At 41.7% G+C, this 144,179-nt stretch overlaps 1 long non-coding RNA gene across 1 annotated transcript; it reads left to right on the top strand.

Annotated features, from left to right (window-relative positions):
- The first annotated feature begins 45,050 nt into the window (after positions 1–45,050).
- On the top strand, positions 45,051–124,555 carry LOC135328619 (uncharacterized). Its single transcript, XR_010389583.1, has 3 exons — positions 45,051–45,378; positions 74,531–74,663; positions 124,248–124,555. It is a non-coding gene; the product is annotated as an uncharacterized LOC135328619 (long non-coding RNA).
- The last annotated feature ends 19,624 nt before the right edge of the window (positions 124,556–144,179 follow it).

Below are 144,179 nucleotides of genomic sequence, written 5' to 3'. Positions count from 1 at the left end.
GCAAAACAGTCCAAAGACAGTCTGTCAGCCAGGATTCTGAAGGAAGAGATGGATAAATAAAAAATCAATCAAGGAAGGAAAGTGAGAAGGTCAAGATTTTTGTTCACTCAGACTTGCAAAGAAAAGTGGTTTGGGAAATTACTTAGTAGAAAGTTAAATATGTAATGAAATACATCTGAAAGATGACTGTCACAGAGATCTAAAATGAAGTACACAAAGTGAGAGAAAGAGATGAGGCCTAGAGATTCATTTCAATTTCCATTTAAGTCAATGGAAAGACTCACATTGGCTTCTCTGAGAGATGGCGTGAGTCCCAAGTATTTAAACATGGCCAAAGGCTCTAAATGGATAACCTTGGCTCTGAGACTGACTTCTCTGGCATGTCACTAACATCTGTCCTTTGGGCTATTCATATTATGCTACAGAGTGCTCTTCTGTCAGACACATAATGTGGGAGATCTGCTTATTTCTCTGTTCCTCCATACACATGAGCTTGTACTTACTGAGAACACGAACATTGGAGTCTCTCTTGTTGCTCCACTGAACATTTCTCTCCTGACTATTCCTTTTTTTATCCTTTTGACCTTTTACAGTACGGTTCCAGCTCCCTCTCCTTGCCCTTCACAGTGAGATTGTACAGCATGTAGACTGAAAATAGGAACACTTTGGTGGTCACTGACTTAGGAGGCCAAATTCACTGCCTGTGTGCAAAATGCTACTGCAGCCACTTTTGGAAATACAGTTTGTATCATCCTTACTTACTGTGTTCCCCAGTGATTAATCAAAAGAGATTCAGCCTTTCTCTTTGCCTGTGTCACAGCTCCAGACAAAAGAACTTGCAAGTTTCCACACATCTGCACCTGAAAATAGTGGAAATTACCATTTTCGAAAGGGGTTAATAAAATTTCAACTAGAGAGTCCAGCAGAACTTTTGAAACAGTTGCCAAATCCTTGCAGGATGGCTGAAACACTAGCTGTCCCAGGGAAGCATTTTTACTGAAACTCTTCACGTCAAATAAAACACACCTCTGGGTAAGCTTGTGTTTCAATATTTTTAATAAGAGAAGATATTATACCCCTGCTGAGGAAATAAGGATTTAGCATTTTAGAACAGGCTGCCAAAAAGGGGGGAGGTATTAATAGAATCCTCTTCAGGACAGAAATGAGGAAAACTTAATCAGAGTGAGAATTTTGGCAAATCTGAATAAAGGAACATCAGTAAGTAATGTTCATGGTTAGCTTGGGTGGTAGGAGTAGCAATTTGATCCTAGCAAATTCTCATGAGATTTGATTGGAATGAAAAATTAGACAGATGCCTTTAATTGGAGCTGAAAGATGATTTATTTTTTCCTGACTCACTCATACTGTTCCTAGAATGATTCTTGTCACCTTAACCAAAAGCAGGGGAGAAGAGAGTGCCAGGAAAGCAGAGGCTATATCTGAGAATCTTTCTTTACACACAAAAAACCCCCAAAGCCTTAAATTAGTAACCTTTTATTTGTTCTCTTGAGATCTTTTGGGGACTTCAAGTAGACTAATTGAACTGGCCTTATACCCAAACCAAATTGGAGTCTCTGAAAAGATCTTGGTCAAATTCAGCTATTCTCCTATTTCTCCTCTAGCCAGGTCTCCTTTACCCCAGGGAAGTTCTGTCAGAGCAGATCTTAAGTTAGACCTCTACTGGTGTCTTTTAAGTTGTGAGTTCTGTGAAGTAGAAATTGCCTAGTTTCAGCAAAGTGAGGCAGACTGAAGAGCTACCAGATTCACTGATACACTTCAGATACACTTCAGGTTGAGTCTGCCAGTGGTTGGATGGAGGACAAGGATGTTGTGTAGGAAGATGTGAGAGGGTTGATGATTTGGGTCTGCATTCCCAGGTCAGGGTGACAGGTGCTATCCTGAATGAAGGGCTGTATTTGAAAGGGGGAAAGCCATCCCAGTCTGGAGTGAAAGTATATTGTATAGAGAGCTGTAGAATATGCTTGAATGTTAGATTTAGAAACTGAAACTGGATGAAATCCTGGAGTTCACTTCTCATCCTAAAATACCTACTTGAAGAGCTTAAAATGGTCAACAATTTTGCTTCCCCTCCAAGCTACAGATCCGTCGGATTCAAGACATATACATTGGCTCCTCAAGCTGAAATGCTGCCTCGTGCAGTATGCAAACACACTGTGCGAAGAGCGGATGACTTGCTCAACTGGTTCTGAAAACCCACTCTATGGAGGCTGGACCTCTTGGTTTAAATAAGCTGGCCTTACACTGTAGGAGCATAATGAGTAGTTCTTCCAAGAAAAATGTGACATGGGCCAGCATGACTGTCAGAGCATTTAAGAGCAGTCATAGGGATTCCTGAGGTTGTGCCTAAGAGCTTGTGGTTTCACAAAGCTATTGTAGGAGCCAGATATCACCGAAATATGGAAGTGTGCTGACTGTTGCCCTATTCCTCCAGTAATTCCTTCTCGTCCAGCCATCCCAGTATAGGCCCAGTGCCAACAGATCCTCTGGAAGTTGAACCAGCTTTGCCATGCAGACAGCCTGTAAAATAACGTGAAGGAGTGGTTCCCAACCATGGCCATTCCTTACCAACGGATTTTAAGAAAGTATTTTCCAGTTCTTTCTACAGTTTTTCATGAACTTGGGAACGTTACAGATCTCCCTTTCAAATGCATTTTTCATGACCGTGTAGGGAAAAGAAATCTAGTTCATGTGGCTTACTTTTTTTTTTTTTTTTTTTTTTTTATGGTAATGAACATACTATTAAAATATGCATGTCTCAAAACAGCATAATGATCATCAGGGTTATTATTCAGAGACAGACAATAGCAATATTAATGAGGCTCGGACATCTGTCAAATTAGTCTGTAGTTTCAAGTTCAGGAAATACAGTATTTAGTTTTTCTAACTGATTTCCCATTTCTGTCAAATTCTGAGTGGCTGTGAGTTACTGGAAAGAGAGAAATATATATTTTTCAAGAGTTTATTTAATCATAATAATGAGATACTTAAAGTTGATATAGTGGGTCTTTAAAGAAAACTCATTCTGGTCTTTCCACTTTTGCATGAGAAATCCAAAATAGTTCAAACAACATAAGCTTAGGGTAGAATTAGAGGAAAATATTTTCAATGGGAGTGAACTAGTATGTAGAAAAGCCCATGTTCATTCAAATTCAAGGGATATCTTCCTCCTACCAGCTGGAGTATCTTCCATTCCCATCCCAGAAACAGGAATTCACTCTCGTCATTGTATCAGGGCTGTCAGTTCATCCTCTTGCCAGAGCTTGATGGTTGTGAGTGGAGAGGAAAAATCTGGTGCTCATTTCATAGTTTAGGGATCAGGACAAAATCTGACTGTTGAGGGCAAAGAAGGGCATTAGCATAGTGGGGAATTTTCTCTTCAGTCTCACTAGTTTTCCTAGATTTCCCCCCCTCATCAATTTTATGTAACCATGTCCAGTGTAGGAGTGAATGAAGTCAGTATGACTGTAATGTTTAGGATGTGCACTGGGAGCTACAGATGAAGGTCTCACTTGCTCTAGCTGGGGCCAATAGCGACCAGTGCAATGTGAAAGAACACTGCCCAGAGCAGCCTGGGGCTGTTGGAGCTGGGGGGATGCTCCTCTGATCCTCCAGCGATGTTCTCACAATCTCCTGGTGAACAAGTTGCCTGTGTAGTAAACAGATGTTCCAGTCCTTTCCCACTTGGGAGTTTAGGACAGATGGGTTTGAAATACATTATGAACATAGGTCTGGTCCTGGACCTAGTATGGAGCATTTAGTGCTGCTGTTTGTTTGCCTTTCTCCAGGCAGAGGCTGCTGGGTATGGAGAGAGGCATGGATTGAGGATCCCTTCTGAGAGGTGAAAGTTAATGGTGGGTTATAGGCAGTGTGGCTAGTGTAAACAGTGTTCTGCTTTACCCAGTAAACACTGCACTAAAACTGCATGAGATAATCCCCTTTGGGTTTGAGAAGCTATCCCTTCAGGCTGGAAGAAAATAACTGGTTTACTTTAACCTCTAGATGTTTAGAAAAGGTGATGCCGTAAACAGGTTAATGGGATCATGAAAGATAAGAAACTGATGGCTAGGTTTTTCTCTCTGCAAAAGATGCCTTCCTTTCCAACTCTTCTGACATCCAATGCTGTGTAGCTGAAACAGCAGCACGTATTAAATTAATGAGCCTTTGAAAAGCCTCCCTTTCCTGAGAGAAAACTTTCCACTAGAAAACCTCCGTTACCACAAGTGAAATGCTGTCAGTTTGAGCTATGTGTCCCTTCAATGCATTATAAGGATTTATGGGATTTCTGCTCTTTGATGGCCCTTCTTATTCTCTGCTTTCACTGCATGATGTAATTAGTCTAGGTTTTTCATTTGTCTCCAATGAAAATAAGGGAAATAACAAGCAGGTTCAAACCTGGTAAGTCAGAAAATCCTTGACACATCTCTCTAGCAGTTCTGCATTTCACAGGGTTAAGAGTACAGTCACAGTAAGTGCTGTGGAAAAATCCATATAGAAAATCAACTTGCAGTTGTTACAGGCCAGGCATGCCTTTGAATCACAGAATATTTGGGGTTGGAAAGGACCTCTGGAGATCGTGTAGTCCAGCCCTGCTCAAAGCTCGGTCAGCCACAACAGGTTGTCCAGTCAGGTTTTGGAAACTCCACAACTGCTCTGGGCAATCTGTTCCAGTGTTCAACCACTCTCATAGTAAAAAAGCTTTTTCTTACATTTAAATGGAATTTCCTGTCTTCCAGTCTGAGACCATTGCCTCTTGTCCTGAGATCAATTTGACCTTGCAAGGCACCTCTGCAGCCAGGCTAGACTTTGGGATTGTGGTGTTGAGTAGTCTCCCTCCAGAATAGACTGTTGGCTGAGAAGGCAGTGAGGCTTGTTGGAATAAAGGCAATAATATTTGTTAGATGGGTTCTACATATCCTTTGTAGATTTTCTTACTTTTGGCAGAACGCAGGAAAATGACTCCTCATCTTGTGGAGTGCTGTTTTTGCTTGTATAACACTGATTTTGCAAGCTTACAGGGAATCCCACATTTGTACACGTGTGCAGAGTCAGCCTCTAATTTTATATGCATTCTGTTTGCTAGTTAGATATATTGCTACCAGCATCCATCAGACTGCCTGAGGCGCTGAGGGATAATGGAAATCATTCTGCTGAGTCCAGAGCTGTTGCCCCGTTCTACTTGTGCTTTTCACAGATGCCTTATGGTGTACAAAACAATTTGCTGTGAGTTTTCCAGCACAGTATATGTGGGACAGAAAATACAGGTTTGTTGAAACTGTTTGTTTCTTTCCTGTCCTGTCCTGTCCTCTCCCCTGTCCTCTCCCCTTTTTTCAATGGGAAAGTATTTTGGAGGCCCAGGATTAAATTTTTACTCAAAAAGTATTAGCTTTCTGCTACCCTCTTTGAGAAGCTGGACTAACTTGTTCCTCAGCAAAAAGATTCTTTCAAAATTGTCATCCACCTGAAAAAGTCTTAGGTGTTTTGAAACTCTTTTCTTTACCTTCATTAATATCTAGTAGCAATTCCCTTTATGTTAGTAAGTTTGGTCACTGCTTATGCTCCTGTGCGCATTCTCTTAAATACTATTCAGACTTTTGCAAGGATTACTTGAGTAGATACAAGAGATTGTGATGAGTAGTTTTTAAGGAATATTTGATTCATACACTTAATTCTTCTGTTGTTTACATTTGGATAATCTTCTCTAAATTGAGTTGAAGTAATTTCCATTAAATCTACTTATTATAGATGTGGTTTTACCTTTGAAAAACTTCTGAGAAATCAGATTTGAAGAATTGCTTTTAGTTCTGGATTTCTTACTTCTTGAAGTAAGGATTGTCCTGCTGCTTCTCCTGGCAGGGAAAAGCCACCATGATGGACAAGTTTGGGTATAAATATTCTGTGAAGTTCAGGTCCTGTGTTAATGAGTGTGTGGGGTTATTTGATGGTCCTGCTGATGAGCGTGTTACTCTGGCTGGCGTTATTGTAAGCTCAAAGTGTTCTGAGATGACCTACTGAAATTTAGGTTGAGCAGCAGTAAGACAGCTTCAGAAAGGGATGCTTGCCAGTTGCCATCATCAGCTCAAACCTAATCACCTGGAAGAGAGGAGATAACCATGCTTCATTATTCATCAGCTCATACTATTGGCCTCTTGTGTTTTTATTTTTTTTTTCCAATTTTGTTGTGCAAGTGAATGAATAATAAAAAGTGCTGTCTAGCAGTCTAAACACAGAAGTTGGCAGCCAAGACCTCTTGGGCTCTAGTCCCTCATCTGACACTGAGTGCATTTCAGTCTGAGCAAGTCACTCAGTTTCGCAGTGTTACGGTTTCCCCTTCTGTGCAGCTGTATGGTCACACTGACTGGTTTATTAGTCATCTCATATGGATGTTGGGAGAATTAGACTCATTTGGAGAAGAAGTAGCTGAGAGAGACAAATGTCTTCCTAGTGCTGAATTTGATTAAAGCTTTATTATTGAATACATTTTGTACAAGTAGGAATATAACATTCAGAAATAGATACATTCTTCTTTCTTTCTAAATTCTGTAGGGAACAGCCCAATAGTAGCTACTTTTCTTGCTGAGCTGAACAACAAACGAGTTTTTTGAACATTCCTAAACATTTTTTAATATATTCTGTCCTGCTTATCTTTGTCTGTCATGGGAGTATAATGGAAAAGAGCTAAGTTCATTGTTTATAATAACTACAGTGTCAAAAGAAGGTGTTAATTGTAGACTCTAAATATTTCTGCAGTTAGGAAAATAAATAATCATAAAGACGTAGTTATATGTGAAGGGAATGAGGAACCACAAGAGATGACTTTGAATTAAATAGTGCCTGAACACAAGAAGTTTTAGGAGTTGGAAAGAAGTTGGGCATAGATTAATGTGCAATTGTTAATTCTTAGGAGAAAAGAATTTGCAGCCATATAAAGGGCCTATTGGGACTCATGCTATGGGGGTCTAGTAACTTGCAGGAAGTAGTTAATTTTTAGTTGCTTTTAAAAACAGTCTGCAATTTTCACAGACAACATAGTGACTAAGTGGCTTTAACTATAAACTCAATTTCTTAGATAATTATGGCTATTCTCTTCATTAGAAAGCATATCACCTTGTAAAAGGCCATAAATTGTCAACACACACACTTGTTTGTATATGTTCATAAGCACACATACTACTACTATTCATGACTGTGGATCAGATTTTAAAAGGAATTTGAGTGCCTAAGATGCTAAAAACCACTTAATGCAGGACAAGTATATCTACACTGGCTAGGCCCTGAACTTGCATTAGATGTTGTTAGGCAGGCATCGGTCACAAAAGCTGGTAAGAATAGCACTTATTTTGATAACCAGTGGTAAGGATGTCCACACTGGAACTTCTATTATTGCACTCCACATTCAGCGAAGGAGTCCAGTTTGGGAGTGCACCTTTATCTAGCTTGTATCAAGAGACTTAAAGAATGTTTTATCTTAAATCTAGCTGTAGTGACTGTCAGTGGGACAGCTGCCTCTTTCTCAGCCTTGCTTCTGCTTTAGATCATCTGATAAAGTCTATGGAGTATGGCAAATAACTCCAGGCCACTAGAACGTTTTGTATATATAAGGAATTATGCAAAAAGTTGTCAAGGTGGTTCTAAATTAATTCAAAGCAACTTAAAAGACTCTAATATTTGTATGAGTGAAAAGACTCTAAAATTTGCAATCATATATAATATCACCAAAAATAAATCAATTCCCTTTCTTATTTCTTTGGTGCTCTTCTGCACTGAGATCATCTATTCTATTTCATCATGATTTACTGAAGAGAAATACCTCTTTTACATCTTTCCCAACTCCTGAAACAGTTATAAACTTAATCCTTCTAACAGGCCAGAAGAGAGAAAGATAACTTCTGGATAGCTGAGTCATTGCCAGACAGATTTGTAAGGTTAACAAATGGTAGCTTAGCTTGACTTGGCAATTGTTTCATTCACCTTTATTTTAGCACATCCCAGGCTCCAGCCCTGTCCTTCTAGTGACATGAAAAGGTTGCCTGTTTACTACATTTTTTTTTCTCCATACTTCTAAGGAAATTTCACAGCCAGGACCGGTGGATCCACCCCTGCTATTGATCCTCTGATTCAATTACAAACCTGTTAAATATTCAATAAGTTAGCAGTATCATCTTAGAACAACATTTACATTAACGGTTTAGGATTGAAATCATTAGGTGTTTCTGAAAATGTTACCACAGATGAAAAGTCTTTCCATGGATTGAAAACTTCAGGAAGCAGGATCTGATGACAATTGTGTTCACATAACTTTTCTCCATTACTTGAGTGTATCTTTTAAAAAATGTACCAGATAAGCTACTTGTCAGTAGAGGAATTTCCAGGACAATTCAAAACAAGTCAGCAGTGTTTCTGCTCAGGTCAGTCTTTTCTGCTGGAATATTGAGATCTCTCTGAAATAATAAGGCGTTTTTTCCCAAAATAGTCATTGTAGGCCTTAAGGTTATTGTGGTTGGCATTTATGAAGACTTTTATTTTTAAAACAATGCCACAAGTTATTATATGCTCTCCTAGGGCTGTGGGATGGATTGTGCTAAAAAAAGAACCTATGTTAGTGATAAAGCAGTAACTGCATGTGCCAGCGGCTTAACCTTGTCATTGCAAATGATACATTCTTTTGTACACTATTTAAAACCAGCTGTGGATTGGATACTTCTCTAAATTACACCACTGTGTAAGTCTGAAATGCAGAAAAAAAACCACCCAAAAGCCGAACTTCTCTTCCTGATGTGAGCTTGGAATTATAGTCAATAAGATTTACTTAGATGCCTTTGGATTTCAGTGATGCTAGTCAAAATAAGAAAAAATTCATTTTTAGAAAAACTCTGTCATGAAGCTTCAGCAGAAACTTTGCACTTTGTCACAATAGCTCATGGGGGCTTGCTGTGAGTAGGGAGGCACGCAGCTATGCTACAGGCCATGCGCTGGAGGGAGCCTGCTGTGAAGCTGGGGCTGAGTGTTGGTGGCAACCTGGATATGATGTCCATGACAGCCTCACTCTGCCACAGTGTATTTTGTATTGGAAGTCCACATGAGCTGCTTATTCAGTTACCGGAAGCTTTCGTCTGTGTCCTATGACAAATGTGATCCTATAGAAGAGTAGAAGAAAGTCAGCTTCAAGATATTTCAGCTCTTCCTGTGGAGCAGGTTGTAGACATAAAGCATCTTCCTACAGAGAGAAAACTAGACATGCTCTGGTTCAATAATCTTATCACGTGGAAGAAATTAAAAGGCATCGGTAGTTTACTGCTAGATTCCCTCACAATGCTGCTAGCCAGAAAAAATTAGCAGAAGACGGTGGTCCGATGGCAATGTAAAACCAAACTAAAAGGAAATACTGGGCCAGAATGAATCTACCTACAAGATGGAATTTTTTGCCAAACCCATTCTCATCTTACTAGCATTGTCCAAGCAAAAGCCTGTAAGGCTTTAAAGGCTAACTGGGAAGATCTTGCTGCTGCCAGTTAAAATCAGCCAAACAGTAAGGGGTAGGGAATAACAGACAAGGGGGCTATAATATCTATTTTCAAAGTACTGGCCCTGAATTGAGGACTGGCAGTGGTTGTTTCAAGGAGGTGTTGGTCTGAGGGAAGGGTAGATCATAAAAGGAAAAATACATAAGTCTTACAGTGTTAGTATTGTTTTATACAAAACTAGATAAGAAAGGCCTAAAATGATGTGGTCAAAGGATGTTTAATGAACAAGTTGGAGAAGTCAGCAATAAATGTGGCAGACAAATTCTAAGTTAGCTGAAAATCCAGTATGGAAAAATTGTGCCTGCTGGGGGACTTTCTATCCACAGGGGCTCATGAAGATGTTCAGAGTAAGTCAAGAAAAAATATTTTTTGTTATGTTCATTTTGGGCAACAAGGCACATTGGGGTTTAAACCTGCTTCCTTTGGTCATGTTACCTGACATCCATGTGGAAATCTTATTCGGGACACCATTTTGCCAGCGTGCTACTTTATTTAAAGTACAGAGACAGTTTCTATATTTTGAAATATTGAAATATTTTCATGTTGTAGTAACAGTCTTGAAGCCATGATGATCTAAGGATATAAATAAGGAAAAGTGTAGACAGGAAGATTATTAAGTGGTCTAAGAAAAGCTATCACCTCTCCCTGTGAACCTTGCCTTGCTGAAAGGCTTTCACTTTTTTGATAGTTCTCACATAGACATCTCAGGCATAATCTGTCCTCAAAAACAGTCTGTAGAGCTATCAGGTGACACTGCCAGAAGACTGCACTAATTTCCCTTCTGACCTAAACCATATCATCTTCCACACCACCCTACAAAGAATCATCTGTGACTAGCTTTTCTGACTATCAGTCTGTACCAAAAGGTTAAGAAAGTTTCATTAAAGTGCCTAGAGCCCTAAGGAAAACACTCACAGTAAAAGCAGCTCTGCAGGTATTTTAAATGTCAGACATACAGATGCGACATATCTCAAGTCTAACATTCTTTGTTTTCTCCACCCATGTTATTTCATTTCAATGGTAATCTTTTTTTTTTTTTACCCTATCACCCCATACAAGTTATTGCGGATTGGCAACAACATGCCACATATCTGTGGTACAATGCGAGAGCTTTTTTTAGAGACCAATGCCCTAATTCATCTAAAGCAGTTACACAAAGACAGGGAGCCTTCAGACAAACACGCTGGAGGAACTGGACATGTTCAGCTATTCTGGGAAGATGCAATCGTGGATCCCTTGTCACCTGTGCCATCAGGGCAGGTTCCAGGGACTTTGTCATTTGGTTACTTAGCAATGTGTGGATCAAAGGGAAAGACATATATCTTTGTCCTTTGTCCGTAACGTAAAAAATAACTATGGATCACAGTTCTTGGAATGAGATCTATGCCCCTGTGTCACTAACGGGAAGATCCACAAAGAGAAAAATGTTTTTGTGGATCTTGTTCCCAGTAACTTTTGATAAGTCTCCCTCATTCTGTGTTCTTGAGTAATCCTTGGACACTTAAAAACTTAACTGGATCATCTTAAAAACTTAACTGGATCATAAGGTCTTTGGTATCATCTATCTTGCTAATTGCTGCGAAGAGGTGTCTTCAACCTCACTCCCTGCTGTGACTCCACAGTTGCTTATTTTCCGTTTGACCTTCTTAGGTGTGCCCCAGAATCCTTTGGGCTGATTCCCACGGTGCTTCAAAGAAAGCATGCAGGAATGGATACAATGATTTATAGAGTGCTGCTGGTATCAGAGGAGGACTATTTGCAAGTGACTAAGCAAGTCTGTTTCGGTGGGAGACCGGAGACAGTGAAAGGGAATAGGTTTATGACCCTTGGGCAATGTGTCATGACCTGTACTTTAAGAACTTCTGAGTTAAAATATCGCTGGAATGCACAAGGTCTTAGGTATGTTAGGAGACAGAAGATAGTAACATGTTTGCAACAAGAAAAGCAGACGTTATCTCACTTCAGAAACCACATAGAAAAGAGATAATAGAAAGTCTACATGCATTGTAACTACTTTTGCATCTTGAACCTGTCTCCAAGACTTCCATTGCCCTCAGTGTGCTTCAGATTAGTGTTTTAGAGAGATAAGGAGGCAAATTGCCAGGGCTCAAGGAGAAAGAAAAGAGAGTATTAGTTTGTAGTTCTAAATTCTTAGAAGTTGAAATACTGAAAATATGTAAAATAGTACAATTCTATTGCTAGCAATTATACTGATAGCAAAGTAAAGGTGAGACTTTTCTAGAAATGGCAACCATAACATCTCATTTGTATATGCTTTCCTGAACTTTGGTTTCGTCTGTGTCTTAGCTTTGAGCTATGCAGCCCTGGTGACCTACCTATTACAGGGGCTCAAGAGTTGTAGTGAAAATGTGTCCAGTTAACTCTATCGCCTCCATGTGATAAATATATATCCAAGTTGCATTTAGCATGAGTGTGTTGATAGATGCCTGTGAACCTGAGTTTTGGCATCACAGGACTATGGTAGATCTTCTTCCTATTTAACCTTCTGTGTTCCTGGGTATTTAATCTGTAACAAAACATGTCATCTGTGGGCTTCAAGAGGAAAATGATCAGGCACCCATAGATCTTCACAGTTTCTCTCAGTGCTGACTGAGGGAAACTTTGACTCCTGCAACCAGATGCAATTACGTTGGTCTCAAGTGTGCTTGAGGTTGCACCATGGAGTCAAACCAACCTTTGGCAAGACCTATAATCAGTAGAACAAACAGTGTAAGGTTATCTATATTGCAGAAGTTCTTTATGTGCAACTCTGTCTGATTGGTACTGTGATACTGTGATGTAAATGATGTAGTGTTCAGTGAAAACAATACACAGTAAAACACAGTAATGAAGAATGGGAGTTATTTCCACCATCTAACTTCTTCTCAGGTCTACTTACTTGCATGTAATTGAGTGATTTGTTGATTTAACCAAGTCTAGGCTTCACTGGGGAGAAGGAGAAAGGATACAGCATGAGTGTCCCTTTTAACCTTGGTAATTAGGCAATATTTAAAGCCTTTACATGTTGAAGAGAAGTTGAGAATAGCTCAGCCAAAGGGAAGATACTGCTTTTCGTGACAACTTCTATGTTTTGAAAAGTATTGTCTTTCCTTTTGAAGTGAAAACAACTCTATAGTATTTTTGCAAAACAAAACCATGTATCTTCTGTCCATGTTTTATAGTTGCTGGTTCCTGCCTAGAATGTAGGGTGTGCAGCCTCCCAGCTCTGTTGGGTCAAACACAGAGTGGAGCTCAATACCCTGGATTACTCAAAGCACTCGGGACAAGCACCACTTCCCTGGAAAGTGCCCAAAGCTGGTACCTATCAGCAAAGTGTATTTTGTTTCCTTTACCTGACCAAAAGATCCCTCCTATCAAATCATCTCTGTGGAATAGCATATTTATCAGGAATCAAGTTTGGTGAAAATGTTTTGATGGTTCTGTGCAAATTCCTTTGAATTTCCAGAGGCAGTACTAAGATGGCAATGATACCAATTTGTATTTCGAGTCCTATTTTTGTATTACTGTCAGAGTAATTTACTACAGATGGGACCAAATTTCCCATTGTGTGGATTGTGAGGGCTAAATTAATTTTCTTTTCTTGACAGAATGCAACATCCATATTGAATTGCTAAGTGTTCAAATGTTGTAATACACTTATATTTTTAATTCCTTTGTTTTAAATGTATCTTCTGGCTCACAGAATTTATTCACCTACAATAGCTCTCTGTGCATGGCTAATAACCTTCAAAGAGTCATGAGAAATTCAGTGGAAATAAACATGAGAAATTTGGTGGAAATAACTAATTTAATTAAAATTAATTATACAGAATATGAGATTTCTTTTAAAATGTGCCTTCCTTGCATTGCTCAGTGAGGATATCTGTGACAGGTTTTAGTGGTTCCTGTATTTTTCCATGGTGCATAATTTTTTAGATTCCTGCAAACTTAATGATAATTAAAATATTGACAGTTATGAATGTATGGAAACTGGATTGAAGTAAAAATGCACAGATGAAAAACATAAATAAAGCATCTCCAGGTGTAAGGAACAGCTCTGGTTATGTTCTGCTCATTGAGATACAGGTAGAGTCAGTCTTGAAATAGAGAATCTGCATTTTTAGTATGACCTAATTTGAAGGTCACAGAGATTGAGGAAAGATCCACTTATGATCCACTTATGTGGGGTTTGGAGCAGCAGATCTACGCAGCCTCTACTTTCCTGTTCACTACTTATTGTGTGGTAGATTTTCACTCTTTGTAGTGAAATCTCCATCTCTGATATCTCCAAAACAGCAGTGATTGTCTTTGTGCTGGATCCGCTACATGCCAACATAAGTTATTAGGCTTAGTAGGGAAGGAACACTGTGGTCTGTGCTAAATAGGAGCTCAGATGACAGAATCAGTATAGTTTCTCTGAATTTTGCACACACAAATATTTACTTTATAGTATTTGTTCATCAGAGAATTCACTGAAACTATTTTTTAAAATAAAATGGCTTCTCTGGAAGTCTAAGATCCTAGTAATTAATCTTAATGAGGTACGATTCTGATTATTTACTTCAAATTTCTGAACTAGTAGCAAGCACTCAAGCTGTATTTTATTAGAAATGCCATTACTCAAAATGTTGGAAACAGATTTTTGGGATCCATTTGATACCCAGGGCAAGTAAGAGAAATCTATCTCATTCCCTGTTCATTTTTAGAAGACAACAGTTTTGGGTCATGTTGATGTGCAGCGGGGCAAACTGGTGATATTAAATATGTAAGAAAATAACATTAAGTTGTATTTTTCAGTAACATGACAGCAAGAAATACCTTCAAAGATCCCTTCCTGGAGTTTCTGGTTTTATCAGGGTATTTGGTCTCTCTGGTTCAGTGCCTAGTAAAAATAGTCCAGCTTTAATAAAGCACAGATGTTGACATATTCACTCACCTTCATCATTGCATGGATGCATTTCATACTGAATTTCACCGAAGGAATTTTAGACTTTACAGATAATAATCAAAAACACTTCTGGCTTCCCATTGGGATCATTGCTGTTTTTTTAGATCAAAGATGCCCCGTCAACATAATGACTTGAGATGGAAAGTTGTGATTTTTTTTTTATGTACTAATGAAAAGATTAATGTGGCTTAAGTATGGTAAGTTTAGCACCTCTGTTCCTTAACCTTGTTTAGCCCTTATGCCATTAGACCATATTTTTGCAATTCTTTCCTAAAATCCTTCTTTGTCTCCTGCTATCAGCAAGGGTAGTCATCTATAATAAAGTTAGGATTCTGTTTCAATATAATTAAATATATTTCCTTGCTGAATACATTCCAAGCATTCCCTGGAAATACTTCCTTTTTCATGTATAGAAAGCCCGGTATGTTTAAATTTCAAACAGTACCATTAGTGCACAATCCAGTACTTTATTTCTAATGATGCATCAGATCTGGAAATTCCTCAGTCAGTTCAAGACAGGCAAAGGGGCAAGTTTTCAAAGTAGCAAGCTGGAGGTACACCCGCAAAATCCGTATAATGGTTAGCAGATTTTTATACTTCACTTTGAAGATTTATCCCTTTCATACTGAGCATGCTCTGTAGACCATAATAGATTGTTAGCACTGATTAAAAATAAATCCCTTTCCAAAGGCATACCACCCTTAGAAGAAAGAATGGTTTAGTGTGGTTACTTTAATGGAGAAGCCAGTGAGGAATAGCTGAAGAGATAAGAGAAATTATCTACTTTTAGAATTATGGGAGATTTGGATGTTTTACTTTCTTTTCTATTAATCCCTTACAATCTCCACATACTGAATTGGAGGGAATCCCTACCAGATGACAAAACAAAGGAATAAATACATTAACGGCTAACGCACGTGGCTGTGGGAGTTAGACCACAACACTAAAGTAGATACTGAGACAAATTAAAAAAAAAATAAGTGTGTGGATGTGTGTGGAAGAAGTAGTGATGGAAAGAGTGTCAGCACTGGTTTACCTGTGTGGGGAGTATCAAAGGAGGCCCCAGCTGCAGCAATAATGTGATTGCCACCAGACAGGGCTGCATAGCCCCTCTGCCTCTGCCACCCCATGCATATTTTCTTCTCCCGTTTACATCTGGGTTGTGTCCATCCCAGAAAATACATTTCACAGCAGCTCTTGCAGGTGACAAGAGGAGACTGTCCTGCTTTTCCTTGTTTTTGGACACCATATCTCAAATTTACTTCAGACGTCATGGTCTTCTCACTCACAGGATGTTTTGTCAGCCCTGCCCAGGAATAACTTTCAGACATCTAATGCCTGATGTGGTACCCACTGCAGCATATGAGGTGATGAGATGTTTTCTCTTTTTCTGTTGCCGAAAAATGCTACGTGTGTATCCTTACTAGAATTACCTACCCATTGAGATCCTTTATCACTGTAGCATATGAGTACTTTGCTTATTTTCAATCTTTGTTGCTTTTTTTTTTTTTAAATTAGTGGGCTCTCCTGATTATTATTTGGCTCTTTGCATAGCATGTCATGTTCTCTGCAGTGTTAGATTTGGAATTTAAAAAATCACAGAGCCACCAGTCTGCGGGAATGTTTAACAGAGAAGCATGGAAGGTTTTGCTCTCTGAAACTCATTTATCAGGAAGACTGGGAAGACCCAGAGAGTGCATAACAGAGTGGACAGTCTGAGCTTCCCATGCAAAAGATGGTTCTCTTTTTCTTTCACAGTATTGCTGCACATGAATAAATATCAGCAGTCTCATAACTAGCAAAGAGTCGGCTTCACTAAAATACAATTGAGAAAATATAATTAAGCATAGGCATCACAGGGAATAATGCTATTGCTAGGCTGGAAGCTATGGTCTGCAGTTGTGTGTGCATTGCTGTTAGACCTGGTTATGGCCTACACTGACAACCCAGGTCTGATTAGGAAGATGTAGTAGAATAGCTAGACACCAAAACGAGTGTGTATTCATCTTTTTACTGCTTGTTACTTGTCGTTTGACTTCTATTTTCCAGACTGCACACCATTATTTTGATGTTAAATTTCAAAATTCATATTAGTAAATCAGTATAAATTACATCACAGAGGTGCTGTAAGTATCCCAGAGGGCAGCATTATAAACACAGGAAGTTCAGCATTAAGGGGTGAATGTATAAAAAGATACATTTGCATAGGAATTACAGTTAGTTATATGCACCGTGGTGGCAGCATAAGGAATTAAGCACTTATGATTAGTGCAAAACAGTGTTTCTAATCCAAGGTGAGACTAAATGGCTTTTAAAAAGGTGCTTCTCTCACTTAGTGGGGCTGTTGGGTTTATCTTGGGAGGGAGAAGGCAGCTGTACAAAAATTCCCACTGACTCAGGACTGTTATGCCAAGCTCTTTCTGAAGATGTAAAGTGAAAAGACAAGCACCAGTCACAAGTCACTCCAGAGGAAATTCCGATTAGATATAAAGAAAAAAGTTCTTCTCCATGAGAGTGGCTAAGCACTGGAACAAGTTGCCCAGAGAAGCTGTGAACTCTCCACCCTTGGAGGCTTTCAAAACTTCAGCAGACAAGGTCCTGAGCAACCTCAGCTAACTTGGAAGTTAGCCCTGCTTTGAGCAGAAGGTTGAACTAGACTAGACTAGACTAGAAGGTTGACCCCTAAAGGTCTCTTCCAACCTAGGTTTTTCTATGATTCTGCAAAGGATGGAGAAGGAGAGCAGACTGTGAACACTAGAACTTGCTGATATGCAACCTGTGCACAGACTCCAGTGAATTTCAAGTCTGAGAAATCTGAAGGATATCTTTTTTTTCTGGCAAGATCTTCCATGAAATTTACATTACACAACTGAGAGTGTTAAATTTATGAAAGAATCTGTTTTAATTTTAATTCAAATGGATTAACAGTACAAGATCTTGTACAAATGGATTTGCTTATAGTGTTTCAGGAAGATAATTCTAAGCTCAGATAATATTGTAATACTGGAGAGGTTATATGGGATTCTCTATATATAATAAGGCAGGTACACTGGTGCTAAATGCAAATCCAAGTTTTACTTTGACTGTACTCTAATGAACAGTCCTTTGCCAATGCTATACTCTCAAAAAAGAGGCAGATATCCTCATTTTTATACATTGGCTCCTGTTTTGTGCCTCCTTTAATGCTTCTATTGTAGGCTAAATAAAACAAAACACAGGACTTAACCTTCAATCCACTGACGTTCAAGGGACTGACACAATCACCCTTGATTCAAGTGCTTTGCGATCAATTTCTATAGTATTTTCTTTATTTTACTTGTTTTTATAGGTTATTTTCTGCATGTCCGTGAAGTTTTACCACTGCTATGGCATCACTTCAGTAGAACCAAGAAAAGCATTTAGCCCATATCCTTTAAATTGCATACAGTATTACACTGGTTATTGAGTCCAAATATATTAAAGTAATAATAGAAATGACAAATAGTAAAGACTATTTTACAGTCTATTAAGTTCAAATACATAAGGAGGGTACTGGAAAAACCCCAAACCACAGAATGTTAGAAAATTATAGTTGGGAGAGCCCTTGCAAAATCACCTCACCCATCTCTCTCCCTGTGGTAGGATCAAGCCCACCTATGTCATGTCAGGTAAATGTCTGTCCAAATTCTTCTTAAAAACCTGCAAGGGTGGATGCAAAGTCTTTGGAAATTTTACTCTGCTCAAGATTTGGCCCTGAGCAGAAATTTGTGCTTGATATAACGAATGAGTTCTGATATCTGTAATTAATTGAGGTACATGGCAGTTTACAGGTCCACGTCTAACCTTTTGTCTAACTCCCCCAAAAGAAATTAAAGTGGGATGTGATCATGTGGCTCACAATAGCATACAAGTCTTGGAAAAAATGCCTTCCTTCTAGGAAAATTAGAATACCTCTGTCTGAGAGTCAGTCTTTTCTGCTGTGCAAGGAAAACCCTAGCCTTGGATCTATAGGCTGTCCCTTGCAAAGAAGCTGAAATTTCCTTAACTGTATAGTCCTTTACTTTGATCATGTTCCATGTTTACAAGACAATCCAACCAATCTGTCACTTGTGACTTAAACCTTGAGTGTTATAAATAAATGCTGTGCAACTGCTGGCTAAAGGACAAATCGGAACATTAAGACGATTAAGAGAAAGCAGAGTGTCAGTCCAACTACAATAAAGCTAATATCATTCAGTCCACTGTAATTTAAAACATCTGTCAGCTAGTCCTGGCTTGTGATATAACAGGCCAAATTCTTGGACACTGAGTTATTCTTAGAAATATGCATGCAGGCATTGGCAAGTCGTGCTGCAAGTTGCATGTTGCCAGTACCCTGTCAGTGGTATGTGCCAACAGATATAAAAGCTATTGTTCTAGCTCATGAAAAATAACTTCAAGTTTTTAATTTCAAATTACTCAAAGGCTGTGGGGATATTGGAGCCAATGCATTTTAAACTAAACCTCACACAAATGAGCAATAATTTGACAAATGTTGTTCAATTCACCCAAATGTTAATGGAGGTTCTGCTCATTCGCTGTAATGGGCAGAGTGTGACTCAGCCTGGCCACCTCAAATGAGGGATGGAAAGAAAGGGAGAAGGACACAACTCCATGCCCCCAGAATGAAAAAATATTGGTGCAAAATAAGCAGATATCATACCTTTCTACTGGCCTTCAATAAGAACAAGAATATATTTTATTTTAAGTCTGGGCTGTTGAAATGTACACCCTCACCTATTTCATCTACCCTTTCTTTCAAAGATCCATGCAGCTACCGGCATTTCCTGTGTAATATCACTTAGGAAAGTGAAAACATAAGTGGAATTTTCAATAAAAATATCTGATATGAAGCTGAGCTATTTCCACATAGAACATGCTTTCAGCTTCAGGACCATTGCCCTAGTGAAAATTTGTATTAAGGGCTGGAATTTATTGAACGTACTTTTCTTTTGATCATGGAAATGTGTGATTCGCAGCTTGATCTCTTCCCTCTGTGTTTGTCCCTTCCATCTGCTCCTTACCTGGATACCCATACTTTCACAGTTCTGTGGATATTATAGGTAATTTGGGAAAGAAAGATTCCAGGAATTTACATCATCATAGTGCTCACCGGACATGTTGATGAAGTAATGCTGTATTCAGAAATGTTGCTATTTCTATTAAATTTTACATGTATGGTGGAATTCATAAAGTGAAATGGAAACTTGTGGTGGCTGTTGGAAAAGAAATTACTATTGCACTATGCGAAGAGTTCAGGCCTCTTGCCTATGTTATGCATGTTCCAAAATTGCTCGTAGATGGAAGGAACCTAACTGGATTTTTAGGTGTGAGGCAGAGAGAGTAAAGCTCAGTCTGGCAAAGGATGTAATATCCACGTGCATGTATAGAGTGCTGGGAAAATCTGAGATCAGAAACTGTGGGGTTGTTGAAGTTTGGGCACCTCTGTGGGTAGACAGTGTCTAATCTGTGGTAGGGATCTCATTTAGGTGCCTAAGCCCACCCTTGTTGCTAGTTTTAAATCCCATTGAGTTGTAGTAGTATTTTGATGCTAAACTGGATTAGACACAACCAAAAGTTGTCCTCACTGTATCTGAAAGATTTTTTCACACTGTTTTGAAGGCTTTGGTGGTTTCTTTCCTCAGGGCTGATAAAAACCTTTTCTTTTGCTGGAATCTGTTTTGATCTGTGTTTCACTCTGAGGACAAGGCTTGAACAAAAACAAAACTCACTTGTTGCTTTTCATTTGATCTTGTCTTCTGATGTAAATGTTGTTTTTATCAGCAGCAGTTGTAATTATCAGTTTTTGCTAATTGCAAGATGATGTACCCGTGGCCAAAAGGGAGCTTATGTTCAAACGCAGAGAATTATTAAATCTGGATTCTGGACAAGTTGCTCATGATTGAATGAGATCTCTTTGGAGGTGAGACAAATGGTAAAAATAGTTGAATTACTTCTATTTTATAACAGTAGTGATAATTAGTAAATGGCCATTTGCACTGTTACACGAGGGAGTCTCTTACTGCTTCACAATAGTGTGAATTAAGTCTCAGAGCATGAAGCGTTTCACAGACGGAAGAAACTGGGTGTAGAGAAGCTAAGTGTTCCCACAGGAAGCCTTTGGCAGAGCCGAACACAACTCCCGAATCATGGTCTGTGCTATGGTTGCTTGATTACATTTTCCTTTTCTCTTGCCTTGTTGTTTACTGGTGAATCATGACAGTGGGTGATCCCAATTTGTACCGCAGATGATAATATTTAAATCTTATGAAAATTTTCATCTAGGGAACTTTTTTTCCCCAATCATATAATCTCTTTTCCCAAAGATATAGCCAAAAAATAGGGAACTTTTGTGTACAATGTCATTAATCTGGTCTACTAATTTTACATTCTGAGCTCAGCTAAAAGAATTAGTAGTTTTTGGAAGTTTTTTTACTTCTATTCTTTTTTGTCATGATTCTTTTTCCTGCCTTTGCTTTCTCTCACTGTCTTTCAGAAGAAAACCAGAACTATGGTTACTTTGTGGTCTGTCCAGATCTCAACAATAAATTGCCTGATTCCTCTCAAAATCTTTATTATCCAGTAAATGATCATCTTTAAGCATTTGTCTTGTTTTCATTAGGTGTTACTATAGTGACAGTGAGCTGAACCGTACTTTAACTTGCACCGTTGTAAATACAATGTCAATTATTCTGATTTATAACTATTAGGTGAGAATAGAATTTTCCTTAATGGGTTTCTTATAACCTGTGTTTTGTAAGTACCACAATAGTATCAGGGTTGATTCAAACTGGATCTAATATACGAAGGAATGCTTACTGCCAAGTTGGAAGTGCTTGGGCGTGAACTCACACCGTGGATGTTTTCTGTGTACTGTGAACGTTGCAGGCTACTTTATGTTCCTGCTATTGAAATCCTGTGGTTTTCTTTGGTAGAAAAGTGGTCTGTCTGTATATTTTGTAAAACCTATGAACTCACTGCAAAGAGAAAACGAATAGACAGTGTAGAACATTTCTCAGTAGCTTAGTTGCAGACAGTTTTTCTGCCAAGAAATATTTTTCTCAGAGAAAACTGTAAGGCCAATTGCAACACAAGCACAGCAGCATGGAGTAAGCTTATGGGGATGGCAATGGCAAGCAGCATTCAAACAAGGTGTTTTTTTTCCCCTTACAGGTCTTTGGGGGAATTGATAATGATAAATTCTGGTTTACTGGGTATCTGAAAAGCAAAGTGTTCAGCTTGAACAGCTGAACCAGACTTGTGGAGCAAAGGAGGGTGACAAAGGAGAGGGTCCACTCTGAAATTAATTAAACACATAATGGCATGAAAAAGAGTGACCATTCATTTACCTTCTTATTTTTCTCATTGCATTTATAACTTTATGAGCTTAAGGGAGACATCTACCCTTAGTGAGCTGTACTGCTTCTGAATGCAGACTGTGAGAAATACACTAGGGAAAGAGATTTTATGAGGAGGTCTGTGGGATGGGGAGATGGTTTGTGTGGATGAGTGCTTCTGTGCGTGCATCAGTGGCTGCTGGAAAGAGAACAGGAATAATCTGTCCTCCTTGCTCATGGAGAAGAGGGTTTTAATTGCAACAAGAATGACTCAGATTAGACACCAGAAAAAACTTTCCAAAGGCAAGGAGACCACAGCACGGGAATAGGTTGCCTGGGGATGTTGTGGAATCATGTCTGGGGGATTTTTGAGCTGTTAGACAAATGTCTGTCAGGAATGACAGTAAGAGGAGCTGATTCTGCCTTGGGGCAAGGGATGGACTAGTTGACCTCTCAAGGTCCGTTCTATCCCCACGTGGCTGTGATTGAGGGAAAAGTCTAGTTACTTAAGGTGGGAGTGACAGAGTGAGTTGACAGCAGAGGAAACTCATAATGAATGGCACCTTATCTAGTTCCCTTACTGTTTTCTCTACTTGCATGCTTTTTGGTATGTGATGATACATTTGATTGCAGCTTTATTCAGCTACTCTTTTTCTCTGTGTTTTACTGAATTAAAGAGAAAAAGAGCTGGAGCTCACGTTGCATTCTTTGTTTTTTTGTAATTCTTTGTGATGTTTAGCTTTCTATGCTAAACATCTTCTGTCATAGTTGATGTATTATTAATTTTGGAGCTCTGTTCCTTAAGTCTGTTACTTGGGGGCCTAGAGAGATGTATAAATTTGTAGCAGCTGATCAGCAACCTTGAAAATTTAATAGCTTTTCAAATGCAAATAATAACCAGTGGAATTAATTTAAAAACATTTGGTTTATTTCTCTGATGTTATTAGTAAACTACAAAAACACATCACAAAATAAGGCTTTTCTCTACAACTCTTCTTAAAGCATCTCTGAAATGTAGTGTGCTCCAGAAAGAGAAATCTCTTTCTTAAATATTTTTCCTGCATTTGCAATATGTCATAAACTGTTTTATGCAGAGAGGAAAAATGGAACATCTGTGCCATTCTTATTTATTTTCCCAACATAACTTACCAAAAAATAAAAGAGAAGAGGGAGGGTTTATTTTGCAATTTCTCTGCAGCTGTTTGTGTGAACGTCCAGGGCTGCCAGAAGAGAAACTAAAAGAAACAATCAAATAACTTCTAAGATTTAAACAAAATGGAGAAAAATAATTGAGGAAGGAGAATCCAGCATTTGCTTTCTAACTTTTTATGTCATTTATCAGATGGACTAAACATCTCAGCTTAACTGTCTCTAGCGCTTTCTGACAGCAGCGCAGAGAGCAATTCTGAAGGAGGTCTCCGGAAGAGCGGGCTGGGTGACCTCAGACTTGCAGGTCGATTTCTAATGTTCTTACATAAAAGGGTACTGTCAGCTCAGTCCTCCAGGTGCTCCTCTAGCTCTCACACCTGTGATAACGCTATTATAAGCTCTATTGTAGGCTCTGTTAAAGGCTGTGGCAAGCCATTGGCCCCCTTGAAGATTGCTCATCCTTTTTGATGTTAACCAAAAGGAATCACTGAATTATTCAGCAGTGAGATCATCACAGCAGATCTCTGTGTTGAGCTTGGCAGTTGTATGTGCTGTCCCTGGGAAACTACTGCCACACTGCGTGCACAGTGGCCTAATTCCAAGCTGATGGCTCTTATATCCACTTTCGAGCTGTCTTCCTGAGGCGCCAAATGAGCAAAGCTCTTATTATTAGCTCTGTAGCAATGCGTGGACTCTGGTCTCTCTGAGTCTGGAGCTTGACTGTGGACCTCTGTGTTGAGGAAGAGGTTCTGTCTTCTAGCTTAGTTTAGCTAGGCACGGGCGGGTGATGGGGATCCCACCCCTAACCCTCAGCTAGCTGGAAACAAAGTGGTCCCTAGTGCTCTTTATTTGATTGACTGATGGTGCTCTCACTTACGATGACACTATGAACATATGTTGAATGGCTTTAGTAGACAAAGAACAGAGGTTGGAGCTGTATGACAAACCCAGGCCTGAGCGGGCACATATCTAACACACCTGACAACTGTACATTTATTTTCCTTTCAAAGACAGGAAAACAGCAGCATTTTCCTCCTTATGGTGTCGTTCATTTCCAAAACTGGCTTCAGACTTTTTTTCTGAAACCCAACAGAAAAACCGGATGATTATGACTTTAACCTGACACTAATACCAGCCACGGAAAACTGAAGTTCAGATGATAAAAGTCGGGCAAATTTGCAAGCACCTATGAAGTCCTTACAAGGGATTGTGTCAAGCAGTGAACAAGCAGGGTTGAGGGTGGCTATTAGCTCTGCTTCTGAGCATTGCAGAATTACCTGATTCATTTTGTTAATACTTCTGGAGCTGATTTTGCTCCCAATAAGACACTGACTTTCTTGAAGTCTAAAATGGATAACTTTCACAGAATGAATTGTGATTTACTCTTGTATAAAATAAAGAAGAAATGAGCATGCCTTGAAAAAGAAGAGAGCACTTCCTCAGAGGCAAACCAAGAAGGACAGGGAGAGGTGGACATATTTTTGCAGTGTAAGAGACCATTTTTAAAAACTGAAGGTAGTAAGAAGTGACAGCAAAAGAAACATGTTTAGAATAAGTTAGTGAAAGTTTTCAGGAATGGAGAATGAGGTGACAAGACTGGAAACTGAGAAGCCAAAGTGGGAGTGAGAAACTGGTTCTGCTGTGACTGAAGAAAAGAACTGAGGTGACATCAGTGATTAAAAAAATGTAATGGGCAGGAGGGGAGAAAATGAGGTAACAGGAGTTATTTTAAATTACAGAGAAATGGCAGGAATGAGTGGAAATATGGAGACCAGATGCAGCTGTCCTGCAAAGTAACACTCATAAAAATGACTTCTTGGTGTGTTAAGGCACCATTTGGTACCCTAGCCTGGCAAGACTCAGGCCTCTTCCCCAGGTAGGTCTCTGCCTGAATTGGCCTGGCTGTGTTTTATTAGCAAATGCTACATTTCTAAGGTTGACATCCTGAGGGTGAGACTTAATATACTGAGCATCTTACAGTGCTTCTTGCAGCATAAGGGAAGCTTAAAGCTGAAAACAAAATTAAGACTTAGGATTCTGTTGTGTTGGTTGCAGGGAAGATTTTCTGTTAAAAATAGGTTCGGTTAGAGATTTCTAAGGCCTAGTTTGTTTTAAAGTATAATGCTAGTGCAGGGACAGGCAGTGGGTTGCACAAGCTGAGCAGGCAGGGAGCACGTGTGTGACACTGCTGCTCTGCATGGGTTGTTCCCACCGTGGGGGGTGTGGAGGAAGGTGGCAGCAGTGTTGATGAGGTTGCCATGCTTCCTATGTCTGGAGGCAAAGGGAGGCTGGGGAGGAGAAAGATGTATCCCTCTTCTGTCCCTGTGACATGCTGATTGGTGTAAGAAAGTCAGAGCACAGCAGGAGACATGACCTTTGCAGCATCAGTCATAGATCTGGTACACTGATCCTTTCCTCTTGGAGGGATCAGCAAAAGCAGGCAGCAGGCTGCGGCTCTGAGTCACTGCTTGCCTTTCTGTTTGCTCTTGGACTGGGCAACACTGAGGGCTTCAGGCAAAGCTATGACGTAATCCCAAATGTGCCAACTTTTCCCTTTGTTCTCATGCCATCTCCAAATGGCTTATGGTTCATATCAGCTGATGTCCTTTACAGGGCTGTTGGTATTCCGTCTTTATGCACACCACCTTGCACATTTGAACAGAATGTCTTAAAAATAAAGTGGACTTTTCTTTTATAAAAGCTCAAATAATAGCCCCCAGACATTTAGGAAAGATTAAGAGACATTGTGCTGTACTGTAAGGACAAGAATAGCATGTAGTATTTTACAGTACAAGGCAAAACTGAGGTCCCAGTTTATAGCTAAGGTTACAATATCTATATGGGCCATATGAGCTCATGAAGAGGCACACTGTCTCCAGTCACGCTGCATGCACGCAGGTGGATACTTCCCTCTTGGGCGTTCCACAGCTGGGGCCCAAATATACCTAGCCCTAAGTGTGGCCTTCCTCTTGCTGCCCTTCATCCATGCTGCAGGATGTGGAGCCCAGATGTTCAAAGAATACAGGCTGACAGGACAGCCAGCTTCCTGCTTTAGCAGCCTCCTGCTCTGGTGGGGAGGACAGGCTTAGAGAGTAAAATGGACTGTTCTTGTGCCAGATTCAATTTGCTTGTGCTGCTGCGAAGCTTTGAATTGGCCCTGGGTCTACAGATCCAGATTCAGATCTGTTTCATCTGGCTGCAGCCAAATTGCAGACACGGCAGTTGTATTTCTTATACCTGAGCAAGAGTTGGCTTAGAGTCCCCACGAAGAAGACTTCTTCCCTAAGAAGAAGACTGAGAGGAATATTAAGTGTTAGGGTGTTCATGTAGGAAGACGTTACGATAATCTCTGTCTTAAACATCAGTTGAAGCTGATGTAAATAAAGCTGAACTCACAAGCGATGTGGACTGAAGCCCTGGGACTGACCACATAGGAAGCCTCTGATGTGAATGGGAAGATCAGTAACACAAAGAATAGATAGTCCTAATTACGCAGAGGCTTGGTTCTGCATTTGTTGTAGTAAACCACACCCATGTGTCAAAGCAATATTAGCGGTTTATTCAGTCTTTCACAGAAAAGGGTAATCTGCATCTATTTTCTGAACTTGAATCACACTGAGGCCGGCCAGCAGAGTCCTTAGGGCTTACCTGCTCTGCAGGCAGTGGAGCTGGAGGGGCCTGGGGCCTGCAGAAGGCATTCACTGCCATGCAGGGCCAGCCCCGCTGTTTAGTGTTATGCATCTTAAAATTCCACTTAATTTCTCTGAGGGCAACTTGAAAAGAAATCCAACAAGTGGTTTTAATGCAGTCATCCAGACTGCAAGCTGTTTAGTTTTCAGAAATGATTGCTGTGAGGAAGGGGCAGATTAGGTCCTGGCAGTCAGCCCTCCAGTCTCTTTGACACAAAAAATGTTGTTATCAGTGCTTTTGAGCAGGCTAATTGATCACTTGTTAACAGTGGCCCTGACAATCAAGGTCTGGGTCGGGCAAACTTGTTAAAACGATGGCTGCTATTTGATTTTTAAAATTTTGCGTAGATAAAGCCAATTTGCCCATGACACGGGGCTTAACATTGCATTGTTTTGAGAAGCACTGTGGGATTATTGGTGACCTCCAGGGGTCGGGGCCTCCTGGTTTTTACATGTCATCTGACAGAGGGAGACCTCATTAACACAGAGTCCAGTCAGCTCATACCAGAATGTTAAATTAATGATGATATGGAGGCAAGAGTGCTATCTGCAAAATGAACACTGTCATTTCCTCTGGCCTGTAGCATTTCCTTTCCTGTCTCCTTTATGATATTCTTTAGCTTGCAACAGCAGTAATGGCCTAGCGTGGAGCATGTGCCGCAGGCACACAAAACATATATAATGGGATCTGCAGAGAATTTTCTAAAAGTTGGGTTTGCACCTTTGGGATGTCTTTTCATGCAATGTAAGGAAGACTGATAGTTTAGGGATTGCAATTGCCTATGGTATTTTCCTCTGCTCCTCTTCCCTCACCCCTTCTCATTATCTGAATTGTCAAGTCTGGGATCCCTCAGTTTGACAGAAGTGATGCTTGGAGGAGAGAGGCATAACATTGATTGTTTGACCCAAAACAGTGGTCATTTAAGCTGAAAGCAGTGGCTAGAAAACAAACAGAAAATAAGAGTTGTAAACTGACCTAAATTCCTCCTCTTGACTCCTGGGTCATCCCACCAATGCTCCAGGTGCCATCTGTAGTGTTTACTTTAGATGTACAAGAATGAAGGAAAGAGCTTGCAGGTCCCTACCTTTGCATCTCCATCAGTGTTAAGCTCAGTGTCTAACCTCTATTCCTCAAGGGCAGAGAAGGGAGAGTGATTAAAACTATCAGCAATCAGCTTACGCTATCAGGCTTGTGTGAAAAGCTTTAAGTGTCTGAAAAGACTCATTACAAGTTTGACAGGATTATCCTTAGATGAATCTCCTGATAGCAGGAACTAAGTGGCCTTTTCCTTGCAGTAGCTTGTCAGCCCTAGTAGCGTTTGATTTTTATGCTTGAAATGGAAAGGGAAGAGAGGCATGGGGCAGGGCTGGATATGTAAGGGCTTCACAAGTATCCTGTGGCTTCACAAGCCGGTGAGAAATGCACCATTTGGGGGCATGGCCCTCCTCCTCAGTCTCCAACTGCTGCTTGATGTATAGGTATAACAGCAACAGAAGTTCAAAGCCCCTGCTCAGTCTAAGTAGAGGAGAAGTGTAACTTGCACAAACAGAGAAAGGGCAAATACGTCATCTGTGGGGGGAAAAAAGGAAAGGTAAAAACAACTGAGCTGCCATAGAGAGGTGGGGAGAGAAGGGAGAATGATGGGTATTGCGGGCTGGGAGATGCGCTATGATACAGGGAGAAGGAGGATGGATCAGAGATGGAGACAGGCTAGAAGGAGCAGGGAGAAGAAGAAACCAGGCCTGGGTGGCTCAGAAGCAGAAATAAAGCATCTGTGGGAAAGCAGAACGAAGCTTGAGTTTCTGCCGCCAGTGAAAGTGAGGTGGAACTTGTTCTCTGCTGCCAGCTTGTCCACAGGAGGAGAACAGCCCCTGCAGCTCCCTGCTGCTGGGCGGTGAGGGCAGTGTAATGATCTGCATATTCCCCCGTTGGTGACTTGCTTAGAGGTCAGAGAGATTCCACCTCAAAATGTAATAGGGCTCAGAGGTTATCTCTTGGCCCAGCTGGAATTCATCGGTGTGCCTGCTTTTTCAGATAGCTGTTTTAAAAGCTCAGTTAAATGCGCATGAAGACATATTAGAAGAATGCAGTAGTTACCAAGCCATGCTCTTGCAAGTTAGGGAATATCAGTACTACCATTCTGCCTCCTGAATGCAGATCGTGGGGATGTATTTTGATGCCAGTCTGCACCTACAAGATCATAGGGTGTTTGTTGAGGCTTTTTTTTGTATAATTACAAAAGTCTTGATTGCAAATCCAAGCCATGGCCAGGAGAACAAGGCACCTCCTAAAATAAAAATGCTTTAAAGCTAATTCCATTTGCGTGGTTCAAAAGGGCGCACAAACAATATAAATATTAATTGACAGAATAAATAGGTGCACTTCCATCTGCCAGGCTTATCATGTGTATCATGTCTCTCACACTGGTACACAAACAGTTTTGCATGGAAACAGGCTTCTTTTTCAACAGGGGATTTCCCACAGAGCTCTTCAAGACCATGTCCTTATAATGCTCTTTCTGGGCAAGGACTGGCAAGAACAGTTGCTAGCAAGCTTAGATAGTTTTCTTAAGGGCATACACTTGTGACTCTCTCCTTTAAAAGAAAAAGTTACAGAAATCTGTGGAAAAAAAGTTGCAATTATCTGTCAAATTTGTGCACATAATACAGACTATAATAGTGAACTAAGAACCAGATTATATTCCTGTACTATGTCCCAGCTTGATCTGTTCTGTGTGCCTGGTCCCAATAAAAACTGTGCCTCTGTCAGATATAATAACAATCCCCTCCTGCCAGCCCTTTTGGGTAATCATTGTTGCAGTGAGGAGACTGAATCTATTGCAAACCCCCAGGAAAGCTTTGCAGTATCCCATTTTTCCTGTTGCTCTGCAAGGTTAACTCCAGACTGCTGAAGTGTGAAGAGAGTGCGGAGGGAAGAGCTGAGGCTCTTCTGAGACGACTGAGGTCTTGAAATGCTCTGGTACAGGCTGAAGTGCAATTTTAGGACACACAACCCCAGGAGAGGTGAGCTTTAGCCAGTGATCACCCATTTAGAAACAAAGGCTGACACTTGATCAAGTCTGTCTGTAAGTGTCAAGTATCCATTATATGTGAAATGTCAGCACTTAAAAAAAACAACCAAACCAAAAGTTTTTAATAAGATAAACATGCTGATAAAAATAGATATATTAAAAGATACGATGAAACCTTTCATTGAAGCTGCAGGGTATTGCAAGCTGTAATGACTGTCTGTCTCCATGCTCTTTAAAGACTGGTTGCAATTTATCTTTTTAGTTCATCATCTTAATCACGGACATTAAATGGACTGAACATAAAGGTCAGCAGTGCAGTTGGCTCTAGTGGACAGGAGACATGCCATTTATTAATGTGCCATAAGAAATGCAGATGCGAAGCAACTACAGTAGTTGCTTTGGTGAAATGAGCATATATTCTATATATGTATTCTTTATATGCTCACTATAGCCCATTAGGTGATTTCTGCGTCTGCCTGGGTTTCATGACAAATGCTGGATATCTGAACTTGTTTGAGAAGCCCTTAAGTCAGCAGGTGCTGTGTTGTAGTTGCCCTGATTCAACTCTTAACAGCTTCCTGAAGGCCCATCATTATGTTCTTGGAAAGATGAGTTCTTCCTTCCCAAGTCATGTACTTCGCCTTTTGTCCGAACACTTCAGCCTCATGGCACATTTACATTTTAGGAAGTGTTATTTATAGCTCACCAAACACTCGGAGCAAATCTCTGTCTGTCTGAAAGCTAATATTTGTGTTTGTTTATTTGCTCTAAGGAAACATGCTCACAATCTGTTGAATGATTGATGAACAGCAAAGCCAGCACCTTCTCTACATGTGCATAAAAGCCAAGGTCTTTGCTATAGACTCCCAGTTCATTCTAACTAGACGTATGGTTAAAATAGCCCAAACATCAGAGTGAGTTGCGGTAGATGGAAAGCTGAAAGAGCTGTATTTGGTTAGAAGTGAGGGCTGGGATTCAAGTGATTGGATCCAATTCTGCATCTTGGCACAAACTTCTTATGGGACCATGAGCAAGTCATTTCACTTCTGCACACTCATTCTCCATCCACCTCTCATTTGCTTGAGCTTTCCAGAGCAGGGATCTGTGTCCTGCTTATCACAACAGCCGCTATACCTATTGAGGGAATAAAGGCACTGCCCTTCATCCTTCTGTGAACAGATGGCGAGCTTGTAAAAGAGGAGGCTGTGTGAAGAGGAAGCTATGGCAGGAAGCAGAGGAAGGTGTTGATGCCGAGAACTTCTTCTAGCCTCCTCTTTGACTATTGTAGCCTCTCAAGGGGTTGTCTCAGTGTGGTAGAGGAAGGAATACATTTTGTTCTCTTTCACATCATTCATTTTATGGAGACCAAGTTGTACCTCCTACCCTACCTGAGGACATCATGAGGGGAATATTTGCCAGGTGACTTCACACAGACTTCCTTCAAATTAACCTCTACTCATGTATTTCCTTGCAGAGAGGAGTCTTGTATTGCTCTGAGGGCAACCATGGAGCCAGTGGGTTTGCTTGAGGGTGGTACGCTCTGTTTTTGCTTTGTGGGTGACAACAAACTGTCTGTGCTACAGTCTGCTGCTCAGGGATAACCCTAAATAGGGGTATTGCGGTGGTTAAAACATGAAAGGAAAGTTGTGAGTGAAACACTGATATAAGCAGACAATGCTTTCAGAAGGGTCACAGAGAGACAAAAGGCCAGTCAACAAAGCAGAGATTAATACTTTAGGAGAATGCAAATTAGGGCTAGGGAGACATTGCAAATAAAAATGACAAATAATGTAGTGATTCAGTTGGTAGATGAAATTGGTCCTGGTACAGTTATCAGCACAGCTCTATCAGAAAATTAGTCATGGTTTAAAGCAAGGAACTCTGCTGTAAAAGTGAGGAGAGAAAATAAATGTCATGTCTCAAGCAAGAAATGAGATAGAAGAAATCATGCGTGTGAAAAAATCTCTTCTCATCCAAAAAGTCCATTCTGAGTTTGAGAGATTTTGTCAGACAAAGCCATTGGCTAACTGGGCTGGTGAAAACTGGGTAAAAAGGTTGAAAAACAATAATGGATCAAGGGAGATTTAGTTTGGATCAAGAGCAGGGACCATAAAGAAGAACAGAGGCATGAAGTATTTGAAACTAATTCCAACAAAACATCTTGTAAGAACCTAGAGATTAACTGTATGTTTAATTTCCTAATGGGAGATTCAGATGGGTCTTTTGTCACTGAAGGATCCAATTTTGTCTTTGTGTAACCTTGTTTTCTGATGATTCTTGTGACATCTTTAAATGCTAAATTTATACAATTTATTGCAATAACAATGAGCGTGACAATTGGCAAGCTTAACATTTCTAACATCTGCTCTGACAGGGCCTCTCGTCAGCTGCTGCAGCTCTGCTGGCTACCCTAAAGGTAGGCTAACTGGGGGACTGGCCCACAGAGTTTTGTAAGCATCTTTTACAAGGGAGATTAGATGACAGATTTTTGGTACATTGTTTAAACCCTCTGATTGAAAGGTCTTTGTTGTCAGGTTAGCTGAAAGGGAGAAACAGAGGGAGAGTGATAACATTCGGTTGCCTCTGGTGAAGCGAGATGTGAGGAATATTAATAAGGACTTTTTGAACCCCCCGCCCCCCTTCAACTTCAGATGAGACTGTGACTGCAACTGCAATTGCTCGGGTGACAAACAATGGAGCAGCAGGGGAAGATTTCCCTGACTGACTTATGAGACCTCAGTAAAGATAATTCTGTCTTCTCAGTTGGTGATGCCTCAGCCAGACTTGCACCACTCTCAGCCTTCTGGGCATTTCTGCATGCCTTCTCTGAGATACCAACTCACACACAATGGCCTGTCCTATAAACCTGCAATGCTCTAGCAGGCCCCGCGCGAGAGAAAAGGACTTGCGACTACTTGTACTCACACCCACCAGGGTTTCTCTCTGTGCTAGGTCGGGCTTACAAAGCTGCAAGGGTCCTCTCCCCCTTGGGATCGTGCCTGAACTCGGTGACATTTGTGTAAGGCAGATAATTCCATGGAGTCCAGCTGAGTTTCTCCAGACTTCTAGTGACTGTCACCAAGATCAGCATCTCTCCTCAGCTGATAGTCCGTTGTGCTTTGCTTTACTTGTCAACTTAAGTTATCTGTGAACACAATTGATGAGAGCACTGAAAGAGCCTGTTTTGCAAACTGATAGCATATCTCAGAGGAAGCATTTGCAAAATGTCAGTATCCCAGTAGAGATCCTGTGATAATAGTCTCAGTAAAACAAATATATACCCCCTTGACAGCAAGCAACGGATATGTGGCTGGCCTGGCTTTTGCCCATTAGCTTCCTGAAATGCCATGCAAGATTTGAGGTTGAAGTCTGGGGTCTGTCCTCGTGGTGCTTTAGCCGGGGGCCAGGAGCACTACAGAGGCACAGCGACCAGTTTTGAAGAGCCAGAAGGACAGGGAATCACTGCTCCTTAACAACCCCAGCAAAGAGGATCTGAGTGTATTTGAGGAGTGTTTGATCCCACCTGACTGCTCCGAAGAAGTAAGTTGTAACTTGAGGGTTTTGTGGAGGAGGAAAGGAAAAGTCTGCCACCAAACCAAAGCAAGAAGACAGCAGTCCTGTGCATTTCCTAGGTAAGACTGAAGGGGCCAGTCTACTGCTCCTTCAAAGCTGGCAGACCAAACACATCTTACTCACAGGGAAGAAACAGTGCAAAAAATGAGTATCTTTATGTAAAAAAAAAAAAAAAAAAAAAAAAAAAAAAAAAGAAAGAAAAAACCCTACCTCATTTAGCTGTCAAAAGCTTTTATAGTCATCCTTGAGTGTGAACCACAAGAGCCCGTTCGTGTCTATCAGTTCATTAGTCACAGGAAACTGGGTGCATTTTAAAGATTCCACTGTCCTTTCATTCCGCTGTTTATTTGTCTTCCTTTGCAGGGCCCTGAAAGTGATGGATAGTTTGTTGACTTCTGAACCCAAAGTTAACTTTTTGAGTTGAGTCTCATGTCGGAGGGAAAAACACGTAAAGGGGAGCAGGAAAGGTTTCAAAGATTTTGTGCAGCGGAGGATGGCAGCAAGCCATTAATTATGTGCAAAGGAATAATACCAGATAGGCTTTTTATTTTTTATTTTTTTTTGCAAGGTGAACTATTGAGTGAAATGAATAGCTGCTGCAGAACGATTGCAACCCACGGAACCAACTAGGATTTTGCAGTCTTTGTACAAACGTATCTAAAGAGATTAACACAGCTTTGGTAGAATACATTAGTATGCTGGATAACAAGGTTCTTTGGAAAGCTTTGGAAACTTCTCTCCCCCCCCAATTACCTCCAAATTCTTATTTATTATTACTTAGAGAGCACATTAAGTGCACACTGTGCATTAAAACAAAGCCATGGCTCCTGCCCTGAAGATTTTACAAGTCTGAGGTCTTGATCTAATGCCCATTTAAATCTGTGGGAGTCTCTGCCTTGACTTCAGTGTGGGTTGGATCAGATCCTTGTACGGCATTTTATGAGACTTAGCAACGGTTCTTGTTACTCGCTAGTACACCCGGTTAGTTCAGGAGGTCCAGGGCAAATTTATGGCTGAGCAGTAACCTGCAGTAGCCCTGCTGAATGCAATGGGAACAGTCACTCCTTGAGTGAGTGAGCACTTACCAACCTGGGCAAACACAGCCCCGATGGGAGTGGGGCTAGAGGAAGACGGGGGAGGGAACCATGCTGTTCTGCTAGGGCTTTTTTTTTTTAATCACCAGGCATCATATGTGTGTATGATGGCCTGCGAGGCTAAAATCCCTCGCCCCTTCTCTCTCCCTGCCCATGAGGTGTGCAGTCACCCGTGCACAGCCACCTCAGTGGGCGCGCACCACGCCACCTTCTGCCCGAGCCACCTTCTGCGAGATCGTTGCGTGCACCCAGTCTTCACCCCTGCTGTACTCATTTAGCTACTTTGACTCATCTGACCTTACCGGTGGGAATTTAAAACCCCTTTTCTACTGCCACAGCACCAGCTCTGCAAGTATTCAGCCTGTCATGGAAGTTGATGTATGCTTGTTTGGAAAGGCTGCTTGTGTATTGTTTTGCCTCAATGCAAATGCTTCAGGCCTCAGTGCAGCAAAGTAATTAAGTATATGCTTAGCTTTAAGTCCATGAATGATCTCTGAATCTATGTCTTTGTACTCAGAAATCAGAACAAAACCCCTTAAATAAAGGCATAGCCTGAATGCCAGCAGCCCAGCTGTTCCTGAACAACCCTCCAATAACAAACCCAAGAGCGTTTGCATTGGTAGAAACAAAAGTTGGATAAGGAGGCTGATTCACTGTCTGGCTTCTGGAGACATTTTATAAATAGCAGCGAGAAAAACACAGGAGGTTTTTTTATTATTATTGTTAGTTGATAAAACATGTTGACAGAGTCCTTTTCAGGATTGTAACTTAGGGGCAGCATGTCTTTTTGGACAGCAGACACATGGCAAACAGTTTATTTGCTGAAGAAAGCCAGATGCTCTGTGTCCTTGGCAGGCAATTTGCAAGATTAAGGAAAATCATGCTAGTGACTAGAGTGCGGTAAATAAGTAAAATAAATAAATAAAACACTCGTGCTGCCCGCAAGAAACTCTTCTGTCCTCTTTGGCAGGACAGCTGGTTTTCAGCTACTTTGCTCCGCAGTGTGCGGCTGTCGAGAAAGAGCAGGCCATCTGAAGGGAAGAGTGTTTCTTGTTTGTCGGCCGCTGCTTTCCATGTCAGTTGCCACTGCATAAACAAGCTCAGCTGCCCCTGTGGAGTCTCAAAGAGCATCCTCCTGAAGGTTTATGGGCATGGTGCTGACCAGCTGATAAGGTGAGAGATGCATGTGAAGGAGAAGACAAGGACCAGGAACATTTGTGTGAGGCATCTTCCATGAAGCAGTTACCCAGCCTGACTTTGAAACTGCTATGCGGGAAGCAGGCCATCCCTGGCAAACCTCCGATGAATGATAACCAGGCCCAGATCAAGGGCCAGAAAACAGGAAATACTGTATGTCTCCTACATGTAGGGCTTGATCCATAGCTGGCGCAGATCAGCACCATGCCATTGGAAGAAGAGAATTTGTATAGATTGAGACCAGCTGAACATCAGAATTACCAATAAAATAAAGTAGTTGTGTGAATAAACAGAATGTTAGTGGAGGAAAAACCAGAGATGATAAAGTTTGCGTTGTTTATTCTTTCCACAGCTGGTCTTTTCTTAATTTTTCTTTAGCAGATATTTGAGCCAGCACAGCTTAGAGAACAAGATATTATACAACTCTCAAGCAGTGTCAGGAAGGGAGTGGGAGGTAAAATATCCACTGTGCCATTACAGTTTATGAACCAATGATCTAGAGAGCTCATGCTGTAGATTTATGAATGCCTATTTGGAGCCTCTGAATTATATATGCACTTACATTGCTCTTACTATGCCTCTAGATAAAATTTTACCCTTTCTTTGTTAAGGCTTCCTCCTCAGGCAAAATATGGACACAACTTCAAATAACACAAGGATGATTCCTCTGTCACCAGTCCCTGTGGAAAGAGGAGTGTGGGAACAGAATCCCTTCACTTCCTATTCTGCTCTATATAGGCCCTAGAGATGGCAGTATCTGAACATCTTCCAAAAATGCATTGCCATGGCAATATCTATCCCTTGGTGCCATCCTCATTCTTTCACTCCTGAAAGGGATTTGTGGGTGCAGTAAAGGTGTCGTGGGAAGTGACTCAAAGTAAAAGGCAAACTGTCCCTTAACATGAGGGCTACATTCTCCTTCGTACTATGCTTCTTTCCTCTTATGTTAGTGCAAGGGGATATCAAGGAGAAATCAATTATCTGAGTGTCATTACACAAGAGTAAACAAGAAATGAATTTGGTGACTTATCTGAATAATGCAAAGGAGAACCTGAATATTGTAAAAGCATTTTGATTTAAATAATGAGCCCCTCTCCCTGCCCAGCCTACTAAAACCACCTGGGACAAAAGAGAGAGGGCAAAGCATGTACCGTGCATTACATGGTAAGCCCCAGAGTTGCTTCTTGTTGTCTAAATTCCCTAAAGGACAGGAATTCGGAAAAGACAGGTAAGACGGTAGTGCCAGTATGATTTGAGCCTCTTTTTCAGGAAGCACAGACCCCTTCCTGCTCCCCAGATACAAAGATATGATTTGACATCCCTCCTGTATATGGGTGGAGAATTCTCTCTATCTTTTCTGGTCTGAGCAGGTATATATGCAGCTTCTTGGGAGGACCAGTGCACTTGGGTAAAGGAATTGAACATGACTAAAACTGCATATGGGAGAGAACACAGAGGCTGAAAACCTTGGAAAATCTTTTTTTTTTTTTTTTTTTTTTTTTTGAAATATCTATTTTTAATGACCGTAACATTCTATTAATATTCAAGGAAGATATAATTAGGACCTTAATTCTATTTCGAGATTATTTTTGTCTGAGTATTGGTTTGGATTGCAAACCAGCACTTTGGCAAACTTGCACTTTTGTGCCTTATGGGAGAGCAGTCCTTGGGCTGACCTGATGGGATTACAGAAAGCATTTATTGGGCCTGCTTTCTGAGTCAGCTCTGACTGAACACTTGGTGGGATTTTGGTGAAGCTGACACCATTTTGTGTGCTTGTCATTGTAGATAAAAGAATACAAATAGCCAGATGATGGGATTTTTGAAAAGCATTTAAGGTGCCACTTTCAAAATGCATGTGCTGTTTCATAGTTTTCTCTGAGTTGCCCAAGACTAATCCAGTGTGGGCAGTGCTTTCTTTAAAATGTCTCTCTACAAAGCCATCCCTCATAATCATGTACCAGACTATTTATTCCCGGGGACAGCTTGCATCACACATGAAAGAATTTAATAATAACACTTGGATGGAGTGCTGTTATTTATGGAGGAAAAGGTCATGTTCTGGGCCTGCATCGGCGGTGGGTGGCTGCAGCCCTTGGAAGCGCTGAGCTGGATCGCTGTGCTGTCACTAGATAGGAGAGCATGCCGGACAGCCAGCCGCCTCACACTTGTCATTACTGCAGAGCCGGTGCATCATGCTCCTCATTTCTGGCTTTGTTATTTATATTGCTCTGTAAACAAAACTGCTGCCTCTTCCTTCTGATAAATGGTGAGGAAACCAGTGCAAGTTAACATGAATGGAGGAGGGAGCAGGAGTATTGCACTGTTGATATTTACTGGTATCCTCGTGTATCCTGTTTTGCAAGGGAGAAATTAGTTGTTATTTCTGGAAAGTGGTCATTTTAAATCCCCAGTCAGTGTTTCTCCCTTTCCAACCAGCTCCTGTGTTGCTTGCCAAGTTTTGCTTTCAGGCGTTCTGGAAACGCCCTTATGGCAGAAGCAAAACGGCAGCATTGCCAGCTGTACCTTGTGCCCAGCTGCGGTGCTCTTCTCCCCCAGTCCAGCTCTGCTGGCTGCTCCCTGGCTCTGGAAAGCAAAACAGTGTCTTTACTTCTCTCCTTCTCCTATCTAATATTTTCCCATTTCAAGAAATGTAACTAATACTGTGATTTCATTTCTTGTGGTATGGGCCTTTGAACTGGGCTTAAACTTTTTTATTTGAGTATTCCTTGCAAGTAAATGTAGGGCATGATATATCTTACACAAATAACGTATACAGAAACTTGCACATCTCTTTCCTCCTGGTTGTTTATTTTAATTACAAGTTCTAAGGAAACAAGCAAACAAATAAAAGGAGCTATTATGTAGATTCGTTTTGAGAATAAGTTGAGGTAGGAGTTTACTCTTAAGCAGTAGAGCTTACTCTTAAAAAGAAAAGAGAAAAAGTGCACCCTTCTAGAAATGCGATGTAGGTCTGTTGTTTTGTGCTGTGGACTAGACAGCAGGTCTTTTGGAAAAAAATAGCAATGTGGAGCAATGTTGACTGTATTTCCAAGCCTAGATTACATGTGGTAAATGGTGGAAGCAAAAGGATTTCCACACCATTCCCTATATTTATTGCTAGCCTCGCCAGCCGTGCTGGTGGAGCATTACAACCGGCAAAGAGAGTCTGTGGGTCACGTCTTTGCATTCTGGAGTTTACTCTTACGACTCCATTGGTTCTTCAGTGTAGCAAAAACAAATACAGATATTGTTGCTGAAGTAAGCATGATAAATCCTGAATGCACACAGGAAGCAGATTTTTTATAAAGTCACTCTTCCAAGTAGAAATGAAGTTCCTGGGGGGAACCGATCTTCTCAGTTATCATCTAAGGGGATGAAAACCCCCATATTTGGTCTTTAGCTTTTAACTGTTTTGTGTATTTGTGTGTGTGTGTGTGTGTGTGTGTGTGGTCTAGACTCCTGAGCAATTTAGTCATAGTTGAGCCCTGATTTTCCCATTGTTTTACATTTAAGTCATTCTCCGTGCTTTCCAGTCTACTTGCCTTTCCTCAACAATGTTTATAATTTACCAACTAAAGATGATAAAAGTCTCAGAGTCAATTTTCATCTTTCCCTTACTGTTAGGAGTCCTGATGGAGCACAGTCTTGCCATCACCATATAAATCAGCTGTTCCAGAGGGGGAAAAGGGCCGTGCAGATAATTACTCATAAAAAACTTGAAATGATCTATGCCTGAAAAAGCTGGGAAGACTAATCTATAGTAGAAAGTTTTACATAAGACAAGCTTACAGAAGAGATGTTTTACAGAAGCTTAGAAATATCCTTCTTCCTCTTCTCCAGTGATGCATTATTAATTACTTGCTCTGCTTGCAGCTACCTGTGGATGCAACATGGTATCCTGTAGCTGGTCATGAATCCACACATGGCCACTGACCAAGCCTTCTGTAGCACGACATCTCTTCAGAAACCTTGAGTAGAGGAGGGGTTCCCTTTCGGTTCCCACTGTTACAGCTTTTTAAGGTATCATTTTAGAATAATCCCTGTGCGGCCCAAGCCCTGTGTGGGAATACCGGGGCAGGGGTCTGTGTCAGCCTGCCGTGCCGTCCCTGTGCCCATGAGAGAGCACTGCCCCACTGCTGCTCTTTGAACTTGGATCCTACCTTCTCTTTGTTTTCTCAGTGACTGAGTTAAGGGCCAGGATTTAAGCTAGTTGGTTTAAATTCAAGCCATATGAGACAGAAGTGATTTTCTTGGACAGGAAAAATAATCTTGGGGAGTTTATAGGACTTACAATTGCTCTGTATTTTCATGGAGTATGAACACAATTTGTCTCTCTAGTTCTCAGTCTCAATGTCTTATTGGATCTTATTGGATTAACTTGTTGTTCTTGGAATGTCCATGTACTGGCAGAGGCTCAGTGAGCCTTTTTCTCATTTAGTAAGCCTGAAGATTGCAACTTTTCTTCTACAGCATGAAATTGCTTACGGAGAAGATCCCTGTTCCCTATTTTCTCCTGATGGTATTTAATGCAAATCAATTTCTTTCCATCTGCTTTTCACTCTTCCTTGGATCAGGGCTGACCTGAACAGAAACCCTGGAGTACCCAAACACAACCAGCTAGAAGAAGATGCTATTAATGCTCCTGCTGCTTGCGCGGAAGCAATAGCTCTACAAAGAAGTGGACAACATTTTGGTAACTGAGGAACTTGCCAAATTTAAGAATGGTGTGGTAGTACATTGTCTTGGGTGTACTTTATGGAGAATTATGTACTTAAAAGAACCCACTGAAAAATCTTTCTGTTCTCCATGTATCATGGAGTAGATATGTCTGAGCAGCTTGCTCTAAAAATGCCTTCAAACCTGCAAAGCTGGGCCCATGCACCTGAGTAATGAGAAAATATAAGTGCTTGACTCTGCCTGTACTAACGACTGCCTCGACCATGGTACTGCTGTTCCTTCAGTGCAGCAGTGCAAAAATGGTGTAGGCAAAATTAATGGGTGTCAGGAAAGGAATCACAGGAATTTCTTAGTTTGATCCTTGTCTCTGTAGTGGCTAGTAAGTACTCCAGAGTGTAGTGTGAGAAAAACACGCAGTGCTAGGGAATGGAAAATAGATCCCTGCCCAAAGATCAGTTCAGAGAAGTAGAGAGCCTTCAGGAAACAGTGAATAGCAAAGAAACAGTTTTCAATTATCACAGCATAATGAAATAGTGTGCATTCACTTCTGTCTCATACCCTTACATTGCCACACCTTGAGTGAAACACTTGTCCAATGTAACATGGCTGTAGCACAGTCCTTCTCCCAGGTCTTCATAACAGAGTGTAATTCTTTGCACAGAAGTCAGACCCTTCTAAGACCTAGACATTCATATTCCTATCAAAATCTGGACAATGGGTTTTTTCCATCAGCAGTTTTAGGCTATCAGCCTCAGCTGTGAATGAAAAATTCATCAAGCTAAGGCTAAAGAAGTCACACCTGTCAGCCTGACACACTGTTTATCTCAAAGATTTTACTTCAGAAAGTATAAACAGTAGAATATTTATTTTCCTTCCTGCCATCTATGAGGCCATTCAGCAATTTAAGTGTGCTCACACACAGTTTTCATGAGCCAGCCTTAATTGCACAGCAATGTGCCATAAAAACAAAGATTAGGCATTATTATCTAGGAACCAATTTTACATTTTTCTCCTCTGACTTGAACTGTTTAAAATATAGGGCACTATCTCATCTTGGCCGTACATAAATATCTCAGTTGTCAAACTGCCCTTACTCAACCAGCCAACTTTTCTTGGTGGTTGAAAATCATAGTGTTTAATTGTGTCAACTGAGGTGAAAAATGTTTTTGGTTCACCACCTGGCTATACCATACAGTTAAAAAAAAATTAAGCAACACAAGAATTTGAAATTCCAGTGACTGCAAAAATATTTTACCCATTAACAAATGAACATGATGCAAGGACAGAATGAAGAAAATCTACACAAATTATGTGTTTCTTTATCCATGTGCATGCTTGCTTTCTCCTTGCTAGCTGGTTTCAAATCTTCCAAACAGCATATAACTAAATAAGATGTGATATGGGCCCAAGGCATCAGCAAGAAACTTCTGACAGATTTCAGTATGCTTTCAATTAGTCTGTGTCTGTAGAGTCTTGCAATTATTCAATAGCCACTGTAACCTATGTGAGCAGAACTAACAAAGAAGAAGAAATATGGACCAATGTGAAACGCAGCTTTTCTGGGTTCAATATTTACTGTCATTCTGGTGATCTCATCTGTCTTACAACAGAAGGGGAAGCAATTTGGTGAGGACCTTCATTATAGTCTACCTGGGTGCAGGAGAAAAGCCCTGCTAGATAGTAAATTTTAGCATCCATTGAATGATCTCCATGCTGGACAAAAGTTCTGGCGAGAAGTGTAAGCCATCTGCTCCTAGGAATAGATTCCAAGAAGGTACGAGAGGTTTATGGTATTTGAAATCCCTCTTGCATATTTCTTCATCAGTGAAGACTGCAACTGTGACATTAGTTCTCAGCTAGGACTCTCCCACCGAGAGAAAGCTTAGGGGTCTGGACAAAAGGGGAACAGACTGTCTTGTAACAATCATCATTTATAGAGAGTTTGCTTTCTGTGTCACAGATATAGCACTACGGTGTTTTTAGCAGGAGAAATGTTAACATGGATGTTTTCAGTAGTTGAGCTACCTTGAATCTCTCTCCACAGCTCAGTCTTTGTCCCATGCAGATGTACCCAGAGGTGCAGGCTGTAGCAGAATTTAAGGTGAGGAGGAACAATTAGATCTTTTAGCCTCCCTTCCCGTGTAGCATAGGCTATTACATTAAACTTAGTAACCCACACTCTGAACCAAAAAACTTGCCTTTAACAATGTGTTTGTGTCTTCAGGAGATGAGGCTCTCTTATGCTGGAGGCAAATGATGGGGAAGACCGAGATATGTACAGCTTGTGTTGTCATGGATATGACTGGATGAAGTGTGCACTCAGCTTCCTCACTGCCTCTTCTACTGGTAAGGTGGGAGCACTGATGAGTCCTTGGGAAATTTTCAAAGTGGTTGTGGACCAAAAAGGCAGTAATCTGGGGGCAAGGTAAAGTAGGAGAGCTGTGAAATGCTGTTCCTTGGCCAAGAAAGGTAATGTGAGAAGCAAGCATTGACTCTGTTTGCCTTGAATCACTTCTCTTTAAAGCCAGTGACATTTGTACTTGTAGTGTGAACAAATGCATTATGCTTTTGGACCTGTTACTGCACATCACCATCTTCCCTAGCAATAGAATCTGATTTGCTGCAGGACAAGTTTGTTCAGTGAGGCTTTTATTGGAGTATATCAACATTTTTTCCCCATGGAGTCTCAAGCCTTAAATATAATTAAAAAATCAGCCACCAACCTCTAATTCTCCTGCAATCTTATAATACATTCAGGACTGGCAACTGCATCCTATTTAAGCCTTTTACTCCCAAGACAGTATTAAATATTATGTTTCCTCTGAAAGCGATCTTCTGTAGTGGAGATTTTCTTGGTAAAGCCCCTTGTTAGTCTGTCTCCCATGTGCTTCCAGATTTGCTGCCTAAACTTTCATCAGTGTGGCAGTTTAGGATCAGGTTTTGTAATAAGTAGCTTGTGGTACAGTTAAACAGTAGTTGTTTCTAACTCCTGCTCCTCTTGACCTCTGTCTAAAATTTGCAGCATGGCTTTGTTGCGGAGCTGTGAAGAGGGTGAGACAGGGCACGAGAAATGCTTATGGCAAGGCCGCTTGTATGCACACAGTGCACTTGGACAAGCTAAGTAGCCTCTGGTCTGCTCATAGCTGCTCTTTGACCTGAGGCCCGTATAGAAATAGCTTGTGGAGAGTATGAATTGCCATGAGAGTGGCAGTTTCTTTCATCTGACCTTTACTTTTCCTTAGGATCCGCTCAGCCGCTTCCCATTTTGTCACTGCCCAGGAGCTGTAGGGCTCTCCTGACGGCATCCTGGGGACTGCCCTCTCTTGGTGCACCCAAGGTCCTGACATGTGCCGGGCTGTGTGCTCACGTGCTTAGAGCTGCCCTCATCTACAAGCCTGGGGAGCTTGTCCATGGGAGGGGGCTGCTGCGCAAGGCCCTTCTGGAGTGGTCCGTCCGGCCAGGAGGGCTGGCCCTGGTCTGAGTGTGCCGGTAGACAGCTTTGTGACTTACAGGGGCAGAGTTATTGTCTCAGCTCTCTTCTTCTGTAAAAAAATGATGTTTCACTTTATATTCCCCTGCCATTTCGTTGGTAATTTCTTATTCATTTCCTGCCTTAAGTTGTCTAATGCTGTTGTGCAGCCCAGTGGAATAGAAACCCTGTTTTCCAGTCCTAAGGCTAGGTTTGCTGTGAAATGAAAAGACAAGGTCCCAGCTTTCATTTTAGCATATTGTGCTAGTAACAATTCACTGATATCTGGCATTCTGTTTGGTCAAAGGGCATTTCCTCCCCTCCCTCCTTCCTTTTTCCCTCCCTCCCTACTAGCCGCTTCTGAAATTAATAAAAATAGAGTGTTTACTGACTGGGTGGAGAAATTGCATTCAGATCACATAACGTCTGAGGCCTGGCAAGTCTTTGTGAATCTGTTCTGGTGCTTGCTAAATGGAGCAGGGTGCCCTTCAGTCTAGTAGCAAATATCTTAGAAAAAAAATTGCTTGTATTGCTATTAATTAAAGAAATGGGTCAGTATGATTTGCAGCCCACTGACCCTCTCCATTTATTTATTTATTTATTTATTTTGGATAAGAGAGAGTGTGGTCCTCATCATGGTGGAAAAACAAAGTCTCTGTGGTTGGAACCGCATTACACAGTACTCAGCAAACCTGGCACTTCTACACTGCCATATAATGTGATAAATGCGTCTGGGCCAGGAGCTTTGTAGGCGCTTGTGGGTATGCACATATCACCCACTTCCCTTCTCAAAGAGAGATTAATGTATCTAAACACAGATGGGCTCCCAGGCCAAAAGATAGGAACTGTAACGGCTCCAAATATACTTCTCTATCAGCCGATATGACACTGACAACTAACAACCTTCTAGAGGCTCATTAAGAGATCTCAAGCTGTTTGACATGTCTGAGGTCTCTCTGAGGGCCGCATCCCCAGCGTTGGCTATGGAGGCAGTTCAGTGCTGCTGTGCTGGATTTGGTTTCTCTGAGACTTGTCTGTCAAGGCACCCTGCTTCTTAATAGGCCTGATGGTTATGTCTAAGTGAATGCTTTGTTTTCTTCTTCTACCAAATTGTGCCATTTCCCCTGGGCTACTATCAAAGACTACAGGAGTTCCTGTTTTTTATTTGTATGTGTACTTGTATTGCTCCTCTAAACAGGGACAGGAATTTCCTTTCCTGAGTCTAGACATCAGCCTCTTGCTATTTCTGTAGCTTGCAAACAGGCTGTCTGCTGCCTTGGACCCTTTAATTTTTCCCATGAGAGTGGCAAGTTTGCACTGGGCTGATAGAGGAGGCCTTGTACGATACTCCTGGAGCGTGGGTCTGGTTTGTGCTCATGGTGTTTTACACTAACTATCCTTTTAAAGCAAACCTGACACGTTGTGGAGATTGTTTCTCTTCCTCCCACTGCAACTCCTGTGATGTCTGTCCTTGCTACCCCAGTGTGGACAGTGTGCCTCCACCTCAGCCAGAAAGGGAGAGACAGAGATCCCCAGTGTGACCCCAGCCTGAACTGGCATGACCACACAGTGCAACTCACACCAGCAAGGACCCTTGGTCAGATCCAGAACATGGAAAACGACCAGAGCATGGAAATGGTTTCAGAGCAGGTAACCAAGGTGAAGCTCTATCTCTGCTGAAATCGCTGTCCCCCTTTCTGCTGAGCGGGGGGCTGCTCAGGGGCAGCCTGGGGCTTTCTGCACCTATTTTGGCACTGGCACACCACAGCGACTGCAGGCCTGTGCATCGCAGAGCATGGCACTGAATAAAGCTCTTGGGATGCTTCCTGGCTTTGTAGACTCAGCAGGTGTGCGCTGCTTCACATGAATCTCACAGATTTCGGTGGCCTTTCAGAGCAAATTAAGCCTCTCAGTACTTTTCTGGGACTTCCTGAGAGCAGCAGATGAAGGCTGAGTACACTCAGTAGTCAGCTTTTCTCAGTGGCTACTGCAGCACAAAGTTACCATGAATAGGGGTAGGAGGGAAAACTTCTCAGGCCGTTGACTCCTAAAAGGCTACATTAGCTGGTAAAATCTGTCTCAGTGTACATTAAGGATGAGCAAGCAGTGAGTACAAACAGGAGATACTGTAGAAAGAGGAGAAAAAGATCGTGGTGAGGTCACTGAGAATAAATTCTCGTAACAACTGAATTCTCTGTCCTCCTTTTCAGCCTGTGACTGTCCATCCGCATAAGTGTCTGTCTGACTGCCCACATCTGCATAAGTGTCTGTCTGTCTGCCCGCATTTCATTCCTCCTCTGCTCAGAAACTTTTGAAGTGGTTGGCTAATTTCAGCCAAATTAGTTGAAGGATAAAGTTGCTAAGCTCTTGGGAGTTTCTGGAGAGTAGGCATCTGGCTTGGAGTGAGAGTCTCTGTTAATGCCTCAGCTGGAAGAAAGACTGCAGAATGAGCTGAATCTCTACCACCTATCAGGGAATGCGTTCCCAAGGCAGGGAGGATGGCAAAAAAACAGACTCCAGTGCTCCCACTTTTCATAGACCTACTTATTTTTGCATTCACAGTAGCCTGAAGCACAGCTCCAGTTATGCCGCACTGCAGAACAAAAGAAAATAAAAGCAAATACCTAGATATGAATACAGTTAGTGTTGTACTTCTTAACAGCTCAGCTATAGTCTCAGCATATTCATATATGTCTTCCCTCTGAAACAGGCTTATACTAGTATCATCCCAATGGCTGTAGCAGCCTTAGAGCCAGTCAATATGAGCTGTTTGAGAAGTCTCTCTTTGGAGTCCCCTTTGCAGCTGGAATCTCTCAAGGACATAAGGAAGCTGATAGAAGTAAAGAATTCATTAGCTGTAAGCTTTATTTTGTAAGATGGAAAATACAAAGTTTCCAGGTGATGCAGCATTTCCTGAAGTAATAAATAGCAAAAGGCGTACTCAGAGTGACATATCCAGCATTGTTCAGGAAGCCCAGCGGTGCGTAAAACAGTCTTTTTAAGAGTAGAAGTGAGAAATTAGGTAGACAAGGACGAAAGATTGTGAACTTTATGTACTGAGTGAGGAAGTAGTGTGTCCTGGGAAGTGATGACAAAGTGCTGTCAGGCAGGTGGACAAGCAGCTGTGGCATGAGTTCTCAGTGTAGCTGGCGCAGCTAGCAGAGGCTGAGCTGTGTTAGCACAGATGTGTCCCCCTCTGTCCAGTCCTGCTGCCTCCTGCTCTGGTCTCTGTTCTCAGGCTGAATGCTGAGAGCCTGCAGAAGCATCAGAGAAGAATTACCAAAGTGAATTTGGTGTTAAATCTGCTCCTGGCAGCTGGAGATGTGAGGCACTCCAGGTGGTGAGTTTATCTGAAAAGGAGACAGAGAGGCCCCCTGGATCTCAGCTAGAAGTCTTTGTATGGGGTGAATGACAGGATACCAATGGACTCTTCAAACAGCAGCCTTGAGCACAACAAGATGCAAGATTTGGAAGGTGAAGTTAGAAAAATTCAAGTTGGAAATGAAACTTGAATTTCTTAACCACAAAGGTAACAAATGTCTAATTTGATGTCTGACCATGCCTCAGCTAACTGAGGATGTGGTAAATTCTCCGGCACTTGGGGACAAAGTCAAGATACCCTGGATCTCGCACAAGGTACAAGGCTTGATTCAGAGATCACAGGATGAAACTCTGTGGCATGCGTTATGCAAGAGGCCAGACCAGATGATCAGTCTGGTCTGCTCTGGCCTTCAGAAATATGAATCAGTGTTGTAGCAAGGATAGAGGAGAATTACCAGGAGACAAGAAACAGAATAATTAAATAACCACAGTATTTCCAAGGGCTTACATCAAAGAGTGGACTATTTTTTAAGCAGCAGCATAGATTCAGAAAAATATCTTGGAGAGGGAGGAGGTAGCTTTGTTTTCCTACTTGGAACCTTGCCCGATGGCTGACTTTGACCCCAGAGATAAAGCTGGTCTTCATACTGGAGGTTCATGAGCTCATTCATGGACTCCATTTATTGGAAAATTACTGGAGTTCCAAGGTGGGCTTATCCTAAAACATTACTGTCTTCCAAAATGCATTCATCAGTCTTCAGTGGTGCAGCAAGGCATGGTCTTGCACAGAACAGATTTACCTAAATGACTTATTAACAAAATCAGGATTATGGCCAAGCAGATGTCAGTATGACTGATTAGCTCAAAATAAACACAGTTGTGAGATAAGAAATAGCTGTGTTTTTGCTCCTTCTTCTTGTGGTTGCATACTCAGTAGATGATGGGAAATGACATGTTAGGTATGAGCTGAAATGAGTCATCTACTGCTACAACGCATAGAAGGCAAAGCAGAGGAATTCAGGAATTTTTCTTCTGTGGTATAATATAAGCAATGGCCGTCATCCAGGAGACTCTGCCATGGAGATGGATCCCTTCAAGGTGTGCAGCCTCTCTGTCTTAGTATTGTGCAGTTGTAGGGTTTTATTTTGACAGCTGAAACACTACTTTCATTTTCATTAGGCCACATGGATCAAAGTTCTGATAGCCGGTAATATTAAACAACATGTACGTTGAAAACTGTTAATCAAGTCCATTTGCTGCACAGCTTTACGGAGAACGTGCATGTCAGACTGAAGTCATGGAGATAAAAATGACAACAAACAGTTATTTGTCGGCACTCCCTTTTGTGCAAAACATAATTGCTTGCTCAAATATGGTAGATATTCCATATGGTAGATGGACAGATGTGGATATGGTAGATGTTCCTAGTGAAAAAATGTGTTTTGTATTACAAGGTACGCTGTTATGGTGAATGTGTAGATCCATGAGACTAATTTCTAATCATTCAAACACTTGTATTCATGTTACCATTGTCTAAGTGAAACGTTTGGATTTTTGATGTTAATTTTCAGTGCTAATTTTTCATTTCAGTAATTTAAGAAAGAATTTAGCTAGCCAAATCATTGCTGAACAAAGCAATTTAGCCAGCCTAATAAAGATGTCCCTCTGTTCAGCCACTTAATTGTGAAAATGAAGCAGCTGGGGAGAAGGAAGAATTGTTCTGTATCAGTTGGAAATGAAACTATTCTTGCTGAGTATTTCTTATGATTATTTTGTTTTGGCACGCTGTCAGACCAACACAGCAAAGATCTACACACAGGCTTCCTTGAAAACTTGATCCCTTTTGGTATGGATTGCCTTCTAAAGGATTTAGTCAGCCTTCCAAAATGCTGCCTGGATCGCTTTGTATCTTATTTCATTCATTTTTAGACTGAGGATGACTGTATTTATTTGCACTACAGGAACATAATGAGAATAGCAGTCTCAAAATGGAATAGATCAAATCTTCGTTGGCAGTCCTGCTTTGATTCTTGTGACTAGTGGTGCTAGATCACGTGTTGTCCAGGCAAAGAAATGTGCAGAGTCATATTTCCTCCTTCGGTCCTACCTTGGTCTCTTCCTGTATCTGTCCCTGTCTGTGCTCTGGCTCAGCTGAACTGGCTTATCTCCTCTGAAATGAATGCAAAGATTTTGTGTATTTACTGCCTCTCTCTGTCCCATTCTCTGCCCTTTTACTATGATACGGCCTGTGCTTTCCCTCTATGCTTTTGGTTGATAGAGAATGTTAAGATAAAAATTCACTAATTAGCATACTCCCACTTCTTGTTCTCCCTGGGCCTTCTAAACATTTTCATCTCATATTACTCTGAGGCATAGTGGATATTACTCCCAGAAATGCATGGGTGCATTTTTCCATATTTACACATCCTTTTAAAAATGTGGCTATCAAAGCATTTGCACACATTTCTGTTCCCAAAGACTCTGCCCATTGAGCTGGGGAAGCTCTGCTTTCTTAGGAAGAATGTAAGCAGTCTTGAGGGGATGGGAAGCAAGGATTTAGTACGATTTAGATTGAAATTCATCTCAGCCCTCTTTAGATACCAAACTGAAGTGCTTAATTTAGGAGATTTGTTGCTCTAAAATCCTATCTAATCAAGTAAGACTAACAGGCACATTCAGCAAATAATTCAGTTCTTAGCTGGACCTACCACCCTCATTTTAAAAGGGTGAAGTGGCTCATAATTTATAGCCAGGTCTTCAGCTGATGTAAACTGGTAGCCTCTCTCTCAATGTCAGTGGAACTATATCCACTTATTCCAGCTCAGACTCCGTCCTTCCAAACTACTGAAAATGATTGATACTCCTCATATTAGCCTCCCCAGTCAGAACATTTTTGCTCTGTCCCTGCCATTTTCCCTTTTAAGGTATGTTATTCCATAGTAACCAAATGCTGAACTATACCCTTCCTTCTGTGTCTCTGAACCAAAAAAAGGTCTACAAGGACTGCCCTTGCCAAGATTAGATTTCCCTGCTGGAAATGTTCAGGCAAAAAGAAATTTGTGGGCAGGAGAGTCTTGTCTTGCTCATGGAGGGTGCTTTGGGAGTAGCAAGCTTCTAACTCAGCCTTGAAGCTCTTCAGGATTTCACAAGGTGTTATCAGAGAGGAGATAAGGCTCCCAGTGCGTAGGGCAGAAAAATGAAATGCCTCTGAAGAGAATTTGTCACAACTTCACAACCAGCAGCGGTAATGGTTTTTGGTCAGGGCTTGCCCTGATAGTTCTGTGAGTGAAGGCCAATTTTCCTTTCAAGGCACTGTATATTTAGTTATTTAATCAAGCTAAATTATTCCTTCTCTCCTCACCCACAGTTAGATCATGGCACAAAATTAAGCACAGCCTTTCATTCTACCTCCTCTTGCCTCTCTATTTGACCTAGACTTTAGGGAGCCATTAAGTTGTCTGAGATATTGATTTAATAAGGGTAGGAAAATTAAAAAGGACAAAAAGACACCTGACTAATTGGCATTTCCAAGAGATTTTTGTAATCAGCCAATGGGGATTTTATAAGGTATGAAGTATTTGCTTTCACATAAATTTCTTCCACATTCTTTCTCTCATGTTTGCTCGGTAAACCTTCTGGAATAAAGATCACATCTGCCTCTCTGTAAGCTCTATACTTGGGAGGTAATTGAGTTGGCTCTTTGTTATGAGAGCATGTACTCATTTAATTGCACATATGTGTCTGTGAACACACTATCCTTGCTTCTTTCCTAAATTTGATTTGGAATGAATCCCATGAAGGGCTATTTTCCAACGTTAATGGATAAAAGGTCTTTACCAAAGGGAAAAGTATTCAAACACTAAATTTAATAAAGTTTAGTTTGAAAGTTATTTCTTTGCAAGAATTCTCCTTGAAAATATACAGTTCTGAGAAAAATTCTTCTCTTCTCACAGTGTTTTAATAGCATGTATCTTCTATCAGTTTTGAGATTTGTATCCAATGAATTTTTAAATATGGCTTAATAACATGACAATTTAATGGTGTTACAGTGAAACCGTCACATTATTGTAAGAGTTGCTTGTTCTGTCCTGCCTTGCTATGCTAAGCAGTAATGCAGAACTTGAGAAGATAACATCCTTATGGTGAGATGAAAATAAACACTATGGTAATCTTTATTCCATTTCTGGGCTTAAGATGCTGACCAAAGACAGTATTCATTTTCAGCTATGTAAAGTGTTACTGTCAGGAGCAGCAGAGCAAAGTGCTAGGAGGGAGGTGATATGAAGGCCTGGAGATCTGTCCCTTAGGCTAAGAAGTCACATTATTCAAGTCATTTTAGGCAGTAGAGATTAGGTAAACTATACTAAAAGTAGTGCTGTATGTCAATTTGATAGATGACTATCCTGTAGGCTTTGTACTATTTTCCATTAATTTGAATTTTATTGTATGGCAAGGCTTAACAGCTTCTTATTATGAGCTGATGTGATGTTTTAGTTCCATTTCTACTTAGCTGTTGTTTAATACTAACTCAGATAAAATTGTCAATAGCTGAGTTCTGCTTGAATGAGGCCATCAGGATTGGGGTCAGCTGAATGCTGCATATTTGTGCCAAAGGATGTCACCCATGTGACAGCTTCCTCTGAACTTAGGAGAGGAGGGACAGGAGCAGAAGAGATACTGTCTCTTAGTTTAGCTGACCAGTCTGCCACAGAGATGGGCTTTCATACACCAGCAACTAAGTTGTGCTGCTTTGTGCCAAGTGATGCTTCTGTACAAGGGGAAAAGTCCTCTTTTATTCACTTATTCTGTGTTCATACTCTGGTTACTGAGAAGTGCATTGCCCCTTTTCTGTCTTCTGGAGAGTTCACAGATGTTTAGGTCTTGGGTTTTGGTCTATCCTGGTAGCAAGGCAAGGGCTGGCTATAAAAGCAGCGTATGCTTTCAGATACCAGTATTTTCCAACCTAACTTCTTACCCTGGATTCGTACAGTGTTTGAAACAGAATACTTGATGCCTAGCGGAGTGGTTAGGATTAGGTAGGGGGATATGAAAACAAGACTCTCAGCTGAGTGCTGTAACTACTGTGTTTTTTGGTATAATAAGGCTCCACCAGAGTCTAGTTCCATAGCACAGGGAGACGTTTATAAAATACTCATCAAAACTCTGATTCTGATTTTATAATATAATCAAGATCTGATTGGCTGACTTTCCAGATTTTACTTGGCTACCTGTTTACTCTTTATACTGGGGCAGATACTCAAATATTGGTAGACAAAGTGTTGTACAACCCACCATTAAATCGAAGGTTAATCTCATGAAGAGCAGCAGATTTCCATGTCTGCTATGTCCTGGGTCACTGACAAACAGCCTGCCAGTTGGAATCTGTTGATTAAAGAATCAGAAACTGGTATTTTTGAAGAGAATGAGAATCAACGTTTTTTGTAGTCTGCTCTAAGCAAAGCTGGAATTGTAACTAGAGGTTGGGCCAGAAGGAGAAAAACATTCCTCAAAGTTTGGTAGATGTTTGTCTCATTCAAGATAATGCAGTATGTGGCAGAGTTCAGAGCCTATTTGAATTAAAACTTTCATGCCGTCCCAGAATACTGGTTTGAGGCCTGCTTCTATAGTCATGCTCATAACGTGGCTGCTGCTTAGGTGTGTGCAAGAAAGCAATGGCACGCAAGAAAATATTTCTTTTTCTAGTTTTCTCCAGGTGGACCCTATCAACGTTTTACTTCATAACTTTCAGTTTTGCCAGGGAATTGGGGTTTCTGCAATATTTCAGTACGTCTGCAGTGTCTACTGTGTATGAAAGTGTTTTAATATTTTTTTCCCAGCAATAAGCCCAAATCTGCAGTTTTAGTCAGAATGAATATCCTGAAGTCCTCAGGTGCTCTGAGTTTTATCATAAAGTTGCAATTTTCTGCTGAAGTATTTGCTATGAGCATGCTTTTATTTTCATTTTCTGATACCTTCTTGATACAGGTAAAAAATAAACGGTATTGGCTGGCTGGCCCATACACAGGCCTGGCACAATGCTGGCCTTGAATCAGAGGAGGAGCATATTTGGAGACCACCGTCAAGGCAGAGGAGAAATCAGGACCCTGGTTTTTGACTGGGCAACTTTGGGGTGGTGTAGCTACAGGAGAGCTGCAGAAGGAATAGCGCCCTCCAGAATCCTGCTTAAAACTCCCGGCATTGGGTCTTCTCTTTCATCTGGACTAGGCTTTGTAAGCACAATAAAGTGCTGAGTACTCAAGTGGCCGCAACTCTGCTTCATCAAAGCAGGCATGAAAACAGCAAGATTTGTTCTTCCCATCTGCAGAAGCATAGCAAGAGCTAAGACAAACCCAACTATTGCTGTCGGCTTAATTACAAAGAATATCAGGCCTGCCAGTTCTTGACACCAAATAGTTTTAATCTAGATATTTTTGAAATTGGGCTAGATTCTTAAGGCGTGCAAATTTGCATTGCAGCACTGACTTTGACAGGGTGACACTAATTTGCACCAGTAAAGAGTCTTGCTCTTATTGGTGTGCTTTCAGAAACAACATGGAAATACAGTTAGGAATGACAATTTCAGAACAGCACAGCGCAGCAGAGGGTCTGGCTATCTGCAAATCAGTGCACACCTTGTAATTTATGCAGTGCGAAGCCCGGTAACAGTGTGGAGAAGCCAAGAACTTCCTGATAACTGCACCTCCTGGAACTGTGCAGTGCTGAGGCTAATAAATCTTAGTGATGGCACACAACTAAGCTGGGAAAAAATGAAATCAGCCACTCGGGCAGCTGAGCAGCTGTCTCAGCTGTGCTGATTCACCCAGAATGATGCACTCCAAGGGGTTTTCGCCACCTAAACAGATGTTCCCCTAGCACAGGATGCTTTCCATTTTTATGTTGTTCATGCTGGATTTGTGTGTTGTAGATCAGATCTGCTGCTGCTATAACCAGACCTGTCTAGTCAAATGCTGTCAGGGCAAGACTCATGCTCTCAGGCCCCATCTCCCACTTCGGTCTGTGGTGCAGGCATTGCTCCTGCTGTAGGCTGCACCAGCTGCATGGAGTCCCCAGAGCTGGAAAGAAGCCACTGTGATGTGCTGCATGTGGCACCGTGTCTCCAGACAGGCTTTGCTGGAAGGCTTCTTTCTCCAGCAGTGGGAACCTCACTCCCACGAGCCCCATTACTGGGCAGGTGGGATCACACAGTGGTGTTTAGGTAACGTGGAAGCTGTGTGCGAGTCAGCGCAGCCTTGCTGAGTTCGATGGTGCTATGCCACGTAGTTCCACTGGAGGGTCTAGATAGAGAGAAATTCTGCCTTTAGATTGTATCTGTATAGATACTGCTCTCTAATCATGTGCAGGTTTCATTATTTTGGCTCCGTGACATTCAAGCTGATTGTGCACAGACAATCTTCCATCCTGCTCAGCTCTGCAAAGAAGATACAGCTATTTTTCCTCCCTGTAGAGCAACTGGGGGTCTGTGACTTGGTGGCATGCTGAAGCAGAAGAGAACGATAAGAGAGGAAAGCAGTCCCTTAACAGATGTATAAGTCTCCAGTAATAATAAAGGCAAGAAAAATTGGTTAGTTAGTTTTGCTATGACACATTACATTTTCTGTAATCTCCAACTCTCACATTTTCACATCTCTGGAAAACACTTTTGGATTTCAAAGTTTGGAGGATAGTCTGAAATTTGCCTTTCCAAGATCCTAAACTGGGACATTATTGAGAGGTGGAGGGAACAAGAGGATCACACAATTTAAATATTAAGGCAATATGTGACCGTACAATGCCCAGTGCATTGAAGTGTTAATCCCTGAATGAGACTACTGCAGTGCAATACAATAAATGCACAATAGTATTGACACAATAGCAACTCCAGTTTTCTGTTGGTTTAGGATTTGTGTCTTTTTGGTCAATGATGTTGCAGTCTCTTCTTGCCTTGGACTGCGCTGCTTCTTGGGTGTAATGGAGCTCTAGTCCATTAGGGTCTGATTTTCAGCCAGATCTAGCTCACCCCTATGCAGAACCGTGGGGACAAATACAACCTTGGATATGAGGAAAACCCAAGCACCAGGTGCAAATTCTGAACTAAATGTTGATGTGCTGTTCTTATCCTTATCCAAATATACAGGAAAGTGCTTATATCTGTGAAACAAAATGGAAATCTATATGCTTAAACATGGAAGAGAGCTGAAGGGTAAGTTGAAGACTTACTCCTGAGGTTCAGTATCAAGGTGAAGAAGGATACGCTGTGTCTAACATATACAAGAAAGGCAGAGATCTACATAGAAGAGAAGCTATTAATAGTTAATATTTCATAATGACTATCATACAATGTGATAAAAGATACTATGATTTTCCTTATTCTAGCTATGGGGGCTAAAAGGGCTAAAAGAATGAGTGGTACCACAGCTACCAGAGCACAGGGTCTGTCAGTGGATGCTGATTCCTACCTGGTTGCCACCATAGCACTAAATACAAGCTTTTAAAGTGTCCTGTCCAGCTGCCAGTCCAGACGTGAGGAATGCTAGGCCTGCGTGGCATCTGCTGTGGGGTCAGGGCTGTGGCTAGTGAGATCAAGGGGATTTGTTACTGTAAAATCTGGATTAGACTGTTGAATTGACACCTTTGTTTCTGCCTTGGTTAGCCCATAGGAGGGGAATCGCGGTGGGACTTCATTGCACACAGTGTCAGTGGGATGTCCTCCGAATAGCTTACTGTAACAAGCAGCACAGGGCATCTCTCTGTTTAGGATATAGGAGCCCAGCTTTTGGCCACCCCAGCTAAGCAGCTTGTCTAAACTGATATCACTGTCTTAAGTTTACATGCCTTGATACCTAAGGTACATATTAGTATTTATTGGAATAAGGCGCAGCACTGAGAACACCAGCAATGTGTTATGTTACTATCCATCCAGAAATGTCAGATTAATTCCACCTCTCCATGCTTTCCTGTAAGTTTTCCCCAGCAAGGTTTTGGATAGAATTGACCAAAATCTCAGGGCTTTTACTCTGGAACAGTTTTATGTGAATTTTTTCCCCTGCTTTAAGCTCAGCTTGATTAGCTACCTCTCAGGATTTTTAGTTTCAATGAACCCCAAAACTCAAAGGGAAACTTGACCACAACTGCAAGATTTTCATCTGATTCATATCAGAAGCCATAAAAAGCCATTAATCATTCAAGATTTGCTGAAATATCCATGAACTAAGCGCTACTGAACCAGAACAGAGTTCCTAGTGAAAACCACACTCAGGTAAGTTTTCTCTTGTTGCTGGTTTTATGGAAGTAATTTTGCACCAGTGTTCATTTCACATGAGATTTTTCTTTTTTTTTCTGCTCAGCCTTAAAGCATGTAGCCATCTCCTACAGAAATTGGACCTTTTCCTACTGTGAGGTGATAGCAGTCACAGAAGGGTAACACTTGATGGTATCTATGTGACCTATGAAATGAACAGTGAAAATAACAGTGTCTGTGAGTTCCCATGAATCTCAGCCGACATATTGATGTGATTGTTGGCCTTATAAAATGTTCAGTTACAGTGTGAAGGAACACTCAAAGAACTGGAGCAAAATTAATCTTTACAAAATGCATTTTTTTTCCTGTGCTAGTTCTTGTAGCCTCTGTTTGGTTTAAATAAAAATATAAAACTTATTAGTTGGAGCAGAAAGTCAAAATCAATATGGTTCACTTTAGATTTTTTTTAAAGTGAATATTCCAAAGGCTACCTGTTATTAGAGGAAGATAAGAAATGTCTTTTTTCAGCGTGCAGTAGGAACTCTCATTTGGGCTAAAATAATAGAGCTAAAGCTCCTTAAGAGTTATTTTTATCACTAGAGAGCATTCTTCTTACATAATTATGTCCCCAACCTGTATGATACTGACAGGTTTTGACACTTAGGGAGTTATACAGTAAAGCCATTGACATCTTCTTTTAGAAAGGAAAAAATGAGACAAATATAGCCACAAATTCACATATTTTTAAAGCTGGGTTAGGTTATTGTGATCCTCTGATCTGACCTCCCATATGACACACATCTGTGAACTTCACTGCAGTGTCTCATGATTTCTTCTGTCCATGAAAACAGACAGCTTTGTAGCCTTTCCTTAAAGGCTGCATGGGATAGAGAATTCGTTTCATTATATTCAATTGTTATGCCTTTCACAGTTTAAAGAAAATGCACGACCTGTTTCTGCTTGGAGTTTGTCCAGCTTTGGCTTCTACCTAGTGGATTTCATTATGCCTTTTACGCTAACACCTACATTAAAAATCTCTTCCTCATAGCTATACTAGTTACCCTACCATCCAGGTATCTGTGAGCTGTGATCATATTACTTCTTAAGCTTCTCTGGGATAAATCAGATTAGACTTCTTTAGTCTCAGTCTGATTTCTAGACCACAGGTCATTCTTGTAGCTCTTTTCTGAACCCTTTCCAAATTTTGAATATACTTTTTAAAGTTTGGATGCCAGAACTGCATGCAGTTTTTCAGTAATATTCTCACTAGAGTTATATATGGACTCTTTCAAATTCCCTTGCTTGTTTATCTAAGGATCAGAATTGCTTTGAGGAGTCGCGTTCAACTGATTATCTAATGTGACCATGAAGTTTTTTCAAAGTTAATTATTTCTGAGTTGCTGTTTCATATCTTTAAGGGTTACATAAAGCCTTTGTTGCCAGATATATGAACTTACATTTGTTCTAAAAATGCATGTGAATCAAATGACAATGAATTAATCCTTTTTACAGAATGTTCCCTTCATCACTTTTATCATTCTGTATCCCCTTTGTGCTGTCTAAAACTTTTACCACAGTGGTTTTGCTTTTGTCGACATTGTTGGTAGAGATGCCGTTGACAGCAATAGCTGGGACCAAGATGCAACACCTCTCCGGATGGTAGTTATTGTGTTAAAATTACTTTTAGAAATCCATTCATTAGCCAGCTTTTAAGCCATTTAGCACTAATGGATTGTTACGTGGGAGTGAGTTAAACACCTTAAAAGATCTAAATATTTTCCCTATATGCAGCTACTTCTATCAGCCAAGCTGGCAATCCTCACCAGGACTGTAATCAAGTCCTGCAGGTTTACAAATGTTGTTATTAATGACTGCTGTTTAACATCATCTCTAACTGCCTGCGAAATAGTAAGCATTAAGTGAAGCTCTGAATATATCATTCTGCTTCCTTCTGAATCTGAAACAGAAAAGTTTGTCAAGTAGTTCTCTGTTTCCCACATTATGATTGATAATTTTACTGTTTTTGTTTGGTATTGGACCCATCCCATACAATGCTGAGTATATCAAGATTTACTTTTCCACCTGGAAACAGTGTTTCTCTGTAACTTTTTGAGAGAATTTATCTGTTTCCATGGTATTATCAGCAGAAAGACTTCCTGGGCAGGTAGGGGAATTGTGGGGAAAGCAGAAAATGACTTCTACTCTAGAGATGCCTGATGTCTACTTCTCAACCTCCTCAAATTCTGATGGCAGAGACCCTGTGTGGGGGCCTGTGCGAGCAGCGAGGGGAAGGGGCATGCTTGTGCGTCTGCTCGTATGATGACTATAGCACACAGTCTGGAATTGTGCCCTCCGGCGGGTTTCCTTTCCGAGCGAAGCCCCCAAAAGAGACAGCTCCCCCAGATCTGGCTCAGGGCTTCAGCCTTCCTCCCACTCCTGCTTGAAGTGTGAGATCTGATGGGTCTGCCAGTGGTTAGGAGACTTCCCTGGGAAGTACATCCCCAGGTTAAAATCCTTGTTTTGATTTGGAGTAGTTCCCTGACCACCGAGCTTTACAGGCCATTTCACTTTTGTCCAGTGAATACTTAATTGAAATCAGCTTCAAATCAGTCAGAGCAAGAACTTGAATCTGGAGCTCCCTTTTATCTCCAGGGAGCTTCCTAACCACTGGACTGCATACTCTCATACTCTGTAGCTCAGTTCATATGTAATTATTTATATGGAGTGGAGAGGCTCCAAGGAGATGGGGGCAGAGGGTGAGAGAGAGTTAACTAAAGGAGTGTGCGGGGAAGGAACTGGCTTTCCGTGGCTGTCTGGTGGGGGGAGTCCAAGTTCCTCTCCCTCTTCTGTCTGACCGTGCTGGGGAGTCAGGAGCCAGGCCTCCCGCTTTGCAGGGGAGCAACTGAGGCACTAACCTATTTGCCATTTGGATCCCCCCTTCTCTTTTGCTTTCTGGATCTTGTGTGTGAAGGTTTTGGAAGCACTGTGGTTTTGTTCTGATGCGTAATGAAAACAGATTTGAAAACCTCAAAATTTTTTTTTTCTTTTGAATTGGGAAATAGAATTCTTGTCCCGTGGCCAGGCCTGTGTATCACATCTGAGAAGCAGAACCTGCAGGAGAAAGATTGATTGAGTCAAACCTGACAAAACCTGATTGTGCATTCCTTTTCCATTAGTCAGCAGGCTCCTCTCTTTAATAGATCAAGACTTTTTGGACTAGTTGCTCATTCTTAAGTCAAGATATATTCTTTCATTCGTACCCTTCAGGCATGCTGTGGAAGTAAGGTTCCCATTAGCTCAATCCAGTCCACTCCTCCCACCCCCCCACCTACATGTTCCCTGTTTTGTGCCAATTCACATGCTGAAGGACAGATCAGAATATGCTGGGGATGATTGTTTCATGTAACACAAAGCCAATCTCACTCCTTTGTATTGCCATTTGTGCACTGCACCACCAATGTGGTTCAGGCGCTGGGAAAACCGTGCTAGTTTTATGAATCTCTCTGTAGTGTGCTAGATGGTCTGTAGTGTGTAGATGCTGCAAGAGGAGACAAAAAATGTGGAAGAGACATAGCTTAAGGGCACCATAACCTTTCCATTGATGGCTGGGTGTTCAGAGCACACGTGCCAGCGGCTGGTGCTCAGAGTGCTGTTCCACTGATTTATGCCAGGGCAGCCCAAAGCAAGGCACGAGCCGACAGCACTTACCGTACTGATCAGTGAGGACCGATATTACAGCATTTTTACATCAGGGTTGCAGCTCTCAGTGCAGCAGAGCTGGATTAACCCAGTGGAGAATGAGGGTCTACTGCTGGGATCTTGAAATGGCGTTTCATGTGTGGCTCTCAAGGCAAGCCTAACATACCCTCACAGTTTTCACTGGCTTTTGGAACTTTTCATCCTAGGTTACATTTTCAGGTTTTACACTGCAACCATGAAGGCTGCAAAAGTTTTCCCTTCCCTATTGAAGTTTTGAAGAATAACAGCAAAGGTTTTCCATGCTGAGAACCTTGGCTATAGCAAAAAGTAAAAGTCCTCGACTAGAATAATTTGTCATAATCAAGGCATGGTCATCAGCAAATATCTGCAATACGTGATGGATCAGATCTTTCCAGTTTGATTTTGTCTATGTTTTTTCCTTTATTCCTTCCCCAGGATCCCCCTACTATCCCCAAACATGTATTCTGCCTGCTTATCCCTGTTCTACTCAATTAACTTGTACCAGTCTATTTATCCTGAGTTTTTGGTATCACATGTACCTTTTGAACCCCTTTTTTTAAAAAACTGTGTCAAGAAGATATTTTTCTCACAGAAACATTTTTTCTCATTTGGCTAATAAGGGATATAGTAATAAAATTGCTGAGACAAACGTGGCCAGTTGAGTTAAATGGACTTTTTGAGGCTTCAGTGAAGAGCTGTGTTTATAAGGAAAAGATTTCTTAACTGCAGGAGCATTGCTACTTATCGAAAGAACTTGATGGAGTTTTTAGTTTGCACTGGGTAAAGATTTCCAGCCGCTGAAGTGAGCGCACAGTAACACAGGGACATGGAGCAGAAAGGTGACTGCAGACAACCTAGAGAGTTAATCTGGAGAGACTGTTTTCTCTTAGCAGTTATGGCAGGGGAAAGGGTGAATCTGACACTACTTTCAAACAAATGCTGGTTTAATGCTCTGTGCATAGTAGGTGGTGCATATGATCTTTCATGACACAGGTGATGTTACTATGAAATCTGTCTTGTCTGGTTCTATCTCATATCCCAGGACATAAAGGACAGATAGCAGGCACTGCTTGGAGACATAGTTATATTAGCAGTGACCTGGAAGATTTGTTTTGTAAAAGGTGCCATTATTCTAAATGTCTCCATGCACCTTCAGAATAGCAAGTGAATTATGATACCTCTGTTAAGCAATGCCTGGAAATGGACCCAAACTCAACAGCTCAAACCTAGAACCTGAGGATTTGGTTCCAGGCGTTTACCTTGGTCCATTGCAGAGGAAGAAGTGAATGAGAAATACAGTTCTGTGCTGAAGGCGTCCCATAACCTGGTTAGCAGAAAACTTCAGCACATAAATCAAGGCTTAGCTCAAGCCTCAGGTTAGTTATGCTGTTGAGCTTTAGTGCTTATACATGCTTTTTATATTTCAAATGATGTCAGCGTCAATGTTCATGAAACTATGGAAGTGCTGAGTTGAAAACATTAACATTAATAAGGAAGCGCTGCAAACCACTGAGATTGTGCCAGTGTCAACCAGTGTTATTAAGCTAAGAAGTTCTTTGGCACTGCTGAACTAGGGAAGATCATACCCAATTTATCTCTTGTGGTTAGTCATTTGATTCAGGGCTTTTGATTCATGTCTTTGTCTTGGACTGAAAACAAGAACTTTCTTATCAACCAGTTAAGAAAAATGTTTTTTTTTTAAAAAAGGTTTGACCATATTTTCACACTAATCAGGCGTGGGCCAACTCATTGACCAGGAGTGTATCTTAGTAGCATCCAATGTCTTACTGATACATTACTATACTGCATCTGACTGGATGCGGTGTTTCCAACTCTGGTCTGATTTTAATAGCAAGATTTATTTTTCTGAGGCCTTGCATAGATTAGTGCAGCATTACAGTTGCTGTTTTGTACAAATGGCTATCTGGTTAAGGCTGAGTGCTCTCAACTCTGCCTGTTCCCATATCATGCTGCTGGGAGGATCTTGGATGCTTGACAAATAAAAGGCTTCCCTTTCTTCGGTATTGTTTTCAGGTGCTGCACTAATGGAAATGTAAGTGTCCCATGTGTCTTTGGAGTTTCCTCATCCAAATCCTGAGATGTGGAGTATCACAGAAAGAAGTGGTTTTGTCAGTGCTCTAGTCATTGCTCAGCAACTTTATGTAAAATAAAAAAAATTAGATGAATGAAATCACAATTGTTCATCTAATTGTTGATGATAGTTAAAATGATTCCATTTGACTTGAGGAAAAAGCAATCTTTCCCTTGTAATGGGAGAAGTCTATTTATTAGTGTTGCTAAAGAGCAGCTGCAGTTTCTGGTTGATAGGCAGCTTGCTGCCTTTTGTCACTGTTCCCTTTTGGATGCACCCCCATCATTTCCCACGTGTTTTTCAGTGGTCACAAAGCTCTACAGTGAGATACAGTAGGAAGATATTATTATTGTTATTTCATAATTCAGCTATTTTCATGCGTGACTCTGGGGCAGATGGAAGCTCTCTGAGGTTTTCTGTTCTGTGTTTTGAAGGTGGTACACTCCCTAACACAACATATTCTGCATATCTCAGCCAGAAACACCCGAATGAGAAATGAAGAATATCAGTTTTATCTACCAAAGCTGATTGGACAGCCATGTAAAGCAAGTCTCATTAGCTGCCATTTGGACATGTCTAGAAAGCCACTTTGACAAAAAGGCCCCAAAAGACTTGCTTAAACCTCATGGTTCTGGCTTTTTTTTCCCCCAGTGGTACATATCATTTGTCTGAAGAAGCTTGAAAACATTGTGGTTTTGGACCTTCTTAATGCTTAATCCATCTTCAAGTCTCTCAGTCCTGTCTTCTAGAAAACCTGAGCTAAAGAACCCCATTTCACCATTCTGCTGTTCCAGTTTTACATTAATGCAATTCATCTGAAAGTAATAGCAGCACAAAAGCAGGGTGAGTGATCACTCGGTCCCAGAACAAATATGGCCTTCAGCAGGATGAAAATATAAGTAGGAGGCTCCTCAATACAGCTGGACTTTTGCATCCTTGATGATATTTTCCTCCCAGGAAATCTCCTCCCAGATATTTCTAGGCAAATAAACTGTGTAGCAAAAGAGAGAGGAAAAGGTATAATTTTTCATTGTTATGACTTTTAAGCAGAGTTTAGTTTGGAAAGTCAGGTAGCCCTATATTTTGGGGAGAACGAAAGAGTGGTTTGGGTGAAGTGGGACTTGCCACAATTACAGTGGGAAACATTTGGGGTTGAGTTTGGCCGTTGTGTAGATGGGTGCAAATACAGACTAAGTGCTGATTACAGTGGGATCATGCCAGATGTGCATCAGTCTCTGCGAGTGTGCGATTTCATGTGCAGTCTTTTTATTCCTGTCCATGGCAAGCTGCTTTTTCTCTTCTTTCAGCTTTCTCTGTCTAACATTTATGATGAACAATTGTCTGCTCCTTGTAATTGGGAGGGCGTTACAAGCCATGAATGCCTTTGTTGCGGTAAGCCACTTCCTCTTCATGTCTCTTATGTCCTTGTTTTGTAAAAGTAGAATAAGCTCTGTTTGGCATCTGAAAATAGGACAACATCAAGTTTTCTGCATCTGTCCAACTGAGCATCTGCAGGGTCTACTATGGCAGATGCAATTAACCTGGCCTGGCACCAGGAACATTATCTCCATTCCCAGAATGCCCTCGGGCAGAATTGGATGTCAGATCACCATACATTACACAGACGTGGGCAGACTACTGCAGCTTGCCACAAAGCCTGTAGTTTGTCTACTGCCTTTAAAAATAAAAAGCTAGTACTTCTCTTCATGAAACTTATTGCACAACCCGTAATACAAGGGGCAGATATCCTTGTCCTAGAACTTTTAATACACCAATTTAAGCTGCATTCTACTTGAAGCAATTGCAGATTGCCTTATACAGCTTTCAGCAATACAAATCTTACTCAGGTAGGGCCTATATCTGTGGCCAAACCCATTCAAATTACTCAGGTCCTTTAGCTCACATGACATATATGGCCCCTTAAAAGGTCATGTAGGCATGGTAATTGAATGTAACTACAGGACAAAGTACAACTCACTGGAATGCCCTCAGTCAGCCAGCGAGTGCTGCCAGGGCATGGGCTACCTCTGCAAGGTGCTGAGCAACCCCTGCCATGGACCAGTGGCAAGAGGAAGCTCAGGCATCTTGTGGGAAATGCTTGATGTATTGCAGTTTCAGGCTGTATGTTGGCTACCCAGATTACGAGGAGCAAAGCTCCTGTTTTTTTGAGTTGCAAGTCCCTGTACCAGTGAAGGTGCTAGCCCTACATCACAAATGTGAGCCTTGCTTTTCTTACTGTCTTCTGCAGACCATTTAGAAACAGCCAAGGACTGCCCGTGTGGTCTGTGGATCACAGACTGAACGCTTTTGCATTAAACTAATCTTTCAGCTTCCAAAGGAACAAGTGACTGGGTGGAAATCATCTTTGTGCTGAAGGCTGGTCAAGGCTTAAGATTCAAGTGAGATTTAAGTGACACCTAGGTGTGATGTTGGTTCTTGGTAGGATTTTTATCCCATTTCCCTGATTCATGGAAGGGTTGTATGAATAAGGAAGTAATGCTGACATGAATGGAAGCATTTTACCTGGCAGTGTTAACTGTGTGGCCCGTGCTTGAGTTTCTCCTTTCCAGCTCATCCATCTTGAGAGCCCCATTAGGCCAGACATGGGTTGTTCCCCCACATTACTCATGAAGCCTGTGCAGCATCTGAGGCTCACGCTCTCAGGCTAAGGACTGAACAAGCTGAATCATGCTATTGCTTTTTCCTAGCAGAGCATGGGAGAGCACGTCCATTCGTGCTGGGCACACAGGAAGGGCTGTGGGAAGGCACAAAAGGACCTCTAGTATCTGAGAGGCATTTGCCTGCACACGCACTGTAACAAGGTCGTGTTATAGACTGAAGAGCTGTCATTAAATGAGTGTTACCCTGGACCAGTCAGATACAGCTAAAACACCACTGCTTCTAACTTAAAGGTTTTAATGCAGAGGCAGCACTTAATTTAATGGCACATGCTAATTGTTAGCTATGGTAATTTTACAAGACAAGGTATTAGTGATGCTCTAAAAAAGAAGGGTGAATAGGAATCTAGTGCAGCAAGATTTACTCCACAGAATGGATGCTTACTTTTTCATTGCACCAACTCTCTAGAATTCTCTAAAATAAGCAGAACAACCGATTTAAAGCATATGCATGGAACAACAATCAGGTTTCATCTCTGGTTTTAATCTTAAACCACAGCATTTGGCACTCCGAGCTCAAAGGAACTGCAGGCTGTATCAGGAGTTTGCTGTAACTTAGCAGCTTGCTGGAAGCAGATTTGTGGCTCTGTAACAGGGAGAGATGAAACAGCTCTGTTCAAATAACCAAATTATAATAAAATATGCAAGTGTTGGAATCTGGAGACAAATGAACATCCAGAGTTCCTGCCTGTGAAATGTTATCAGATACGGCTTGGGAACAATAGAATTAAACAGCAAATGGCCAGCTCAAGTACTCTTCTTAAGTGATGAAACAATGAACTCGAGAGTTTTATTGGTATTTGCTATCCTGTGTGCCACAAAAAATGAAACGTGGAGTGAATCAGTGTTACGTGAAAACAGGACTTTTGAATGAAGAATAGTATGATTCGTTTTTTGCTTCTCTTAGTGGCTTTTGGGAGAGCCTTCTTTTTCTTAGCAGGGCAGCAAATACAAAAAACCCTCATGAAAGCCACATGGGCCCGATTTCCCGTTTCCCTGCCCACTGTGTGTCAGTGTTTAACCTCAGAGACTTTACAGCACCTTGTGTGACTGCCCACGGCTGCTGACCCCCTGAGGCTGAAGTCATTCTTCAAATAGCAGCTGATTTTTAAGGACTTGGTAGAGGGGGACAGAGAATCAGATCATCCGATGCTGGGCAGGACAGCTGAAGCCCACACGGATGTGTCTTTCAGACAGAGAAGCTAATGCTGGAAATTCCTTGGGGACCAGCATCATGACATGGTGTTTTGCCATTATGAACACATTTTCAAGGCAATGGCTGTGGTGGGTGCCTCTTGCCAGCCTGCTTAAGACAAGTAGTACTAAGTAGGGGTACTTATCTGAGTATGCTTGCATAGGATTGCCAGGACAGCCTCTCACTCTAAAAGCAGAGATACCCAAAAATGACCTTGGAGGAGTGTTCCCCAAACTGGAAGTTCAGCAGAATCTTCATTATTATTATTATTTTTAATGCAGTTCAAAGTGCTAATTTAGATATTTTAGCTCTGGGGCTTGTGAGCCATTTTTATGACCTTTCCCTCAAAGACCAACTCATCCTTGCTGCCAGGGTGACTTGCAGAAGGGCTGCAGTACCCCGCTGCTCGGTGTGCAGGAAACCACTTCTCTGTGCCAGTGAGTGTGCCGCAGGTGGCGAGGGCATCCGGAGAGCAGGCTGAGCCCACAGCTGCTGCCCTTGGCAGACGGATCTGCACAGATTTTGGAAAGGTCAGTTATTTTATCTCTCTCTCCCTCACTTCGTGTCACTAATGCAAAGCATCCTGGAGACAGGGAGAGATCAGAAAGCGAGAAACTGCCGCAGCTGCAGTAGCACAGGGTGGCTGCAGCTTGTAGCAATGTGCCGAACAAGACAGTAAGAAATGGAGTGGTGCGCATTCGGGTACAGCCTAATCCTTACTTAGCAAGCGTGCTTTCTCTCATTTTGCTGCCTCCCCTGTGTTTCTACTTCTTTCTTTGCTTTTTTCTCTTTTTGAGTGATTTAAGTGCCCCTATGAGTAGACAGCCAAAAAAATCTGAAGGAATCTATATGGCATGGTGCCTTATTAACCACCACTATCCTGTACTAAAGACATCTACCTTGTCATGTTCCTTGAAGGGTCATAGCCTGAGCCAGGCTGTGGTCTACGGATCTTTTTTCCCTGGATTTACAGCTCTGGACTATGAGATCACAGCACAGCCTGATATTTCTTATCCTTTCCAAATGTCAAGAACGACTCCCTTCTTCTTTAGCGACTGACATGTGTTTAATTCATTTGTGTTCACAGCCTCCCATTCTGATCTCTGGTCCTTTTTAAAACAGCTCCACTCCTCCTCCCCCTTCTCCACCGCTTACGTGTAGTTTCAGCATGCTTTAGTCTATTTCTGTATAAAAAACACTCGCAAAACACAGCACCAGAAATTATGAAACCACTTAAGCCTTCAGACAAAAAAATCTGAAACTGTTTATATTCACAAATGGTACCTATTTAAACAGTTTTGGAACTATTGCTTCCTCTGGTAGCAAGCTTAATAAAAAAATTGAATTTAATTCCAAAAGGATAAATATGACAGCAGATATTTACAGAAGAATTGGAGTGTTTTTATGAAAAGAGCATTTTCTCCACTGCCTTCCAAATGGGATCTAAACAACTGGACTTACAAAAGATTAAAACACAATCTATCAGTCCAGCACAGAAAAAAAAAATAACCCCGAGCATTCTTGTAATAACAGCACATTACTGACAAACAGAGCAGAGACTGCAGTGCCATTTTTCTGCCCCATAATTCTGTTCTATCTTATTAAACTTTTCTGCAGCACAAAGAGACTCAGTGTTTTATGAAATAGGTGAATAATTTCTTTATAATATTTTTTAAAAAATATGGGAATTGAGCAAATGCATGTTCTTTGCAGGAAGAAAAGGCACTTAGCCCTTGGGAAACATTGGGAGTGTGGAGTGATGGGGCGAGTTTTCCAGCCCAGGGCTTGCACGCTACAGCCTTGCCCACTGGGCAGGGGGAGAGCAGAGCAGAGCGGTGCCACTGTGCTCTCCCTTTGAAACAGGAGAAAATAACTACTGGAGGGCAAGGCAGGAGACAAGCAGGCGGGGGGGATGTTTGCACATTCTGATGGACATGCTGACAGCCTTGTCAAGCGATAGGAGCTCTACGCTGAGTCCTGCTGAGATATTTCAGTAATGCAGGGCTACTGTCTTCTGAGGCTACGTGAATTCATTTATCCCCTTCTTCAGAAACAATGAATGCAACTAGAGAAGAGGCCGTTGTACTGGTTATATAAGATAGGAAGGAGAGAAAAAGTCACCGCAACTTCCAAACCGCTGGGCTGCAAAAGCAGTTCCCGGCTCTCCATAGCTGCTGCAGCCTGATGGTTTTCTCCCAGCTTCTCCAAAGCAAAGGGGCTGGCTGGGGTGGCGGGTGCCCCCTGCTCCCTGCTGGGTAGGCGGCTCAGACACGTGCTTGCTGGCTGTGGGTGCTGGCAGGAGCCGTGCCTGCCCTCCACCGATCGCCAGTGTCCTGTCTGGCAAACCAAGCCGGTGCGGAGGTGTCTTGTGGTGGGACGTGAGGAGTGCCAGGGAAGGGTTAGCATCCCACTGCCCTACACACTTCACAAATACCTTCCAGGAGGTCCATCTGTGAAATGCGTCCACACTGTAGGGCTTGGCGATGTTTCCCAGCTTAGCTGCACCCCAGCTGCATGTCCAGACAAGATCTGCGTGTCTGCTATTTCTTCTTCCTCTCTTCTGCTGCTGTGAGCCCGCATTTCTCTGAGGTTTGGGGACAATACTCTTAGCTGGGCCTCAGTCCTCCATCTAGATGTTTAGGGACCTGGGACCTGTATGCTTGCCACCTGCTCTAAATAGCCACAGAGAGTGGCTATATGACTCCAGCGATACCTTCCTTATTTACTGAGAAGGTGCTCAAGGATTGATGTAGCTTCAGAATAGAGACAATGCTCTCCTGGGACAGGCTCTTTGGCGCTCTTGGAGATGGACGGCTTTGCTGTGTTCTCAGCTGCAGTCAGTGATTTCAAGTATATGTAGCCAAAGTTTATCATGTAGGGAGAGACTTATTAAAGGACTGGTATGCAGATACAGGAGAGCTGATTCTAGGTTTTGGGGCTTGTTTTCCCCCTAATATGATAAGCAATCAGCTTTTGAAAATAGTAATGTATATTTATTTGCTTCCCTTAGGTATCCATTTCTATGCCTTCTGAATATTTGGACCAGTTCTAAACGTTCTCTGATAGGTACATTGCAATTTTTAGAGAATGACAACTAAAATAAAGATTCCTTAAAAAGATAAACCTCATTTTCTAAGCTTTTGAGCAGCTCAATTAATTTTAATTGTAATTGAACTCTTCTACAATGTCCAGTTTTCAAAACTGATCTAATTATAATTTATGGGTGGATTCTCTCCTCTCTCCACATCCTTCAGTTTGCTGCTTGTTCTTTTTTCTTCTCTGGGAACTGACGTATCAGACTGGTAAGAACAACGAGAAAATATAGAAGACAGACTCTTCAGTTAAACAACTCTTCTATCTGGAGAGAAATCAAAATAAAACAACAGAAAGCTCAGCAATTTTATCCAGACCCTAAGCATGATGATAAATGAAAGTTGTTTGATAGAAATGAAAAAGCCCTTTTGTCCCTGGTGACTCTAACCACTTGCAAAGTTCTTAGGCACCCGTGAAGTGTGGGCCTGTCGTTACTCTGATATGCCTTTGACAGACAGAGGAGTGTCTTCACTCTAAAGGCATTTGACCATCTAATACTTGGGGCTGATCCTTGTTGCACCATATGACATCATTCCAAATGTTTTAGCGGTTACCAACTGTTTTGCTGGACGGTAAAAGAAGCTGATCAAAGCTGAGTTTAAGAGATATGTTGGTGATATATATTTTTTGAAGTGCTTCCCCTAACCAAGCCCTGCATTCTCCTCCAGAGTCAACACAGGCGTATGCTCCATAGGTCTGCAAAAGGAAACTGCTTCAGATTTTTTTTTCCGGGCAACCAGCTTGCTCTGAATATATCTTTGTCCTAAGCATGAGAAGAACAAAGTGCTAAATATTGCACCATGGTACTCAGTTTGTGCTGGAAGAGGCTTTATAGAGGGAACAGAGGGCCTGGCATTTTGCGCATTCCATGTTTGCAGTCAACTCAGCTTAAAAAGATGAAGTACAATCTGCTGCTTGCTATCAGTCATGAGAAATGAAGCTCGATAATTTTGAAGTAATGTTTAGCTTGTCATTCTTGGGCCATTATACTGAGTTAGTAGTGCTAGGAGAAGGGATTTATTTCTCTCTCTCTCTCTTACTGTAATAAGTCTCAGATTAATAATGCTGCAGGCTTCAAAGTCTGTTTTGTTCATAGCTGCTGGCTGGGGAACAGGCAAAAACAAAGATCAGATTTGCAATGAACTGGCATTAAGTCCCTTCAGAAAGTGTCTTTTGGCACCACAGCGAAGAGCTATTAACAACATTACTGGATGACGGTAGAAAAATAACAAGTTTTTATAAATGGCTATAATGTCTTGGATTAGCTACCTGACAAATAGGTGGTTTCAGTTTGTTTAGGGCCCAGTTCTTCTTTCTGCTAAGGCCCCTTTCCATTGCTGCTTTACAGGAGTGTAAAAGGTCCTCAGTTGAAATGGGAATCAGGCCTTCAGGATCCAGACAACAAAACAATCTTGGCACACCAGGGCAATGTGATCAGCCATGCCTGTTTTCCCACAAAGGAATGAGAACCAGCAGCCGCAATATTTGATAGCATCTGCAACCACAGCATATTAAGAAAAAAAACAACAAAAAGTGAAAAACTCTAAAGAAAAAATAATAGCTAATGTTGGGGACTCCAGCAATAGACCTGACTTGGCTCAGAATAACAAATATCTCTTAGGTGTGAATATCCAAAGCATCTGAGTTAACTGCTGCGTTAAGCTCACCACTTGCTTACGGCTGATCTTCTTGGAAAAGGACTGCTGGCTGCTTTTCCCAGATAAATCATGCAAAGTTTTCAAAATCAACTTAAGGATTTCATTTTCGAATTTGCATGAGTTCTTTTAACTTTTGAGACATTATTCCATGTGTCTAAATATAGGGATGTGTGTTGCAATGTTGAAAACCCTATGCTGAAAATTTTTCTGTGACTCATACAAGGAGCTGTTTCAGTTACTACATTCATTGTGAGTGCCTGCTACACACAGAAATGGGACTGGGAATTGGTTAAAACAGTTCAAAGTTTTAAGCTTTCCAGAACATCAGCTAGCTCATTCCCTGTGTGTTAGGTGTTCCTAGACTGTTAGATGGAGGCATCACTCCCTACTAACAGGGCAGTGAACACTTGCAATAAATATGCCAGCAGTGGTTGTGTGACTGGACAGCTATTGAGAGTGAGGAAGAGAAATGTGGAAGGAATGGGCTATCTCAGGATTTAGCGCTTTCCTTTTGCATTTTGAAGCACTCAATAAGTCCAAGACCCCAAGGGTGAGGCAAAGAAGAAGAGAAAGCAGTGACATTTTTCTTCTTTTTCCTAAAGGGTGCTATTCAGGCAGAGTCACCATCAGGCAGCTTTATCTCTACAGAAAGAGTTGCATGCAGTGTGTTTGTATGCAGTGAAACAACTTATTCCAAAGAGAAAGCTCATCCACACGTAGTCCAAGAAGCAGAACTGTGGTAGAGGAGGACACATAGCAGACCAAGGTAGTCATGGGAGCTGGGACACAGATCACAGGGGAAGTTCTGGCATTGCCCATCCCAGACTGACAACACGGCACAAGAGCTCTGACACAGCAAGCGGGAAGAGCACAGGAAGGTCATGGAGTGGTCAGTTTTCTAAAGAGGGAGATGCCAGAAGTACAGACCTGGACAGAACATGCTCACTACACCCTTAAGAGGCCTTTGCTGCAAAAATTCTTAGTGGGGGGTAAGAAATTTGTTGCTTCTTCTTACTGGAAGAGGTGGGAAACAAGGATGTTTGTGGGAGGAAAATGTTCTGCCTTGGTCTGACCATTCCCTAACATCACTCATGGGTCCTGTCTAATTCTTCTCTCTGGCAATGCTGTTGTCCATCTGTGTTTATCTGTACTCTAAGTGTCCCGTTGGCTTTTAAATTTGTGGATGTGCTCCAGATTTACTGATGAATTTGTACTCTATGATATTTATATCTCCACCCTTCCCTGACCGTTGCAAAAGATTTCGTGCTGGGATTTCTAATCCCAGGTTTTTAAAGAGGGCTCATTGATTTAGGGAAAAAAGAGCATTTTTTTCTAGAAATGGAGAGCGCTCTGGCAGCAGAGAATAAAACTAAGGAGGAGGCAATTGCCTTTTAACTATGTCCTAGAGAAGATAAGCCACAGCAGATGCTGAGGACCTGATGGGCTTTCGCTGTGCATGAGCTCTAGTTTTGCCCTGTGGACTGAATGAATGTTAGTGGGCGGAGTGCAGCAAGGTACCTTTCTGGAGGGCACCTTTGAGTTCAGTATCATTTGAAAGAAGTCCTATTCATGCATTCTGAGACCGCTCCACAGTGTAAAGCAAAGTGCAGGATGTGGGGTTATCAGAAAATTTGCTTCAAAAGTGCACCCGTGATCCATGTTAAAACGGAAGTGAACTGGTGGGTAGACACACCTATCCTGGGCTGCATTCAGCCCTGGATCCTAGAAAGTGAGCATCTGAGAGAAGATGACTGATGGAGCTGTGTAATGAAAAGAGAATTGTGAGCTACTCTTTAGTAAGAAAGTCAGCAAAAGGGCTATGTTGTCTGAAGAAATGGGTTGCCTAGACTAGGGCCATGCCTGCAGCAGCCAAGGGCTAATGTCATTCTAATCTCTTTTCCTAGGCACCACCACTTCTAACGCTTCCTGATGTAAAGACTGAAAAGGGCATTGAGTCAATGATGCCGTGACATACCTTTCTCAAGTAAATTCCTTCACCAGCCAGCATGAACATACTACTCTGATAATACAGTAATACAGATACTTCTTAATATGTCTGAAAAAAGCATAGCAGCTGGGTTCCTGGATGCAGTCTCAGCAATCCTGGCCCACCATGTAGCTAAGACTTTGTTCAGCAGGTCGTTGGAATTTGTACTTGTTAGAGATTTGCACACAGGAGCCACAAACTCTTCCCCAGTCAGTGACAGTAACAGGCTTAAACCATTTGTATGAAAGAAGGTAGCTTTCATACTGTAATAAAAAGGTCTAGCACACTTCAGGAAGAAAGCTTGCAAGCATCACCAGTGACCCAAATCCCTAAATAGCAGGGAATTTCTGAAGATGAAAATGTCAGGTGATCTAAGTGATGTTTGCATCTGTGAATCCTTTGGACACCTCTGTGCCCGAAGCTCTGCAGTTTGGGGACTAAAGTAGCATTTAGGGCCAGTTTTTCCTTTAAAACATGCCTAGCACTCATAAATATTTAGTGTTCAAGAAAGCTAAACTGGGGGGAGATCACTAAAGATCCATGTCCAAAAGCATCAAAGAGCCTATTTTCTTTCCCTCAAAGCATCCCCAGGAACCAAGTACATACTGTGGATGCTCCACATCTTAGTGAAGACCAGTGAATCAGATCTTTATTACAGATAAACAGCATTTTCTGTTCATGTATGTGATTGAAGAAGTATCAGAGTTTGATGTCCTAAAAGTGAATGAATCAGTGAATATAGTAATTGTCAGTAGAAAGAAATGAACACAGGGGTTGTAAACCAGAGTTATATTTTCCTTCCAAAAGCGTCTCCTCTAGAATGGCATGCATAGGTCAAAAGGAGAGGAAATACAACGAATCATGATCTTTATATGCTTCCAAAAACCCCCCAATTGTTGTGTTAGACATATAGTATAATGAATTTACTAGACCAGAAATATACACCTACTGAAGTTGAATAATGACGTATCCTCATAGCTCTGAGAAGTTTATTTTTGGGTTTGCTTTTATATTATTCACTTCTTGCACTGAAGCTAGATTAAAGACACCAAAGCATGACTAACAGTTATAAACTTCTGACTGAAAATTTTTGCTCTTAGCTTGTCACAGCCCTCTATTTTTAGTCAGTTGGAACAGTGACAGGTTTATTAGAATCAGTAATTTCTGGTGTTTCTGATGCATTTTCAGAATGTTACCCAAGAGGAAATATTCCCAAATATTTTACTTAAACTATTCAAAACACTTAGTGAGTTTGACCTTTTAACTGTTATTACAAAATAATTCTGTTCCCTAAAAGAGGCTGAGCACAATCATGTACCACTGAAGTTAATAAAGTATAGAGTTGTCAATACTTTTGAAGCCCAAACTATGTATCTCTCTGCTTTGGTTTTCTTGAAGTAATTGGTGTTTCACACACTTGCCTACATCTTAGGAGTGTTGTAAGAATTAATCTGGGAATGAAAACATCTGAATGCTTTGCTGGGAACAGTGAGTGACCACGGGCAAAACATGCAGCTGCACATGGCATGTTCCTATACAACAGTGCCCTGCGATTGCTCACCTTTGTTCAGTACATTGTGCTTTGAGGATGATAAGCACTCTAGAAGAAATGTGTTTTTCTTGTGCCTATAAAAATACGAGGACAGAAATGGTTACATAAGTGAGAAATAACAAAATGAATCAGTACGTTCAGAGTTAACAACAATTTAGGTTTCCATCCTGAAACATTTGATTTAGCAGTATCTGATTCTTTGGAAATTTCAGACTGTCTTTCCTCTGTAAAGTTTCGCATGAATTTACGCTTTGGCTTAATCATACAGTTTTTTGAACATTTGGAGGCCTGATCCAGTGAATAATGAAGACAGTTGAAAACTCCAAGTGAATCCTAAGAGCTCTTGAACAGATGGCAAGATTTGCAATGGGAAGAGGATGACTAATTGACATATATATCAGGTAAGCTGCTACTTACCAGAAAAATAGCATAATTAAAGGAAGAAAAAGGGTGGGAGAGCACGAGTGTGAGCATGTGGACATTAGTCTGCACTTGATATCAGAGTGTTTGCAGCTTGCCTTTCATTTTTCTTATGGTTTCTTAAGTAGAATAATTATACCTAGCGAAGTGGGTACAATAAGAACATGATGCAAAACACAGCATTTAAATATTTGGGCTTAAGTTAAAAATTGCTTTTGCTTGGCATCTTTGTTTTGCTCTCAGTATGGCAAGGTGTCCGAGGAGACATTCAGTAGTTATTTAATTCTTGTAGATGCTTTGTACTGCTAAATCCTCTGCAGCTCTGTCTTTTCAGCTGCTAAGGGACAATGTGACTGTCCTCTATATTTTTCTGTGGCCTGCTGCAGGTGCAGAGCGTTTCTCCACTAACTTGTAAGCGAGGGCATATTTATAACAAAGCAAGATTAAGTTATTCAAAGAAGTCCAGAAGAAATGTTAGTGGCTAGGTCAGAATCATGTGAAAGAAAGACATGTCAGTGTGAGTAGGTGTCTTTTCTGCAACCACAACTTGAAGAAGTAGTTTTGACCTAAATGGTGTCATGTGGTGACATTTATTGCAGGCAGAAGGGGTTAGAGACATCCTATTATATCAAGGAGAAACACCCTTGAAGTTAAACTTAGCAGTCCTTCCCTCCTGTTCCTAGGAGTCTCCTTCCCATCCCAGAGAGATGGCAGGTAATCCTGGTAGACCATCTTGCATCAACTCCCCATGCTGTTGCTTTCATTTAAATGTGCAACCTGTTCCTTGTATCAACCCTATTTCAGCAAAGTGCGGTGCTGGGAATGGCAGAAGTAAGAACAGAGTAAAAAAACTTGAAAAGGACCCAGGCTGTTTGAAGAGTGGGCACTGGACAATATTTAAGTGACTTTCTGTGCCTGCCATTCTTCATGCTTTAAGGGAAATATGAAGTACCAGCAGTAAAATGAGAAAAATCAGCAACTTCCCAGAGCTGTGCGTGAGCAGCATGGGTGACTATCATCTATAGATCAGATGCCTAAAATACCACAAGAGACAATGCAGAAAACAATGCAGAGGCCTTGTTGCTAATCTAGACTCTGCCTTCTTTACAGTTCACTGGCACTGAAAGGAGCAGCACAAATGCTGAGGAAGATGTTGTCCACTAAAATCACAGCTTCTGTTTTACAGCCCATGGATTCTGGCTTGCAAAACAGGCACAAAAATCCTACCAGTGATTCAAATCATTTAGAGAACATTACAACATCTGTACCAAAAATAATAAGGGCCTGTCTGTTTGTAATTTAGTTAAGTGAAATAGATTTATAATTCCAAAAGCACAGATATAAGCTGAAGTCTTCTTTTTAAAAGTTATTTCACAACTGTTTCAGCAGGCAGGAACCTACAGGCATGTCCACCATACACAGCAGTGCACAGAGCCCCAGGCAACCTCCAGAAAGGCTGTTCTGTCTCCACAGCACAACACAGGGACATGAAAAGGTGCCAGCTGCAGTACAGGTGGCTTTATGTGGGGCTGTACCCAAATTAATAATCTCTTTTTTGAAGCAAGGCCAATGAGCATTTGCATCACGTCCAGCTCTGGAAATAGATAGCTCAGGGCTCTTTGCCTTGTACTCCCCTGCGTAGTGTAGGCATGCCTGAAATCACAGCACAGTGCTGAAGAGACACTGACTCCTACGTTGTTTTTTAAAGACACCTTTGAAAATCATGATGGATGGGGTATCTTTCAGTTTATTTACTATTATATTGAAATATGTTGCTGGAGGTCCTTCAGCTCATCACATCTTCCTTGTTCAACAAATGATTCATTAGGGCTTCCTGTCTAGGAAGCAGCCAGAGCTCTCTGATATGAAGGAGTCCTGATGTGGCAGATAGGCCCATAGGTAGGGTAGAAACTGGGACAGAGACTCCAAGAAGGAGCAAAGCTGCTCAGGGAGGGGAGCAAGAGCAAGGCATTTTGCTCTGAGCTCCCTCGTGAGGAGTTAGAGAAGACACCAACTTGTTTCATTGCAAACCATCCTCAGAGACAAAATGACCCAGTTTCAGCTTTCACCGTGGGCCTCTACACTCGTTTTGCACCACTGGCATTAACCTCATGCGATTCATGTCTTTAGTATGCTGTACTGGAGTTTGTTTCTGTAGTTTCTGTTTCCACAGCTGACGTTTCACAGATGAGGTGCTGCCCAAGCCTGAGGAGTGCCGTTCCTCAGCAGAAATTAGACATCCATTAAGAAAAGGGTAGGGACCGAGGGGAAGACAGCTGGGAGGAGGACTGGGTGCAGGGCTCTGCTTTTGACTCTGCAGCAGTTTTGTTCGGTGATCAGGAAGCACTCTGTTAACCTGTCGCTGCCTCAATTTCCCCACGTGGACTGAATACCCACCCCAAGAGGGAGGTCTGCCAGCAGTGGTGCTCATGTGTGGTGCTGGGGTAAGCTGTGCTGCAGGAGCAGGGGGTGCCCTGTCTCAGCCCCTAAAGACTGGGTTGCCTGCTCAGTTGTTGACATCTATTCCTTTTGTAAACTAAATGGATACGGGAGCGGACTTTGGTTGTCAAGTCATGCAGTTTTGCACAGTAGTCACACACATACATGGTGAGCGATAATCTGATTATTTTAAATGCATTCACACATGCAGTTTATATATTGTCTTTTCTAATGTGAATTTTTAGTTCCAGAGAAAAATATGTGTAAAATTGCACTCAGCTTTTGATCAGTGGAGCCTAAATAAATATGCATAGTATAATTTATTTAAAGATGCTGTAATTTCATGCACTTTAGTTTTCCTTCATTTACACTCACAAAACACATTGGTAGAATGGTCTTGAGTCTAATATCACCATTACTGCTGACAAAACATTGGCTTTGCTCCACTGATTTTCAGTGATTTACTCCCTTGCAGACTTTTTGTGGGATTCTCTTCAGACGACAGATTTTGACTCTGAATTTCTGATTATTTCTGGATAGTTTACTTCTGAGTGTTCTTCTCTACTTGCTTTTGAAACTCCCGTTTCTATTGTTAAAGCTGTTTGGACCGGAGTTTTCTCCTTCCCAGCCAGGATTCTCCCTTAGCTCAGCAATGCCAGGAACTCCTAATCCCATGCTTCTGACATCACAGTCTGTTACTATGGGGATGTCTGAGAGCCGCACATTCAAAGATGTGATTTTTCTGCCAAAAATATATAGGCGAAAGGATGAATTCAGGGGGAGTACTACCATTCATATGATGTACACACATACAAATGCATGCAAAAAACAACTAGGGGAAGGATGCAAAAGCTAGAAACCCAGAAGGGCTTTTTTGTTTTTGCATTTAAGGCATGGACTTGAGGCAGAGGGAAATGTTTCTGGTGGGTTTTCTAAATTCCTAGCTCATGGTCTTGTGCTGAACCTGGGTATGATGACTTCATCCTGTCAGCATACTGCCAGTGCCTTCTGTTCATGGGTATTCAATTGGTGGTTGGTTGGGTTTATTATTCATTATTATTTTTTATGACTTTTCCATGTTTTTTTCCAAATTTGCATAATTGAAAGAGGCAACAGAACAGGCAGCACAGATTATCCATTTCTTTTTTTTTTTTCCTCTAAGTGTTCTGCAGTTTTAATATTCTAGCAAACAAAATAAATAAATAGCCATTGGAATGGTTCATTCAAATGACATTGCACTTTACCTTTCTTTCACTAATGTTTGGTTCCCACTGAATTGAAAATATAGAGTAGTATCTTTTGAGTTTTTTGATAATTTCTTTCTTCTTATACTTAGTTGTCCACCTCTTAAGATATCTAAGCATCTTCTAAGAAAAAAATGATTGGGCTGAAACTTAGCATTCAATTTCCTTTGTTAAATTGTATTGATTTCACTCACTGCATAAATGTAACCCATCACATTTTAGTCACATCTCATCCACATAAACATGGTGTTTCGTCACACCACATCTCCATTTGCAGGAAGAAAGAAAGAAAGATACAAATATCTTTAGTCGTATGTCATTTGGATATACATTATGATGGTGGAGCCTAGTACATATTACAATTTCCTTGCTCACAGTATAAGCAACGTACAATCTTAAGAAATTTTATATTATTGTCCCACACGTAAGGGAGATTCTGTCTGTGGAAAGCTATGGAAAAGGGCAAGAATGGTCACTCTTTGCTTTTAACTCCCTTATCCTGATCAACGGGTGCTTATCTGGCACTGGTGTGTGGGCTGAAACTCCTGAAAAGGGGGAATTGGTTGCCTACTGTTTGTGAGCATCAGTGTTTTCGCACTGCAGTGCACAGCCCGAAGTAAGCCAGTTGCATAAGATATCCCTGAAGTTGGCAAAACTCATTTCTCCTTTAGAGGGAAGCCAACCTGCAAAATCTGCTCTCTTCGGAGGGCAATTTACTCTGCCGTATGGATTAAATATGCAACTTCTTTGATGACAACATTTTGTTTGAGCTGGTGAATGACTCTGCCTGGCCAATTTATGACACTGTATCCCTCCGGGCATCCCTTTTGGCTTGTCTGTTACTGCCAAGATATGTGAATTGAATCATCTGGTAGTACTTGAGCTGCACATCTCACCCCAATAAATGGCCGATGGTCAGGCTGACTCAGCTGTTGCTGTATGTTATACTTTTAAGCTTGTTACATTTACTTAATTAATTCATTCCTGCTCTCAGACATTAGAAGCTGATAAGGGGAGGTTGCCCTTAGCCCAGTTCCTATTTCTTAACTTAAACATTTGATTAAATGTAATAAGAAAATTACATTAGTCCTTTGAACTCCTATCTATCCATGATTCAAAGGATTAAAAGAAGTTAATCCAATCTTTTAAGGAGGTTTTTTGAAGTTTGGAGAGTATCTTTCTTCTCAGGGGCACACTCTGTTGCGTTTTCCCCATTTCTTTGTAATTTTCTGTCACTTACAGATTTGTAAGGCTCGGATGGACTGCTGCAGCCACATCATCTGCTTGCCGCCTGCCCTGGGCCCTGGAGCTCACCTACGGCTTCCCACATTGGGGGGGTTTATTCTGTTTTACTTCTTAATGAGCCCTCTGGCAAAGCCCCCACAAAATGGATGTGCCGTGGAAGACAAATATAATATATGATTTTTCCTCATGTCATCTTTCACTTGAGTGGACTGACAACCATCAATAAGCCCTGTATCTCCATCCGATTCACGAATGTCATGGAGGTTATATTTTGTTGGCTAAGCACAAAAGGTTGAATATCCCTAAATTCCTCAGATGCCTGATGAATTACCACAGACAATTAACAAAAGAGAGACCTTTCCCTCCTCCCACCAAAAGTCACTTCAAAACCTGCACCTGGCTGTAATCTTTTCTACTTGAACTAATTGCTATTTGCAGTGGCATATGGAACAAGGCTCCTTTGGCTAATAGTGGCATTTCAAGCTACAAAGAGATTTCATAATAGGGCTTGTTCAGTTTTGGGATTGCCTGTATTTTACAATGATTTTCCTTTGCAGGAACTGTGGTTATTGAAAATCTGAAAAAAGGAGAACAAAAAGCAAGTGACCCTGACAAAGCAAGCACAGGAACTTTCATACTTAAAGCTTCCTGAAAGAAGGAGCAGAGAACATCAGATTTTGTTCTCCTCCTTGAATAATTCATATATACTTACATAAAAATCTGAAGGAGATTCTAGTTTAATGTAGAAATTTTATTTATTTTTAAGCTAACACGTCAAATTGTATTTCCTTTTGTTGCACGAGGCAAATAATGTTATTAATATTTTATCAATAAGCTTTTGGTTGTTAATTAATAGCTGTTAAGGCCAGAAGGCATCACTGTGTTCACCTGTTCAGAAGCCTGGCACAGCATAAGCTGTAAGTCCAAAAAGTTCTGCAGTGGAGAAAAATTATTCCTTCCAAGTTTGTTAGCGCAGTGGCTTCTGGGGTTTATCTTTTGGGAAAGCATTCAGTCTTATGTGAAGATAAGTAACAATAAATGAACCATTATAATAAGCTTTGAAGCACAATTTTTGGCTGTTCCAAGCTAGAAACGCTCATCCTTTCTCTACCCTAAGACCCACTTAATTTTCAGAAGTAGGTGATTTCTCACCTTTTTCATCAACAGTGCAGTGATGGGGGGATTTAGCCAGGCAGATTCAAGTCCCTCCGGGGGGGTGTTTGGCCCTGCACCTTCCGTCTCCTGGATAGAGGCTCAAATCTGCCTTCTGAGTTGGGGCTGTTACAATGTCTGTTGTAGGAGCAGTTCCACTTTGTGTGGAATAACTTAGGTTTTAGTGGAGTAGGACTAATTTTCTCTTCTTTCCTGTTTTATTTTTTTATTTTTATTTTTTTTTAGGAACTGGCTTAGGCATGGAAGTGGAACCTATGTATCTCCCCATCTATTTGAGTTCTAAAACTCATCAGGGTATCAAGTCACTCTGTCTTACTCTGCTCAGTGAGTGTTGAAATAGTTAAATAAAATAAGACAGCTCCAAGAGGAGGGGTTGGCAGAGCCCCACATAATGTTCGATGATGTTCACTCAGGGAGGTGGGTAATGTGTACACAAATGTCCTCAGGCAGATGTTGGCACTGTACCTGCTTCCTGGATGAACAGAAATAATTAACTGCTGGGCTCTTGGCTAAAAAGCAGGCATACCATTTACCTATCTTTTGAAGGACATCATAGAACCATCTTTGGTTTGTGAAATAAAAGAATTAGGACTCTGGCTTCAGGGGAAGATTCAAGGTTATGAATCGCTAGCAAAGATGGGCATGTCCCTGCAATTCAGTTAGGAGCTGAACAAATGTGGAGGGTGAGGCTTGCTGGTCAGTCTTCGTTTCTCATCGTGCAGTGTAGCTCGCACCACAATATTGCAGTTTCTATAAATCCTGCTATAGGAGTATAGCTATGGGGGCAGCTGTTGAAGTTGGTGATGACGGTTTCTTCAGTGCCAGGCTGTGCTTACTTTCTCTCTGTGTGTGTGTGTGTATACTGTGATAAAATATCAGCTTGTGAGGCGCAGCCACAGTTACAAGCTGATCAGATGAATTGCCAGTGACTGAAAGGTGAGAGTTGACTCTGCTTCAGCCATGCTGCTGTGCCAGGTGTGATTGCAAAAAGGGCAAGCACGTAGGCACCCTCGTGCATCTCCCTCCCTCGGGTGCTGTTGGCAGGGCAGCACAGGCTTTGGGACATGTTAGGATGTCCCAGGGGGTCCCAGGAGGTTTGCACAACTTGGGACAAAGCTATCTTAGATGCCTTGACTGGGCAAGGAGATTTAAGCTAGCATGAGCATGCACCCTGGTTGCAGGAAGGATATGCTTTTGGACCTTAACTCTCCTTTGTGCTCTAGGCAGGGAACCCACATGACCCTCAACTGTACACTACTAGTTGCACTAGTAGGACCATACCCTGCTAAGCAACCTCATTCTGTCACTGTCTCGCCCAAGATGCAGTAGGGTGCATATAGAGAACTAAACCACCCATAACCCTTTTGTGTGGGTTACGTGATCTGAAAGGCCTCTCCCATCTCAAAATTCTCTGAACAAACATGCACACAACCAAATCCTGCCCTTTGTCCTGGGAGGAGGCCTCTCCCATACAGAGGACCAGGCACACATCTCTCCCCCAGTAGCTTGTCCTCTTCTCCTTACTGGGTTCTCCATCTTGTTATCTAGCTCAGGTAATTTTAGAGTTTCCACCTCTCTGAGGCCTTTTGATACGGAGAGAAGATGAGAAAAAGAGGCAGAAAGTTTAACATTCTGGCTATTTCCTGGATTCCTTCACAGGCAGGATGGCTACCCCATTTCCATGTCAGAACAAGCTGAGTTTAAAAGGCTGAAATATCCCTTGTAGAGCTGCTCCTGTCAAGGGAGCGTGACATTACATGCAGTGGAGAGATTATCCTGATGTTTCCCATCTGCTAATATGCATTGTTGATGTAGGAGGGATTGCTCTGATTTCATTTCCCACCTTTATTACATAGGCTGTCCAACTAGGACAACTGTACTCCTGCATGGCATCTAAAATCCTCACTATAGTAATTACACACAGCAGGGACTGGATTGAATTTGCTATTCCTATGATTCACCTGTAACAATGATCTTTGCCAGCATTTTTTAGTAGATAAATTGTTTGAAGCATTACCTAGTGCATTTGACCTATAAAAGAGAATCCTTGTCATCATTAACTTAATATCAAAAGGAGAGGGCTGTTGGTTTAAAGATTATAGATATATCTTTGTGGATTAGGGCTTAATATAAAAAAGCTCACAAAATTCCTCATTTGTTCCATCCCTAGTCATGCAAGGCACTAAGCAAAACCGTATCTTGCGGAAATTGCTCAGCACATGCAAAAAGGGAAGATAATTTAGAAAACCTTGGCACACAGCTCAGTTTAGTGTCATTCACCAAAAAGGAATGGAATAGATTTAGTGGAGTTGAAGAAGAAGCTGCAGAAGAGCTCTGGCAAGCTCGCTGTGCTCAAAGAGATAGGGAATTAGCATGTTTCAGAGGGAGCATTTGAAATATATTTTTAAATCCCATTTGAGTATTCTCCATTGGGTACTGGTCTTGTTTAATGCCCCATGAGTCAAAGGAGAGGTTATTACTGACTTCACTGGGCTTTTAATGAGACCTTTACTGCTTGGATATCTTTGATGGCTTCCTTCCTCGCCTACAAGCTCTAGTTATTAATGGCAGCCGCTTTTGCTTTCTGCTGGCTCCATAGTTTGTATGCAGAAATATGGCAGCTGAAATAGGCTGACGTGCAGTGGTATATCCAGAAGCCTAAAAGCTGACAGAATGGAGAGTCAGTGTGGACCTTGCTACCAAGTCCTTCATCTGTGTGATTTCTGCATAGTGTGGCAGTTTTGGAAAGCTAAAGCCATGCTAGAAATTCTGGTTTGATAAAGTGTTTGAAGCATTACAGTGTTTGTAGAAGACTGTGATGGTTTAAAAACATTGTGGCAGCTAAGGAAACGGCTTGAATTGCAAACATGAGAATGCTCCTGGTTACAAACACCAACAGTTCTTCAAGGGGAAGCAGGGCCAAAATATTGCATTTGAACAGCAGCAGGTTAGGAATAAGATCAGATTAGAGAGAAGGAATAAATAAACATGGGACAAAGAGAGAAAGTGGGGGAATCCAGAGAAGGCAACCAGCCCAGAAAATGTAATTTTAGTGTGATGTCTTTTCTTGGCGTAGGGGTTATCTGACATGACTACAAGTGTTAGGCACTGTGGTTGCATGCATAACTTTCTGTAAACTATGAAAATAACTGTTTTCATGTTTCATTCTTAACCTTTTATTACTGAAAAAAATGTCGTTTTTCTATTTTTAAAAAGTATATTGGTGAGGACAGTGAAGTTTTGTGTTGGAAGTTTAGTTTTGTGTCACCCAGTAGCTACATGCATTCTGTCTGTGGGTCTTGGCTGTGTCAAACTGAAATAAGTAACAAAACAAAAAAGTACATTGCAGATACTGTGCAGGCAGACACCCAAAGCTCTTTGGTCTCTATAGCATCCACAGATGTGCTGCTGTTGTCTTTCCTTCCAGCTCAGCGGCATTTCAAAATCACATGTTTCTGTCTGGTCAGATCCCTTAGAGATACTGACTTGGAATTCCTTTCAAATATCTCCTTTAGCTCTACGTTCCATAAAAAGACAAAAGAAGTTGCTTCTTGAAGGAAACAGGTTTTCCCCAGGGGATTATAGGACTGTTATTACCTCCCCTCCTACACCTCTTTCCCAACATTGTATTTCTCATAATGTTTCAGGGAGCCTGAAATGCTAGTTTCCTCTTTGACATACTCTGAAAAAAATTGATACTATAAATCTTTGCTCATGAATAATGAGATCGTGAGACCTAGAGGGACATGCATATGAAAACGTCAAATAAGATCAAGGAGGTCTGGGGAAGCTGATTTTGGAACATTTTTCTTCCTCCTTTTTACAAGGCTAAAGCTAACAGAAGTTAAAATCTGACACAAGCATCGACGACTTAGTGTAAGGCATAAACTGGTAGTAGAAAAAACCCTTTGTCCTCCTTGGCAAGGATCTGATATATATAAATCAGATGAAATCAACAGACAATTTAATCAAAACATGTGCTGCACATAGTTTCCACTGGTTTTTTACGACTGAGCCTAGCATTACAGGTGAGTTCAGAAGTGAAAAAGCTTGGAAAACTGTTGATGTCTGCCCTCACAGGTTCTTTTAAAAAGATGCTGTGTCAGCCATGCAATGTTCTATAGCATCTTCATAAAAGAAACGTCGATAGGGCTTGGGAAGAATTACCTGGCAAAATACCACTGCAAAATAATGCTATTACACTTTCTAAGAACAAAAGGACTTAATGTTCAGCTAGGAAGGGCATGGTGTCCACTGGCCATGTTTAGCAGGACCCGCTCTATTTTCACCGGGCTCATAGTGCCTCCAAAGGACCAGGCCTTACCACAGACACGCCCACAGACCTCCTGCAGCTAGTTTCAGTGTTACCTGAACACAAAAATCCATACTTCACCGTGTTTTTCCAAAACCATGTTTCACTTATGCTGGGTGAGCTCTGTGCACAGCCCGTGAGAGATGGGAAGATTTTTGCCCGCAGAACGGTGCTCTCTTCTCAAAGGGAGACTTGTGTTGTGTAAAGGGGTTTGCATTTCCATGTCCTTTAACAACAGATTTAATGGGAATTTAACATCACATCCTTTCTGATAGATAGATAAATGTGTCATCAGCTTTTGGCTGCCATCATAGCTACAGGTCATATGGGAACAAGAGTGTGTAAATGTGAGAAGACTTCAATAGCAGTAGTAAACTTATGATGAGGGAAGAACTATTTTTTTCTTAGTTTTGGACTGCTCTGAGTTGCTTCCTTCCCCTCCTTCCCTCTCAACAAGGAGTTTTATGGTGCTTCAAACACAGATGACTGTATGTGTCCATTTGGTTTCAGCACTCACATATCATTTTACGTAAATTAACTATGCTTTGAGTCAGGCTGTAATTATAGTGAAGGGGTTTTTTGACTTCAAAACTGAAAAAGCTGTTGCTAGCTAATAATCAGGCATTTCTCCATTTTTCAAATGATAGAAGCTGAGAACTGTCATAAATTAAATGCGCCTCTACTGTGAAAAGCCTTGCTACTTTATTCCGAATGTAGGCTTGTCACCATAGAGATAAGATGAATTCAAGGATTTAAGACTTACCAGAAAATATTATGTACCATGTTTAAGATAAAGCTTTGCTTGCTTAAAACAGCAGTGGAAGTTGAAACTGTACCCCAGCCTCTAACAAAGGAAGACTGACAAAAACAAAGAAAGGATTCACATTCTTTAAATAAAAGCTATCTGCTTTTAACTAAGAAGGGTGTAAGAATTGAAGCTATGTTTGTCCTCAGACCTCTTTAACAGCTAAGGTTACTGTGTGTTTTAGTAACTTTGTCACATTAATATTCTATTTTCTGTGCGTTTCATTCTCCATCTCTTTCTCCCCACTTCAAAAGTAAATGTTTTATTTTATTTTGTTTTGCTTTATCCCTTACCATACTTTTAAATCTATATGGCCTTTTTTTGGACCGAAAAGAAATCTTCTCAGTTCTTTTTGGTGATATATAAGGCATGCTTTGATATGTTTTTTTGGGTGTGACAGTCCCTCTATTCCTAGAAATTATTTTATTGCGTCCAGATTTTGGTTAAGTATCTCAATAAAGAGATATCCTGCACATCCTCTAACTATATATTTGAATAATTTATATCTTATATTACACATGAAACAGCAGCTAGAATTTTCCAAGGTGCCTTGGGAACTGAGATGCTCCTGTAAATGCAATTCAGATTACTGAAGTGTATGGGTAACTAAGACATTTTTGAAAATGAGCTTCCAAGGCATTTCAGCACTCTGGAAAATGTTATGCAGGACAGTCACCAGGCACCTCCAGGTGAAAAGGAGCTCTAATGCAAAGTTCTCCAGGAGGGTTTGGGGCCGATGCAGACAGCAGTGACTGGGCACGAGGAGCATCTGGTACCCAAAAAAGCCTCTCTCCTGCTTGACCTCTGCCTGTATGCCCATGCAGGCAGGCGCTGGGGATTGCTGCCTTCCCTCTTGCTGCTCCTGCCTGGCACCTCTTGCCGTGGAGGTGGCGTGGTGCCTGGACTCAGCCACGGTTTGCCACCAGAGGAATGGGGATGCGCTGCAGGTCACATATGCCCCATCCAAAGATGGTGCAACCAAAGGGAGGGCATCTCTAGCATGGTAGGTAGGTGCGGGTCTCCACATGAGAGGTAAGTATTGCTATGGGTATTACTAATGTCCAGACTATTTAACATTTTCTAATTCAATTAATTTCTTAGGAAAGGCAGAAGTGCTTGCTGTTATTGCTGTTATTATTGGAAATCAATAATAATAATTAAAATTAATAATGACTATATCAATGACAGCAGTAAAATTTTATTTGTTATCCATGTAGTGCCATAGATACCATATTGTACCACAGAAAATATGATTAAGTCCCCACATCAAAACTAGGGGCTGCCTTTTAATCACAGCAAAACTGTTTAGGCAGTCTTTGGCAAGCTGAGCAGCAATGCAAATATTCCAAGTGATGCAATATGTGTTTAGGAGAGGGGGAGGAAGGGTTTAAAATTCATTTAAATTGAAAAACAGCAGTCATGCATTTCTCTGAACGATTGTTTTCAGTACCATAAGCCACATCCTTTCAAATTTCCTCTGCTTGGCCACATCATTGGAATGAAGTGTCATAGCTGGTTAAGTCACTTTGACATCATCCTGATGATGTGTCAAGTACAGGAAATTTGAAAGGACAGGGCTCAGTAAGGTCTTACCCTAACCTGCCTTCTTTTGACAATTCCTCCCTCCCACCCCACACCCTCCCTGCTCCTTCTTTCGGCTTCAGTGTTTTTGAGCTCAGTTAACTCTTAAAATCCCTACAACAAGGCTAATCCCCCGCAAGCATTGAGATAGTGTTCTGCAGGTTGCCTGCCTTTCTTTCAAAGCCAGAGTTTTTGAAGTGTCTGAACAGTTATGATGGGTCATAAGTGGAATCTGTTATGTTGAAATTGTCAGAGAAAAATTACTTACATGAACCTCAGCTGACAAGATCCTCCAGCCTAGGAGCCTAGAAGAGACGAGACCCTTCAGGCCATAAGTCTGCTGCCCAGCCACATCAGCAACCGTACAGGAGCATCTATTGCATAAACTGATTAACAACCAGCCAGTGAGGTTTTTTTCCTTTAAATACTGCTATTGGGAAACTGTTCAAAAAACTTACAGCTCTAGATACAGCGTATACAGTTCTTGTACCAGTTCTTGTGTCAGTGGTCCTTTAGCTTAAAAAACTCATTTTCTCCAATATCTATCCCCAATGTACTTATAGAAAATAATCCTATCCCTTCTCAAGCTTCGCCTTACAAAGCTAAAGAAACCGGGTTATTTTCTCATGAAGTAGTCTCTCCACTCTTTCAAGAAGCCCCTCTTTGCATTATTTTCAGTTTCAATACTTCTTTCTTGATAATAAGATGACCAAGAATGAAAACAATATTCCTTCCACAGTCTTTCCACAGCTTCACATGTAGTACTATTCCTTCCCTTTTGCTGATGAAAGTATCTCCTCTATATGCTTACTATGACAGCTTTTGCTTTTTTTCATGGATGCATCTTGTTGATAGCTCGGACTCCTCCTATAGTCCATCCATATACACAGATATTTCTTTCCAACGGAAATTCTTGTTCTTAGAGTCCATGAGGGCCTGATTTTGACCTGCGTCTTGTGTGCCTAACACCAGTTCATTACCTCTGCAGGTTCAAACGAGGCAGTAGCAGACATAGCGAGGTGTACCCGTGTATCTGATCTCTCCGAGCAAGGGCATAGCTCTCCCTTCTACTACCCCTAATCTCATTCCTGGTGCAGCAGGCCCCAAGGTTGTCCATTTCTTTCTGCACAATGTTCTACTTCTCCTGGAAAGTAGGAGTTGGAAAATTTCCAAATGCTCTCCAATTTTATGTCGTCAGGAAGTACCTTTTGTTTGCTACTATTTTCTGTGCCAAGGTCACTGATGAAACCATTAAGTAAATAGGGCCTAAGGTCAATCCTTCAAACAATAGGTTTCCTCCCACCTGATAATTTCCCTTTCACAACCTGTTGTGAACTGCCCTTTAGCCAGTTCCCTGCTGACCCTATAGTTATTATACTAATTCTCAGCTTCTGCACATAATGTAACCTTTTTCCCATGGCTTCATATCGAATGTTTACCTGAAACCCAAATAAAATGGAATAGCTACATTTCCTTTGTGCAGGAAAGGATTTTTATCACCAAAGAAATGTACTTGCTTCTCCTTGCATGATTTAGTGTTGGTAAAGCCTTTATATATTCTTTCCTTTGAAATTCACTCTTAAATTTTGTATACTATTAAAGTCAGATTACTCTCCAGGTGTCAGTGAGCTATTTCCCCCTCTTCATAAGTAGCAGAATTGCATTAGCTATCTTCAGCTATAATGTACCATGCCAATTTAATGTAATCACCACAAAAATTATTACCTGCTCTTCAGTTTCAGGTGCCAGCTGGTTCATGGTTCCAGGAGGGATTATCTGGCCCAGCTGGTTTCTGCTTCCACTTCAGGTGTTTGCATTCCTATTTCTGAGTTCTTATTTCACTACCCACCCTGCTCAGTTTTGTCATCTTCATTAAGAAACAGGGCAAGGTTTTGAGGCTGTGTCTGAATTATCATTGATTTCTACACTATCTTCACTGCAGTGTGATTTCATTTTTTCCCCCCTTCATTCTTATATGTATGGTTAAGCAGCTTTTTGCTGATTGTCTCAATTTCTTTTTCAAGGTCTGATTTGGCTTGAATTTTATTGACTCTCACTTTACCCGTATGTTTTCTGACATCTAAGCATAGCCTGTTTTGCTGATCAGTCCTTTTTTCCGTTCCTGGAAGGCTCTTTTCTTATACCTAATAAATTCTTTGAGGTGGTTATTTACCTCTTTCTGTGTGGAGCCCTTCCCCAAAAGTATACAAAGATTTTTCCTTTGCTTATGATACAGATTCCAGATAGGTTTTATTCCTTCAACTTTGAGTAATTCTACATTTCCTCTGCACTGAGGTCCTTGATTTCTTTAGAGCTTTAGATCCCTTCATTTTTCAATCTTTATCTTTTTAAAATCTAAAACCTTAATTACGAAACTGCTTTTGCTTATTCTTGAATTGTATTAAACTGACACAAATCATGATCCACTTGAAACAAGTTTTTTTTTTCTCATCACTTATAAAAACAAAGTCTAATTAAGGGTCTCCTCCTGTTTGCTCAATGAATAGTTGATAAAGAAAATTGTCTGCTATCATACCCAGAAAAATCTGGACCTTATTATTAATATTAATATTTGTTCTTCATGCTATATTTTTGCATAGCATGTACGCTGTACTTCTGTACTCTCAATATTCATCCGTATCATGCTATCTTTGCTTACTTCTTTATGGTCTCTCACTGCATAGCTTATAATGTTACTCCCCCACATTCACTTTAGTATTCATCTTTTCATCACAAACCCTTCAATATCCCTGTTCCCTCATCCTTGCCGCTGTATCTTATCTCTGTTGGAGAAATCTGATTTCAGGTCCTCAGCTACTCATTCTCACTCTCCATTTCACTAGGGAGTGATGGGACACTTTGTTCTTCCTGAGGGATCACTCTCAGTTTAGTAACCAGACCAGATACAGCTCTTTTGCTAATTCTGTCTTCATCTGGATGACAATTTTCAGCATTAACCCTCCATTTTTCCTTCCTTCCACTGTTTCTTTTGGAGAGTAAGGAGGACTTACAAGTTTGTCACTATTTTATTCCCAGGGTCTTCAGGTTGTGGGGGCTGTTAGGAATGGGGCGCTCCTCTGTGGACTCTCTTTGCGCTTGCTACTCATCCTGCCCTCATACACTGCTTCTGTGCTTCACTCACGAGCATGTATAATCCTGTCCTTTTGCTTTTATTTCCTTTACCCAGCTGGTGTTTCTTCCACGGCTGACTGCCCCTACCATCAGCTTAGCAGAGCAGCCAAGATGGCCCTGGGCTGAGGAGCACTCCAGAGAGGACCATAAGAAGCACATTGCCTTTCATTGCAAGGGATGGACAGTGGGCCTAATTATCCCTGATTTTGACATTATTTTGGATTAACACCAATAGTTCCTTGTAATTTCCACCCGTGTGAGAGGTTAGTCAGTGCCAGTATTTTCAGATCTGAGTAGAGATACTCATTTGCCTAAAATATAATATACCTAGCTGCAGACTCTAGGTTATCAGTTAGAGATAGCGCTGGTGTGGCTTCCCTCCCTCTCCCTAATTATCACCAATTATATTATTAAATCATTCTGGTGAGTGGGCTATATCCAGCCCCTGTATTCAAAGTGCTCTCTGCCTGAACTCTTCAAAGCTGGCATAGAAATTTCTGGTAAAGTTTACAGTACAAATGGTTTGTGGAAATAAAGTGGCACTAGGAATGTTTTCACTAACTGTGCCAGTTAAAACCTGCATAAGTCATGCATTGAATTGTTATGGTTTGAAAAGAGCTGTTGGTGTTTTATTTTTTTTAAGCATTAATTAAATGACATATAAAGCTACTAACAGCTTAGGTCAGGGAGAGTGCCAAAAGGGACATTATAAAAATGTTCACTTTGGTATTAAGACCATGTTTATGGGGCGTCTCTTGTCTCTAAAACCTCCCTAGACCACTATTAATCATAACCTATCAAGTACATTCATCACATATTTTTCCTGTCATACACTAAAGAATGTCTTATTAATTAAAGGGGTGAAAAATTGGAAGGGTTCCTTTTCTCTTCTATTGTTTTGCAAAAGAGGAAGTGATAAAGTTCAAACAGTAAATCTGCTCCTTTCCAAAAAATGTTCTTATTGGGAAAGTGGACTTCAGCCACAGTAAAAGCAAAACTATTTTACAAAGTTTGCCCCAAATCTGGCCTTTGCTGCTTGCTCATCGAGTTCTTCTGAATTCAAGAGCAATGCAAACACAGGATTGGGCCTTTTAGCACTTGTGCTGCAAAATCCATGACTTTTATTAAAGGCATTTTAATTAAACCCAGCATTAAAGCTACATTTCTTTCAAATCTTCTATAACCAATAATTAGCAGCAAGAGGTTTTTCAGACCTCAAAAGAAATTGTTTGGGTGATATGCTGTATGTGGTTTATAGATTTAAAATCCCTGGGGTTTTGTTTTCTGGGAAAGAAAAGACAATCTCTGTTTTAAAGTTAAACGGGTTGCGTTTTCTGTTCATTCCCCACTGGACAGCAGTCCACATCTCAAAAGCTAAATGCAGCCTTAATTCATGACAGCTGTTTTCTTTACAATGGAATTGAATTTTATATAGCAGCATTCATATTTGAGGTGTCCCAAAGTACTTAACAATAAGGAGTCGGTGCCAAATCTCGTGGTCCACTGCAGCCAGTTGGAGTTTTGCTCGATGAAGGTGCCCAGGATCTGGCCCCATGGCTGGTGGCAATGCACCGACCGTGGCCGCAGCTGTGCTGTGCCCAGCGCATCTCTTCGAGCCGCCCTGCACCCTGGGCTTAACCTTGCGGCTCTTTAGAGAATGGAGCAAAATGCCTTTTTCTTTAACATCTCAGAGTAACAGCAGCCTCAGGCTGGCCAGCACTGAAGGGCAGGTAGGATCCTTTTGCCCTCGGGAGCAGTGATGCTGTCAGGTTACAGAAAATCCTGGGTTAGTCACTACCTGCTTATCAGTCAGTCCGTGCATATCTGCTGACCGTACCATTTAGATCTGTGCATCTCTAAGACTAAATAGCCATCTTAAGCCCTGTTAATAGATAACTGCTTAAAAGCTGTCATCCTACATCTTACATATGTTATTTTAAACACCACCTTAAAATGGCAGCAGCAAAAATATGTATAAATCTTAAGGTTTGAAGGCATAAAAGCTCGGACCAACAGATATGAGAAAGAAATGCCTTCTCTTATACTTGTAATTGGGAATTTAGTCTAATGCAGGATTTCCGCATTCACACAAAGGAGTACTCCACAACACAAATACCTGAGAATATAGGTAATAAGTTACTTCTGAGGTCATCAGGCCCCTACTACTGCAGGAAGCTACTTTGTAAATCAACTCTACAAATAGGGAAGAGTAGCTGACATTGGGTACCAGAATAGACCAGTCTTTCCATCACCGATATCCACACACTTATTAACATAAATGGGATTGCCAGGATCAAATTTGGTTGCCCTGAGATAGATAACTTATTCAAATCAGGATCACAAAATGGATTTACTCTAGAAAAACTTTTTTTTCATAAAAATGGAACAAAACATTAGTTATTTTGCCTTTTGAAACAAAGAGCTTTTCTAGACAGTCATGGTGGGGTTAGGCTAAGTCTTTTGGCCTGAATACATAAATTACAGGTTCACAAATTACATCCCAGATTTGAAACCAACGGAAAGATGACACCAAGTTGTGCTCTTGAGCAACATAACCCAGTGGATTTAAATTCTTCCACACTGTGATTCTGTGAAATCAGTGAAGGTACACTAGAGTTTTGAAATACAAGTTTTCTAGCATAGGAGTAGGTTCTTTAGATACTACAGATGGATTCCAGGTATGATGAAGGAAACAGTTTTCAGGAATGGATATTCAAAGTGGATTTTCTACAAAAGAGCTGAGGAAAAGCTTGCCTCACCATTATGTGTTTAAAATAAATCAATACGATAAGGAGTGTGATTAAAGATAGGCAGGGATTTCATGGTATGGAACAAGCGTTGGAGGCTGAAGTCACATGTGAGGATGAAAATATGAGAAGAAAGGGAGAAGAAAAGCAAGGTAAAACAAACAAACATTGAGCAGTTTTATGGTCAATATTGATCTTCTAGCTTGACCTCCTACATAACACACAAGAAGAATGCAGCAGGGAAAAACAGATGTGAGAACTGGGTGGGATAAAAAGGAAAAGCCAGAAGCATAAAGAAACAAGCTGCTCTGAGCAAATAGAGCAAGGAGAAAGCAAGGTCTCGGCAAAGGCACGTATGCTACAGAGCCTTCCAAACACACATATTGCCCAGGGCTCACGCTATTTTCCAAAAAACTTTTTCCCGTTTCCCGTGTTGAGCTGAAGGGTGCAGAATGCACCATTAATCTTAAAAGAAGCCACTTCTACTTCCAGGAACAGAATTGTCCAAGCTTGGCTCAAAGACTGGGAATTCTTTTTACTCGTCCTGTTGTAGGTGGGTTTTAGTGGGTGATGACATTCATCTGTTGTAGCAAGGGATAAGTAAGACTGTTCATTCCTATTTTTCTCAGAGGAAGAAATCCAGATGTGCATGCTTAGTATTATCTCTATCCTGATTCTGAAAAATTCCCATTCAGCTCAAAAGCTTGCCTAGCTGGCGCAGAGTAAAGATCCAGGCTGCGTCACAGTGCAGAGCAGTTATATACTGTAAACAAAAAACCTAACGGTTACATAAGTATAAAGGAGCTGCAAGTCTTAGAGTAGGGCTCTGCTCACTTTAGTCACTGACTGGTTCTATGATTTTCTCTTGGAAAAATCCTTGCATTTTTGTCTCTCTGGGTGGAGTTGGTCTCACAAACTTCAACTACATAAAATCTGGTCATCCCAGCCTAAACTAGTCCTCTAAGCTCTCTCTATGGAAAAATATAGCCATCTTCAGAGGGTGATTCACCCCATCTGAGGACAGCCACCCAAGATAGCTGGGATATATTGCCCTCTGGGGGTGTTTATTTCTCTCTACTGCTTAAAAGGGAAACATAGACAATTTTTAGATACATAAAGGTAGAGGAGATGAATCCCACCCTTTGTAACCAGATATGTATGTATGATCAAGTGAAAAATCTAGTTTTTTTGCAGATGTGCTATGCATGTTTCTTTCCTTTCCTGCCCTTTTCTGGGCTTCTCATCTCTCTGGTGCTTGAGCTATGGAAGCAGATTTCAAGAGCTTCTCTGTGAGAAAGGAAAAATTGCTGATTGCTCCCCCAAAAAATCCAGCACGACCATACAATAATCTATATCACCTATACCCATACACCTAGTTTGGTAAGTAGCTTTTAAAAAACGACAGCTGGCTACAAGCTGACTTTCTATCTGTTGTACGTGGAAACAGATAACCATTTTTTCATGTTGTTAGGGGCCTTATCCGTGTCCAGCATTAACTTTTCTAGCCTCAGAGTGTTATTCACAGCTTTTAATGCATTCAAGGACAGTTATGATAATGACCTCCACAGGCCACCAAATTTGGAAATACCCTGTCCTACAGTTTTATAGCCTTTTAGCTTAAGATCATGACCTACTTTCCCTAGAGGAAATAGCAAAGGGCAAAGTGGCAGAAGTCTCACTGCCTGCACTTGTCTCTGTCCATGCAGCCAGGCCTTCACTTCCTTGGCATCTAGGCCCCTACATAAGCCCATGTTTAATTTTAATTCTGTGGTTTAAGTCCCACTAAAATCAGTGATAAGGTACTCAAGTACCTGACTTGCCCCCTGTCCCTGAGTATCTGCCTCTGAGTGCTCTCAGGGACAGCACACAGGACGAGATGGGCTTTCAGTATGACTCAGCACTGATATTTTTATTCTCTGATGCATATGAATGTTGTTGATTCAGAACTTAAGGATGCATATCATGATTTCAACCTACAGCCAATGAGAGACATATTCTCCTTTCCTAGTATATAATTTAAGTAAGTCTCCTAATGTAAGGCTATGGTTCTGAATTAAGTCCAAGAACAAGCAACATAGTATGATATAATTTAATTATCTTCAGTTGTGCTTCGCTGAGCATCTGGCCTTGGGTGTTTCAGGTAGAAGCACCAAGTTAATTACAAATATCACCAAAATTGCAGTGTAGCCTAATTGCACTTACCTCCTAGGCTTTGTTTAATCAATTTTGAAATCCTAATCTACACATTGTAAAGCTTATTGGTAATGTTAATTGGCTAAATCTGTCATTGGAAACATGGAGAGAACTGGCTAATTTAACTAGACAATAGAATTTAAGAATCCAATATCCAGATAATCCTGTTGTTGCTGTCACTGAACTTCTACTCTATCCTTTTTCTTTTAAAAACATTTTTACAATTAAGATTGATTATGTAAGACTGATTATTCTAAGACTGATTACTTTCAGTGCTGCACAGAGAGCTTTTCCTCTCTCGTCTTCCACTGAAGTGTGGCAGAGACAGCATTAAATGCAACTGTGGATGCAGAAATGTTTATGGTAGGCAGAGCCTTCAGATTAACATGACACATGGAATTTGTGAGCTGTTAGATTCTATTTCAAAGCATTAGGGTAGGATTTCACATTTTGTTTTTATAAAATGCAAATACATTTCAGTTGCTTTGTTATTAAGATGAATTTGAAATGCTAGTTAGGAGTAGATATGGAATCCATACTCGTTAGGAAAACGTTGCTTCCTGGAATGGGTATTTATTTATCTTTCTTCTTTAGGATTTCTCCCAGATGTAAAGTGAACTGCTACTGTGAGGTAGGCCAATCAAAAAGCAAATCTGCTCACTAATTAGGAAAAGAAAGGTAAGGAATGAACCAAGTTAACTTGGAGCACAGGGATCAGCAGGGATTGGCCTGCAAGCCACAACAGCCTCTGTCACACAGCTGCATGGACGAGAGGCTGCGTGACCCAGTCCCAGAGCCCCCTGGACTGCTCTAGGAGAGCATTGCTGTGGCCTGTGCAGTTGCTTTGGATTGTCATTATTAGATCTCCAGCCATCACACTGCAAGCAATACCTCAATTATAATTTAAGATTTCAACTTAGCTTCAACCAGCAACTCTGAGGCAAAATCTCAATCTGTAGAATAATCAAATAGCCTAGTTCTCCAGCAAGAAAGAGCGACGCTGGCTATAAAAGCTGTTTTCACTGTAACTTTTAGTCCTAGTGTTAGTTGGTTTTTACGGGGATGCATGAAAAAGTCTGTGGATTTCCAGGAACTTGCAGGCAGCTCCCAGCATCCCAGGCTTCCCATTGATAAACAAGAAAGGTAGAAGGACTGCTTGAATTTCTTTCAACCTGTGCCTGTATATAAGAGAACCAACACTTTTTTCTGATCAGTTGTAACTGATCACTGCATACCTTGGACAAACATTGTGCTAGCTAAAAAGACTGAAAGAGCCACTAAGACTTGCTGGTCCATAGTGACTTGTTCGCAGTGATGTATATACATGGGTTAGGAAGGAAGCAGGACTGAGTGTTTCTATGGAGATTAGAAAGAACAGCTCCTGTTTCCTAGACACAGCTGTAATTAGCAAATGCTTAAAGTTAGAAAGATCTGTTGTTCTTACAAGGACATTTTGTTCCAGGAGTGCTCGTATTTTCCTCCCCTTGCTCAAGCTGTGAGAGGCTGGGAGGCCACAGGAGTCCTGGGCAAACAAGAGCCTTCTGTCCCTCTCACACACACAACACTTGAGCGAGAGGTACCAGACTAGCAAGAAACCTGGAATCTAAAGCTGCTTTTTCACAGTAGATTCTGTACAATCAGGAGAGATTGCCCCAGAACAAAATTCATCTTATTTAACTCAAAAGGATCATTCCTCAGAATAGAAATTAAGTTTTCAGGACACATTTCTTTGGCCCTTTTCTGAGCTTATCAAAAAGAGAGGAAGAAAGTGTTAAATAAGACTAATTTTGATGCATCTAGGTATTTACAGATACCATCAGAAAGATCCATGTCTATATCCTGTGAAGATAGGAACCTGTAGCTTATTTCATGTACAGCATCAATCAGCTTTTGTTATCTGCTACTAACTGCTAGTCTTATCATGGTGAATTGCACTGAACTGGAACAGGTGATCCGAAGGAAGGAAACCCCTTTGAACCCTAATGCAAATTCCCTGAGCCTTAGGGCACAGAGATGGCATGTCCTTAAACCTGAACAACTCTGCTTCCCACTTCAGCTGTGCTTCATTAAACCTTATTCTGATGCTGTATCCAGATGGGATTGCTTATTTTTGAATGCGACACATTTTTAAACAAAGTTTTTATTTTCTCTTTTTTTCCCTGTTGCCAGAGGTTTACATCCCCAGCCTTTAGTTTGAGGAAGTCAGTTCTGCTTCTTTAGTTGCGCTTACCAGGAGGTACTTTTTCAAAACTTGACTCTTGGCTATTTTTTATAGCCCCAAAATGATACAGAGTGCCAGATTCTGCACTTGAACACTGAAGTAATATTTTAGCAGACTCAAATGTTGTACTCTGGTGAACCAGAGACACGTATATGTAGACCAAAGGTATTTTCATGCACTCTTTGAAGTAAGCCTAGACAGAGACAGTCTCTTCTAGCTGCCACATCATTTCTTACACTTTATACCCAGCCTGAGGTATTAAAAATATTGATATTAAAAATCTATAATGACTTTCATTTTTACTTCAGAAGACCTGCCTATCCAAAGTCTTTATTATCAGCCCATCTTGACAGATATAGACATCTTAAAGAAGAAAAAAAAAACACCTTCTTTTCCTACTCATTGGCTACATTTTCCAGCCACTTTTCAGAGAAATATAGTATTTCAAATATTTCACAGAAAAATATGTCTCCTCCCAGACTCAGAATCACAGAATCACAGAATGGTTGGGGTTGGAAGGGACCTCTGGAGATCATCTAGTCCAACCCCCCCCTTGCTCATGCAGGACCACCTAGAGCACATTGCCCAGGATTGTGTCCAGATGGCTTTTGAATATTTCCAAGGAAGGAGACTCCAGATGCTGCCTCACCAGAGCTGAGTAGAGGAGAAGGATTACCTCGCTTGACCTGCTGGCATTGCTCACCTCACTAGCTGAGGGTGCACTCTGTCCCTTCATCCAGGTCATTAATGAGTAAGTTGAACAATACTGGACCCAGTATTGACCGCTGAGGGACATCGCTAGCTACAGGCCTCCAACTAGACTTTGTGCCACTAAGCACCACCCTCTGAGCTCTGCCTTTCAGCCAGTTCTCAGTCTACCTCACTGTCTGCTCATCTATCCCACACTTTCTGATCTTGCTTATGAGGCTGTTATGGGAGACAGTGTCAAAAGCCTTACTGTAGTCAAGGTAGACAACATCCACTGCTCTCCCCTCATCTACCCTGCTAGTCATCTGATCATAGAAGGCTATCAGAGACTCCTGAGGCCTCTCTCATAGGTTGCCTGTGGTTGCTCCTGCTTCTGGAAAGGAACTGTGCATTCGGACTATAGCAGCTGAGTCGCCATGAGAAGGGTCTTGCACCCAAATGCCTCAGATCCATGTATCTCTAGGGAGTGATTTTGGTCTTCATGGCAGACCACCCCAAAAATGACCATCTGGCTCATGGCCTTGTCCTGCCATGTCCTTCAGCACTGAGAGCAATCAAGAGACAAGAATATTTTCGGCCTCAGTCATGCACCCTCTGTCGTATCCCTATGCTGCTGTTGCAGTCCTGTAATAAATAAAAGTCCCATCTGTGAAGATCTGTACAGTTGGGACCTTGTTGTCTGCTAATGTCCCATTTCTGGTATCCTTTCACCAGGGCATCAGTTCTCTCTTGTATTTTAACAGTTACTGGCTCTGGAATGTAAGTAACTTCCTGGCCTCTTTTATGGGGCTCTGAGGAGAGCTGCTGCTGCAGGATGATAACATTTAGTGGGTTTCCCCAGAGGCATTCAGTCTCAGACGCCAAGTAAATGACCCACACTACTGCATGTACGATAAGAAATTTTACTCAATGCACTTTGCAGCCTGCTTTAATATTACTTCTTTCATCTCCCTCTGCTTTCTTTAAAGCTGTGTGGCTTGCCTTTGTGGGACGTGTGTGGTGGTGGGTGGCCTGTGCAGGGCAGGAGAGAAGGCAAGAGAATAACCGGGCTTGAGTCCACTGCCACCATGGAGCTAAGCAGCTGCAGAGCCTACACAGCAAACAGTTGAGCTATAAAACCTTAATCTCTTACCATATTCTGGCATAGGTGGGAGCTGCTGTGATTTCATGTGACTGGTGCTCCATATTTACCTTTCAGAGGTGCATAGGACCTCTGCCTCATGGTCTTCTGCCAAATAGACGTAAAACTGCAGAAGAAGAAAGAGTGGAATTTTATTTTATTTTCTGCCCTGAGGTATATGTTTTCAAAGGCGCAGAGGATTTTGCCCTGGCTCTGTGCAGGGCCATTTTATTAGATGGGAGGAGGTGGTGAAGAGGAAGGTCATTTGCCTTGTGACAGAGGATGTATGCAGCACTGATTCACAAACATTTTCAATTTGCTCTTTCTCATTCAGGGTTTCTATTTTTTTCTTTAGTTATCACAGGTGCAGAACCCCACCAGCATTTCTGCAAATATAACTGTTGTCTGTGTTGGATGTCAAATCCAGACAAACAAAAGACAGCGAACTTCAGTAGAGTTCAGTAGTTTTAATCTGCAAGAACACTCAGCTCTAGTATTGATTAAGCATATGATAGCATATGTTTAATAAGAGAGTTCAGGGTAAAGGCCTGAATGTAGTTTCTCAGCACACTGGTGTATTAGAAACTGGGTTATGCCGTGTAGAAAACTGTCCTTCATTTAAGATACTGCAATAGACTGTCAAGCACATGTTTCCACCCAAAACAAAGGCAGCTCAGAAATTCGAATATTTTGAGAAGCCAGGCTTTGTCTGGGTATTATTTTGGGAAAGAAATATGTGTGGGTGGAGGAGAGACAATTCAGGTGGGGAAGGAGAGAGACAGCATGTGGGAAGCAGACAGCAAGGGAAACTGTAGCACAGCCAGAACTGCATGAATGCATGTCCGGGGAGAAGCCTGAAAGGCTGGAGCTGGCTGGAAAAGATTCGGTGCTGTCAGAAGAGAAGTTGCCTCTGGTTGTTTGCGTCCTACTGTGATTATGAGAGCAGACTCTCTGTATTCCTTTATATAAAAAGCATTGCATCCAAAACGCTTGTCTCCATTATTAATATCTTTACTTGGAAAAAACTTAAGGGCCTGAATTCTGTATAGCTGGAATGATGTGGAATTGGTTGTATTTTAATGTGGCACATTTTCAAATCAAGCTTTTGATTTATCTTTTTCCCTTTCACCTCTCAGTTCTTCATTGCTCCTGTTTTCTCTGCCCCTTGGGAGAGGCAACAGGTCTGGGTTGGTACCATGGCACCCTTGGGAAGCCTCGGAGCTGTAGTACAGAGACAGAGGTCAGCGGCGTTTTTGGGCTGTCAGATGGCAGGAATTGGCCCAGTCATGGGGCTCAGCTGCTTTGCATTAAGAGCTGATATTGACACCTATAGGAGAGGCTTGATTTCAGGTATCTAACAGCAATCCACCCAAGCCAATGTAAGAGCTTTATCAATCCATCTGGCTGTTCATCTGTGCCTCTGATGGATTCCTTTGACCCAGATGAACAGGTTTCCAAAAGCCAGGTATCAAAGCAAAGGTTTATATGCAGGGTTTATGAAAGAACAGAGATACTTCTTGGTTGGAAAAAATCCCCAGAGTCTTGCTGGTTTGATCAAACTGAACTGAGAGTGCTCACAGCAAGTGAGAACATGAGGCACTGTTTGCGTATTGCTGCTAGTTATTGATCTGGGCAAAGTCCCCCTAGTTAATGAGTGTGTTTGTCAGACTCACTGACTTCTCCTCACAGCTGAGCAGGCTTCTGTGGTTGTGAATAACATGATACACTGTCTGGGGAGCTTTTCTGTACAGTGCTGACTGTTCCTGAACCCCAGGAGGAGAACGGCTGCACACAGTCACTGGCAGAGGTATCTCCTAGTGCAATGGCAACACGGTCCAGCAAAGGAGAGAGCTACAGATGCCATCTTAAAATGAGCAAACATTTCACCTTTAAAATGACACCTGTTAAAGAAAATACCAATGATTCTGAAATCCGGCCAAAACAAACCAGCCAAAAATTGGCCAGAAGTCTCTGGAGGTGTTTCTGGACTTTCCTGTAAGTCAGGCATAGGAGTAATATGATAAATTCTGAGAGTGAGGTTCATACTGCAGCCGATAATTGCCACCTCTTAGGCAAAGCGTGCTGAGACTTGAAAAGTAATTTACATAGAAAAATCCCTCCTAGCTCCTTCTTCCTACCATTCCCAGTCCTGGGGAGGATGGTGGTCCGGGAGGTGACATACTTTCCCCTGAGAGTTTAAAAGCAAACCTAGCAGCAAGAGAGGTCATCTGCTAATGGAGATGCCGTCTTACTGGGCTTCTCTAATTGCAACCAGCAGTCAATCCATTGACATCTTTCGGGCCTCTGGCTGCAACCGGCAGGGAAAATAAAACAGCAGCCACTGAGATTCAAAGAACTTTATGCAATCTGGATCATACATTTAGACAATGTTTATTTAAAAAAGCTATTATCTACCAGCTGCTCATAAACTCCGTTATGCCCTGCAAGAATCTTTGTACTATGTAATTGTCTTTCCTCTCTCTAAATGCATATTCCACTGGTTTGAATTAGCTGCTAGCTCGTAGTGATTATGGCCATCATTCATCTAGAACAAATCAAATTAGATTTGGAAGTGGTGACATCACCCATACATGGGTAGTGTCTGTACATTAGGGGCATACTGTCCTCAACATAGGCCAAACGTGTCTTATATTTTCCTCTGGTGTCTTAAAAAGTATAAAGTTTATGCAGGAAATCCTTTCCTTCTTTCACTGCAAGAAGAGTGTATTGCAGTTTGTGTCATTTGGCATCTTAATTGTCATCCTCCAAACTCTGCCCCTCTTACCCTCAAATAGATTTTCTGTTTAACTCAATGCATTTACAGAGAACATTCTTTATATCTGTTATGTCTGTGGACATCTCCTTTTTAACATCTGTGATGTATTATGCAATGTTTCTTCTGGCTCTCTAGGAAATAGAAACCATATGAAGGTTCAATGTCAGTGCTCCCTCAGACCTACCTAATGCTGGCCTTGATGTTAAGGTTGGAGATCTACTGAACAGCAAGATGAAATAAATCATTGATATAACTTGTATATAGAGAATTTGTAGGTTCATTTAAAAAATGGCAGACATTGTTGATTTTTTTGAAGAACACTGTATATTGCTAAGACAATGGAAATCTGCAAGAAATGTTGGCAAAAGCTGCAAAGGCTTCTGACCTAAACCCTCTTAATATGTAGGTGGGAAAGAAGGAGAGAGAATTCTGAAATCTGAAGAATATCTTACAAGAATTTTTTTACTATGATTCCATTTCTTAATTTTTTGGCTGTGTTCTGACAAGCTGGATGCCAAATAACTCAGTAAGATAAGGAAAACATCTTTTCCAAAATATATGCTCTCTCATTAAGCAGCAAAGCAAGTCAACGTTGTGAACTTCATGGCCTCTGAGCCCAGCACAATAAAAGGATGCATCTGTAAGTCACGCTTTTCAAGAAAGCTACCCATATTGAAAAGCTATCTTCTGGAAGGCCTGCATATCAGGGGAAAGTTCTGGATTGTATTTTTACTTTTACTGATCTCAATAGCAATAGGATTTGTTGGTGGTGGTAGGGCTTATTTTTGTACTGAGATACCTGGGCGACAACTACCACTTACATCTTCGTACTTGAAATTGGCAGGTGATTGCTATCACCAGGTTGACTATCACCAGATTCTCAGCAGATAATTCATCAGCTCTCAGAAAGTTAAGGTTAGGCCTGTCTACAGCTTAAACCCTCCTTCTGCCTCAATGCTCCCTGTAATAAACATAGGAATAGTGGTAGCTATTTGCAGTGACAACAGTATAGAGATATGAAGACTGGTCACACTAAAAAAATAATTTGAATAGTCCATGTGTAGTAGAGGGTGGAGAAGCTCAATGTGAAGTGAAGCCAGTCATAAGCATGGTAGGCACAGGGAGGAAAACAGGGAAAGGGTAGATAGCAATATAACAGCGTAGGTGATGGGTAACAGGGGATAAAATTATCTTTGGAGGCTTTGGAATTAGTTTTTTTAACATTCACCAGCACTCGGTTACTTGAGTCTGCTTTTTAAAAGCCTATTTATTTTAAAAGGGCATTTAAAAAGTGTTTAACATCTTTCCAGGTGTGAACTAGGAAATAGAGTATCTTTCTCTAAGCATCTGAAGTATACTCACGTGCATGTTAGCAATGTTGAAGGCCCTACTGAACAAAAAGATGTTAGCCCAGTGTCTGAAGGGTAAAGTAAGTCCTCAAAGTAAGGACCAAGTCTCTTTAATTCATGGGACTGAGCAAAATTCAGTTTCAGTATATCTGGAGAAAAGTTTTCCAATGTAAAAGAAAGAGTGTGGCATGCCCAATTTCCCTTTCTCGTTATTTTGGTGCAATTTACCCGTATAATTATGAGAGACTGGTTTCTCATTTGTGCAATGAATTGTACAGAGCAAAATGGCAACAGCAGGGGTCTAGAGTTCCAGCTGTGAATTTCTTTTTTCTGTTGGCTTATATCAGAGCCAGAAATATATATTCTGCAGCTTTTGTGACTTACAAGAGTGATATTCACCTTCTGCAGAAGGCCTATGTCTCACTTAAGTCTGTTTACAAGGCTAGGTTTATTTAGGTAATTCAAACAAGACAAGTCTGGTTTTCTATCCAACACCATTCTCCCAGGAAGCTGAAGCAAACCCACCCAAACAAGCTAAGTCAGCACTCACAAGTGCTCTTATCAGCAAAACGTTGTCATACAACATCAATCAGAGAACAGGCAGCCATACAACACTGTAATAAAAAAAATGTATTTGACATTTTCTAAACTATTTACTGTTTTATTGAATACTATACTGTTCTGAATGATGACTGCAAATTCCAGGGGACAATCCAGCCCACTCTCCCTTCAGCACTGGAATTTTAATGGCTCTGATAAGAAACAGTCATCTTTCATCAGATATTGTCATGTTTATTTTAGCTTTTTGCCTCTTTTGTGGCAATTGTTTCTGCACACAGGCCTGGGGTATCAACTAATGACAGTCAGCCCTTTCAGAAGCCTCACCAAAGCACTTGAACCGTCCATTATGCAGGGTAGCATGAGATAAATTTATCAGAAGCATTTGCACAGGGCTTCAGCAAAGGAAGTGCTATGTTGTGTATATTGTCTATAGACCTGAGAGCACGAACAGCACCAAATGATGAAAAGATTCAGTCTGCAAGAAGAGACTGTTCCCTCGTTCAAGTTTCTTCAAGTTTCATACCCACCAAGTGAGTTCCCTGTGAAGCTGGTGCCTCTGTGCAGATGGAGGCATGTGGAGGAAAAGTGTGGAAGACTCAGTTATGCTTAGTTTTGTTTTACACTTCTTGTCTTTTGACTTTCTGGAGTTTAAACCCAAAGAGATTACCATGTTTATCTAAGCTGACACTCCACCTGTTGCCCAATTCAGGGCATGGAGACAGAAAGAGGAGTAAGTACAGATTTTTATTTTTGCCAGCACATTTTGATTTACAAGTACATTGGATTACAGGACATACTGTTACTTTTAACATTTCCAGCCCAAGAGCTAAACCGTCATATACCAATGTATGTTTCCTTTTTTTCACGAATAGATGCTTATTATGGTCAACCTTGTAAATCAATTTCCCTTACTCTCCAAAAGAAGACAGAGAAAGATAGTAATGGGCAGCTCCAGGATGTGTTGATGGATTTGTCACTAATTTCCTTGAACACATTTATCACTGCTTCCCAAGATTACTGTCTACAGCTTCATCAGAGCTCATTCTCGGTGAGATCCCCAATGCTTTGAAATGAGTTCCTACCTTTGGTTGTATACTCTTGGTCTTTGTGTTACAATTTCATTTGTGGGTCTGAATCTAGAAGAAAGGTGGAGCAAACAGTCATGGCAGATCAGCAGTTTGTTGGGAAAACTCTTTCCCCAAGATGTCATTGGAAAGTGATGTTGGAAGGGTTTTTATTACACTGGAGTTGTTTTTCTCTGCACCTAGTTCCAAAGGTGCTCAGAACAATAAATTGGCACCTTTAAAAAATTCTGCTGTACATCTGAAACAAATGAAAAGCTTCCTATAGTCTCAGTGGGATTTTCTTGAAGTCCATGGGCAGATTCCTGGGCAGGAGGTAGGAGGCAGAAGGCAGGAGGCAAAGCTGGGGCTCAGCCTCAGTCTGTCTCTGAATATTCCCAGAGGTCGGGCACTTTACATCAGGGAGCCTCAGCATGGCCTCTCTTTAGACCTCTTGAAGGTTACAGTGGCATATCCTTTTGGGATGCTCCTACAGAGTTGTGTGATGGTGGACGGTATGGTCACCAAGTGCTAGCACCCAAAGGCAGGGGTCAGCCCTGCTGCGGCCTCCCCACAGCGTGGCCTGGGAACGCTCCCCACAGCCTCTGAGGGACAGGGGTGGCCACTGCTGGCCCTGAGACCCCCAGCTGAAGCCTAGGAAGGGTTCACTCAGGACTCTCATGGTCAGAGATCTAGGTCCCCTTGAAAGTAATGGCAATCATGTGACTAAATCCTCAGGAAAATTCTTGAAGGTAAAACGGGAGGTTAGATACCCCCGTTTCCATTGGTTTTTGATTGCAGTTAATGCCCTAGCTGCTCCTTATGACTTTGGAAAGTTCAGCCCATAAAGAACAGAATTTTCCAGTGACCCTAAACAAATGCAGAATCCGTGCAAACACCTACATTTCTCTGATTCCCAGGAAGTTCCTCATTTGTTTTGCTAACAGTTATTGCGATAATTTATGTTTTCTGAACACTAACGTAGAAGTCTTAAGAAAAATATAATCTGGTTGATTTTCCAGGAGGATTGAAACATTTAGTATGTGAGCCATGAGCTCTAGAGAGCACTCCCCTAAGGTCAGCTGCGCTGGGTCAGGTGCCGCCGAGCACACGGGGGGATGTGGGATGCACCTCAGGTTAATGACTTACAATTGCATGTAATCGTTCCTAAAGCTGCACGTATAGTTAATGCATATCAGAAGTCAGTGAGACTATTCAAATTATTTCAATTTCCTCATGATTTATGATGTATGTTTTTGACATCTTCAGTTATTTATCTATCCTCCTAGTGTTGCTAGCCAAAGCAAGGAGGGGAGAAACAGATGCAGTAATATTATGTTTGAGCAAAGGGTCACATTTTTTCAGGGACAGTAGACTTTAGATAGAATGGCATTAAAGAACTTGAAAGTCAGAAAGCTAGCAGAGAGATCAATCTAGTGTAGAGTCAAAGCAGCTGAAGCAGCCTTTCCTCGTTCTCCTTCTATGGTGAATCATTTCCTGACTCTGGAAGATGGATTCTGCTCATTTAAGTAGTTTTCCAGGGTGTATTTTATATTGTAGACTAGAAGTTTTTTACGATATGCCACTTATGACTTTTCATAACCCTAAAAAATTAGTTTTCTTTAGTAGGATAAAACCCACTTCAGACACAGCATTTATAATAAATGGGCCAAATTCTGTTCTCAGTTACAGCTATGCAACACTCATCCTTAATACATGTAATAATTGAGCTTAGTAGAGGTAGTGGATTAAAGACCTGGGGTTCCAAAATCCATGTTCAGATGCATGTGTGTGGCTAGGACTGAAACCAATAGGAGTCCCATGTGTACATCCAGGGTAGACTTTGGCTTGTGACTTTTATTGTTTGCTCTATCGGATAAAATTGATTCCAGCGTTACATTTCTCAGTCAGAGTTATTTCTACATCATGCATCAAAATGTTGGCTTCAATCTCTTCTTCTTGATGGTAGCTTTGAGGAGTATTTGTTTTCTGGTTAGTTTGGGCCCAGCATTAATCATTCTCAGGCTTCCTCTAGCCTTCTTTTATTATTTTACTGATGGCAGATTTAACTGTTGGCTCACCTTTATTTCCAAAACAGATGAGTTTTATTAGTCTCTAATATTAACCAGATCCGACCAGTTGACAGTGTTAAACCAATGTGGGCCAGGCTCTCAGCTGGTGACCTGCAGCCCCCTGACACTGGTCATCCCACACAGGCTGCTCAGGGGGTCTGACAGGACATCAGGGACCCAGAGACACCTTCCCCAGCACCCACATATGGGCAAGACCTGGCCCAGCTGATAGATGGGTCATTGTGCCCCTACAGGTGCTCTGGATTAAAATGATGAGGCCTATTCCAACTGCTGCTTTTTAGCCAGGAAGGTGCACATCTTTGAGGGGTATGCTGCTGTTGTTTTTTTTGTTTTGGGGTTGGGTTTTTTTTTTCCCTCTCCCTTTTTCTTCTTCCCAGTTTGAGGAAATTTAGGGCTTCAGGAGAAACTTATTGCCTTCTCTAATTAGTATTAGGAGTGCAATTCTGAAAGAGCCTGTAAAAGCTTTGGGCAGGAGTTGGGGGTTCTTCCTGAAACTGTAGACCTTGGTATTTGTCTTCTCATTTTGAAATCTGGGTAGATCTCTAAGGCAAAAGCTAGGCATCATGTTCAGAAATACAGGCAATCTCATGAGGATAAGGTTTTTTTCCTCTTCTGTTTTTCTTTCTCTTAGGGATGGAGACTTGTAGCTCATGTGTGGTTCCAGGTCTGCAGAAAGCCGTTGTGCTCTGCAGGCAGTGCCATTTGTAAAGTTTACCTACAGGCTTATGAAGGAAAGGGGAAGGTGGTGAGGAGAGGGATATCACACTGCCACTGGGAAGCCATGTGGCACTTCTGCCGAAGAGGCCCAAAGATTTGAATATTTAGGGCGCTCTTCTCTAGCAGCTTCAAATGCAGCAAAAGAAAGAGCGCTAGCTTTTTTGTTACCTCTTTATGGCACTGTAGTTGTAACCAGTGCAGCCCACTTCTGAGCGTTTGCTCGTGTACTTTAAAGCAGGACAACCAGACTGCTTGATAGTATATCCTTTTAAAGGGGACATACGGCTTGTTCACACTGGTTAAGCTGGATGTATAAATCTTTCAGTTCTCAAGCAACTTTTAATTATAGGATCACAAGGCAATTCAAGTTCAAAGGAACTTCAGAAGGTCTCTAGTCCAACGTCCTGCTCAAAGCCGGGTCAACTATTATCTGCACATTTGGAAAAAATAAAGCAAAGCTCACGCAAAATGTTACTTACTAGACTTCATTTTAAACATAAGCATGACTTTCCTTAGAGCTTATATAGCCTTTAAGAGAATGAATTTAATGCTCAGTCTCATGTTTTTATTCATATTCTCATGTCTCATAGTTGCTTTTAGAATAACTTGCAGTAAGAGTGTAACTGAGGGTCACAGGCCCTCAGTGTGCTTCATGGTTGCGGGCCGTTGCTGCAGATAGGCTAGATGAGGGGCTCTGAATCAAACAACTGTCAGCTGAATCAGGATTTGAAGCCTTGTCCTCATTATAAGCTCACCTTGGTTCTCACACCTTTTCTGTGCTTGTTACCTGCACTTAGGAAGCCTGAATAAAGGCATAAGGGCTCATTTGTCCTGGCGTGCTGGATCTATGAGTTGTTGCTGCAGTGACATTGCCTCTACAACTATGCACAGCAGTTATTTTCCTGTCCATAGCTGTTATTCCATCTGTCCTTAGTGTTTACTAGCAGCAAAAATATTTGTGATGTGGAGATTAATTCCTGCAGAAAAACTCACAAGCACATCTGTGTAGAATGGTTTCTCTTACAACAGCCTTGGCTGGAGTGCACATGACAATTGACATATTTCTCGAGAAAGAGAATATGTTCTTTTTCTTTTTTCCAGTTTATTATCAGTTCTTTGCTCTGTGCCTTGATCTATTCATGTAAACTCCTGACCTCTGCCCATGGCTTGTAAACTGAGATATGAGGTCACATCACGTTCTTCTAGGGAGAATAAAACATGTTTTCCATGGAAGAGCTGTAGTTTGGGTAGTTCCTGCCTTGAGAACATGGTAGCAGTGTGTTTTCATTACTGAGCTTAGTACCTGTGTGCCAAAATGCTGTCTGCCACCGAGACATCTACTACCCTATGATGAATAGAACTGGAGAAAACAGGCTGGGTTTTTGGAAAGATTTGGGATGGTCAGGGCCATAGACTCAGAATACAAAGTAGGCCAAAAAGCATAGCCTGAGCTTGAAACTTTATCCTCTCGACATTTTATCAAGTTCTGTTCAAGCCATCCTGCTTGCCTGCCATATCACTTAATGAAATACTGTGGCAGGAACAGATCTATAAGAAATTCTAGGTGCAGCAGCTATCAACGTGAACTATGATGCGCAGTCTGAGGACTCGAGGTAACATCACGTTCATGTCACACGGCAAACGCAGGGCCATTCCTGCGCTAGCTCTCCTGCTATGTCTAATTATTTCTTTAGGACGTCTGTTCACTGCATACCTTATAATACTTCTAAAGATGATTTGAGACCTCCCGGGAATTTATCTATAAATATAAAGCTAGGAGAGTGCTGCTTTTTAAAATCTTGTCAGGATAATGCTGCAAAACTGAGCTGTTTTTAATCTCAGAAGATGTTTCCTTGAGACCAGCTTTCCAGTTGTTATAGTTGCATTTAAATGGCCTACTTTGCCATTTTAAAGTATCCTTTTGCACTTTCTAGTTCAATCAGATTAATGGAGAATGGTTTTACATATCCTTACACTTTGATTTATCTCAAAAGCCAACATTTATGACTGAGCAATATGTTAATATTTATTTGCTTTAAAATCAACCTGAGCCTGGAAGAAAAGAAAAAAAGTAGGGAATAAACATGCAAAAACTATGCATGAAGTCCTCAAAAAAGTATGCATTAGTTAAGCAAAGATGACATTGTCATTCAGCTGAGGCTTAGCTTGGTGCCGGCATTGCTGAAGTCAAAGACAGATCAGAAGGGTTTTGAATTTACGTTAGAGAATTAGGTTGCCCCAAACTTCCCCCTTATCCTCCATCAGTAGGGAATAAGAGCTTAAGGCTTTATAAATAGTGCCAAATGAAGTGCTGCACTGGACAGTGTAACTACACATTTTACTTTGGAAATATGTTGTGCGTACATTGATAAACAGGCTTTTTAGAAATCCCATGGGTGAGCATTGCTACTGTCTCGCCACATCTACTGGACAGTCATTGCTAGGCATGTATTGAGAGGAATGAGTAACCAGTAGCGTGTACATGAGTATGGACGGATTTCCCTACAGCAGTATAATTCTATCACTGTCAGGCTTCTTTCAGTTCTCTTTAGAAGAATTCCAGGAAATCGGATGGATTTTAAGCCATTAGACTGATTATAGGGCAGCCAAGTCATAAGGGTAAAGCGCTCCATAACTATGCTCAAGTATCCATTAAAGCCCTGCTGAAACATGATCTACTACTGATTAAAAGGGGATTAAGAGGAAAAATAGAGCTTTTTGAGTTGTAATGTGTTGAATGAAAGAGATCAACAAATGAACTGGGGAGTTCTGAGAATCAGCTGGTCCTTGCAAATGTTTTATTTTAGCTTCGTGGGGAGAAACTGCACCTAGACCCTTCACATCAGCTCCATGGGAATCAGATCAATTTTATGGGTTTGCAGGGAGGACAGGGAGGTTAGCACCGTTAATGGAAAAATACTGACAACTGTATCAAATGGTGCTATTAATTTGAAACACTACCAACATCTTTCAAAGTAATGGTTCACCTTAATTGCCTCAGGGAATAATTTAGCTGTAATTGGAGAGTGGCTTAAAGTTGTGTGTATTTCTGAAACTGAAGAAGAAAAAAAATGTGTCAAAGATGAAATATCCATCTATGGAGGCTACTGGGAAATCATTAACTTGGCAAAAACATGAAGTGAAATTCAGTGGTCAAGCAAGCTGACAACACAGAGTAGGATGGTAGGAGGATGGAGAAGGGGCCAATGAACTTGCTCGATCTTCAGAAACAGGATTTCCACTGGAATCAAAATTATTCACAAAGGAGGCTTATGGAGTGCAGCAGACACATTTGTTGGAGAAGACGAAGAAGAGAGATGAATGGGAGTAACAGGGAAGCCCGCAGGAAAATTCAGTGAATTGTGAGAGTTCACAAAAGGCATGCAGGGTTGAATGAGGATGCTGAAGGACAGTGAGCCGAAGACATGCACTGTGCCTGCATTCGTACAGTCAGTCCACCAGGATGGTGGCTTTTGCTGCCTGGGAGCTGGTTTCTCTTACTGAAGTTTTTATTTTGTGCACAAACCTGGAATCCCAAAGGGACCTGTTCTCTGTGGAGCTCAGCATTTCCTGACAGCAACCAAACACCAGTGAGGCTTCTGACTGTGAGCAAGCAAAATTACTAGATTCTTCTGAAAATTTGGCTGAGTCCTTATTAGCAAGGACTGAGATGGGGGTGGGGGGGGAGAGTAGTTGTAAACAATACTGCACAACTGCTTGAAGTCATCAGTTGGGCTTGACTTGTTTGGTAGAAGGTGGTACAAGGTTTAGAGAGGAGAGACTAGGAGTAAATGTGAAGGAAGATGAGAATGACAGAATAGAAGTCCTGATGGTGCATCAAGTGAGAAGCTTCTCCTATTATTTTTTTCTTAACCACTGATGATAATGATGAGTAAAACATTAATAAACTATGACAGCACTGAAAAAAAGCACTGGGCTTCGGAAACGTAGAAGCAATCTTTGACATTAAAATGCTGATATTAAAGGAATAACATTTACCTTCCCATACCAGATGTATTTTTTTATTTATGTGACATCTTTTAAAAAGTGGTGCTGTCCACAAGCTCAGGGCAGGATTCAAAAGCAATTTTATATGGAATAGCAATAGTAATAATTACTTAGAAATTAGCAAAAACACATTAACATCCATTATCTCCAGAAGATTATTCCAGATAAGAAAGTGGTGAGATGGCATAGGTTTCTTAATTTCCTGGAAAGATAGAATATTAGTGTACAACAACATCCTCCTGGGATTATTCTTCATTCAGCTTTCTACAATAAATAAAGAATGCTTGTGAGAACTCCTCATAAAAGAAATGCAAACAAAAATCTTTGCCGCAAGTCATTTTTACTATTTTTTTCAATGATAAGTGCAAATGCTGTATAAAGAATTACTTTTAAATGCACAAGACTTTACATAAGAAAGCACTGATGTAAGGCCGGATCAGAGCTTTCCCTCTCGTGACTTGCTACAGAGATGTGTTATGTGAATGAGTTGCACAGCACACAGTATAGCACTTCACTATTGGCCAGCTGAAATGGGGTTGTGAGCCAGCATTTGCCACACCTGATTAAAAGAATCATCATTTGAAGCTATGCAACCCCAGAAAGTCTCTAAGACCAAGAATTTCATAAGATGTGGAGAAGATTTGGATTAATCGATTATAAAAACAGTCAGAACCATCATCATGAATATTTTGTGAAGGACAGACTTTAGGGTAATGTCTCTCTCAAACCTTTTCTTTGTACCATAGTCAACAGGCAATGCAGCGTAATTTCATGGTCCAGTATAGCGTTTTCAACTGAAACTGCTGAAAGACAAGATGAACCAAAAAAATCTGGGACCCACTGTTTTAGGGCTTACATCACACTCTAACTAATTTGAAATAGGGGTGAAATTTTTGTGCAGAGAGCCGGTTACACCACAAATGCCTTCCAAGAGATGTTTGGACCTCCCTCTGCAGCATCTGATACGGACCATGGATGGAGGCAGAGCACAGGACCGAAGTGACAGTGAATCTGGCAGTTGCTGTGTTCACTTTCCCCTCTGGAGAATCCAGTCTGCTTTGGTAATTCAGATTAGAGTAGATTCAAGCTGTCTATTTAATTTAGTAACTGAATGAACTAGGCAGACCAACCAATACTACATATCCTAATAGAAGCTACCAAAGCTATCAAAAGACTACTAGTAAGTTCAGCTCTGAAAATATAAGTTGTAGCTAATCTATCTATATGACCAAAGGTTCTGAAATTTCAGCCAGAGACTGCTTGCTGTTGCTGTCATTTAAAAGCAGAGCTGAGATGAATGTAGGGGTGTTCCTCTTTACGTAGCTTTAGGTCTAAAAGCCATTTCCACAGAGGAGGTTGTGTTGGGCTTCATTGGTTAAGACTTCGTGGGAGGTTTCAGCCCAGCACCAGGGACGCAAAGCCAATCTCACAAGCTGGAATCTGTTCAGGCACTTCTCTCAGGCCTATAAAAGACTTTTGGCAAGTGCATTAATATCCATTTTCTGAGTAGACACTTCCATCTTTGAATCACCTTGCTTTGAAACGCTGTGATGAAGAAGACAGCAGATGTCTCTAATGCAAAGATCAAGTGGAGTGAATTAACCAGGACATCAGCTGAGACATTCTTTCTCCTCCTTTCTCAAGTGGCAGCTAGAGGATAAGGGCGAACTTGCTCCGAAAGCACTTGAGTTCACACACAAAAAAAGATCAAATGAAGGGTGGGATTCCCTTGCCCTGTAACCCTACCAGCTTCCATAAACTATCGCCTTTTTTCTTCCAACCCAAGCCTCATAAAGTGAAATAAGCCTAAATTAAACAAACTTGTTTCAAAGAGCACAAGCTGAGAAAGTGTGCAGTAAGATATGTTTAATTTCGGGTTTAGCCTTAAATTTCTAAATCTCCTGCCAACACTGTAAAATCTGAAGTCAGTAAAACTGAAAATTTCTCTATTGGAAAAAATGTTCTTTGCCAGATCCAAGGAAGGAATTCTGCAGGCTTTGCAGCTGCACAGGGTCCAGCAGCGATTATGTCGGAAAGTAGTCTGAGGTATTGAATTAGTTAATTTTTTCTCCAACAATCCCAGATGCAACTTAACAAAGTGCCAACTTGTTTCATAGTGTCAAGTCATGGTCAAGAAGGTGAGATTTTGGAAATCTTGTCCCATCATGTGCTACTTTTTTGCCTGCTTTGGTAGTCTGCGAGAAACCCGAAGCAATGACAGGTTAAGAAGGTGTCTTATGTCGGATTGCCTTGGGAATTATCTTATTAATAGGGCCAACCCAGCAACTGCTCACCAGTTTGATTGCAAAAATGAAACATAGAACGTTTTTTGCTTTCTCAGCCTTTTCAACAGATCTGTAATTTATTAAAATATCATAAAACTTTTGTAACTTTGGACTACTATTTAATATGAACTATTCCAGAGTCACCCAGGAATGGGAAGTGATTTATGATGATCAGGAATCCCTGCAGCTTGTGCTCTTCCAGTGGCACAGGCCTCATGTAATGTGAACATGTTCCAAAGAGTAGGCTTGACTGAACTGATTACCCAGAGCCACCGTCTAATTGGTTTTGGTTTTTTTCCTTAGTTATTTTTTTTAGAAGAAATTGCTGATCTCAGATTTGGCTCAGGAGCTCTTGACAGTTGTCAGAATTGCTGTGGTAACTCTCTTCATTCAGTGCAAGGACCAACGTGCTCTATGACAATGCATTTGTTAATCTAAAATACCGGCATATGACACAAATCTGAATTGCAACAGGATGCATTTTTGCTTGGTTGGCAGCACTGGAATAACCAGTGCATGGTATATAACCTTCTGCTACATCACAGCCAGTGAATAAATACATAAAATGCCTTACATAAATGGGAACTACAGAAAGAAAAGTTGAAAGTAGAGCTTCTGAAAGTCCTTATGCTTCCCAGATGACTTTACAGAGCAAGTGCTGTCCCACAGCGTGGGCTCCACAGTGGCACAATGTGGTACAGCACCCTTCACTTTGAAGGAGTTCGCTTGTCTGGCACCAGCTGAGGACTGGGCAAGAAAGACTGTCCAATGTCTGCTAGAGACAAAAAGAGAATTGGCCACATTTCCAGAAGCAGACATGATTATTCTCCTGCTCAAAACACAGAGACCCATATGACCTAATTCAGGCAAGAATCATTTCGTTCTTTCAGACACAATTGCTAATAACGATGATTTCTGTGTAGCCTAGGAGAGAGCTTCCCAAACCCTCTGTGGTTTGGAAACTAGCAGTAGCAACGGCAGCAGTAGCAGGAGTTTCGGGGCTCCAGTCCTAGCTGTTTGCAAGCCCAAAGGAGACGTGCTTCTGTTTGGTGGCCATTTACATTCCACTCAGAGGTAAGTTGTGTAACCCTTAGCTACAGTGATAGTTGCATTATACTTCCCAGAAATCACTGCAGGATGATCTATTCATATACATATCAAGGAAAAAAGTGTAGCTACAGAGAAGAGACCGTATTTCAAAGATATTTGTTGACCTTTAGTTGCAGGTAGGTACTTTGATGGTTACTTATTGTCACCATGAGTCATTCTGATACCAGAAAGGACCACTTTTTTCACTAAAACCTCAAGATGTCTTCAACAGAGGAGAGAAGCAGACTGATGAATAACGTCAGAGAAAATGTATGGATGTAGGACCTCCAGCTGTGTATCTGTTGTCCACACTGTGTAGGTTGAGGCTGCAATGAATAACTCTCCCCTGAGGGAAATGGAGCCCAAATAATGTTGTGAAAAAACCTCTGTGGGATTCTCAGGACAGTTTAGTATAGCCTCAGCACTGCTGCAATGAACAGAGGTGCAGACAAAGCAGTATCGCAGAGCAGTATAGACACAGTAAAGGGAAGCGTAAATTCTGCGTGTTTAAAAGGATCAGCATGACTGAGAAACAGCAGTTTGCAGTCAACATAGAAAGGAAATCAAGACTGCTTGATATTCCAGCCATTTAAATAAATGAGAATAACATTTCTAAGCAATAGCTAGATAAAAGCATGAAAAGCATGAGGAAATAGCATACTGTGATTTAAAAATAGCTTAGCGCAAGCCAAGGCAGCCATGCTGAGAATGGTGGGAGCTGCACAGCTGCACGATCACTCCTGCCTTACATGACCTAGAGCATGCACAGACTCCCTTGATTTCTTCCTCTGTCCTAAATCTGCGTCTGGCTAAGGATTCCAGAGACCTTTAATGTTGCATTGCAGATCAGGATCAAGGGCCAAGCTATGTAGTTATAGAAGAGCCAAGACACATGTAACTTTAGGCTCTCTGGACTGGAAGGGGAAGAGGGTGCAATTTCAAAGGAATCACTAGTGTGGAAAGAATAGGTGGAAATTCCTCGTTCACAAGTGGAGCTATGTAAAACTTGGCCCTTGTGCTTTTCAGAGATTTGCTGTCTTTCTCTTTTATGTCAGTTCATGCAGGCCTGCACCCCCTGGCTTTTCTTTTGTGTTCTGGGAATTGAATAAGCCCTGGAAGTAGTAAGAATCATCTGGTCTCACAACCTAACCATGCAAAATCCCCTGGCTGGCGTGGTTTTGACATGAAATCATAAATCAGTCCAGGTTCACACAAAGGGTTTCTGAGCTGCAGCAAACCTTCAGACAAATGTGAACTTGGTTTTGGATTATTTTTATGTAAGTTTTCCTCTTAATTTCATCCCTTCTATGTTTTATTCATTAGCAAACATCTGGAAATTGCATAAGCCATAGTATTATGGATGATTATCTTCTCTCTCTCTCTCTCCCCTCTCTTGGTGTATCATTAACTTTTCCTTTTGTTCTTTCTCTTTCTGTTCCACACACAAACGCACTTGAAAAAAAAACTCAGCAAAAAGTGTGTTAGAAAGACTACAGTAGCTCTAGGACTGGGAAAATAATGTATTCACAGGTCACACTAAGTAAGGAGATTGAAAACCTCTCTTTGTGAGGTCTGGTTTTGGTATGTTTGGACTATCGACTGATCTTACCAGAGAAAAATAAATGCTTATATTGCAGTTTAACGTGAAGGTCAAAAGGAATAAATATATTCCTTTAGGTAGTCCATTGTCCACTCATTAAGTTTACTCATTTTTTTTTAATGCCATAATTACATCTAGCTCAGAGTTTGTCTGCTTATATTGCACAGCCAGAGAGCCAACAGGAAAAAAGTGGTAGATCTAATCTAGCCATTTTTTAGAAGTCTTTTAACACAGTCCTTCACAGAATACTAAAGATGCTTGGAGACTTTAAGGCCTATAAGCAAACACAGCATCAGTAATCCAGTTCCAATGGATCTATAAGTGACATGATCATGAAATGAGAGAATGGAGGGGTGTGTGTGTGAAAATGATTGGAAAAAGGCAGCCACTGAACTGTCACAAAAAATAAAGCTGGGCCCAGTTTTTCTGCTGACTGTGCAAATGCTGAGTCAAATAAGTAAAATGTCTGTCAATTGTTTGTGTGTTCTTAAGCAGCACCTGCTATCTATTTTGTAAAAATAACTAACACACAAAAAAATTACAGCTGTAGAGAACAGGTTTTGAATGCAAAATTGTAGTAAACTGGGGCCTCTTCAGACAACCCAGCTATATTTTATAGCCTTTCAGAAAGTGCAGTTTCTACTAGTCTAACATAACATTGGCAGACGAGGTCTAAAGAGGAAGAGAAGATTCCCCTGAAGAATGTCTCGGGGCCAAAAGGCCAGAAAGTTAGCAAAGAGAGATGGACAAAATCAGCAGGGAAGCTTGAAAATACTCTGTTCTCCTTGCACCTTGTACAATATATGGGCTGTTTCCATTTTGAACAGAAACCCACACAGACAGGTTGTAAAACTGAAGGAACTGGGAAAGATGTAATACTGACATGAAAAGTCTTAGCCAACTCAAAGGTATCCAAAAAGCCTGAGTCTCCCTAATCCAGTGATGTAGCTTGCAGGCCCTCAAGGTCTGGCCGCTGGGGGGAAGGAGAGGAGGCTCCTGGGGAAATCTCCCCCTGCGGGAAGGAGCCTGCTCCAAGCCTCTGTGCCCCTGTCCTCTACCAAGGGGCTGACATCTGAGGAGGAGAGGTGGTCAGCAGCGTGGAGAGGACTGCTAGCAGGGGCAGGTGGTGGAAAGGGTAGCTCAGCTCTTCTGAGTCAACTGGCAGCTCTCGCGCAGGCTTCCTGCCCAGCCACTTGCGCAGGGCTGGGTGAAAAGGCCTCAGTGCTTGTCATCCCGTTGGCCTCACAGTATGGCAGTGGAGACACTGTGAGAGGACAGTAGTGGTAAGCTGCCTTCCTGAGGAAAGGAGGGCTCCAATTTTCATCTTTTTATGTCGCAGTCAAGGGAGTGGTGGTGGCTTTTGCCTCCAGAGGGTTATTTGTTCTGTCCTTTCCTGTCTTCACCCAACAAAGTAATGTTTAGATAAGCCTATTTTTTTACCTTGTTGCTTGAAAAAAGAATGCAGGTTCCTGGATAGGGCATTTTAAAGGAGGGCTTAAGTGGGCACTCTTAGCTGTTGAACCCAGTCCTTTAGCTGCCAGTCAAGACCTAGCAGAAGGGTGATAAGTCTATTTCCACTTGGTATCTAGCAGGAGGAAAAATTGTTATGGTGGAGAAAGACAAATGCACGGTTTTGTCAGAAGCAGCAGACATCGGCCAATAACACTTTTGTGACCACTTGAGGGACTTCCAGACAGCTCAGTGCACAACCATCACACCTTGGCACTCATGGGGATCAGCTAGCTTGCCTGTCGATCTTGGCTAGGATTGCTCACCAGATTGTCTCTGGTTGGCATTTTAGCCTTGTTCACGTTCATTAGCTTCACACCCCAAGTGAGTGTGAAGTTCTCAGCACAGCCACCAGGTTGGTTCACACTCTGGGTATGTTCATAAGCGTTACAAGGATTCGATCCCCATGCTATTTCTGGCCCGTTCCTGCAAGCTCCAGGTACCCAAGTAAGCACCTGAACTGGGTGGCGTGGTGGCCTGCCTAAGCCACCTCCAGACTGCTCGAGATTTAAGGAAACTGACGAGTCAATCATTTTGGAAGAAGCACTGCAAAATTCTCCTCTGAGAATCCCCTTCCACATCCTTATCTGTAATTACTATAGATTTTTGTAATGAGTTTATTTCATCATGTTTGAGCAGTTCTCCCCCCCCACCCCCCGCCCCTTTTCCATTTGGAAGGACAGTAGCAGGAATGTATCTGGCAGAGAAGGGTGATACTTTAACAGAAGAACCAGATGCTACTTTGGAGCTTTGTGGCTTAGCACAGATTTTTCATTTTATAAGAAGATGCTATTTTTATATTCCTGGTCAGGCTTATATTCCTGGTTGTTGGGCAGGACAGTTCAAATTCCTTTTGACTCTGTGTTTCTTGATCTTTAATTACCAGCTTTGAAAGATTATTGGGCCTTAGCATTTTTTCTCTCTCTTTTGGGGGTTCACTATTATTTCTTAACAACCTTATACTAAACTGTGATGCACAATTCCTCCTCCATGTGTCTCCTCGTACTTCAGCAATGCAAGGGTTAGGCTGATAATATCTTCCTTCTTGTGGTAGACTATGTCAAAACCCGGTGTTTCTCCAATCTTTTCAAGGCTGGCTTGGAGAACAAGCAAAGAAGGTAGCTGCTTGGGATCAGACAAGCCATACAACCAACCTAGTCTCTATGTGCAGCAGTGTGACCAAATCAGGGAGAAATGACTTGGAAATGCTTGTGCTGAGAGAGCCTTTCTTGTTTAATTCTTCCTGCTTCCCTGGCTGCTTTGAGTTTATGTGTGTTTGTCCTAACTCCTCCATGCTTTCCTCTTGCTTGCTTAAAAAGAGCAGACCCTTGCTGGCTAGTGCTCTGCTGCACTGAGGGACATGTTACCACAACAGAAATGCTTTGTAGACTGTTACCTACTGTTCTTTGGGGGTTGTGTTTTTGGGGGGAGGTTGCTCAAGGTTTGGGGGTTAAGCTGGGCTCTTTGTGTTGCTAAAATATTTTGAACCTTTTGGTCTTTGGATTCCCTGGAGAAAGACCCAAGACTATGCCTACAACAAAGGAATTTGTAACACATGTCAAGCTACCCAGGGAGAGTCCTTTATTTTGTTCTTTGTAATTCAAAACAGCATTTGCGTCCTTGCTGGATGTGGAGCCCTCCTTAACTTTTGCTCACTCTAGGGAAATGAAGTGCTGAAGGATGGAGTAGTTAAGCATACATGAACCCAAGCATCTCTCATGCGTGGGAATTTCACAAGAGAAAGGCATCTGTTGTGCTGAAATAGCTGCCCTCCAGAGCTGATATTTAAAGCTGCAGGCTGTCTCTGGTTTGCACTTAAGGTCTTATTTTTGCTCTAAAGGAGTGAATACCATGCTGAAATCCAGACAGGAAAGATCTGTGTGGGGTTTACCATCTATTAAGTGCTATGCAAAACTGTTTGTAAAATTCTTCAAATACACATTCATTTTATTAGATGAACAAAATCCTTTTACAGCAGATCAGATTTGTTCCGGTTGTTTGCTAGTGTGCTGGCCCTCCCTAATGCCTTAATACATAAGGGGAAAGAGAGATTTATCTTTACTTTTATTTATCTTGGATTCTGATCTGACTGAGGCCTCAAGCAGTAATGGTAATATTGCTGCATTAGCTCAAATATACCAGGGCTGGGGATGTATGACAACAGAGAAAAAAATCTGCAATTTGGTGTGAAACCAAGGAGCTCTCTGAGCATGTCCTACCTGAGCTTATGTCAGCAGTCAGGTCTACCACCAATATGAGAATGGGCAAGCATTTTCCACCAACCAGGGCAATGCCATCTGGTGACTCTGACTTACACAGGAGCCGTCAAATCACCTGCAGTTCACCTGCCACAAATGATGGACTTTGGGATAAAAATTGTGGAGCCCACCATGAATCAGGAAAGCATCTCCCCTCCATCCAAGCAAACTGACAAAGGGAGTACCAAGGACTGCTGCAGCTTCCTGGTTCTGAGAGTTATCAGCCTATATCCTGAATCATTAAATTTGACTGGCCCTAGTTATTATCTCAGTAACAAATGTTATTACAGCTGAAATGAAATTATACATTTCTTACTTAAATTCAGATGCAACATTTGATTCAATGACTGATTCAATTTACCACTGAATTTCTCAGAAAGGCTTAATTATAAACTGCATGAAGAAATGATCCATTTTGTTGGGGCTCGTTTGCAGTATTCTAATTGCATCAAATGTTCCCCTTTCGAGCCTTAGGGGAGGAAGTAATGAAAAGGGATTTGTGCTTCTCATTTTTAACCTTTCAGAATTTTGAATGTGCCACTCCAGCTTCCTCTCTTGCCTTTTCCTTTCTGGAACCAATGATTTAGATTTTGCTTCCTACGATGATAGCTTGAACCTTGCACTTACTTCTGTCTTCATTGCCATATCCCAGTTGTATCTAGCCATTTTTATATTTTTTTCAATGTACTTAACCAAGATCCAGTTTAACCACCTGTTTGAACTCATCAACTAAAAGTTACACAAGCCAAAGGTGATATTGTCTGTGAAGAGAACAAGGGCTCATGAAAGGCAGTTGCATGAGAGAAAAGAAATCTAGACTTGATTTACCATCTGCTACTGACTCCTTGTGCAGCTTTGAACAGGTCACCGTGTCTCTTTGTGCTTATTTCCTATCCCACTCTGAACAGGACCTGGGGACGGCTGGCATTTTCCTCCTTGTCTCTACAGTGCCAAGCGCAAGGGAACCTTAATCTGATTTGTGGCTTATGAGCATCCTGGTAATACAAGCAAACAACACATTATAGTCCAGCATCAAAACAGTCATTTTACTGCACTGAAGAAAACACTGGAGAAGCTGTATATTATACGTACCAGCATACGAATGTGATTGACAGGACCAGTCCAGGCATTGCTGGAAAAACATTTTCTGCATCAGTAATTCACAAGCCTCACAAATTCTAAATGAGGTAGACGCTCACAAACTTCCTCTTCATAAATTATATCAGGTCTTTCTTGGCCTGAGACTCAATTTGAATCTCGGAAAAACAATCACATGAACAACAGTGTGGAAAAACGGAAGGAAAGGACATGGCAAACACAGAGGGATTTGGACCTTAGGGGTGCTGGTTTCACAACTTCCATTTTAAAGGTGCTTCTCATCGTCAGGTCTGCAGGGAAAAAGCAAGTGGGAGCAATGCTATCAGTCACTGCTCAACTTGGTGTTTTGGGTTACTTCCCCACCCTTTCTTTTCGGAGTGGAGCATTTGCTCCATCCTTTGCATCAGTTTATCGCACTGAATTGATGTGAGCTTTTTCACTGCAGTACAGCCAGTTACTTGGCAACCACAAAAGGTCCTTGGAAGCAACCATTTGCCACTCCTCACGGCAGGCCCTGCTCAGAGGGGCGCAGGGACTAGGATGGCACTGGGTGAGCAATGGGCTGCGCTGAGCTTCACGCCGGCTCATGCCCCTTATTGTCCAGAGCTCTCCCCTGGACACATGAGGCTCTGCCAAACCTGCGGTGGGACTGAGGGCCTCCAGTCCTGCACCCCTCTCCATGGCTGCCAGCAGGGACAGCTGACCTGCGGGTCACTTTCCTTTCAGGTTTTGCTGGGCCTCGCTACATTCTTGCTGGATGCCCCCCTCTTGCCCCAAACCTGATTCATGACCTGCATGCGAGAAGGTGCAGTGGGGAGGGGGGCAGAGAGCTGTTTGCTGTTACTATGGAAATGGGATCTCCTCCGACTGGATTAATCTCTGCAATCTGGGAAAACATGGTTTCACTTTTCTCTTTTGTAACAGCAATCCATGTGGTCAGCTTAGATTATATAGCCGACAGGTTAGATTCCGTTGTCAAGCGTTTGCTGCTTCTAGATGGTGTCACATAGGTCAGGTGTCATGCCTCTTCTCACTCTTTCCATAGCTCTTCTGGCTGGCTTTTTACATCTTGCTAAAAGTGAAGATGCCTTGAATTATACTGAGCATGACAGTGTAAGATTCGCGTGCCTCCCAGAGTGAAGGACAGTCACTGAGGGCTGTGAGATTTTCCCAGCATCAGCAAAGTTACACAGATGCATCTCTAAAGCAGATGCTGAGCATCGGCATGAGCAACAGAAATAGCACCTCCAGGCTCTTTTCTCTATTTGGCCATTTTTCCATTTTACCTGGAGCATCAGGCAAATTTGAGTTTGGATTTTAGGCATCTCAGGATCTTAAGCATCTCTGAATATTGGGCGGCTTCGTGGTGAGTGTGAGTGGGACAGAAATGTGCAGACAGCATAGGATGCAGGGCCTGGATCTGAGGTTTCTGCTGGGCCACCCTCCAACCTTTTCTATTAAAGTCTAATGAATTCAGGTGCAGACAATACCTGCTCTGTCCTGTGCAATTTCATAGAGCATTGCACTGCTCCAAGGCTCATTTGAGCCCACAGTAAATTATTATTTTACCTGTTGGAACTTTTTTTGCTCCAGCTAGTTTAAAGACAAGTTGTGGCAATGAGTGGGTGGGGTGTGTTTTATTTAGCTGCGGTGAAAATATTACTGTTCTTGATCTGAGCAACTGAAGCAATGGAAACCATAGAGAAGGAAAAACACCAAAAGGGAGGTTGGGGGTGAGAGGAGAGTGTTTTCGTGATGGGAGTGTGAGGAATTTGCAATTCTGAGAGTGAAGCACATGTGAAAAGACGATACATGGAGGGAAGGGCATGAATATCTAAGCAGGATGGCCCTGTACAACTGCCCCGCAGCTTGGTAAGTAATTGTGCCGAACTGCTAGTTACCAGGAAGGTTACCTAGAGGACTGGGCAGTGGCTGCTGCCCCGGGTTGCCTGCACTGGGTTCCCAGGTTGCATATTTTGGGTTTGAAGAGTTAAGAGTTCTGGGATCCTCTGGCCAAATGTGGATTTTGCCCACTGCCAGGTAACATAGGCAGAAAATTTCAAATCCCTGGGTGGCCCATTTTTACATATTCGAAAAAAAGTTGCCAGGTTGCTACACTCAAAGATTTTCTTGCAGCCTGTGATATTTAGCACAGAATATGTCAGATTCCCTGTGAATAAACTGTTTCAGAGGTCTACTGTTCACTATATAATTTTAAATCTTTTACCTTTCATCTCACAGCTGGAAAATGTTTTCAGTGAATGCCAAGAGCCGAGGACTCAGTGAAAGGAGGGTGCAGCTGGTTCCACTGCAAAACATATGAAACAGAGGGATGCACTGAAAAAGGAAAAAGCAAAACCGGAGGGTTAAACATTAACCACTTCCTGCAGATAAAACGTTTTTCTCTTCTAAGGATGCTCCAACACTTTGGTGAGGAGTATTAATATCAAATGCCTCAATTAAAAGAGACAGACAGGAGACAAGCTGGCATCTGAGACAACCCTGTTGCCAAATGCTAAGCATGACATGTCCCCCTTCCAGCTTGCAGTGTGTAATTAGCCCCTTGCATGTGCCATGGTTCTGTGCAAGAGAGAACGGGGCATGGAGGCACAACACGCCGGTGTGCATCTGCCTTGCAAGGAGGGTTGTGTGCTGTCGGTGGAAAGCTTGGCACTGTTATTCCTCTTCGGTAACAGATGCTCCGCTCCAAGCAGGCAGCAAGTCCTCCCACTGCCCCATATGCTCTGTTGCTAATTGCAGACATGAAGAACCGACATTTTGATGGCTGCTCTTTCAACTTCCTCAAGTTCTCACTTCCAAGCAGTTCTTTGTTTCCAAGCTGGATTGCCTTCTTTTCCTCAGACCCTTGTCTGCAGGCCAGCAGAACAAGGTGGGAGGCTCTTCTTTCTGCTACCAGGGGTATTTCTCTGCAAACAATTTAGATTATCCCATTAGCTGCTTCACTAATTGCAGTTGTGTGCTTCTTTGCCGTTTTATTATAGCCATTAATGTCCACGCTTATTTTGGAGTGAGCAAAAAGCAAAGAACTGGCAGTGTGTTAGATGCTTAGATATCTTTGCTCGGGAGCATGCTCTTAGACCTTGTATTCACTGTGAGCTAAGAGCACACACATTTACAGTGCGTAGTGCTGTAAGGTCACACTGCAGCTTCTCCTCCAGGTAACTTGTTTGTGTGCTGTGCACTGCTCACCCAGCGTACAGCATTGTCACTCCGTCCAAGTAGGACATTAGATCTGGTTGCTACTTTCTGCATGAGGCTTGATGCTGTAGGTATAAAATGATGCAGGTTTTTTTTTTTTTTTGCCCAGCTCTTTTTTCCTCCTCGTATTACCAATAAGCACAGAATAAGCCCACTATGGCATAACATTCCCTCTGCAGCCCACATTCAAGCAAGGAAAAGAGTATCTCTTTTTTCTGGCAGCCACGTGACAAAGCCTCAGACAAGTTTTTGTTCTTGATTCTTCCCATCTTCCCGCATCTCTAAAGGGAGCTCACATCTAGTTTCTGGCTTGTTTGTCGCTCCCTCCACCCTGCCAAGCTGTTGTGAAGACCTACTGTCCTAGTCATTTAAGGCTCTCTAATTAGTGACATAATAGGTGGGCAACTAATGAACCGAATCTGCATCATAATGAAGGATAAACACTGTTAGTGAGTCACTCCAAAACAGGCTGCGGGAGTGTGTTTTCCCCAGCAAGCTGCAGCTAGTCTGAACAGGGGTGTATCTTTTATGTGTTTTGCCTCAGGGGCAAATTACTTCAAAGAGCACTCACTTTGCAGCGTGGCTGGAAAAAAACAACCATTTGTTTGCAATTTTCCATTCAAAGGGATGACTAAATCATATTTGTATCATTGAAGCTAAATGATATTTTTTCAAGGCCAAACCCTTTCTTGCAATGGCTATTTTCAAAGGGATCTCTGCTGGATTTGTCCATGCCAGGGACTCATCGAAGGGGCTGTGTGTGCCCCAGACAGCAGATGGTGATGTACCCACACAACACAAGCAGGAAGCCCTGCAACAGGCGCTCCCATCTCCAGCCAGTCACCCAACATGACCTTCTCTGCTGGTACTGGTGCAAGGGACAGGATGTATTAGCGCCTTTCCGATTGCTGACGAAACTTTTCTAGGGTGAGGCTCAAACCAGTAACACTGTACACAGTTGACTTGGGTTAGTGGTTTACCTCAAGAAAAACTTGGAGGAAATCACTTAGCTCTTTAAGCAGAAGAGTACCACAGCCATAGCGGTTTTGAAGCAGCATGGGTTGATGGATGTTACTCAGAGGTGGAGAAAAGGGAAAGGACTGTGACAGAGCACAGCCATTTTCTAACACAGCTTTGGGTGAGTGGCAGTGGTTGCTGGGCTGTGAGGATCATAACATCTCCATCAGGGCGTTCCAGCAGCAACTACTGGAGAGGCAAAAGTCTTGCCCATTTATAGACGTATGAGCTTTCTTCCTTTTCAATAGGTATATTTATAGCCTGAAGCAGTCTGATGGCCAGTCTGGAAATCATCACCTTCTGATTGGCTGAGATGCCCTTTGGATCAGATATGTCAGATCTGATGCCCTTTGGATCATACAAGAAACCCATTTCAGTATGTTGAGTGAGGGTCCCTGTGACCGAAGGCTGAGGGACTGTAGCTCACTGAAACCTAGCATGGAGAAAGTTAAACTTGGTGCTGTCCCCTAGTGAGGAACCATCACTTGAGCAATACGCGCTGTCTACAACTCCCAGCAGGCCAATCCCAGCCTTTAAGGGTGTGAGAGGATGCAGGTCAGGGAGAAGTGGGATTCACAACAGGTATCTTCATCTCAGTGAGTCTCTTCACCCTAGAATCCTCCTCTAGTCAGCAGAAAGAGGCTTTCTCCGTGGAGAGATTTGAAGCAGCTAAGCTAGGTGTTCCTTCTGAACCAACCTGGCCTTATTTCTCCATTGACTGTAGAAGGAACTTGAGAAAATTAATCTCACAGGGTTGCCAGCTTGCATTTACACCACCAATATCACCTAAGTTACATGTTGTGCATACTGCATGTATTCTCTTGCGTGGTCTCCAGGAACAGACTGAAATGTCCTAGGATTTGAAAGGACTACCTGTGGTTTCACTTAGCCATAAAATCTGCATGTGACCCACCTCAGTGTGCCTGTGGATGAGAAAGAAACCAACTTCCACATAAAGTTGTGAGGAAATGGGGAGTGTGCCCCACATCAATTCTGAACACACAATTTGCAAAGCTCACAAATGACATGGGAGTGGATTACTGCACTTTTTATGTCTGACAGTGCTTCAGAAAGGCTATGACAGAGTAACCTTTCCCTTTAGGGGCCCAGACAATTTTCATATCCATGTCTGGTGCTGTAAATGGGAGAGTTATGTAGAAGGATGGTCAGAAGAGCCTCTCACGACTGGGAACACACGGTACTCTGAGAGTTGCTAATCAGGCCTTAGATTCCTTAGGTGCCTCTCCATCTTCCAGCCTTACATCTAGGCCTAGTTACTTTGCTAGGAAATGGTCAAATTATCTGCACAAAGATTCGAGAGCAAAGTTGTAAGGAGGACGCAGACCACTGCAGTGGCCCTGACACAGGCAAGAAAAGGGAAGGCATCTCTGGAGGTTTTAGGTTTGGCTAGATGAAGAAATGAGGTCCATCTTGTATGTTAAAGAACAGCATTGCCGAAAGAGACTCTTGGGTTTGGCAGAGCAGAGAAACATGACAGCTGCCATACAGGGAGACTGGCAACAGCTCATTGGGGCTTCAGTGGATCCTCTGTGAAGAAACTGAAGTCTATCTATCTAAGCTGACCTCCTGCAATCAGAGGCTGCAGATTTCCAGGTATCTCTGCAATAAACTGTCTAGCTTGCATTTGACTACAGCCTTCCCTCACAAACAGCTTCTGTCTTTGGTTTTAAAGAGTGCAAGAGACTGAACATTTTCCCGGACAGGCCACAGACTTGAGTTTCTGTAAAGCCTACACTCTGCCTTACTCCAGGGCAGCCAGGATTCACTCTACTAAAGCCTCTGCCACTCTCCCAAGGAACGGGAGAGAACTGGGACCTCTTGCCCCTTTAACCCAGCCCCCAGGTCCCATCAACAGATCTCTGCAGCCCGTGCAGCCTCTGACCTGGAACACAACAGTCCAGTTCAGGTGAACCACAAACAGCAGATGCCGTGGCTGCACATGGCTTAAACATTGCTGAGACTTTTCGTGTAACTGCCACTAAAAATCTCCACAGGAGGAAGGAGAGCTGAGACATTTAGTCCAAGCAAGTTGGGGAGCAGTTCCAGCAGTTCCAAAAGGTAGCCAGGATGCATAAGGTGCATTCCCCACAGTCTGAGCTCCTGACACAGCCCAGTTTTCATCCAAATTAAAAGTGCTCCAGGATTTTACGGCAGGAGAAAAAGGAATTTCCAGGGAAATGAGAAGTTCCTTTAAGATCCCCTCTGAAATAAGTATGAGCTGGCTCAGCCACATGCAGTGAAAAGGAACCCACCTTGTTCACCTCCGTTGTATCATCTACCCTGCTCTAAAAATGGCCTCCCGCAGCAGAAAGTATTTCATTGGTGTGCCCCATCCATGAAATTTTTCCTGTCTTGACTCTGTGCAGTGCCATCACTTGTTTTCGATGTGCAGACACAGGGAAATGGCCATCCCTATTAACCAGGAGAAGGAATAAATTCTTAAAGAAAAACAAAAAGCCCTGCCTTACAGTGGGCAAGGCACCTTGCTCTTCTCAGATTTCCATTTTAGTGTTGTTCAATTAAGCAGGTAACTTTTCTGCTTACCCAAGTTAATTGGAGCTTTGCAGGTACAGAAATATTTGCTCTGTCAGGGCAGAGAACAGCCATTGTTTGCCACAGCCTGAATTCCTAGCAAATGTTTTCTTCTATCTTCTTATTCTCATCTCCTTTGGCTATACCACAGCACAATAACCCTTTGTAACACAAACACCTTGGTATGACATGTTGGGATCTGTTCCACTGAGTCGATTTAGAAGGAAAGCATGCTCGTAACTGTGTAATTGGACTGTGCTGATATGCGTGTGCCAGGGAATATTAACTTCTCCTCAACTCTCAATAGTTTCACGTTCATGGTATTTTTCCAGATGTGTTGTGGCTGAAACTGTATCTTTAATGTCCTTAAGATACAGCACAGCAACGCATAAACTCCTTGAGCTCCACAGAGCATTCAGTGGAAAAGTATTTGCTGTGCCAGATTTCTCTGCTAAGTATTTCTTCTGACTGTGGCATGTTGAAAAGCCATGTAACTCTGAGATCTGATGGTTACAGTGCTTTCAGAAAGGAAAAATAGTGTTATGAGCAAAGGTTAACCTACAGTGACTGATTTACTTAAGCTTTAAGCAGTCACACTGAACCTTTGAATAAATGTTTATTTAACAATGAAAATATTTTGTTCATTTTCATGACACAACAAACAAAGTGCCTGTTTGCTGGGACATGGCAAGGTTAGCTACATTTGATGGCTTTAAAAAAAGAGCCGTAATATTATAGAAGAAGATCAAAAAATACTCTGCCAGTGAAAGGAATGACATCTCAGGTTGGTCTCCTATTATGGTTTTGTTTGAGAGGCTGAGAAGGGGATTGTCCAAAAAAACAGGAGAAAATATTAGCATATAGCATATTAGTTGTATGCCAATGTAACTGATCAGAATGTTAATTCTGATAGGGGGAGGTATGAGCCTTATGCATGTCCCGCCTGTTTATGCCTGGACAAGATCCAGGCTGGGTAATGGAGGTGTTCCCCTTCATGTGTCAAGGCAGGATCTCAGCTTTGAGAGGGAAGGTCTGTGGTGCTGGAGAACAGGGGCAGTGAATTTCTTACTGTATGAAAGAAATGCAGCTGCCATTGAGTGCCTCTGTTAGGACACAGCTTTCTGGTGTTTTCCATAAAAAGGCAAAGAAAAGCTTTGTCAAGGTAGGAAAACTCACTGCAGTCAGGGGACAGGCCAAGGTCAGTGATGTGGGTACATGTTAGGACGAACATGAAAGCAGCCAACAGTCCCATCGGCCAGCCTGGAGGGATTTTAAGAAGCTGACCAGTATAAGAAATTCAAAGACCATTTTCAAGGATCAGTGGAGCCAGAGTCCCTCGTGAAGTCAAGTCCTCTGAACATGATCTAGTGTGGGCATATTCCATAGGCCAGAGTAAAAGGCACTCTCTTGACTTTACACTTTCACCATCTCTTTCAGGATGGTTGGAGACTGTCTCCAAAAAAAGCCACCAGGCCTGGGGAAATTAGAAATCTCCTATCTCCTCTGGTTGCTAGCAAATTGCAGGATTATACACAGTGCTGATGGGGAAAGAAGGACAGACCCCCTTCCCAACAGCATGGGGTCCTCCTCCTGTTGTCCAGTTTGGGAGCAATCTGGCAGGAAGGACAAGTGTCAGGGCTTGATCCTGGCTCTCATCCAGCAGGACAATTCCTGCAATGTTATGAAGCAAGATGAATGCACAGCAGATGCTGAATACCCCGGAGTCGGCTGGTGACTGCGCTGGATCTAAAGGTTCCCCACTCAAATGTCTATTTCTGAGCTTAGGGGGCCAGCCCAAGTAGTAGCAGTTACTGTGTCTTTGGTAAAAGCCAACCACTTACAACACTGATTTTAAACTGAGGATCTGTGGGTGGGCTACTTTCAAGAGGTCCATGAAAAGTAATGGAGACAACTCTTTCTGCTGGCAGGCTGCCTAAATTCCTTAGAAGATCTGCACTTCCATTGGAAGTTTTCTAAGGGTCTCCACATCAAAAAAGGTTGAAAACCACAGTCCTTGAGAGATTTTCCGTCATATTGGTTATCATAACCAGATTACAGATGTTCTTGTCCCTATTTTCCCATGGAGAGCACTCTTCTGAAGAAAAAACATGTAAAAAGTAGCCTGAATGAAGGTATCTGCAGTAAATCCTTTTTCACGTTTTATATGAATAAGACTCATCTTTCCATTTATGCCATTTTACATTCATTAGAAGCTGCATAGGATTTACTTAATGAGCAAGTACAGAAGAGCACAACTAATCCCTCAGGGCTCATTCTGAAGTTCTTACTCAGGCAAAACTCCAGTGACGTCAATGAGTCGTTTGACCATGTAAGGATTTCAGTAGCGGGTTCTATCGGATTAAACACAATTTTGCTCAAGTTTTTACTCTATAAAATTATAGTAATCTTGGGCCCTAAATATTTTGATTACAACTAGAGTGAAGAACACTGCCAGTTTAATAGTATAATAATACCAAATATCATCAGACCTGCATGCTATATGTTTGTCTTATTGCGGTACCAAACTGGCTTCCAAAATACTCATGCTTTTGACCACATGTCATCTTTAGTAACAGTATGGCAATTATGGTAAGATTTGGACCAACTCTCCATTAATTATGAATAATTCTTACTTCACTTGCACAACAACTGTTTGGGGCCTTTTATTTTTCTAGTTTAGTTATTTCTTAACTCTATAGGTAATCTGAAGGGTTCTGGGCTCTTTTTTTTTATTCCTACATGCACAGCCCATGGGTTTGGATTTTCAAGAGGAAAGGGAGTAGATAAATTTCCCTAATGAAATTACCCATCTTTGATATCAGACATCTGCATTCTCCAAACAGTAACATGATTTTGCAGAAAATCTATCCAAACTAGGATAGGGACATTGAATCCTGGGAGGAGGAAGAGAGAATGGATAGAGGCAAGCCTGCCTTTTGTAAGCGTGCAATCTGCTTAGTGAAGGGAACATCATCAGCAATTCATAAGCTATTCGTCAGGTCAAAAGCAACCAGGAAGAAGAATGATATGCTTCAGTGGTCAGTCAGGCAGATCATCAGTCTTTCCATAATCCAAGTCGTACAGAGGAATCTGGCAGAAAGGCCAGATCTAGAGAGTCTCTCCTTTATTTGTGTCTCCATTCCAATTTTTAATAGATATTCATTCGCATGCACTTATTTAATCTTGCTACCTCATCTCTGCCCTTGTTCCAAAGACCTAAGGAAAAAAAAAAGCAGCTTTTTTTTAATATGCACAAACTCAGATTAAGATGGAAGAGGGAAACAAACTATAAAGCCCAAGAGCCCCTAAAAGTGAATATTTAAAGCAAACTTCCCTGGGCACAAGCTTCAGTGACTGGGTGGGTTCTGCAGAAACTGTATTTTTCAGCACTCAGGTCTCACTGGCATACAGCTCCAGATTTATGTCATCTAATTTTTTTTCTAGATGAAAAATTAAATGTGTTTGATTTGTTCTAGGGAGTTTAAACTGTTTAAATGAAACCCTATCACCCCAGATTCTGGAAACTTGTACTTCAGGCAGGGAAACACAGACCTTGTAAATTAAATAGGAAAAGTAATTCCTCCTAAATCCCAAGTAAGCTCCAGTGTTTACTGTGCTAAAGGCTTGGAAATATTCCTTTAGAGAAGATAAATCTCTGGGGTTTTGGGCTTGTTCTGATCTAAGTAGCAACATGATGAGAGCATCATAAGGTAATAAGAACAGGTATGCTCACGCAGCAGTTCAATAATGCCTGGAATTCCCAAGTGCACTTGCACAGGAGTCCTTCTTCCAATGAAAGTACAAGATGGGCTGACAGATGGGAGCATTGCTGTGTCTCCCACACTCCCATTCGTTACCAAGTCATACAGCTACAACATTACAGGCTATTTCAGGTTGGAGAGACCCTTGGAAGGCCACCTGGTCTGAACCCTTGCTCAAAGCAAGGCCAGGCTTGAAATTAGATAGAAGTTAGCTCAGTACCAGCAAGGCTGTGAGCTTCAATCAAAGTAGGCAGCCAAGGCCTTGATCTGAAATCTGATCCAGCTGCCAGGAAGATCTACTGAGAAGCAGTTCAATCAGTGCAAAGGCTCGCATCAACTTCCGTGAGCGCTGGATCAGACATCAATTCAGTGAGACTGGCTGCTGCAGTCAAATCATGGGATAATACAACCAGGCTTTTGTTGGCAGCATTCAAGGCGCCAGATTGTGTTCTCTCCTTTATTGGTGTCTATCCAGAATAACTCTATTCACGTCACTAGAGCAATTCCCTACTTGTTTCTGTGTAATTAAGAGAAGAATCTTCCCCACTGGGCTGGTGAAATCACTCAGCATTCAAGCTATGGATAATCTGTACATATTTGTCACTGTCAGCATGAAGAGATTTGGGAGCCTGTGCAGGACTGAACATTTTTCTGCTGGCTTCCAGGTTGCAGACATAAAAGCATACAGATTGCTAGTGAGGACTTCTCAAAAATACCCATCACCTGGCTTGCAGGAGTCACAGGTAGTTCTGCACAGCTCTGCACAGTCTGGAGATAATAGAGCTTTCATGGTGCATCTATGAAAATATGTAAGCTATACTGGCTAAGCGGGTCGTGATGCTCTCCCTGGAGCTGTTCTGTAGCAAAAATGAAAACCTGTGTCTACATCTGACTGATGCAGTAACTACTGTAGATGGAGCAGAAGAGATTGTGCTTCCCATGCTTCTAGTTAAGTGGTTTGTTCTTGTGATATCATGTAGTGGAAGTTGTGAGTCACAAAGAAACTTTTAAAAACCTTTAAAATCAGAACATTTCTGTGCAAATACAGATCAAAGCAGACCTAACAGTATCCTACTTTGTGAAAACACTGAGAGACACAATCCCCTGAGGAGACATCTCAGAGGAACAGGTAAGAGTGTTGGAAATGTCAGAGGAAAATTTGGAGAAGGACCAAAGAAGTAAAAATGCTTCAGAACTTGATATCAAAGTTCTCAGATTTGATTTAAAAAAAAATCTCAAAACTGCCTGTGCTCTGAGAGCACAGTACAGCATTGGTACTGCTACAAATGAGTGAGAAAGACACTGAGTCTGTTTGGAAGCAGTCTTTGAAAGTAATTTTTTTTTAAAAAAAGAAATCCACCACCCAAGAGAAATGATCTGGATATAAGTTTTGCTTTGCAATACCCTGGAGAGCACAGGAGAAACTGCTGTTATAATGCGCAGGCTAGATATTTTTGCAGGCTAATTTGAGTCAGAAAGGAAGAGGCAGAAGGAAGGAGGGAGGGTTTGAACTAGATGGGAAGCCTATCTGTGGCTGCTGCCATGGGAGAGATGCTCCTGTGTCGCACACCCACACATCCTCCTCACAGAGGTTCGGTTGCTCAGCGGCTTGGCTGAGCAGTTGGGGGGGGGGGCGCAAATTGGAGTCCCCAAGCCTTGAGAAAAGCAGTTTGAGTTGACAAGAGTAAGTGGCACAACAGGAATCAAAGGCTCGTTCAGATGATCCCATCTTTGGGTAGCTCTTAGAAGAACCCACCTCTATTTTTGTCCCTCCAGTCCTGAAAGAGATACCCCAGACTGTAGGCTCAAAGCTTCTGTTGAAGAGATTTGCTACACCTTTCACTTGCTAGGGAAAATTTAAACAGAGCAGATTTCACAGCTGGGTTAGTCGCACAACCGCGTGGAGTTTGGTCCTACACTACCCAGGAATTATGCTCAGAGCTCCCTAGATCACCTTGACCAGCTACTTGAAGAGAGCACCCATTTCTATGTCTTTGCTTCTGGGGGACTAATCTCCTGGGTTCCCTGTACAGACACTGTTGGCAAACACTTGCATATCACAGAGGAGCAGGGGCTACCTCCACAGAGACTTCTCTTTCTTCATGTGGTGTAATAATGCCTAATGAGGCTGCTCCTGTAAATTTTAACTTTGTGAATACCCCTTCTTAATTAATATCATTGTCCCAATATAATGGGTATATATAATATATATGCTATATAGATATATATGATATATGATATATATAGAGGGGGGTATATATATTATACATATAATGGGTGTATATATATATGCACATAAGTTTATATATAAGTGTATATATATATATAAAAGTATATGTAAGTGTGTGTGTGTGTATGTGTGTATATACATATGAAAATATATATATATATCAGCCAGATATATTTGCTCCTAAACACCAAGATGCTGGGGAGCCTGTGAGCAAGCTGTACAGGAAAGCCACATTCCTGAAAACTTCATGAGCAGTGAGTAAGAAGCAGCTATGAACAAACTCTAGAAGCAGGCCCTTTATAAAGCTATTCTCTTGAAGAGATAGGCACCAGACGATCACATTTCACCTGAAGCACAGGACAGTAAATACTCTAAGTTTATCCATGTTTATACTAGTTAAAAGTCACAGGCACTGTCTCCTCTTCTGTAGTGAAGTTTTTTCTTGATATTGGTTTTGTGTCAGGGCCAAGTTCCATTTCAAATCTCATTGCACTTCTTAAAATGATCCTAGGACATCATGCGCTGGTACAATCCAATAATTTTTTGGACTACTCCTTAAAACACCAAATACGCCACAATTTAAAACTAAATGTCTTTATGTGTGAGAAAAAAGCATGGGCACAAATAGAACAAAATTGCCATTTATTGTGTGAAATACTTTCCACTCCAAGGTTCAAAGCATGTCTTTGGTTAATCCTTGCAATGGGTCTGTGATGTGCGCAGGTGAATAATAAGTGTCTTCCAGTTTTGAAGGATCAACTCAATCTATTTTGGTCCTGATTTTCAAAGGTTCTACCCAGCTGAAATATTTTTGGGTTTCAGCTATAGTTCCAGAGGCTTGCAAAAAATCAGGCTTAGGATTTTCTAATTCAAATGCAAAATGATGATGGCTTATTCAAGCACTGGCATACTTGATTGACTTGAGATCACAGGAGAGGCCAGTGGCAGAACCTGGAGCTGAACCCAGATTAGCAGATTTCCCAGTCCTGGTGCCACCATCCTGCCACACTCCCTCTCTGGGGCTGCTCAAGCAAACTGCATAGCCCTGAGTTTTCTCCCACAGTGCAGTACCTCTCTGACCAAGTGCCTCTTCTTTCTTATTGAGGTTTAAGGGTTGTCTCATAGCCTAGCTGGGCACCAACTGATCAGCAACACTTCTATTTTAAAGTACCATTTACCACTCTTTAATCTGTTAATCAGACTGATGAAACTTCACCTGCTTCCTTTCAACTAGTGTAATCAAGTGAAGAATCAGGCACGCAATTTCCACTTCTCCATGGCTTCTTCCGCTGACTTTACCTTCAATGTAGAGCTCTTCTGGAAGCTCACCAGGTTTCAGGCACATGTCTGAGGTTGTCCTCATTTTGTTGTTTTTGGTGTTATAATGACATTTTAACCTGGAATTTATTTCCCATTTCAGTAGCAGAAGGCTACTTAAAAGACCCAAGGAGGAGAGATACTCCCTGTTTAACTCCCTACAGATGTCATATTAGTCATAATAGGTAAAGAATGTATCTGCTGGCTTTACTCTGAGCTCTAGCAAATGGCTTTGACCCACATCCTCATAAATTAGAACATAAGCAGAAACTTACTCAACTACCCCTTACAAATCTAATCAAAATCAGACCTCTGCAATGTAGCAACTCTATTTATCCTCTGTGATATCCTTTCGTGCCTTTCAATTACAGCCATGAACATAATGATTGAAGTACACAGAGATTTTCAGTGAGGACTGGGTTTATCTGGTTATTCAAAAATAAAGAGGATTTACTTTTCACACTTTAGTATAATTACACATATATTTTATTCATGTCTGAATTGTATACTCTGCTAACACAGCAGAAATGACTAAATGATTTCTCTTGGAAGTACTGTGCTGCCACATGACTGGTTTATCCCATCACTGAGGGCTTGACCCCACTTTCTGAACCTGAAGTTAAAAATGTGGTTCTCTGTTAGTACCATCTCAGAAAATGTTCAAATCTCATGCCTAGGAGGCTTCTTGCTTTTCTGCATCACAGAACAGCTATAAAGGACATGATTCTCTAGCAATAGGTCTCCTTTCCAGTTCCTGGGTTTCCTCTAAGCGGCTGGTGCATCCTCAGATGCCTCATGCACAAAAGCTGGGGACAAAAGCAGATGGTCTGCATATAGACAGTGAACCAAACACATGAGACTGTGCCAGCCTGGTTAAACCAATGAAGAAGTTCTGGTTCAAGCACCAGAAAAGAGTGAAGAGCACAGATTTGGGGAATAGACAGTTTTACTTTTGCCTCCCTGACAAGGCACATTAATGCATACGCATGGGTCACCTCTGAGCTCGTTTGTGACACTGCAAAGCATGGTCTGGGCTTCCCCTACTCTGAAGGGCTTTTACATGGCAGCAGTTCTTCATCCCTAGCTCTTGTACGGGGAGGGAAAGGAGATGGCCTATAAAACAATGCTCTGACTAGCTTGTAAATATGTCGCAAGCCTGACTTTGTTACTAATCCTGCATACACAGCGTGCATAAAATTGACTATGCCCTTTAGAAGGTCCTGTTACATTGTCTAAGGAATAAGTAGTGTCGGAAGAAGTAGGATTCAGACTTGTCTGCTTCACAGTGAGAATGAAGATAGAGGTAAAGCAGCAGAGCCTTTTCTCATACTTGTTTAGTACTACCCCACAATTTTCCAGGCCTCTATCATCTACTCATTTCCTACTCGCCTCCAGTATAGCAGAAACTACCTGCAAGCTTCTCTGCAGCTAAATGAAACATGATCCTTCATTCCTCTATTTCTACACTTCAGCCCAACCTAGATGATCAGTCCCTGTGTCTGCATGGAAGAAGATGGTCCCTAGAGAGTGGCAGGACTTGACTCCCTGCATCCATCTACCCTGTGCTTTGTGGTTCAGAGGTGTTTAGGCAAGGGGAATTAGTTCTGCTTTTAGTATGCCTCTGCCATCCTACTCAGCAGAGCATGATGGTGAGCTAAACATACCACAGCACATGTGCTTAGGAAGGATGGGCAAGTTATCCTACCAAATACTGTGAAACTCTACCTGGCGCAATGCAAGTTACAGAGGCAGCAAGTGAGGCTTTGCAGTGTATGTGTGTTTGTGAAAGACTTATCAAACTTGGCTGCAATGACCAATGCCTTTGACCACTGGCAATCTGCTATGCAGACATCTCCACCATCCAACATCTTCCAATGGGCACATAGTCCAAAGCTAGAATGATATTACATTGAACTGTCCTTGTTAACAATCCAGTACTGAAAAACCACGATTTGCTATATTCTGCACAGCTCAGAGTATTTCCTAACAGGATGTCATGAAGGCCAGCCAAAATCTAATTTGTAAAGTGACAGGGCTTGTGTGCTGTGCCGTCAAAAGATCAGTTTACCAAACCAATTGTCATGTCAGTTTGGGAGAGAATTACTAATGCTTTTATTGATTAGTTTCTCTTCCTGATTAGTGTCCAATTACAGTTACAGCATGAAGTTTCTTCAGTAGCACTTTTACTATGTGCATATATTCCAGTGCTGCACTTACTATTTAATTGATATATATGCACTTATTTCACTGCAGGGGTTTGGTTCTGGTTTACATGGAAGAGAAAAAATATTAACTCTGACAAAAGCCCATCAAAGCCAGGGAGCAGCCACCAGTCTTGAATTTGGGCTAAAGTCTGTGGTATTAAGAAAACAGGCCACAGGATGAATTGCTGATATATGTGTTTGCTAAATGGTATATTCACCTCAAAGCATAGCTGAATCTTAGAAGAATGCAACTATTCCAGCTTTCTTGGATGATGTGCCAATGGTACAGCCTGAGGTCAATGTGGATCTGATCCTTCTCTTAGTTCTTCCAGAACAACTTTATTGGCTCAATATGTTCAATGACTCTCCTATCACCCTCATTAAGAGGAAATATCCCAGATTCTCGATGATAGTTTTCTGAACCAAATCCTTAGCAGAGTATAACTGGGATGAACTGCCTGAAAAAAAGAGTCCCCAGCTATGACCCATAGGTATTGCTATGTACCTAGAATGTCTTGCTCTCTGGAGTTACATCTTTGCAACCCAAAAGCAGACAACATGAAAATAAAATTGACATTGCTGTTTGTTCAACCGTACATAGCAAAACTCACTCTATTGTGTGTTAACTGATCAGAAAATGGATGGAGGACTCTGGACAGGCATTTGCTGTCTACAGCACAATGAGGAAAAATAAAATTATATTGCTTAATAGCTACAGGGGTATGTATGCATACATTATACATAATATATACACTGTATAAACACACACATGCAAAGTGATAAATTAATTGCAGATGGAGTACAGTTAGCTCAGTCTCCTGAGAGTTAGACAGTAATATACAACAACAACAACACAGTCTCCGAGCCATGAATCCACCACCCACATCCAACACAGCTCAGGGCTTCTTAAATCATTATGCCAGATTGTAATGCAAACAGTGTACAGAAGGATGAACAAAGAAAATAATTGACGTGTCCACCCCAAGGCTCTTCCAAGATTAGAGAGAGAGGCCGCATGGATGGTATGTTATTTTCTTTGTTCTTTATCCTTCTGCTCATTGTTTGCATTACATTTTGGCATTGGATGATTTAAAGCACCCTCAGTTTTGACAGGTGCAGGTGGCGGTGTGTGCACAGTTCTTTAGTAAATAATGTTACCAACGTGGATTGCTTTAAGTGGCTCTGCTATCAAAGAGCTGTGTCTTAATTTGAAAATGCATTTAGGTCATTAAATAACGTCTTAGAGCTGGACTATTTTGTCTTTTCTGATTTTAGTGGCATTCTAATTAAAGCTCCAAACACATAATTATTTAAAGCTGAGCAGTGAACAACTAACTCTTTCTTGCATTATGAATTAATGCAAGGGGGAGAAATAACCTGAATCACACAAACAGACAGGGAGGAAACAACTCCACAGGCAGGATCACTAGAAAGTATGATGGGTTTACAGATAGCAATCAGAGATCATAGGACTTGAACCCCATCTATGCGGGAAGCATAGATTAAACCCAATCTATGTGTGCAGTTCGGGGGATACCTGCACACAAGAGCTCAGGTCACAGAGGTAAGTCGCCATCACTGGAGCTACAACTGTTGCCTATGGAAAGAGGACAGGGACAAGACAGGTTTATAAGGAGGACTCTTGTTAAAAGAGAAATATGTATAGTGTCCAATACTGGAGGCTGTGTAACCAGAAAAGGATTGAGTACAGGAGAAGAACAACAGCAGTTACCAAAGTCCTGAGGGGCTTCAAAGAAAGGTTTGAAGGGACTAGCTGAGTAGTGGTATGAGGAGAGATGCATACAAATATTTGCAAGGGATTAACACTCAGTGGAGAGTGGAATTACTTATCTAGGAATGATGGGACAAGCATGATAAAGAAGGGGCAAAAATGTCCTGTGAATGTGTTACAAAGCAGTACTGCAAGGGAAGTGATGGCAGGTAGATCCATGTTCTTCAGTGAAAACATGCACCACAAACAAGATCTGTCTCTGGAAGATGGTGCTTGGGACAATTAGGAAAAGTTTTCCACACCCTCATGAACCCCATGGGTTGCAGGAGTGGAAGAAGGTTGCAGCCTCCAAATTCCACAATCATCCTCTCACCTCTCATCAGAAAGACCACCCAGGAAAAATACTGCATGGGAAACCTTGGAGACTCTTTTTATTCCCCCTTCCAGGTTTTTCCCACATGAAGTGAGGGATCTTGTCTTAGCTACAGATAATCACCTGAAATGCAGCCATCTCTGAGGTGAAACACAGCAACCCAGTAGTATACAGCAAAATGTATACTGCTGTTTGAGGGCAGGGAAAGGGCAAGGTGAAGGGGCAGAGGAAATGCCTTGAAGTCTTAATTCCTGCAGAATATGCATAGTTTAAAGGTTTTCATGTTGGGGATAGCAGAGGAGACTGAGAAAGACAGCAAAAGCAAGAGCGAGACACCCATACATCTCAAATTGCATGAAATTACAGTTTATTTCTCCTAATAGGTTAAGGATTAAGATGATCCTCCCTTCTGTACATGCTTTCCCAGAAGATATGGATATGTCAAAATTTGGTGTCACACTGTTAATCCTCTCTCTCCAGGGAGAATAATTAAAAAAAAACCAAACAGTTTTGTAAAATAGAGCTTCTACAAATTAAAACCAGAAGATGTATACTCTCTCCGCCTAGTAATTCAAAGCCCTTATAAATCTATGGGTGTTGATGGAAATGTTTTTCACTTACGCCCCATATAAATCATAGCAGGTTGAGAACCAAAATGTTAGCAGAAAAGCAAATATTTTTTTGTTATTATCATGTGATAAAGAGAGGAACCAAGAAATAAGGAGCAGTGGGGTGCAGCTTCTGGGGAGCACTTTGTGATTGCCCCAAATCCCAGCGGCAGTGTTGCAGGGCATTGTGCAAACTCGGTCACTGGGATGACACAGACGGTCCTTAACATGAGCCACTGGCAAAAGATTGACATGAACATTGTTGCTTGGTCAATCTGGTGATGAAAGCACCCGCCTACAACAGAAAGCCACTGATTGCTTAAGGAATTTTCTAAGGATGGGAAAAACGTAAAAGGCATTTATAAATTATTTGAAATCTCCTGACAGGCTTCTGGGTTTTGTCTCTCTTACTGTTTTTTCTTCAAAAGACAAGATTTGTTTTTAAAAGCACTGCTTCTTAGGAAACTGCTGAATATCCATCCTCTTTTTCATTCAGATCCTTAAAATGTGGTCATTTTCAGCTCTTAACTTTCCTTCACTTCGCGTTTCTGAGCCATTTGCAAATGCTGCTGTTTCTGCCCACTCTATATTTTCTTATCCAGTTTGACCCCTTGCTGTTGCATTTAAAGCCTTTCAACTATTGAAAACAAACTTTATTTTTCCTCTCTTTCTCCCTCTCTTCATTCTCAGGTGACAAATCTGTGTCTTTCTTCAGTTTGGCTAAAGCATCTGAAGAGGCAGAATGTAACCTCGGGGCAGCCTGGACTGAGCTGGGGCCCTGGCTCTGCTGAGCTCCATTTTATGCTCTTAGTCCAGCTTTAGCCTGCTAATGGATGCATCAATCCACTTTTTGCTTCTAGAAGGAGTGTTACTGTCTCCAGCCCTCTGCCATCTGGAAGCCCCAGGATTTGTGCCCCTGGTTGAGCAGGCACTCCACATAAAAGGTTGGGGCTTCTTGGTGGTGGTAGTGATGATGGTGGGATTCATTTATGGCCATATGTGATTGAAGCAAGGGTGCTAACAGTAGGCCTGGCAATAAGAAATGTCATCCTGGCACTGTGCTCTGCCAAAGTGTAGGTCTACTGCCACCACTTCCCCAGGACCCTGCACACCCAGCAGCAAACTCAGCTCCTTTCTGTTTCTCTCCAGCTTCTGCTCCTTACTCCAGCTGCTTAAACACCAGTGCAGTCCACAGGGGGTAGCCATGGCTATCCAGTCTTGCCCAGAAGGATCTGGATCAGAGCTGGGCAAATTTTAGCCTTTTTAATCAGGCATATTTTACTGGGTGAGGGGAAGGGAGGAGGGAGAAAGGGGGAAGGTGGTGGGATGCTCCCTACCTCCATTATCACCACTGAGTGCAGCATATACCTCTTGCGCTGCTGCACAGCCCCTGCCACATCCAGCCATCTCCATTGCTGTCCCGGACACCTTCAGCCCTGTTTAACCCAAGGGTGCTCCCTGTACCCCCGTACAGGGAGCTTTCCTCCTACCCCAGGAACCCTGCTGTGAGCCCTTCCTACATACCTAGCTCAGCAATTTGTAGCCAGCTTTGGTGCTGAGAGAAGGCCACTTCTGAGTTTGTTTTAGTCCTTTTTGTCAGGCACAAAAGTATGAGATCATAGCTATTTTGTAGGAAAGGCTGGCTGGAGAGGCGGACTTTGCTGTTAGCAGTATCAGCACTCAGCTTCCTCCTGCTTTTATCTCACTTACCAGTGAATTCCTCTAATAGGGAAGTCCGTAAGAAAAATAAATTCAGGCTCAGTTCCTCTGCTGGTATAAACTGATATAATTCATAGTGCTCACCATCAATAAAGGTCAACTGGCTCTTCTAAACCTTCATGCCTGCCCTCATTTTCTTTTCTTTTCTTTTTTAGTTGCTGATGGCCACCATTCAAAATGGAGTTGCTAAGATCATATTCTTTGCCCATCAATTCCCCAGTGTCAGCTCCTCCTACCCTCTTTGAATCACTGCTCAGCCACCCTTTGCTTCAGGACATGAAGGTCAAGCTTTTTGTATCCCCTTTGAATGCCATCCATAGCCAGATCCTTCTGCCTACCTGCTCTTACAAAGCCTGCACTGACAGAGGGGGTCTGAGTTCCCACCCTTTATGAATAAGCAGCTGTTAGGAGCAAGCAGGAGAGCCGAGTGCTCACTTCTCATTTGGGAAACTCTAAATGAACAATAAACCAAATCAAACAAACCAACCAAACCAAATCCCAGACTCAAGAGATCACCTCCAAAACTCTGCATGATTTCTGGAAAGGTTTGTTATGGGCCATGAACCTGAAACAATTTTCAGCATGAGAAGACCCTAAAAACAAGCCTGTGGCAAAATTGGCCTAAGAGAGTTCAACACAGTGGAGAGCAATCTTGGTAATTTGTGGTAGGAAAGTCTTCTTCCTGAAACTCAAAGTAAAACTCAGAAGCTTTGAGCTCACGCAAACCAAACCCAGGAAGTAAGTTTTACTGTAGCCCTGGAAACAAAACCTGAAAGAGCTGCAGAGCCCTAAGCCGAAACCCCCTATCCCAGGAAGGACATGGACAGCGAACAGGGGGCAGAGCCAAGCAATCTGCCCTCAGAGTACCGGGAAGCACAGGGCCAGGACATCCCCTGCTATCACACCACTATGATGCCAGGGAAGTCCACCTGGGTAAAGCCTCATATAATCCTGCTCTCTGGGCTTACCCCTGAGGCCCTGGTGCTCCTGGCTGGCCTTCGGCATGCTGTGACTCCTGGCTGGGCTGCATGCCTGACTGTGCTTTGCTTAGAAATTAGCACACAGGGATGGAGTATGGGAGGGAGGAACACTGATGTGGGTCCTGGGCTAACATCCATGCCATGGACTTTCTGCCCTTCTAAACAAGGGGCATATATACTTTTGTAGCAATGGAGGATTTGTTAAAAACTCATCTGAATGAGGTAGATCTGTTCTCTTTTCCATTCTGTCTGCTTCTTACAAAGGCTATAGTCATGTTAATGGTCAGTGCTTTTTTTTCCCTGCTACTACATCCTTTAGAAAAATATCACTTGGTTGCCCTTTAGACACCAGCCAGAAGTGACGGTAAATTTAATGCAGAGTTTTAGGACAAAGCAAAAACTATTTCTGAAGAATGGCAGTATGCGCAAAACATAAAGCTTGAAGCTTAGCAGCTAAATT

Source organism: Dromaius novaehollandiae, chromosome 1 (genome assembly GCF_036370855.1).
Source record: "Dromaius novaehollandiae isolate bDroNov1 chromosome 1, bDroNov1.hap1, whole genome shotgun sequence".
Classification (NCBI taxonomy): Eukaryota; Metazoa; Chordata; class Aves; order Casuariiformes; family Dromaiidae; genus Dromaius; species Dromaius novaehollandiae.
This window is presented reverse-complemented; position numbering and strand designations above follow the sequence as displayed.